The sequence below is a fragment of the Centropristis striata genome, chromosome 20, assembly GCF_030273125.1.
Source record: "Centropristis striata isolate RG_2023a ecotype Rhode Island chromosome 20, C.striata_1.0, whole genome shotgun sequence".
In the NCBI taxonomy this organism is placed as follows: Eukaryota; Metazoa; Chordata; class Actinopteri; order Perciformes; family Serranidae; genus Centropristis; species Centropristis striata.
Genome location: NC_081536.1, coordinates 12160851 through 12292172, shown reverse-complemented (window position 1 = coordinate 12292172; position 131322 = coordinate 12160851). Strand labels below are relative to the sequence as shown.

General features: G+C 40.2%; 7 protein-coding genes and 1 long non-coding RNA gene across 11 annotated transcripts in view; 2 read left to right on the top strand and 6 right to left on the bottom strand.

The window, feature by feature from the left end:
- Positions 1-12477: 12477 nt before the first annotated feature.
- ptpn20 (protein tyrosine phosphatase non-receptor type 20) lies at positions 12478-40171 on the bottom strand. The gene is made up of 47 exons (XM_059323802.1): positions 40061-40171; positions 36957-37104; positions 36591-36754; positions 35260-35325; positions 34982-35161; positions 34755-34830; positions 34171-34251; positions 33929-34007; positions 32768-32921; positions 32531-32602; positions 32171-32345; positions 31863-31998; positions 31625-31763; positions 31382-31534; positions 31046-31231; positions 30769-30931; positions 30404-30665; positions 30225-30304; positions 29564-29641; positions 29333-29440; positions 28357-28473; positions 28024-28229; positions 27718-27819; positions 27455-27548; positions 26780-26865; positions 25839-26010; positions 25118-25329; positions 23978-24076; positions 23324-23880; positions 22049-22685; positions 21565-21735; positions 21310-21484; positions 21012-21222; positions 20889-20926; positions 20525-20611; positions 19726-19787; positions 19230-19391; positions 18897-19146; positions 18129-18241; positions 17890-17972; positions 17333-17466; positions 17079-17227; positions 16807-16897; positions 15151-15485; positions 14849-15064; positions 14664-14726; positions 12478-14563 (listed from the first exon to the last, which is right to left on the bottom strand). Exons 2-47 carry the CDS (start codon positions 37078-37080, stop codon positions 14453-14455), a joined length of 7209 nt encoding a protein of 2402 aa, XP_059179785.1. The 5' UTR covers positions 37081-37104; positions 40061-40171; the 3' UTR covers positions 12478-14452.
- A 2963-nt stretch (positions 40172-43134) lies between these two features.
- mapk8a (mitogen-activated protein kinase 8a) lies at positions 43135-54495 on the top strand. Of its 3 annotated transcripts, none has more exons than XM_059323800.1 (12): positions 43135-43306; positions 45576-45742; positions 46316-46445; positions 46558-46616; positions 46719-46857; positions 48065-48230; positions 49128-49199; positions 49629-49811; positions 49904-50028; positions 50163-50226; positions 51471-51548; positions 52665-54495. In XM_059323800.1, exons 1-12 carry the CDS (start codon positions 43298-43300, stop codon positions 52841-52843), a joined length of 1371 nt encoding a protein of 456 aa, XP_059179783.1. In that variant the 5' UTR covers positions 43135-43297; the 3' UTR covers positions 52844-54495. The 3 variants fall into 3 exon arrangements, with proteins under 3 accessions (XP_059179783.1, XP_059179782.1, XP_059179784.1); XM_059323799.1 differs by lacking the exon at positions 49128-49199 and adding an exon at positions 48654-48725 and having other exon boundaries at positions 43137-43306; XM_059323801.1 differs by lacking the exon at positions 49128-49199 and adding an exon at positions 48654-48725 and having other exon boundaries at positions 43139-43306; positions 52660-52732.
- A 368-nt stretch (positions 54496-54863) lies between these two features.
- On the bottom strand, positions 54864-74184 carry arhgap22 (Rho GTPase activating protein 22). 2 transcript variants are annotated; one of them, XM_059323796.1, is made up of 12 exons: positions 74111-74184; positions 72619-72696; positions 72400-72499; positions 65493-65689; positions 64424-64511; positions 60524-60652; positions 60170-60380; positions 59936-60068; positions 58635-58708; positions 58117-58238; positions 55781-56783; positions 54864-55236 (listed from the first exon to the last, which is right to left on the bottom strand). In XM_059323796.1, exons 2-12 carry the CDS (start codon positions 72646-72648, stop codon positions 55017-55019), a joined length of 2307 nt encoding a protein of 768 aa, XP_059179779.1. In that variant the 5' UTR covers positions 72649-72696; positions 74111-74184; the 3' UTR covers positions 54864-55016. The 2 variants fall into 2 exon arrangements, with proteins under 2 accessions (XP_059179779.1, XP_059179780.1); XM_059323797.1 differs by lacking the exons at positions 72400-72499; positions 72619-72696; positions 74111-74184 and adding an exon at positions 70505-70712.
- Positions 74185-74504: 320 nt separating this feature from the next.
- si:ch211-223a10.1 (putative ZDHHC-type palmitoyltransferase 6) lies at positions 74505-80091 on the bottom strand. The gene is made up of 10 exons (XM_059323798.1): positions 79801-80091; positions 79051-79186; positions 78794-78904; positions 78565-78697; positions 78085-78263; positions 77834-77907; positions 77505-77667; positions 77322-77404; positions 76687-76877; positions 74505-75424 (listed from the first exon to the last, which is right to left on the bottom strand). The coding sequence occupies exons 1-10, from the start codon at positions 79919-79921 to the stop codon at positions 74939-74941; spliced, it is 1677 nt and encodes a 558-aa protein (XP_059179781.1). The 5' UTR covers positions 79922-80091; the 3' UTR covers positions 74505-74938.
- Positions 80092-82121: 2030 nt separating this feature from the next.
- wdfy4 (WDFY family member 4) lies at positions 82122-127518 on the top strand. The gene is made up of 64 exons (XM_059359462.1): positions 82122-82249; positions 83639-83896; positions 85318-85429; positions 86668-86795; positions 87141-87269; positions 87415-87604; positions 88580-88769; positions 89080-89240; positions 91278-91510; positions 91583-91722; positions 92124-92254; positions 92545-92646; positions 93212-93402; positions 94857-95587; positions 95727-95820; positions 96211-96425; positions 96552-96652; positions 96818-97046; positions 97214-97290; positions 97372-97590; positions 97778-97956; positions 98053-98284; positions 98888-99039; positions 99116-99227; positions 99306-99496; positions 99605-99757; positions 100110-100183; positions 100532-100693; positions 100925-101007; positions 101108-101204; positions 101326-101528; positions 101797-101963; positions 102040-102159; positions 102240-102419; positions 102514-102672; positions 103136-103262; positions 103368-103519; positions 104212-104450; positions 104816-104937; positions 105086-105277; positions 105369-105478; positions 107873-107950; positions 108074-108265; positions 108659-108734; positions 108830-109044; positions 110567-110715; positions 110818-110932; positions 111258-111343; positions 111440-111502; positions 115345-115387; positions 115654-115773; positions 115880-116003; positions 116084-116193; positions 117403-117553; positions 119134-119225; positions 120431-120640; positions 120744-120864; positions 122393-122550; positions 123711-123869; positions 123980-124159; positions 124847-125029; positions 125490-125577; positions 126246-126375; positions 127179-127518. Exons 1-64 carry the CDS (start codon positions 82229-82231, stop codon positions 127240-127242), a joined length of 9765 nt encoding a protein of 3254 aa, XP_059215445.1. The 5' UTR covers positions 82122-82228; the 3' UTR covers positions 127243-127518.
- lrrc18a (leucine rich repeat containing 18a) lies at positions 111370-112539 on the bottom strand. Its single transcript, XM_059359463.1, has one exon. It carries the CDS (start codon positions 112537-112539, stop codon positions 111709-111711), a length of 831 nt encoding a protein of 276 aa, XP_059215446.1. The 3' UTR covers positions 111370-111708.
- LOC131993517 (uncharacterized) lies at positions 113668-115177 on the bottom strand. Its single transcript, XR_009396324.1, has 3 exons — positions 115122-115177; positions 113819-113996; positions 113668-113715 (listed from the first exon to the last, which is right to left on the bottom strand). It is a non-coding gene; the product is annotated as an uncharacterized LOC131993517 (long non-coding RNA).
- Positions 127519-131048: 3530 nt separating the features above from the next.
- vstm4a (V-set and transmembrane domain containing 4a) overlaps positions 131049-131322 on the bottom strand; it is an 8821-nt gene continuing 8547 nt past the window's right edge. Inside the window, exon 8 of the mRNA XM_059359497.1 lies at positions 131049-131322. This exon is cut by the window's right edge and continues 312 nt beyond it. The gene's annotated coding sequence lies outside the window, so the exon portion shown is untranslated.

Here is a 131322-nt window from a genome sequence, read left to right as displayed (position 1 = left end):
TATCTTCAAGTTGTACCCTGAACACTAATATGTTAATTGTAAAGACGATGCCTCTGACCCCTTTCTCCCCATGTCTACAGATCGTTTATGGACATCAAAGAGTCTCACTCTTCTGGCGATGTCAACCATAAGATTCGCCTCGTGAATGCATTCAGGAAGACAATTTGGTCCCCGGAGTTCCATGATCTTCAACAGAAGGTGAGTAATCTGGTTATGTCATCTATTGTTTTACCATCCCCTGATAGTTTTATTCATCTTTTTGATTGTGTGTGTTTGTCTGAAGGATGCTCATGAGTTCCTAACCTCCATCTTGGACCAGATGAGATGTTTGAGCCCACAGCTTCAGGTGATTGCAGCCAGCATGGACACAACCTACAGCTGTCCAGTGGAGCAACACATGGTTTTTAAAATGCTCAGGACCTGCAAGAGGTATGAGCACACAGTTCAACACATCACACACATTCATGTATCTTGCAGCATGGCAAAGTATGGCAGTTTGCAGCTTTATTATAACCACAATGTCCTTTTAATGTATAGATGTGGGACAGAATCACACAGAGAGGAGGAATTTACGAACCTCTCCCTTGACCTCATACCTGGCGGCGGATCCGTAGAGGACATGATACAGGAATACCTGACGGTAAGAAACACCTCTCCTCATTTATTTACAACAGAACTGACTGATATGATGTAGAAAACACTGAAACATTTCTATTCCAGCAACACTGCCTGTATCACAGTATGTAAATGGATATGTGGTTGTTTCGCTCTCATGCATGTAAATCCAGTATCGAAGTGAAAACATGTTTTTTCCTTTCTTTTCTGCAGGAGAAGGAGTTGGACTACAACTGTGAGTGCGGTGCCACCGCTTCAGTCCAGCGCTCATCATTTCTGACCGTGCCAAGGTAAGTGACATCACATCGATTATAAATGACCAAAGCTCCTGACCGCAGTGCTCAGTGGTAATGCTGGTTAACCCAGTGGTATTAAACTGGGCTTCACTGACCCAAAGTGTTTGTGAAATCTTTAATATAGAAATTTTGAAGACAAAACAAAAAATTTTCTTTACCACCTCATATTCATATCTTTCCTTCTGTTTACAGAGTACTGGTATTACACCTGAAGCGCTTCAGGATGACTCCCACCTTCACGCTGACAAAGGTCCATGATCCCATCGTCCTCCTCAGAGACCTAGTTGTGACCACTGACCAGGTAAAAAAAACTAAAAGTCCTGATAGCAAAGGCAATCATCAGACTGGCTGAAATATTTTAATTACTTTGTGACTCGGTGCACTAACTCTGATTTACTGTGTTTCTTCTTCTCAGGCTGGTGTCCTCTACAGTCTGGTCAGCTCCATCAACCACATCTCCCCCACAGTAAGAAGTGGTAAGATAATCAATTATTTTTATTTAAACTCACATTAAAACAAGAAGATTTTTTTTTTCTTTGTTCAACTGCATTTTTTTTTGTTACGTTGTTCTACTTAGTTAGTCACTGTTTTATGTCTAAAGCCTGATTTCCATCGGGCACGTTACAGCAGCGTCACGTCAGCGCTGCGTTCGCTGTTGCAAATAGGTAACACTCTAATCAATGAGAGCATTTCCACCGGGCGCGCTGCATAACGTTACAGCAACGTCTCAGCAGCGTCTCTACACGAGCATTAGGTAGGACTTCTATTTCTCCGCGAGACGCTGCCAAACCGCGTATTTCAACAGAGCAGCTCGCACCCGACAGGAAGTCCGACTCAGAATCAACGTAAGGGTCATTCCAGAATTATAATTACTCTGAGACAAAATATGAAGAGTTATACAAAAACTGGTTCCAAAATATTATTTAAAATATAAAATTACTCTAAACACCCCCTAAAATATCCTTTTTCTCTTGTCCCACCCTCTTGATGGCCAACATGAATGTCAAATAAAGTGGTTAAAATAAGGTTACATTTTTTATTTATTTATGATTTTGTTGATTTATGTATTTTATAAGTGTAAAAACACTTTATTTAATCATAACATATTTTAAATAAAACCAATTTTGCATTAAAGTTGTGTCCCACAACATCCACGCAACCCTGTTACCAAAACCTTTTTAGCAGAGAAGAAGAAGAAGAAGTATGAGACACATGGCACAAAATAAATTGCATATTTTTTTATATTTCTTGGTCGAGTGTGTCCCTCTAAGCAATGCAAACCTTTTACTCATATTACCAGAATAATGCAAAATATTTTCAAAGTTTTCTTTGTTCCTTTAAATAACTAGGTTTGTTCTCAACCTTACAGTAACAGTACATTCCATAGCTAGCATCTTTTTTCTGCTAAACAGCTAACATTAGTACGAATTTGCAACCCTGTTGCTGTAATTAGAGTAACAGGCTTGAACTACATAACAGGGTTGAATCTCTTTAAGTTCACTCAGAGGAGACAATCAGTGTTATCAATCGTAAAATCAAATTTGTACATATAATTTAACAAAATCTAGTTTGAAATATTATCATTAGTATAAGTCTAGGCCTACTGTATTTTCTAAAATGTGACTTGCCATTTTTTCCCCTTTCATTGCCACTATAGGCTTTTTGTTAAAGTTGCAACAATATTGGTGGAATTATTCAGTCAATATTTACTGAACTGTTTTCAAATCATTTTAAGGTTATTTTCAATAGAGTAATTGACCATCTTTCAATTGATTTTGTTAGCCTCATGAAAATGAATGAATGTTCATCAATGATCATAAATGCATAAATTGGATGAATTTTTAACTGTTTTTTATGCATTTTGGTTTTATTACAAGGTTGTTAGCCTCATGAATTAAACTTAATTGTTTTTGTTAAATTGTTAAATGTTGATTAGTTTGTGGTCCTTAAATTAAATTAAATATTAAATATCTTTTAATAATATCCATATGGTCCTGAGTATTTATCTATCAGATGTATGTCATAATCTACAATCAAAAGTAATTTGTCTATTCAACCCTGTTACTCTAATTTCAACCCTGTTACTGTGTAATTTATCTTAAAATTATCTTAAATGACTGTATCAGCTCATCAGAGTTTATCCTATTGTCATTTTGGAAGTGTGTATAATAATATTCATTATTAATTTTAGCAAATATTTATAGATAAAGACCGAAATTTCTAAAAATCATGCATGACGATCACAATGTTTGGGCGAGATTGATTTTTGAAGTTGCTTAAATTAATATATATGAAGTCTGATCTGAAACAAAATGTGTATTCAGTGTGAAAATTACATTTTTACTTACTGCTTAAGGACATATTCAACAACATTTTATGTAATACTACTGCTGATAAGACCAGGACCAGCGCATGGACGACAAGACCAGGACTGGCGGATGGCACGACCTGGGGTTGGATGACGAGACCAGGACCAGCGGATGGCTGACGAGACCACGACCTGGGATTGGACGACAAGGTCACGACCAATCAATGGAAGATGAGCACGTCCCGTGGTAAGTAGCAGCAGCAGGTCCACAATCCCAAAGGAGGATGCGTCCCCCAGAGAGCCTGGCTCCTCCCAAGGTTTCTCCCGCTAGGAGGGAGTTTTTCCTTGCCACAGTTGCCGAAAATCTCAGATTTTCTGGATTTGGCTTGCTCTCTGGGGAAGAAGGTAATGTATATTAATACATTTAGGGTAATAGGGGCTACACGGTGGTGTAGTGGTTAGCACTCTTACCTCACAGCAAGAGGGTTGCCTGTGGTGCTTCTGTGTGGAGTTTGGATGTTCTCCCCGTGTCAGCGTGGGTTTTCACCGGGTACTCCGGTTTCCTCCCAAAGTCCAAAAACATGCACTTAGGTTTAATAGGTGACTCTAAATTGCCCGTAGGTGTGAATGAGAGTGTGATAGTCTGGCGACCTGTCCAGGGTGTACCCCGCCTCTCGTCCAATGTCAGCTGGGATCGACTCCAGCCCCCCGCAACAAGAGTGCGGATAAGCGGTTAAGGATAATGAATGAATAAGGATAATAACAATAAAGATATAATAATAAAAATAATAATAATAATGATACTACTACTAATAATAAAGATATAATATAATTCTAATAATATAAAATCATTCATTCATCCATTATCCTTAACCGTTTAATCCGCACTTAGTTGCCGGAGTGCGGCAACCCGAGTGCGGGGAGCCGATCCCAGCCAGACTATCACAGAGCCAACACATAGAGACAGACAATCACGCTAATAGAAGATAATAATATAATAAATGAATAATTCAAAATTATAAATGTTTTTGTATTTCATCTAGTGTCAGCATTAGTGTTGTTCCTTTAATATGTGTTTTTATACTGTATCTGTAGGCTTCACAGTTAATTGATTCATGTGTTGGTTCGCCATTGAAAAATTATAAAATCTTCTGCTTTAGGGCTTCCTTTCACAGTTCAAAGACATGCAGTTTAGGTATAATTGGTGACTCTAAATTGCCCGTAGGGGTGAATAAGAGACCTGAGTTCGGATCAGTGGTTAGGATAATAAATTAATGAATGTTCCCCTTACTTTCTACAATGAAGGTTTTTCACATTGAGGTTTCTGTGTTGCTGCTTGTTTGATTTAAATAAAATGTAAAATTTTATTTAAATTAATACATTTTTCAATAAAATTTAAATTGATTTAATTTAAACTGAGCTGTTAAATATGTAATCAGATAATGCTACTTTGCACATTGACTGAACTCAAGGGAGAAGACACTAAAGAACACAAAACGTAAACGGTTAAAAGAGCAGTAGACTTATAGCCTAGCTGTTCTTGGCTTTTTTTTGTGGCTGTTAGTCTGCTGGCTAACCCTAGCTAACATTACAACCTGAAAGAAACACTACCTTTCAGTGGTGGAGAAGCCTATTTACAATATACACAGTCTCTCCCAGGAGTGCATCCAGATAAGTTGTTTGTATAACACAGAGGAAGTCAGTGAGTCCCCAGTGGAGCTCACTAATGGTACAAGCAGAGAAAAGCTTTGCAGACACAGATAACGAATGGCAAGCACACAAAAATGTGGAACAACAATGTGCAATAACAGCCTCAAGTGGAAAACAAAATCTATACGAAAAACACATTTATAACAATATGAATTTAATGACTAAAATCCAATAAAAAAGAAACATAGCCCTTTAACATGAAACTAATTTTAACCAAAGTTTAATGTAGTGTTATCCATCAATATGGACACTGGCTCCAAACCTGACATTTGGTTAAACTTTGCAGGGACATGAAAGGATGTCTCAGATATATCAGTTTTGATATTTTCGTGTTGTGCACAGTGAGGTCTCGCACCAAGGCCAAGATTTGCCCTTCACTGGTGGGCAGTGTTGGAAGACCTCAGTGTGTGTGTGTGTGTGTGTGTGTGTGTGAGGCAGGCAGTAACTAAAAGGTGTAAAAATACCATACTGCTCCAAGATAAACCCTCTCTCCCACGGTTTGACATTTACAGAGGGCTGGAGCGTGGGAGTGTGTGAGGGGGTTGCCCTGTGAGTGTGTTTTCATGCACGCTGCGAGTATGTGTGTGTATGAGGTTTCCCTCTACCTAAGAGAAAAGCTCCATTGATGTAAGCTGTGTGCTCCTGTCCCCGTGTCAAGTGTGGACCAGGGTCAGAAGGAAACTCTGGGATTTTCCACAGGTATACAGTTGAGTGTGTGTGTGTGTGTGTTTGCGTGTTTCCCCAATGTTTGCATTGAAATGTATGACGTTTTAAAGTGTGTGAATCATGCGTAATTGAGAGGGGAAATCTGTTTTCATGCCTCAGGGTTTCAGGAGGGGGATGGATGCCTCTCTGTAGGCCCCATGTTGGCTGAGGATGTCTCAGAGCAATATTGAATCATACTAAGTTGTTGTGTACATAGGCGGATCTGAGGCCCTATAACACACAGCTTTTTCAATGGTTCAATGAAAAACGTACACCTCTTCAGAGATTTATTTTAATGCGTGCTGTTATTTGTGAGGAATGTTTTTTTTTTTCAATCTCTATAAAACGTGTAAAACGTGTAAAGTAAATCACAAGGTAATTTATTCTATGTAATGTGTTGAGTGTTGAGTGCCCAAATTAAGAATGACTTTGTAATACAAAAGAAAATTGGTATTTTAATGACAGTCAGGCTTCTTAGCTCCACCTACTGGTATCCACAACAACTGAAAATAACAATACATACATGAATGGCTATAATTACCGTATATGAGGCATGTAAAGTAGCATTGTTAGTGTTATGAAAAGGTTTATACAGGAATATGAAATATGGGCTTTGTTAAAATCTTTTTTTTCCATTTACTTCGCAATATACTACAAAACAATACTCAATAGTTTACCATATAGTGAGCATTGATAGGTCTTGGAGATTGCAACACATATTGAGATTACTGTAAGTATTGTAAGGGTCTTTTTTTGTAATTTGATTGGGTGTATTTTTTAGGACCCTAATAGTGATTACTTTTTTTGTTAAATTTGTATAAAAGTGTACAATAATTGACCAGAAGCCTGCATTCATGTGGTGTCTGATTAATTAGAAAAATTCCCTCCTGGGAAAATTCACGTAAAGCTCCCAAGTTGGTACAAGAACTTGAAAATTTGGCACATTTTATTTCAAGTTCATGTCATTGAAACCTGGCAGGCAAAAGGAAATCTTTAGTTGATTGTAAGAAACTTTTAGTCAATTCACTTATTGCATTTAAAGTTGTTGCTTATTTTAATGATGGTATCGGGTTGTAAATATTGGTTGCTGTCCATGTCGAGTTACCTAGAATAGTTTGACAATGTGTTTATTGTCATTCACACTGATAACAAGGTACATAATGCAATTATATCATCATCATCATTAGGCTACTCGGTGGTGTAGTTGTAGTTGCCTCACACTAACAGGGTCGCAGGCTCATCTCGTGTCTGGCTTGCGGCTCTTCTGTGTGGAATTTGCATGTTCTCCCAGTGTCAGTGTGGATTTTCTCCAGGTCCGGCATCCTCACATGCAGGTTAAATCGGTTGCACACAATAAAATACAACACACATTCATAGTGAACAATTTCCCAACTCAGGACCAACGGACAAGCACATTAATAAACATATAGCATTATATATATATAGATTTTTTATGTGTTTTGGACATAGCCCTGTTCAATGCAAGGTTTCATTGTCACATATTTGAACATCTGCACCATCACTTATGCAGATGGAGACTTTACTCACACAGAACATTTGCATGTGGCTTGAGTTCATAAGAAAGCAGAAAGAAAAAAAAGAAAGAAGAAATCTAAGGTCTTCTTTCTTCCAAACTGCTGTCTTTGACATTTTCATATCCAACACAAACAGCCCTTAACCATCAGCCTTTGCTCCAGCCTTGTCACCCTTTCCACCAGGCCCCCGCCAGCGACCTGTCAGGTCAATAAAATATGACCTTTGGCAGTGTACATCTGATAAAGTCCCTCACTTTACGTGGTGACAGCCTGTATTGGAGTAATTTACCGGGCTTCAATAAAGGAGCACTCAGCTCCTTTGCGTCCTCTGGCTCAGTGGTTTGTGACAGGCGGGCAAGTGGAGGAGCAGCCCAGTCAGTGACCCGCCATGGTTGATGTTCATCACAATGACACTGACCTACTTAACTGCCATCTCTTGGATGTCAAAGAAATCACTGCCTGACATTTAGAGAAAAGCTTGGTCAATATTAGTCAGGCATGACAAATAATAACCTGCACCCTTACTGATAACAGCGACTACCGGCTAAATAGAAGAGAAAAGAGAAGAATGACTGGGTACCCGTGTCTTATCCTGGGTCTGATTGGAGTTGTCTTTCAGAAGGTAGGTTCATTTGCTTACTAAGTGTGCTCAGAGCATACACACATGCCCAAGTAGAGGCCATCAAGGCTAACGTCTCAACTTGAATCAGACACAGATTGATGGTGGTGAGGCATAGGAGGCTTCTCCGCCGCGTTTTTAGTAGGAGGCAAATGTGGGAGGCAGTGACCCGGAGCAAAGGTCTCATCAGTGCCTGTCCCTGTCTGAGGCCCCTCTGCCTGTCAAAGTCACATTTTAATCGCAAACATAATTTGAATTTACACTAATGAATACAAATGACTCCCAGGACTCCACAAGCTGAGAGTAATAAATTATTATCGGTGCTAACAATCGCATTTCTGAAGCCCTTTTTCAATTAGCCGCCCCTGTGGAGATGATCATGGAGGGCCAGCTCAAATGAAGATAAACGACGCCCCTCGCAACGGCGTGCGTCTGCTCCTCTGATTTAATAGCTTTCTAATTCAGGAACATCTTCGACGTGACGAGGCGTGAGGCCTTTTTTTTTCTGCTTCCAACCAGAGCTTGATGAGAAAGTCACTTAATTGAAAGCAGGTGTTAATCAACCTTGCTCTGATGTGGCGCGTGATTTAGGAGGGAGTTTGACAAAGAGAAGATCGTCCTTGCCACTCAGTGACACAGATCATTCAGTTCACAAAGGGCCTTTTGCTGCACTCTGCAATTTTTGTAGTGCTGGCCGTCCTCCATTAAATCAAATCTAGATTAACAACTTCAAGAGAAGATTAAAATAAGCACATACGTGTGGCATTTATCCTATATTTAGCAGGTTTTTAATTTTTTTCTTTTAGGTAAAGTAGTTGTACAGGGCATCAGCAAAACCAAAGTTTATGCCCACTGACAGGTGCTCATTTACTCTGGCTGCTTGGAGAGGTCACATGATAATTATAGCATATTATGGTCGTGGAAAAAGGCCTTTCCTAAATCCTGTCGATGGACTTGCTTCAGAGTGCACAACCAAACCAAACACCCAAAATACAATATTGTTCAACTTCTCCAACCTTTGAGAGGGATAAATGAATAACTGTTGCTATTTGCTTCTGATGTAGCCATGGGATTAAAATAAATCAATGGCAGGATGACATATTATAGAGAAAATGCTCCACAATGTTCTGTATCAATTTGCTGCATCCGAAAATCAAGTTTAGACCACAGTCACTTTTACATACAGCATGTAGGTCCTTCTTATATTCAGTTTACATAAAACAAGGTATTTACTTCTTTGGGGATTGAAAGTTGAATAATAAATCAGCTTACAATGAGGCCTGATATGTATGTGGTGTAGTAACCATTGTAAACTAAATTCCATATACCTAATATTTTGAATATGCATCTTAAGGTGATTTAAAAAAAAAAGTTATTTTGTGAAGTGTGTGATAATGGAGGGCAAAAATACTTCTTATCATTAGCATTAAATAGGATCAATACCAACAAGCAGAAGGGCACTAGGAGCACACAGACCTCTGCCAAAGCCTACTGCTCTGTGATACAATTAGAAAGTGAATCAAAAATACTTTGTGGCCCACAGAACACGCTTCCACAATTTCTTTTAATGATAAGCTAGGCTAGTCGTTTTTCTGTAATCCTGCAAACAGACAAACCATCTTTGACTGCTCAACAGAATTCAATGACTCTGCCCTCAGAACAAAAGTTTGATGTAAAAGCCTCAACAATGCTTTTACTTTTAGGCTTCAGGAAATTCACTGCAGGATTTAATTACTGGACATGTGATGGACATATGTATTTCTAAAGCAAAAATACAAATCCACTTGTGATGGGATGGGATGTGGTGTGTTGTATGTTTTATAGTTCTAACCAGATACATTTGAACAGGAAGTGACACAAATTCACTCGTTAACAGTCCAGGAAAATTAAATACTTTTCACAAAGCACCACTGGATGTAATTCTAGACCCCCTTGCAGCTCACCACAGAAAACCCAATGGCGAGCCCAGCTAACCCTTTATAACCGACTTAAGATAATTACAAGTGAACATACAAGAGGAGACCGTAATCATAATCGGCTTCCTTTGACAAGTCTGTGGTTTTTGAAAGTCTGGAAAGCCACAAAAGTGACATTCTGCTCAGAGAGGGGATGAATGGCTCTCTGTGTCTCTGTCAGTGAGCTGTCATCACAGAGGAGCCTGTGGGGTCCGCTTACAAAGGGCACAACAACTCAGAATAACACATTAATGCTCATTTATTTTGCAGCTTGACACTCAATCAAATCCCACATCTTGGAATATAGAGACAGTTAAGCTAAAGTCCTTGAAAACAAGTCCCTGTAGTGTAATACAATATGTATTTGTAGCATGGGGAAACTTTAAAGAAGTGTTTTACAAACTTTCATTGTATCTATTCACTCTCAAGGCTGGTATAGCGTTCCATTTGGTGGCAGCAGGTAGCTGTTTTTAAGCCCCCCCCCCCCAAAAAAAAAGGTTAAAGCTGACTGTATATGCCACCTACAGCACCACATGAAAAACAGACCAGATAAGACTGATCAATGTGGATCAATTAGCAGCTAAAGAGCTGGATAGTTTTCTCTGGAGTTGGTGGAGACCAAAAACAGAGATACAAGAACATTGATTCATATATAATGTATTGTTGATTTATGGTAATTAAAGTGAGGTTTAGACTACCAAACTATTTGGTGACTTTTGAGAAAACATCAGCGTTATTTCCATAAGTAACTACTGGACACACAGTTAGGTAGGTGATATTTAATGTGAAGTTGAATGTGACATATCTAAAGTGCGGATGTTGATTTACTTGTAAGCTTAAAAGAACTAACTCAGTATTTTCTCAACTATGAGGCCTTCTTAGTACCGACTCTTGGCCAACCTAATCTTCCAGCTTCCATGAATACTCTTTGGTCTCTGATGGTAATCAGCTCCAGTTTAATCTCGCTGGTTGTTCAGAAATCATGATCCCTGTGTTTTTCTGAGAGTCTAAATGGTCTATGACGGTGCCTGTTTTGCAAGCATCCTGCAGGGTAATAATTCTCAGCCCTCTTGAGCTTTAACTGCTGTGGGAGGGTCATACTTAACCTCTTCAAACCTAAAAGACCTCTCAGGGGAATCATTATGGCAAACGCATGGTGTGCATTTAGACTTTATCTTAACCCACACAACTTTTATCTTAAATTCTTGTCAAAATCCCAAAGTCTCTATGCCAGACTGAAGTGAAGGGAAATGTGCATTAAGTGATGCAGGACTATCTAGAATTTTCCATTTAATCAAATGTCTCAGCTTTGAAATGCTTTGATGTTCAGCAGGGCATTAATACTGAATATTCTTATATGATAATGTTTCATATTGTGTAAAAAATAATGTATGTAACTTTAAATCTATTGAACATGGAAATTAAACGACTTACTAAGGGTGAACTAATTACTTAAAGTCATAATTACAAGTCATAGTGGCTTGATTATGTGTTAACTGTGAGCAACAGAAAGTCAACCTGCATTAGTTAATGCAGTCTAGACACCGCAACACACTTCTAGTCGCTCACACACAATGATTGAGAGGGATTACTTTTGTACGAGTCATGATTTGTACTCTCTGTATCTGTGTAATGTTTGAATTCTGCTGCATCAGTCACTCAAATCACAGAAGTTATTCATTATTTTTTAAGTCTACAAAGACTTGTAGTCGCTTGTTAGAAATTCAAGGTGAAATCTGACAGCTAAGGAGGACGGGTCCAACATCAGGAGGAGGGGGTGGAGGGTAGGAGTGTGTGTGTGTGTGTGTGTGTGTGTGTGTAGAGGTAGTTTGCAGCAGCACATCATTTTCTGTGCTATTTTTAATCAGAGAAAAAGAAAACTGGCTTGTGTCTGTGTTACACTGAGCCCAGCGCAGAGTAAGAGGATTTACTGAGAGCATATGAGCTCATTTCTACACCTTCCTCGAACCTTTAAATCACACTCTCTGACTGAACGGCCTTCTGTTAATGATTTTACCATCAATTTTGTTACCAACTCTCTACATCCTTCTGGTTGCTACATAGTCAGACCCTGCATACAAACTATACAGAAAATATTCCTTCCTGATAATTGCTCAGAGTCATCACCTTCCCTTCTTTCAAGTATCACATTTTAGCCAGTAATTTGTCTTGTGATTAGAAATTCAAAGGACAACTGTTTAATAAAATGATGCAACCGTAAATGGGAATGGGCCTTGAATAACTGAGTTCCTGCCATAACTTACAGCAATAACAAGGTCTGAGTTTGGGGAGCAAGGAGAAAGAGGAGGGAGGGTGACTGGGGGGTTGAGAGTGTAAGGGGGGTTGTAGAGATAGTGCCCAAGGGCAGTGGGAGTAGAAAGAGAGAAAGTAGAGAGAGGGTGAGGGAGTAAATCTGCTCCATGGCGTCCCCAAGAATCAGGTTTATATGTGTGCGGAGCGTGCAGTGTGTTTCCAGGGGTTTCCATGCTGTCACAAAGACCCCTGTGAGACCAGCTTATTTACCCTGCAGTAAAACCCGAGAGGGAGTATACCCTGCAGTAAAAGTGGAGAGGGGGCTCCGTGGAATTAGATTTAGGGCCGCCTCCGGCTCTCTGTTCTGTGTGTGTGCCGTGAGGGAAAACCCACTCTGCTACTCTTGTTCCGTTGTTTCGAGTTGAGTTATGTTGCGCTCAGAGTCAGGGGGGTGAAATGTGTTGTATAACATGCAAACAAGTTTCACAATAGTTTTTAATTAAAGAGAGAGGTATTACATTGTTCTCAGTTATTGGTTACATAGTGGCTGGTACAGTGACAAGAGATTAATTTAGCATAAATAAGCAGTTGTGCAATTAAGGGTTATTACATTTCACAATGCTGTTGCATAAGCACTTGCTTTGACTTTACTGTACAAGATGCATTTTTCACAGATGAATGCAAAATGTGCTTTTGTTTGTTCTTTCCAAGAATAAGTATTTTTCAAGATCGGAGGGAGAAAACATATCAACATGAACTTGCACATAACACCTATCGCTGGGAACCAACCGACCAGCATTGATGAGATGATGTTGCATACACAGCACGGAGGCTGATGGCTCTGCGTAGCCATCCACATGGCAAAGGTACAGTACTGCATGTGTCTTACCGACATGCTCCAAACAGTTTGGAAGATGTGATCAGGTAAGAGATTGACATTCAGATCTCTCCTCCTAGTGGAGAGTATTGCTTTGTTACATTCCACATTTTGATCAAGTCATTCAGCCAAACTCCAGGCTCAGACTTCTGTACTTTAAAAGTCTGCATGCAATAAGAGAGCTGGTGTGTGTATGTTTGTGTGTGTGTGTGCGTGTGTGTGTTATAGCAGCTAAAAGAAGAAAGCTTACAAGCAGTTACATCCAAAGGTTGAGGTTCAAACCAGCAGCTATAAATCATCTTTGATCTGTGACTTGGAGATGCAGCTTCATTGCTTTGTACATCATATACATCTAAAGTGGCAAAATGGAAAGTTTGTAAACCTCATATTTTTTGCATTTTTGGCTGAGTTTGTATTAAAATAGCTATGGAATACAGATAAAGGATGTGATTACATAACAAATTACACCTAACAGCCCCAAAATGAATGAATTTAAACCACTTTTGTACATTTTACAAAAAATCTCAATATTTAGTGTTAATACTTTGTCCAAATTTTAGTAAAAGGTTGATTTGAAAATTTATGAATTCATCCAAAAATTTGTTATGTTGAATCATTCTTTATCTGTATCAGGGTGTGCAAGTTGTGTTGATGTGTAGTAAGACTTTCGTTGTGACAGTGTTTTGTATAAAATGGGCCCACAAAGAAAAAAAGATTGACAGGCGGTGTGCAAACTTTACGTCGTTTCTAAGTTACACTTGAACTAAAAGGTGAGATGTAATCCTCCTCCGGTTTGGATCAACCAAACGTCCACAGACCACAAACAGACTGAAAGCTGCACATTCAATCTAACCATCACCGGGTGCTCTCAAATCAGTTTCTTGCTCTCTGTCCCCAACTGCTTGTGACAAGTAGCTCGGGGTCAGTGTGGAGCAATCGGTGTGAGTCATTCCAAGGCACTTGATTCTTTTCATTTCCGTAGATGATGAACTGAAAAATCAATAGTGTTCTTTTGCTAATGCCCTTTTCTCCAGGGTACAAATGCACTTAATGAAATGATAACACAATGCTTAATCAGATGCTACTCATCAACAGATATTCCCTTTGGTATGATGATCGTATGTTCACTTGTGCACTTTGATGACAGATAAAAGAAGTGAATATTATCAGATTTTAAAGTCCATGCAATATGACAGTTACAAATAAATGCAAATTAAAGGACAATGGAGAGAAATAAATGAGATACATTCAAATAGTGACACAAAGTTTAAAAAAGATGCTAGAGTCAGAAGGCAAATCACTAAGCCCAAAAAGGCAAAACAACCTCGGTGATCTAAATTAAATTGACATTATCACAGCACCGAGAGCACATACCAGAACAAAAACATTACAGTTGAAGTCTAAAACAACAGGCCTCCTCAACACAAAGTATCAAAACAGAGAAGTACAGATTTCTTATTATCGCTAACTAAACTAACTACAGCCAAAGAAAAAAGTATCAGCAGTCTATGCCGTGATAGACGTGGTTACTCATACGCAGTCTGTGCTTTACAGGTCGGTGAACTGGAGGTGGAAACATTCAAACTACTTTGTGGTCTCGGGGACTTTCCGGTTGCCATTGGTTGCCGTGAAGCTGTAAAATGCCCTGTAAAACCTCCAGCCAGACTTTGTAGCAGAAGAAGTACTGTTCCTGAAATGAGAGACACAAAGGGCACGTCTAGCTTTTGGGAATGATCTTTTTTTTAAAGCTTGATCTTTGAACTTTGATCTGCCCTGTTGTTGGTACTGACCTTGGTTTGAATCATCCCATGCCGCTGAAGTCTCATCTCTTTTACGACGTCAGTTACATTAATCTGGAAATGGAGACAGAAAGATGTAAATTAATCCCTCTGATAACTTGACATATTTCGGATTGGATCAAAGTGTTGGACAACCTTCTGGATATTTCCAACCCTAGAACCAGGCTTTGACTCACAGGCAAATCGTTCTCAATGAGGCTGAGGATAACGTCAGTGCAGATGAGAACTCCTGTGCGTCCGATGCCCGCGCTGCAGTGCACAGTGACTGGTCCCTTGTGGTGCACCGCCCTCAGGTAGCGGATGAAGCGAACCAGCTGCTCAGAGCTCTTGGGCACTCCGTGGTCAGGCCAGTGTGTGAACTTCAGGTGACGGACAAAATGTGTCTCGCCAGTCTGGAATAACAACACATTAATTGATTTCAGTTTAGAGTAAACCATGATATTGACAGGAAGACATGTATTCCTAACAATTCCCTTACCTCTGTCTCCACCATGCGGATGATCTTGATGTGGAAATACTCCAGGTACTGTTGGTTCTCCAGGTGGAGCTGGTACCTGCCGGTGTCCAGAGGCATGTCCAGCTTCTCTGGCCAGTACTTGTGACATTTAATCCGTCCCCGTTCTATTTCCTGGGTCATCATGGCAATAACGTCGGATTTGTTCTCCCAGATCATCTGCCAGAAGGCCGGCACTGTGGAAGGGAGAGGACCCTGACAGGAGATGTAGAAGAACTCTTCCTCGCCAACTTGCATGCGGATGTAACTGGCGTTGATGTACTCCTGGTTGTCTCCAATGGCAACACGGGTTTCATCATCTAAGTGGGGGAAAAAGGGGGAATACACCATAAATGCTGAGTGTGTTTTTGGAGTGTGAGCATGCATCACTGCATGAATTCATACTTCAAATAAACAAATTTCACCTCCAGCAGCATCCTTACACAAATTCCTTAGGTTTTCTTGTTAAATCCATTCATTTCTTGATCACAAACAACAAACACTGCTACCTTGTTGTTTTGCCAAAAGCATGCAGTCTAAGTGTACAGTAAATAAAGCAGAGTAAACAGCTCTGAGGTCTGGAGTCGGGCTCAACAAACCAGCGCTGTGAAAAAGTTTGTTGGTGATGAGAGAGGTGATAGACCGAAGGCAGTTAGGAATGTTCTCTGGGTTGTTCCCCCACCTCCTGTTTGTGAGGTCAAAAGAGCCACAGACGGGAAACCAGGCCTTCAAAATAAAATAGTTAAAGGCTTCGAGCAATGGATCTACATGACCCTTCTCTCTGGACCTTTTGCACAAACAGCAGTTGTAACAGGCTGCAAGCAACAAGAGGTTTGGTAAGATATTCCACTGGGGTCACCATCCTTTTTTATCTCTCTCATTTATTTCAGCTCTGACCTTTTCACCCCAACACACTGAGGGCTAGAGGGGAAAACACTTCTGTATGTGTTTTTTTGCATTTTATTATCATATATATTATATCTTCAATTGACAGAGGAAAACTTTTTGAATAATAATTTAACTACTTTGGCAAAACTTCTCAAACACAATACATTTTGTATTTATTGTGTCTGTGTTTTCCAGCTTTTTCACATTCTTCATTATCATCAGTGTGACCACAAGTATTGCATGCTAGAAGGATGTTTTCCTTTCATCATCTATTTACCCCTTTAAAATCAAATTAATTATACAGCTTGTAATATTAATTTCTCCTGGTGCCGCTTCATTTATTAAAAATATAAATCTGAGATAATTACAAGGTTGGTAACAAATGGCATCGTCTTCATCATCACATACTTGGCTGACTCCAAGGAGATTATAAGTGCGGCTCCAGTGAAATATTGATACTAATGTAGGAAATGATTTGTTGCGCAGACAAGTGTTGTAAACAAACATCTCCACTCCCTTCAGTAAAGACCTTACAGTCAGCTAAAACTGAGCGCCTAAGAAAAGTGCTAACAAACAGGCTCTCCTATAAATGCCAAGTGTGTGAGTATCCAGCTTTTACAAGCTTCAGCTCCCCAATAAAAAAAATCCAATAGGGGAACATAAAATGAAGCGCAGGGGTTTGAACAAATGGAGAAAGTAAAAGTATAGATTCTGCCAGAAGAAAGTAAAACAGAAGTCCTCTGTCAGACTTACAGGGCAGGATGTCTCTGTAGCGGTTCTTGTCTCTGTTCTCGGGGGCTTTTCCCACCAGACAGTTGTCAGAGGGCTTCAGGTGCTCCAGAGCCTGAAATTAACAACATGAGCACAATAATAAAAAGAACATGAAATCACTAAAAATAGTGCAGCCAGATAATATTCCATGATAATAGCCTAAAACTGCTAAATGTATTTTTTTGTGCTTCGAGTCCAGATTGGTAAATACATTAACTAATACACTAATATGTCCATGACACACACACACACACCATGAACTCTTTGACCAGTTCCTGCTGGTCCAGTTGATGCTGCAGAATCTGGATGAGAGCTTTGACCCTGGAGCCTGAGTACTGGCTGGTCTTGGAGGGGCTAATGAGAGCTAAACTGGCCAGTTCCTCCTCTGACACTATGGGTGGGCCTGAGGAAACAGAAGAGGAAAAGAGGAGGACAAGAGTTGCAAATATGTCTCAGCACATATAGAACTTTCACTGACACTTCAGCAAAAGAGTAGAGGAACAGACACCTGTTTGAGTTGAGGTCATTTCCCGACTGGTGCCGTCAAAGACATCATCTTCTTCTTCACTGCTCCAGCCGTCTGACTGGGTTTTCCGGATGTCTTTGCAGGACCGGTCCAAAAGTTTGGTCACAATTTGTTTCCTGGGGGAGTCAGGGGGCAGGGGTGAGACCAGACCATTTTTACTCTTCGGTAGGAGGGGATGAAATCATGCAAGGCTGAGCTTCCTTTCCCTGCGACCTTTCCACCTAAAATACAGTATAGACAAAAGGCTAAAATGTCTTTATACTTCTGCCATACTTCTTGTTTTGGGGCTACAGAGGATAGAACTATACACTTCCTAACTATTACGCTGCTTTGTGTCTCGTTGGGATTGACAGCCCATAAGTAACCGCATTTATCCCAGGGTGATGTTTTATTTATTGCTCTCTGATGCCTCCTTGTGGCTCACAGTGGAACTCCAGGAGACCAAAATAGAAACAGGAGCAAAAGAGGAGATGGAGATGGAGAAGGGGGGAGGAAATTAGTAGACAATCAAAAAGGAGAATATCTTGGGAAGTTACTACCTGTCAGAAGCTCCATGCAACATGTCAGTGACATTGAGGGACGGGCAACAAGCTTGATGAGAAGGGGTGCTGTTACAGCTCTCCTGTTCCACAGACAAGCAGCCAGACAGACAGACAGAGGGCCAAGATGTTAATAGTAGATGTTAGTAAAGAAGTTAGGAGGGGTGTGATTTTAGATAAACAGACATTTTCATCAGAATTACTACACTATTAATGTACGTGTGCATGCATGCTGTTACCTGTGCAATTTCAGGGTCATCTGTTATGACAGTCAGTCGGCGTGGTGGAGGAGGTGGTGAGGAAACGACCACATCAGCTTCACTGACCACAGGGTCTGAAGTCGCCTCTGAGACTGATAATAGGACACATTTGTCCAGAGTATTTTTTACATAGTTAAAATGACAAGTATTCAGTCTGTCTTTTAAGTATTAGGATGACATTTTCCTGCCTGCTGTGGAATTAATATTTTTTCTTTCTTTTTTTATTTGTATTGTTTTGTGATTACACACACTAAGGCAAGTCTAGATATTCATAGTAGCATTTTCTCCTAGTCAGAATTGTATTCTCACAAGTCAGAAAGGTAAAGAGATCTACAACAATGTCACATGTGGATATCCGTGATTTAATTTTTACTAGTTAAAATGTATTTTTGGATATTCCAAATCACATTTTGGATATCTGAAATTAAAAATTAAATTAGTAACAATTGGATTGTACATATCTAAACTGGGACATTTTCCTTGGATATCTGAACTTAATAGCCCAAAAAACATAGAGGGCAACAGTGACATTATTTGTGCTTGGAGGAAAGATATTGATGTCTGAAAGTGGATTGAATTACTGATTATTATTATTATTATTATTATTAATTATTGAAGATATCTACAATTCATATCCAGCCTAGTTATTACATTTAAAAACAGCTTGCTATACACACATCAATCTTTATTTCAGCACTATTATCCATCTAAAAAATCCTGATAAGAAGAGAGACAGAGAGATAGTACCTGGGGGGTGCTCAACTGGCTTCTTCAGCATGACGTCAGGTGAGGGACAGGTATCCGGGCTGGACACAGGAGCCGGCTGCTCGGCTAAAATAGCTTCGGTCTGAGCGGACATGTTGGGCGGTGTAGGTGACTCGTGGTAGGTCAGGGGCAGGATGTCTCTGCAGATGGTGAGCTGCACACTGCCCTCAGCTTTACGCAGGATATCCACCACTTTACTGTGGCTCAACCCGGACACAATCACACCGTTCACCTAGAAAACACACAGTGAGGATCAGGGTTTTCCCCAGTACTACTGGGGTGATAAAACAGTCAAGGTGTATGATGGGTAGTTACCTCTAATAGAATATCTCCCACTCTCAGCCGACCGTCCTGCTCCGCTACTCCTCCAGAGCAGATTTCTTTCACTCTGAGCATGCTGCCATTGGTTCCCCCGATCAGGGCAAAGCCGAGGCCGCCTCCTTCTGGTTTTGTGAACTCTACTTGCATGATGCAACTCTAAAGGGACCAGAGGAGAAAAGGAGGGGATAGAAAATGATCATTCGAATGAAGGTGTCAATTCCTTCCTCTCTATTTACAGGATCACATTATGTTCTGCAGAAAAATGCCTTTCTATTGTTATTACATGATTCCGGTATAAAGAAAGCCCAACCGACAGACACACATGCAGACAGTGACCCCCCAGCAGAGAATGCATTCGCAGATTGACACACAGTAGACTCATGTTACAGTGTGTGTTTCAGCAGACTGTTAGAAAAGATGCGCAGTTAAAGTAAAAGAATAGATAGACATAGAGCCAACAAAAATGAAAGAATGAGCTGTTGAAACTTACATCGTGCTCTTGTGTGAGAGAGAGACATCTGAAATTCCCAGAAGTCCGACACACAGCTTCAACTGAAAAAAGAGAGGTAACAATGAATCAGCAGCCAGAGCAGACAAAACAAGTCCAGTTACTGCATGAAAGTTATGCATTTAATTAATATAAGTGAAGACATTTAGAGGTAAATAAAGGCAAGCGTGTGGAGTTTGGACTGAAGCTAACATTGCAACTTTCCTTCTGTACCAACGTTCATCCATGCGACAGTTCAGCCAATGAAATTTCCTTAACAGACACACAGAAAAAAACAACACACACCAACCTCCCACCTCTTCGGCCATTTTGAAAGAGAGGTGTTGATGGGTACGTCTTTGCTATGACAGGTGAACAAGGCTGGTCTTTTCAGACTGACCCTCGCCACTGTCCCTTACCGCTGCATGCGCCGTCACCAAGCAACTGAACTACCTGTCCTGTAGACCACTGGCTGCATGGCACTGTGTTGGTGTGTGTGTGTGTGTGTGTGTGTGTGTGTGATAGCTACAGCCCTGCAGTCCAATACACCAGTGGAGGGCCTGAGGCTTGCTAATTATTAATCCTGCTGTGAGAGCCCAGGATCTGTCTGTCACCATTCAGATCACACACACACACACACACACACACACACACAGGATGACACACACGCACACACACACAGCTGCAACTATCTTTCAGCACAGAGCTCCGGCTTCATGCAGACAAAGGAGCAACAAGCAAAAGGGTGAAAGGGAACCAGTTATGGTGCTTATAGAACATGTTTGGAAGAGAAAAAACTCACCATCTTCTGTAGGAGACTCTTTTTCTGGAGAGACGGGTTCTTCGAAACGAGCAAAGAACTTCCTGTCCTTTTTCCAGTCAAACAGACCTACAAAAGAAAAACATATAGAATTTGCACAACCACAGACTGTACAAGTAGAAAGTATTTTGCACTACAGGTCCTAAATCTAAAAAAATGTATGGTAATAAATGTCTTCCCACATCTCTTTCTGGTAATGATTGAACTTAAATTATCATTGTTCAGTTGAGCACAAACATATCTGGTTTCTAGGTAATCTATCAGTGCATATAACAACCAAACAATCCTGTTTATGTGCCTTTGGGTTAACTCAAGCGGGTGAAACCATCCCCATAAATCTTCTTACCGTTCCACTTCGCCTTGGGGGTCACTGGCTGGTCTTCTCTGTGACGGACACAAACAGAAGAGTCACTCATAGAAACATAAACAAACCTGTTTCTATAGATCTCCATTCTGCGAGGGCACATACCTGATGACTTTCAGCTTAACTTTACGAGGGGCAAGCTCACAGGCTTTGACTGCATCCTCCAGGGTCATTCCTAGGGTGCACCTGCCGCAGATGTAGAGGATCTTGTCATTGGGTTGGACGCTGCCCTCCTCGCTGGCTGGGGAGCCCGGCACCACCTGCAGACAGTAGATGCCCTGCCATTTGCTGCCAATGCCTCCTGTCAGCTTTATACCTGGAGAGAGCACAGACATGTATATTAGATACAATCAAATAATGATGGTGACGTGCATGTGTATTGAAAATGTGTGAGAATCTGTACCCAGCTGTCCCGAAGGTGTCTTGTAGAGGACTATATCAGGCAGGCTGTCACAAGATGGTGCAACCACCAGGTTGGTAACAGCCCTCCCCAGAGTCATACTCAGTCTTCGAGGGGATGACCTGAGAATGGTCATGGCAACATCATCTGCCACACTGGTAACATCATGCCCATTTACCTGGAAACAAATGACAACTTGTAAACTTGACCAACACGTACAAAAACAATTAATGTACGGATGTGTGTTTTTGTGCTTACTGTTATGAGCCTGTCTCCCGCTCTGAGTCGTCCGTCTGCTTTGGCTGGATTGTCCAGTATTTCTTGTATGTAGTAGCAGTTGTCCAGCTTGCTCCGAGTGATGGTGAAACCAAAGCTTCCGCTCCTGGACTTGGTCAGAACTACCGTCAGTTCAAACTCTTTAACCAATCCCTGATGGGAAAGAAACAATGACAATGAAGGTATTTAATACAGCTCTGGGAGTTGACATAACGCATTAATCGAAATCAAAACAACGCCATATTGGCAGGAAATTACTGCATTTGAAACCACTGAATAGAGTGTTAGAAATGACCTGTGGAGAGTAGTAATACACCTCTGTTGCATCTAACCTGCCACAAATCTCAATAGAAGATTAGATTAAATGGGATTCCTAAAGATCCTAAAAGACGGCAAAATAGTTTAAAGTTCACGCTACTGTTGTAAAATGAGCTAGAAACAAGCAAAAGCCAAGAACACAACTTGCCTTTCTTCGACTCTCTTCTTCCTCCTCATCCTCTAATTCTTCATAATCATCATCCTTGTATTCCCTTTCTTTCTTCTCTGGTTCTTCCCTGAGCTGGGTGTGGCTCTGGGCAGGAGAGGGCAGTAAAGTGGGCGGCAGCGTTGGAGCAGGTGGACTCGAACAAGGAGGCACAGAGGGGGCGACCTGCGCTGTGATGGGTGTCAGTGGAGCAGGAGGCTGAGGTGGGTGCACTATAAGCCTACTGTTTTTGGCGATGGCTTTGTAGTGACTTGGAAGAAGCCCCTGCTGGATCAGATGGTGCTTGGATTTCGGTGGCTGGGTTGTGAGTGGTTGGGATGGGTGGGCCAGCGGGCAAGTGGTTGGGGTGTCGGATGAGAGGCTGAGGGGCGAGGTGGTGGTGGGGACGTGAGGGCCGAGGTTTGGATTCTGAGAGCTGAAACTCGAGGAGCTGTTGGAGGTTTGAGAGTGGAGGCCTGCAAGGTTGGTGGCTGGAGTGTGAGTGACCAGACTGGAGGAACGGCTGTGAGGAGGCTCCAGTGTGGAGCTGATCGTCAGGTACTCTTCATCTGCCATGATAGTTAGTCCATTTCCCATCAGGCAGTAGGTCACACTTCCATCTGCTTCCTCTCTGATGCCACTGCAGATAAACACACAGTACATACAGCACGTAGTGGACATAATGTATTACTTCTCTCAAAACTCAGAAGTTTCCCTCGAACGTTTCCATCCTAGTCCTGATTCATCACTTCATAAACACCTTTTTACAATGTCTAAATGAATCAATTGATTATGATCAAACACTTAAAATGTCTAAAATGAAATGGAGGATACTACAAACTTTAAACACAGCTGACATCACAAAGATGACCACCAATAAGAGACACAAAACCACAGAGAGATGCTCAGCTATAAACAGCTAAATAAAGTTTGTAGGTCTTGCTCCTATGTAGGAAAGGTTTTTGGGCATGTCTGTGCCCAGAGGCCCATTGTCTCATAATCATCCCATTATTTTCTCTGTGGTACTAAATTGTACTACTGTAGTGCTAAACATTGGACTGAGCATTGGAGACTTTGATAATTCTGCTGAGTAGTTCAAGAAGTTTTTATCAGCAGTTCTCAAATAAAATCCTTTTCTGCAGCAATGACTTTAATATGTGGAGGCTCTACTCCCTGTAAAACATTTTCATTTGCCATGTCATGCTTCAAGGGAAATGTTAATTGATAGAAAAACAAATATGGCACAGTTTTAATGTGTGTCTACATCTGATACATTACCTGGTATATTCGTAGTTGGAACCAGTCTTAGGACAGACATCCATAAGCATCACAGTTGAGCTTGTTGTTGTTGTTGCAACCTCCTCCCCTCCCTCGGTCTTCCTCTTTGCTTCTGCTTCCTGTTGTTCCTGTGGTTTCCCAGTGGTTTGTGGGGATTCTGCTGCTGCTGGTGGAGAGCCACAGGCAGGTGAGGCAGGTGAGGTGGGTGAGGCTGGTGAGGCAGGTGAGGCGGGGGATACAGGGGAGGCAGGCGAGACTGGTGACGGAGGTGAAGTAGGTGAGGTGGGCGACGGAGGTGAGCGAGGACGTGATGGAGGAGTCTGGGTGGCCTTTGCTTCACCCGCACGCCTCTCCTGGGTCTCAGCAGGTGCTTGAACTGCAGGAGGATCTGGGCTTCTCTCTCTTCTCTCTCTCTCTCTTGTGTTTTTCAGATCTTCCTCAAGGGTTGGGGTCGTCTTTAGGGCTGATATTTTAACATCATAATTAAAGTGGCTGTAGTCCTCTCCTAGCCGGATGTCCAGAGACCGAGATCGAACCTCACGGAAGAGTGCAGGACTCTACAGAGCCAGAGGTAAGACTGTCCGTCAGGATTTCAGGAACTTACTTGGGTGTTTCTGTTCCTGCACATATGTGTGTGTACTTGTGTGAGCTCACCAGTGTGTTGTCATCTACGTCATATAGCACTCCAGGACCTGGTCTGCAGATCACCAGATGAACTTCAGATGGAGCTCCTCGCAACAGGAACAAAACCCTCTACAACAAAACCACAACAAATGCTATTGCACTTCCTTGGCAGTACACAAAAGATTAGAGTAGATGACACATCAAACACTATGACACAAGCAGCTTTCTATTTACAGCCGCATGAGATTAAAAGATTAGTGCACCAATGACGTGTCCGAGATCTTAAGAAAGGGCAGGGCCACGAGAACTGCTCTTACATTCACAATTATTTACCCCCAAACACTTTTCAGTTTCTAGTCAGCAACTTTTAAACCAGTCTATTGTTTTATAATTTTGACCAAATCCTAAAAAAAATAAAATACATAAATAATACAAAAATTTGATTTAAAAAATAATAAAATAATTCCTTTGTGTAAGCATACTATATTTTACAATTTAAAAAAATGCCCAGTGAAAAATCCTCAATTTCCTTAAATAACTCCATAGTCAACCAAGGAAATTTTAAGTTGTTATGTGTTTTGGAGCTCCATGTGAAGTTTAGTAAAAATAAACTTTTTACTTTTTACTTCACTTGTCCTGGGTGTTTTTTTTACTGGGCAATGTTACAACAATATACACGGTCGCCCATAAAGTTGGAGTAAAATATTTTTTACCTCTTTCTATGAATGTGATTTATTATTGACAGATAAAGTGTTTATATTCTCAAAATATGTATTAATAAATCTCTTCCAAACATATCAAAATGAAAATCAAACCACAATTAATAGAGGATTGCGTCTAGAAAACAAAATTATTCAAATTTTATGAGTGACCTTGTTGCTGTCTTTATGTTTAGGTCAATATCAACTTTCACATTTTAACTATTGTAAATTTATATATCACATGATTAAGTGCACCATCTGCGCCAAATAAAGTGCCCATTCAAATTGCCTTGGACAGCTGAGAATCTCACAATTTTGACACAAGTAAGTGTATAGTATAAAAGGTACCAAAGTTATTTAACATCTTTTAACATCTCTCTTTTGAGTCTTAATGAATGTTGAAATTCACTGGTCGTTTATTTCTTTTATATAGATATGAAATAATTAATATTTAAAAAACAAATCCTACCTGGTAAGAGAGGTCCTTTACATGCTGGTTATTGACGGACAGAATGATGTCTCCCGCTTGCAGCAGACCACTCTCTATCGCTGGCTGACCGGGGAACAGACGTTTGATGCGGACCACGCTGCCACGGTCGGGCCCCGAGCGAAGATGTGAGATGTTAAAGCTGAAGCCGAGGCCAGACAGACTCTTCTTCAGCACCACTTCATGTGTGTTTTCTAGGGATGAGAGGAGATGGGGGGAATCACGGAGCATTAATGAAAGTTGTGTAATCTTTAATCTGTATTTGGGCTGTAATTTGGTACATTGTGATGAAAAACATGTTAATCAATCCTTTAACACAGATATCTTCCGGTGAGATGTATTTTTTTTTTTCCAATGACAAAATTGGAACAAGGAGACAATCCTTTTTTCCATGTTTTGCCTCATATATCTTAAAAAAAAAAAGAAGGCTTTGTCGAGATGAGGAGCTGTCCCTTTAACTAAGCTCAGGCAGTGAACAGGCAGCTTCAAGGTTTCAGTGCATGCTGTCTCAGGGGACTGAGGGAGCGTCAGCCCTGGATGACTCTGACAGCAACCACAATGTAGCTGTCAGATGACGCACAGTCACCTCTGGGCCATGTGTGCAAGCGTGTGTGTGTGTGTGTGTGTGTGTGCGCCTGACACTGTCTATCTTTTCTTTTTTTCTCCTATGTGAGTGTATGTGCCCCTTCCTTTCGCCTCTCACCATCAGTCACAAAGCTGTAGTCCTTGGCTCGACCACTCAAGGTCGTTTCCATGGAGACTTCAGTCCTGAGGGATTGTGTATGTGATGAACTGTGGGCCAACGGGAGGCAGGGTGAGTCAGGTCTGGGCTCCAAGATTACCGTGGGCTCCCTTTCCAACAGCAGGTTCACCACCTATGGAGGACAGATGCGTAAACAAAGCTTTTATATGTTCAGTAGTTTGTGCTTCAACATGCAAGAAATAATGTACAGGGTCACCAGCTCCTGTGCTTTTTTAGGTGCATCTTTGTAATCAGCTTAGAGTGAACAGCAAAAAGCTTCTCTAGATTACTGTAGATAAGGTTGAAAGGAGCATGAGTGCAACTAAATGATACAGGTCTAACAATTGTGCTGCTGCCATTACCAGTTATTTTAATATTGGTCCAAACTAAGGATTCCTAACTGAGGAAATCCCTAAGTTAGGAAGGTTCTGTAATACGTTTTATCAACCACATAACAACCACATAACAATGTATTAAGTGGTGAAAAATGCGCCCTGCCTTATCGACATTAATAAATGCGCCAATTATATATTTGGAATATATATAGCAATCTGAGTTGGACTGTTACGTAAGTGTTACTGTAAGTACTTTAACTTTTGATACTTTAAGTACATTTTGATGTTGATAGTTTTGTACTTTAAGTAAGTTTTGAATGCAGGACTTTTACTTAGTGGAGTAATTCTGCAGTGTGGTATTAGCATTTTTCTTAAGTAAGGGATCTGAATACTTCTTCCACCACTGCTGATGTTAATGCAGTCATGTCAGTAAACAAGAAAGTATATTTGTGTGTAATTTAGTTTCCCTGCATATGTGCATATATATGTGAGTGAGTGAGTGAGTGTGTGTGTGTGTGTGTGTGTGTGTGTGTGTGTGTGTGTGTGTGTGTGTGTGTGTGTGTGTACCTCCCCAGTCCTCTTCAGGCACTCGACAGCTTGGTGGTGAGTCACACCCCTCAGGTTGGACCCATCAACCTCCAGCAGTCTGTCACCTGTCATATGCACAAAAACAAATCTCATCATCATTAGCAACATCAAAACATAAACGGTTTGTGAGTGTGTGTGTGTGTGTGTGTGTGTGTGTGTGTGTGTGTGTGTGTGAGAGTGTGTGTGTGTGTGGTTGATGGGCATGTCAACAAATCTTAAAGTCGTTCCTGCTCACTGAAGCATGAACAAAGCAGACACAGAACAGTGGCCTCAGTGGCACACTCGTATTCATACAGGGTTTAGCTCTTTTGTTTTAAAGAGTCTGGGTATTGTTCTTCATTCTTCTTATTTAATATTTTGTTTCAGAAAGTTGAAGATCAACACCAAACTCACAAAAAGGGTAATACATGTAATGGATGTGACATATATTTCATAATGACGATACAAAGGTAATAGGAAAATGTCATTTAAAATAAAATACAGTGAAAGAAAAACAGCACAGACAAGAGATGCAAATAAATGTCTTTTGTTACTATTTCACCTGTTTAATCAAAAGTTGAGTGAAAATCTGGCATAAAATTAAACTTTTACAGAACCTTTTGTGTTTTTGGCAGCCACCTGATCTCACATCAAAATGACAGATAAAAAGATTACCGATCTGAATGCGCCCGTCCTGCTCTGCAGCACCTCCAAGCACCAGACTCTTGATGTAGATGCCTCCGTATCGCACATTGGTGTTTACTCCTCCCTTTTGGCAGAAGGGAACAGTAATTAGTAAATGTCTCAGGCCTCAAATAACCCGAGAAAGGCAGCTTGACTCATTGTAAAGGAAGTCATGTTAATGTGCACCGTAGCTAATAATCTGGTGTAAATTGTAAAGATAAATGCTGTATAAAAATGGAAAACAATTCACTCACAGCAACACTGATGCCCAGACTGCCATTGCTTTTCTTAAGCTCAATTAAAAACTGCTCTCCACTTCTCAAACTTAAGATAGAGGGAGATCTGGAGCACGGGTCCTGAAAAAGTAAAAGCAAGATGTTTCAGATTGAGAGAGAAATAAGTGAAGAGATAGATGTGTGTTTTAAGGACACTCAGACTTGTATCACATTATTCAGAGCTCTTAATCCATTTAACAATTAACACTGGTTCCACTCTTTCAACAGCGTTGATCTCATGTTGACCACTTTGCTCCCATGGAAACAAAGTCACTTATCTCTAACCTGGGCGTCGTGTATTCGCACAACAGGAATGTGAAGCCTCCTGCTCTGTTTTGGGGTTGCCATGTTGGACAGCGAGATGGCCTCCTCCAGTTCCTCCACGACAGGACGGTAGTCTGTGCCGCTCAGTGTGGTCTGTGAGCCGAAGCTCCTCTCCAATGCCAAACCAAGAGTACTTTGACTCAAGGAACTACGTCTGTCCTGAGACTCTGAGGAAAACGAACATAAAAAGTTGTGTTAAGTGTCACTACTATACAGTGTTTTATGAATATTTGCACGACTATATGAACTCGTCAGACTGTGCCTGCAGAGGAGAAAGCTTTGAGCAGATCTTACGTTTCGGCTGGGACACAATGAGCTCCACCTCATCAGGGCTGCTCTGTAAGATAGCAGCAGCGTCGCTGAATATCACTCCTTCCAAACTAGTCTTGTTTAGGGAGATTAGACGTCCACCTGGAGTAAAAAAATAAATTTAAAAAATCATTACAAAATCTTTGGTATAGGCGCCTCATGCAGCCAGTGGTGGAATGTTACTAAGTAAATTTAAGTTTCATTTTGAGGTACTTGTGCTTTACTTGAGTATTTCCATTTTATGTAACTTTATACTTCTACTTCACTACATTTTGAGGCAAATCTTGTACTTTTTACTCCACTACACTTAGCCAACAGCTTTAGTAACTTTTCACGTCAAGATTTAGCATTAAAAACATAAAAAACATGATCAATTTAAAGTTATTACACATTTTTTTATTAAACCTCAAAACAGTCAACAACATATCAAGTAGTTTAAATGAGGTTTACCTTGAGAAAATGCAAAGACTGCTTACATAAACGCAACACGAATAATAATAGTACAATACCAATAATACATTTGGAATATATATAACAATCTGAGGAAGTCCATTCTGCATAATGAGTACTTTTGCTTTTGATACTTTAAGTACATTTTGATGCTGATACTTTACTACTTTTACTTAAGTAAGTTTTGAATGCAGGACTTTTATTTGTAGTTGAGTAATTTTACAGTGTGGTATAAGTACTTTTATTTTAGTAAGGGATCTGAATACTTTTCCCACCACTGCATGCAGAACAATTTTGTCTCTCGGGTTGGCATGTTATATGTGAAAGAGGTAGTTTGGATTTTTTGAAGAGGGGTTGTATGAAGTACTTTTTCCTGGAAAAAATATTGCTTTTCTCAATGGAGTCTGGTGGCTTTGCAGTGTCTGTACTCCTGTTTCACCCAACTTCACACAATTCAAACAATCCCTTTAAGTTGTAAGCCAGCGCCTTTATTTCCAGCTCTGCTGCTTACCGGGTTTGATTCTTCCATCTTTGTCTGCAGGCCCGTCAGGCACAATGGAAGCAATGAAGATCCCAAGGTCAAGTTTACCTGTATTGTCCTCTCCCACGATCACAAAGCCTGACACAGAACAGAGAGGAAGTGAAGACAAAAGTCTCCTGTTAAACAATCAGATAAGTATGCGGCGCTCTGCACAGTCATTATACATTGACATCACAGCTCAGTCTGCATTAATAAACTCACCAAAGCCCAGTTTGGGATCTTTCTTCAGGGACACACAGACTATCTCTCTCTCTGGTGGGGTCCTGGTTGGTGTATCAACTGCAAAGCACATGTTTGAAATGGGCCATTATGAATACATTTATATACTATACCTGACTTTGGTTTTCAAGGGGCAGGTCTAGCAAAGGGTTAGCTGACACATTTATTCATTCATGTATCATTTTCCCACTAAATCTTTTGTGATTCTTGAAACGGTTCTGTTCAGGATTCCTGAAACCGTGCTATCAAGCAAATGAAATGCATTAGTATTGACCAAAACCATTGCAATCAAGGATGTGTCATCAACAAAGTGCACTGTAGTAGCAGCAAGATGTTGGATCACATTGATTGCCTGCAAGCTTTTGTTCTTGTTATTACAGTCGTGTTTTCATCCAGATAACAAGCATGATCCAGCTATTAATTATAAGCAGATGCAGAAGACTAGAACATGACACGCCCACTTTGGTTTGTATTTCAGGTCAAGGACAATCTGCTATTTTTGAACAAACCACAACAGATCAAGTTCCACGTTGGTGGAAAGGGGTGATGGTGGCCATACACCTTACTGAAGATGCTTAATGTATAATGTTCCTTTAATAGTCGACCCTCTGTATGTGTTCACGATAAAAAAAGATATCTTTACCTCGTATAGAAGAAGAAGTGTCAGAGTCCTGCTTCTGTAGCGAGACACTGGACATCATTCTGGGAATCGTCTCTGCAGTGCTACAACACAAGTGCACAGTTTTATTACATACCTGTTTCCTTCATGTCCACAGAGAACCTGCTTTTTAGAATATAAAAGTTATTATCATCAATGGCTACCTCCAACACTGTCGCTCTTTTGTGAGGTCTCCTGTTTCCCCAAGCTCCTTGTTCATCTCTCTGCTCATCTCCCTCCTCATCTCCCTCTGCTGGCGCAGCCTCGCCTCCAGCTTGGCCGTCAGGTTGTCACAGGACTTGGACAGGGAGTCTGGCTGACCAGGTGTCAAACCTACATGGTTCAACATGCCCTCTGAGCAGGACATCCTCTTCAGGCTCGAGTTACGACCCCGGTACACAGACATGTACTTATCCTCGTTTTCATCTGGAGAAACAGAGGTGTTATTTATTCTTTGTCATTTCTAGCTATAACCTTTGTGAGCGTTATTGTACTATGCATCACGTCAAAAAGAATCAGTTCTACACACCTGGTATCATGGTGTGGTTAAGCTGTCGTGACGACATCTCGCTATGAAACTTGTGCTGTGCTGAGCAGAGGTTCAGGAGGTACTGTGCTATTTTTGAACTTTCTGTTATAAAGCTGTGCTTTTTCCCGCTGGGCCCGCCACACTCTATAATCAGTTTACGTCGCTGAAAGACAGACACAAGTCATCATACGTTTACTTCAAGTTCTGTAACAAAATGAGCTGTATAAAGTGATATCTTATATGGCAAAATCTGCTTGAAATGCTGCTTATTTTTTACCCCAGTCGATATGGTGTCAGTTTCCCTCCAGAGGAAGCGTCTGGTGACAGTGCGGAGGTGGTTCTTCATCTCGTACACAACGATTCCTTTGGCACAGACTCCCAAAACCAACTCTCCAACCACTGGCCTTTTCTCTCTCCCCACACGGTGGAACATAACCCCATACTCTGGTAACTGCTGGGCAATCTGAGTGACACAAATTTGAACATGTATTACCTTTTAATCATTTCAACTTAAAGGAAGTGGAACAGAGTCTTCAAAATGAAAGCAAACTTCTTAATTTAGTGTATTTCAAGGTGAATTCTGTATGAGTGGATGCATTGGTAGTCTGGATACCTTTAGGTACTCTATTTCTGCCTCTTCAGGAAGCATCTGGGCATGACTTGCATGTAGTCTTGGCAACTCTTCCTTGATGTTGGGCAGGGCCAGCTTCTCTAGCATCCTCTTGGACACATAATGCTCCGGCTGGTAGTAATTCTTACCATACAGCTAGAAAGAGGCACAAAAGAACCAAATGCTGCTGTAACACACAACGAGAGACATTAAAAGATGAGTTTTTTTTCTTTCTGTCCTCAGTACCTCTGGCATGTAATCACCAAACTCAGCCTGCAGAGCAAGAGCAGCCAGAAAGAGACCTGTCTCCTCATTGCAGTACAGCCTGTCCTCTAGGAGATCATTGCGGAGCTGTAAGTAGTACTGGTGACGGGTCAGTCTGTGCCTGCGAAACAGAAAAATGAAAAATGGATGAGATTATTACACTATGTATTTTCATACGAAAATTTTATTCATCTTAGTATAACACCAGTGTTCCACTTACAAAATGAAGGACATATCATCAACGAAAAATTTGACTCGAAGAAACACCAAAAAGGATAACATCTGCCCTTTTTTCCAACTGTCAGGCGCAACTTTGGAGATTTTTACTTCATTGTCCAAGAAGAAATATTCATCATCTGCAGAAAAAGAAAGAAAATCCTTTTTTAAGTTCAGACTTCTGAAGTTACTGAAACAACAAATCAGGCATAAGGATTAATTTAATGGGATAATTCAGGATTTTGAAGTGTGGTTGAATGAGGTACAGTTTTAATTGTTACAATGTGATGCATAATCAGTCCCAGGTCTTACCATCTATAAAGGCTAGACCAAAGTAGAAGTGTTCCACCAAGTTTGCGTGAGCCACCACCATGTCAAACACATCTCTTGCTTTGGACTTATTGTCACAGCGAACCACCACGTACTGTCCGTTAGGCAGCACTACAGTCACTTCTCTCTGAGACGAACACGAGCGGCCCTTTCTGGACTGTGGTGGACACGCACAAACACACGGACACACATGCACATAAAAAAAACTGACAGACACTCACATACAGGTACAAATACCGTGCATGCAATTATGCAAACAGAAATAGTTTGCATGCAAGAAAAAACAACAAGCATTTGATATTGATCAAAAACAAGGGAGAGGAAGAGGAATCATATATTTACCACAATAGATCCTGGAAGCTCAAGAACAATTTGTTGTTCATCAGGCATTCTGACGAATTCAGGACCCAAAGCCTGACAAAACAAAAATCACTAAATACTGTATACCAGTATCCATGTGACACAGTGGAAAAGCTGCTTGTAGTACAAATCCACAACATACACTTTAAGTTCACGTTCCACAACATTTCCCGTGCATTTATGTCACTGAACAAACATTTTAAAAAATCCTGTTCTTACCTTAGCTTTCCTCTGGCTCAGGCTGAGCGAGGACTCGCTGAAGGTGATGGAAGGACTGTGAGATCTGCCTGATGTTTTCGGAGAGATGTCGTGATGGGGGCTCCTACCAACCCAACTGCAGTTGCTGTCCCTGTGACGGACCCCACGAGGGATTCTGAGGGGAGAGAGAGAGCCGGGGACGGGCAGATTGTGTAATAGTTGTGCAGACGAGTTGGAAAAGTCAAACTCTGAGACAATGTCATGTCCCCTCAAAGTTCAGACAATGAAGGAATGCAAAAGGAGCAGCGAAATAATTTATTTTTGTTATTTGTTTGTTAATAAGGTAGTTGAAGAGTCTTTTTCTAATAAAAATATTAGTTGCAGTTATAATGCCTATTCTGAAATAAATAAATGAGGAAATAAATATATAAATAAATGTGGATATAAATATATATAAATGAGTATAAGGCTAGCTCAATAAATAAATCCTTTTTAAAAAAAAGGATGTTTCTGACTTTTATATCACAATTCTACATTTATTAACTATAGTTTCCTAATGCCATATTTATGTCTCAGCTTTTTTTAATCTGTTATATGCAATGAATGTACAGGTGCATCTCAATAAATTAGAATATGATGGAAAAGTCCATTTCCAGTAGTTCAAGTCAAATAGCGCCAACCAAGTATTGAGTGCATGTAGATGGACATACTTTTCAGAGGCCAACATTTCCAGATTAAATATACTTTTAAAAATTATTTTGTAATATTTTTTTTGAGACACTGAATTTTAGGTCTTCATTAAAAGTAGGCCATAATCATTATAATTAGAAGAAATTAAATACATTAAGACATGATATGTTTCATTCTCTGTGTAATGTATCTATATAATGTGTTATTTCCACTTTTTGAACTGAATTACTGACATAAATAAACTTTTCTATGATATTCTAATTCATTGAAATGCACCTGTAATTATCTCACAAACAACAACAACAACAACCTATTTATTGGTTTATTAATTAACTATATTGACTCATTTGCATTTATATTTACATTATTTTACGTGTTAATTGCTTCTTTTATTCATTCTGAATTTATTTCTTAAGTATATTTATTCATATATGTATTTATTTAATATTGAATAAATGGCATTCCATATATGTATGTATGCATAGTACAGACCTGTCTAAAGAAGAATGGTACAGCGGTGTGGGAGAGCTTCTTGGTCTTTGTCTCCATGGTCTCTGATGAGGTAAACTCCCTAAAAAAATACAACAAAATAAGCACTGGCATTGTCAAAACAGGCGGGACACACACATGTAGTTCAATGCAAATTTTGCATTAATTAAGTTTATCAGAGTTTGGGGTTTTGTTAAGTAGAAAACAATGTTTTGGACAATAGTTAAGAATTCTTCTTTCAGTACCTGACTTTGAGTCAGAGTCCGTTGAGTATCTTCTCCCTTCAGCACTGCCTTCACTGAAGTCTGAGAGTGGCCCTCTCTTTCCTGTCAACCAGGTAAGAGATGAAAGATGACAGCAAGTCTCTGTGCTCCCAGGAGCCATTGAAATGTTGGGACAGAACTGAGGCTAGCTGAAGGTTTAGCCTGCAAGCAACCACACTGGGTGTCTGATTATTGGCTGTCGCAGGAGCTAATCCTGGACTCGCTTTAGGTTAAGATTTTAATCCTGTTGGCCCGTACGCCCGTCTTGAGTCAAAAGAGCAACGACTGAAGCTACTTTCTATAAGGTCAAATTGATTTATGATGTCACAATTGATAGTAACAGTTAAGTTATAAAAGATATGTTTGTTTGTAAAAAGTCCTTATTCAAGAGAATTACCAGTGTCATTCTTCTGTTCAGGAAGGTTTTTGTCTCTGCTGTCTCCTCTGTTATGTGATCATGGATGGATTACTAAACAGGCCAACTGAGCTAAGGTCCAGGGGATGTAACTGGTATTCACAGTACATCTGGTTTGATAAAACTCAAGTTTAAAAGCATGCACGCTCACCATGAAGCCTCTCTCTGATCATCTGGCTCCTGCCACTCAAAGGGACGTGACTTTCTGGCAGAGAGCCCTGGTCCATCTGGAGGAAAAGAAAAATCACTTTGACAATCATTTCTATTGTTGTGAGGATGCCGATCATGCTTTTGAATTCTCACAGATGCACAATGGCCTGCAGAGAAGCTGAAAAACCAACAGACAGGAGCAAACTGTGGATAGATGTCTGGACTCACTGAATCATGAAAAACCTCCTCCACCAGCTGTCTGATGACTTTGGCAGGCGGCGGCAGGATGGTGGCTTTATGCTGAGATTCACAGGCTTCCAGGATGGAGTTGAGATTGACCCTGCGGTGGGCCAGGTCCTCACACATGCTGAGCAGGAGGCTGTTTAGATGGTCACTCAACTGGACTGGCTGAGAGGTGTGAGAGGTCAAAGTAATTATATTAACTGAGGTGTGAGACTTTGATGGCACTGAATTATAAATGACAGGTTTGAATGAGGGCTTCTCACCTGATTTTGAGGTAGCTGAAAATCAACTGACCAGTAGAGAGTCATACCCAGTGAATACACCAGCATCTGTGTTAATGACAAGACATGTTGACAAATTGCTATAATTACTAACTAACACTAACATATTAAATTTGTTCACTTTTGCATATGCATGTATTTGTGCTGCTCAGCAATGTTTTTCTTTCGTATTTAATATTCAATTAACTATATGTGGGATGTTTGATTTAAAGTGCAGGACTATGTTGACACAAAACATCATGCGGTGAAGCAGGACAGCTATTTATTATATATCTAACAAATTGAAAGGCAATCGAAATAATAGACATAACCATAAAACTATGAAATAAAACTACATTAATGATGCGTTAACTTGTTTCTTCTTTCAAATAGTTTACAGACAGATTGCAATCAACTGAATACACCACCACTCGACCCTCCCTTTCCAAATGTGTCCACTGTTTAGTGTGTGCTTTCTGGGTTAGAAATATGGTGGTGGGCTCAGAGAAAGAAAGCTTTGGCGAGAAAGGATCCATCTTGGAAACATGATGTCATATTAACAAAAGATGGAATCGTCCTTGCCATCAGTAAAGGAGAGGACCTGCTTCCTATGTAGATATGAGTGGCTCATTCTAAGCTATGAAAACATGTTTCTTAGTTTCAGGTTATTATATGCTCATGAAAACATGGACATACCTATTAAAATTATATTCCATTTCTGCCAATTGAGCCCTATACTTTCTACGAACTGCTCTTTCAAGTAAAACGCAACAATGGTTGTTTTTTTGATTGATTTTTTTGATTTCTATAAACGGCAGATGAAACAGCACATGTTACATGTATATGTTGCATATGGGGTGACATTTCTTGCATCTTTCCAACATAAATGCTTATCTATGTGCTGTTGTTATATAAATCAGACATACTATGTTTACTAAAATGAAGCATTTATCAATGTAGAGACAAGCACAAATGTGATGCCTTAACTAAATGTAAAAACTTGACTTAAAACTAACTTGTTTTTTAGGAGCTACTTTAGAGTTTGTGTTATAAATTAGGGCTCTGAAGTGCAGAATTCAGGGCAGCAGTTTCTTTGCTCAGCCACTAGATGGCGTGCTTAAACCTCAGTCGTCCTTCAACTCCTGACATGCTGAGATTTTACACTGGACACACTACACACAAGAAAAAAGGCACATGGGGATATGACAGCTGAGTTTAGAATTCTGGTTAAAAAAAAGGGCCAATCTGAGCTGATACTGTTTTGTGTTTGACAGGTCTGCGATCATCGTTCATGTAAACATCAGGACAGATGAGAGGAGGATGTATGCACTGACCCTCTCCATGGCAGGTTTGGTTGAGCTGGCACGGCCCTGCAGCATCTCTGGAGCAGTGAAGGTGGATACCTCATCTGATAGGCCACAGTTCTTAAATGCTAAGGTACCAGTGGCCGATAGCAGCAAGGAGGTGGGGCTTATGATATTACACATATTGTTCTGGCCTGAAAAAAAAGTAGGAAGTCTATAAAATATATAATGCAGCTGATACATATCTATAAAGTCACAGAGAAACAGAAATGCTGTAAGATATGTTCAAATGTTTATGTTAAATTATCATTGCAATCACATCATGGTATGGTCATAGCATTAAGACGTGGTGTATGTGTAGCTACAATAAGAGGGGGTTATCTAAAAATGCTTTACCCTTATAAGAGACATCCACTAAAGACTCTGCAGTGCCCAGCAGCACGGACCAGACCTCTTCCTCCAGCAGAGGTCCCCCTCGTGCCTCCAGAACTTCAGCTAATGTGACAAATGTGCTGCTCATCCTGCACACATTCCACACACGCACCTGAGGGTGAACGCACAGAGTACACACACACACACACACACACACACACACACACACACACACAAAACTCAATTATTAGAGGCTTTGTTAGAGGTGATATTCTGAAGCTAACTTTTCTGTCTTTTGCTTTGTGCACAAATCAAGCATTAAGTTAAAATTAAGTAACTTGTAATCCTCTAAATTCTTCTCTCATCATCTTCACTACTCATTTGTACTTCATCTCTACATCTATCTGTGAGGGTATTCCTGTTGTCAATGCCTGTCAACAGCATTTTGTCTTCAAACATAGTTATGAGAGTCGGTTCTGAGAAAAAAGACAGTTCTTTGCACTGGACTCTTATTAGATTATCTTACTCCATTAGTCTCACTGCTCTCCTGCTCCCGCTGCCCCTGACGTTACCTAATAGGCTTTCCCCTGACCAGAGGGCAGTTCTGGAGGAAGCAAAGCAGCCGTGTCATGATCCCATGTTAGTTTGTTGTCCCATACTGTGTCGGTATTATCACAACTTTACACAGAATGTGGAGGGAAAAACTGACCTGACCCGATATACAGGAGATTGTTTAACATTAGTCATATTTGTGTGATGAATCAAGACTAGTCACACAGAAGATCAATGTATTTTCTAAAAAAAATAGAAGTTAGTGAATCTGGGCATTTGACCAAAATTTGCCCTCAATGTGGAAGACTGAAACTCAACATATAAAGTTCCATTAGTATCTGTTTCAAAGGGTAAAAATAACTGCAACACATTGATGATTTGAATAAAAAAGTGTGACATGCTGTTTTCATCAGGATTAATGCTTAGCTATGGCTGCGCAAAATACTGACATTATGTTGATATTGTGACATGGGACTCGATACCATGTCTGAATTTTGACATTGTAATATGGCATAAGTGTTGTCTTTTCTTCTATTATTGACTCCACCAATTTAGTCATTATATCGACATTACTGATGATTATTTATCAAAAATCTGAGTAAATATTTGTAGAAGCCCCAATAGTCAACTATACAATATTGGGGCAATGTTAATCTTTGGGTACAACCCCAGTTTCAAAAAAGTTGTCTAAAATGTAAACAAAACAGAATGTGATCATCAGTTAATCTTATGTGACATATATATTAAATTGAAAACAGCACAAAGACAATATATTTAACTAGCTGCTAGTAGCTGCAGGGGTAGACCAAAAAAACAAAAAACTAGAAGATGTTACTTTTCAAATGAAGCCTCATACATACATTTTGGCCTTGCAGTTCTTCTGTTTTGGTTAAAAAATGTTTTGGTCTAATCCTAACCCTTCCTCTAACACTAAACCTACCCACACAGGTTTGTTTCAAAAGGTTAATGTTGAAAACTGAAAAACTTTTGTTTTGTAAATATGAACCCTGAATTCTGAATTTGATACATTCTGTTTTACACAGCATCTTAATTTCTTTGGAATATTTGATTTCTCCATATTGCCTAGCACAAGGTTATCTGTATTTTCACAAACTATTTCAGACACAGAATCTGGTTGTTCCAGGTAAAGATTGTGAAACGAAGCACATGCTTCCAATATTACAAATCAAACCCAATTACTTCAGGCCTGATTATCCTGCACTTAAACTGAACTTATCCTTGGCTTGTGACACTCCGATTGTCAACTGAATACGAGGAAAGATGTAACAGATTATATGTGTGGCTAAAAACACAAATCCAACTTTTGGGTTATGAGGTTGCCTAACAACCCCATTTAAATCAGCAATATGATCATTATATTGATGATGATCCTGGTTTGATGTTATGATGTAGAACAGATTGAAGATAGGAACCCTGCCAGGTGCACCCACCCATCCGCTCTGGAGCAAAACTTTTGCAGCTGTACTCCCTCAAAGTGGCCTATCTACAGGTGTAAAGCTACTGTTGTGAAGACATACGCTGCTGCAGGGACCAACACAGAAACCTGCTTATTGGCTGCTAGTTGTATCGACACTGCTCTCATGTGTTTTCTGGGGGGAAAACATAAAGTAACTGTGCTATGCTGTGCTGTGGATTTACCTAAACACTTGAATATGATGTTTGGCTCGACAAAGTCTGACCTCTTCTGCCCTCTTTCACCATTAACACCGAACTTTCACAACATATTGCAGCATCTTTATTCCCTGAATCACAACCTTTACAACCTGATGTTGAAAGGTGAAATTATAGAAGATCTCTCATGCAAATGCAGCATTTGCTGTCTAGGACCAGCTCTTTCTAGCGTGTTATAATCTGAGAGTATGTCCTGTTTACACACCAGTTGCCAGACTGATTTTCTCCCAGGTGTAAAAAGCGTCTCTATCTCTGTATTCCTTATGTTTGGATTAGAATGCAGAGAGAGGACTGTACTGTATCCTTGAGAATTTGGTACAATGTGTTATACTCCCAATCATTACATTTGGATTTAAATGCACAATGCCATGGTTTTAGTCAAAAACCAGTCTTATCACCCTGTTACATACAAACTATTAAGCAGAAACCCACATGATGCAGACACAGACAGAGGAGAAGCTGTACTAAATCCTTGAGAATTTGGGACAACATGCTTCTTCAGGATCTAGGTCTCTTACAGCCTTCTTTCTCCCTATAGTGACAATACATTTCCAGGTTTATGTAACATGAAAAAGTATGGACGTAAAAGTGCTGTGCTCTGAGTCCAGTTTATGTAGCTACACCAACAGCAGTCTCTAAAAACCAAATTTCACCAGGATGATTTTTGTCGTCACAGGCCTGGATATGAATGCTATACTATGCATTACTCTTAAAGGTAAATCTCATTACAGTCCTGTGACTGTTTAGCCAGGGCTAGTGCCTCAAGTGAATTCTTCTCATCTCAAATCTCATGAATCTCAACATGAAAACACCCACCTCATTTCAGCACTGTCAAACAGCACTACAGGAAGGAGAAGGATGATAAAGAATAGCTGAAACATTACCTGGTAACATATGTAACCTATGTCAGCGGTCTGATCCTTTGTATTATCTTCAGTGCTCCCACCACGGATCCAAAATAATCCTAGTGATCATCGCATTGCTGTTTTGACGTCCTCTCAGTAAAGGCTGCTCCGCTCTGGCAGGTAATTCATCAATGACATGAACTATACATGGTGTCTCATTCATTTGGTCTATAGCCAGCAGCACCACGTTGAAGATCTGAAACTTTTTACTGTAATTGGGGCTATTCTTAGCTTCTCGCCTTTAAAGACTTTATTGGATTAGCCCCGCGGTTTGACAGCGACAGGTCAGAGCCACCAATAGCGGGTGGCGTGAGATCAGCTACACCGATTTAACTAATCCGTCTGACGCCCAAAGGTGCGGTGGATCCCCGGCGGTAGGTGCGCTACAAAGAAGCCTGGAAAGGACGAGGAGCGACCTCGGCCAAACGTGCGGATTGTAGCTTGCTGCTGTAGGGCTGCTCCCCCACGATGATCATAACACTGCGGGCTCTCTTCGAACAAGGGGTAAGAAACCGTAGTAGCCGTGTCTTCCTGCGGGAGTCGGTGCTGGGACGTTTATCCATGCCGTTTCTCTTTTCTATTGCGCGCAGCTTGTCTCTGCAGGCCCCGGGGTATCTGCGCAGGGACAAGGATAAATAACAAGCATCCAGGGCTGTCAGGTGGGTGCAGGGAGAATTTAAACTACTCAGCGCTAAGTTAACGTAATTTTACCTAATGTCCTTATTCAGTCACATGCCTTCGCAGAGCATGGCTCCGTGGATACCTCCGTTGTTGTAGCGTAGAAACTGATGCATGAACTCCAGATGGTACCCTAACTACTATGCTATGGATTCCTGCAGAGCCTATGCATGTCATAGCCCACAATGATCCCATTGTTTAACGTGGACAGATAGGATCCACGGGGTAAAAGATGCTAAAAATGGCCCAAATCATTACACTGGCCATGCAAATAACAACCCTCAGTTCATTTATAGGTGTATCACTGCAGCATCACTCTGCAAAACAGTGTCAATGCTGCTGTGTAGAAATAAAAGTCCTGCATTCAACATTTTACTGTGAGTAGTAAAATGTAAAAATACATAAGTAATAGCATCAAAATATACAAAAAATATCAAAAGGATGAACTCAGTTATGCAGATTAAAGCATCTCATATTCATATATAATATACATAGGCTAATTGGATTATAGCCTAATTATTGATGCATTCATGAGTTCATAACTTGAATGTTGCCGATAGTAGGTGGAGCTCATTTTCATTACTTTATATGCTGCTGGGTAGCTTAACTCTCAACCTGTAATCATATCAGGATTTATTATGATTAGATTTATCTCTGTCTGTAAAGTGAGTAAAGCTGTCATATTAAAGTAGTAGAGTGGCTACAATAGTACAGCATTTTAAGTATTTGAAAGGTAGCAGGGTAGAAGGTTAAAGTAGCATGAATTGTAGCCTAGATGATCAAGTAAAATTGTGCCTAAATACAATACTTGAGAATTTGCCCATTGGACCCTGCCTGAAAACTACACCCCTAACTAACCAACTAACCAACTAACTAACTAACTAACTAACTAACTATCTATCTATCTATCTATCTATCTATCTATCTATCTATCTATCTATCTAACTATCTAACTAACTAACTAACTAACTGACTGACTAATTCACTAACTCACAAACTAACTTTTAAATAACTATTGAACTATTGATCTTATTGATAGGCCATTTTATCTGTTTACCAAATTATTATAACAGACTTGTTCCCCCCTGTGTTCACTAACGTTCACTGATGTTTAAGAATCTCCTACATTCCTGAAAAAATCAGGAAAAATCCTGGCCAATGTGGAGAAGTGATCGGCACATGCAGGAAACATTTGGTTGACGTAATTGTTGAGATCACTTTCCTTTTCTAGCCTGAATTTGTCTTGTTGAAGCAAATAACCCATCATATACACCAAAACATGCTTTAATGTTAACTATTCCAGGAAGATGTAACCTGTCTATTGTTTTGAATTTAAAGAATAGCAGACCATTTTCCCTACAAAGTTATGCAACAATGCAGAAAATCAAGATGCTCATGCCTGTCAATCACGATTGCCGGGTTTTAAGTCTTAGACACTGGGGACCCATTATGCTCAGTTTCGAGCTCTATATTTTAATTTTTTAATACTGGGACTTCACTGGAGTAGCTTTGCATGATTCAAGATTTTAAAAATCCTTATTTTTTTCTGGGACTTTGTTCAGGCCTTCAGTTCAACCTCTGTGACAAGCCATTGCAGTTAAAAAAAAAAGCTAAAAGAAAGAAAGAAATGAAGCAGAAAATAAATTCTTTCACACATAAATGGCAAATTTGTCCATATACTTCACTATTTTGCTTGAAGCTGCCTGTGTTTCACCATATGACCTTTTGTTGCCATTGGCTGTCCTTCCATTCACATCTGTGAAGGATTTTGCAGCAAAGACAGTTTGTGGCAAAAATTGGCATCAGTTTCCAATACACTTAGTTACATAAAAAAATAACCTTTTGACCTGTGTGCTCAGTGCCCCATAAAATCATATAGCCTGGCACTTCATGTGAACAATTCTTTCTATTTTTTTTTACACAAAAAATACATGAATGATAAAGCAGGAAAATACGAAGCCTCATAATTATCTCTTTATTAGGCCACACCATTTGGAAATGCTTATTTTACAAAATTTGTGCAATACAATCTCAATATCTATCATGCAGTATTTATTGATTTATGCCAGAGTCTGCCCTTTACAATGCATTTACTGCAGACATATGCCTAAAGAGCATAAAATAATGTTAAACATGTTTTAAAAGGAAGTAATAAAATGCGACAGACAGACAGACAGACAGACAGACAGATAGATAGATAGATAGATAGATAGATAGATAGATAGATAGATAGATAGATAGATAGATAGATAGATAGGCAGGCGGAAGGAAGGAAGGAAGGAAGGCAGGATGGATGGAGGAGGTGGTGGGTGTGTCTCAGTGGATGAGTGACGTACTGCTGGGACGCATGCCCCGTGCGCACTGCGCGTCCTGGCCTGTCAGTAGTAGCCAGATGGAAACGTAGGCAAGTGATTTTGGTGAGGTCATGTATTTTTAAGCCGCACAACGGAATAAATCTTCCTTCACCGGCGGCATAAACAAATAGTCGGGAACATTTCGCCGCTGATCGGACCGCGGGTGGATCGATAGTTTGATTTGATGACAGAGGTAAGATGAGGATTCGCACCTCTGCTCCTCAGACGTGCTTATTGTTTGGCCGTGGGGGAGGGTCGTATGTCGCTATGTGCACGCTGCTTTACCGACGTGGTTGTTGTTTAAGGCGGGTACATTGTAGCTTCTCTTATAACTACCCGAAATATTCTCTTTTCGTGTCGTAACAATGTGATCCGTCCGTACACGGTGTATTTAGATTGAGTCTTGTATGACTACCGACTGCGCACTGTGTTCACAAACGGGCCCTCTGTCATTTCACGATATGGCGGTCATTATCATCGCTGAAAATATGTCTTCTTGTGCAGTTTATTCAGGCGTGCTATGTTTTAGCATGCACGGCTCTTTTCTACAGTCATTCACCTGCCAGCTACCTTACCGTCGACAAGACATGACGAGGGGTCGTGTGGCCAAGGTTAACACGCTGACGTCCAGTTAAAATAAATAAGGGGTCGATACTGGTCCACTCAGTCTCTGCTGTAGATGGAGCAAGGTCTTTAATCTCCCTGTGTCTATCTTTGCCCTGCTACAGTTTGCATGTGTGGACTGGAAAAAACTGTCTCAGCTTTGCATATATGAGCATAATATGTGAGAAAATGCATAAACTAGATTAAAAATGTGTCTGTTTATTGTTCTACTCATCTGCTGATGAATGGTGCATTGAATTATGAGAAAACTAGATGATATATCACCTCTAGAAATAATATGGCAAATTATTAGGCTGTGTGCATTGGTCATATGTGTGCTACTAGATTTAATGTGGGTTTGTTTCATGGTATGTGATGTAATAGCTGTACCATATTGCTTGATATGGTGATTGTATGTGGTAAAACAGTGAATTTTTTTTTACAAGCATGCCTATTTTTGTGTTATTCTAGCATAATATTTATTCTAATCACCCTTGTGAGGATCTGATTTGTCCATTTGCTGTGTGCTGCCAAAACCATTCATTAAATCATTAAGCTGAAGCAGCTTGTTTAGAGAAAACAGAGGTTTAGTCATTAGAGGGCAGTGCACTCTAGGAATGGCCTCACTATATTTCTGCTTTTGCAGAATATACAAGGCACCTATGTATTACTGTACAGCTCCATGCCCTCATATCCATCCATGAGGTCCAGACCTCTGAGGTGCAGCTGAGACTACTGATGTTGCTGCTGCATTCCTTGTAAATACTGCAGCTGACACATAACTGCAATCTAATAGTGTGCCATTGATTTCAGAGGTATTTGTCGATGCAGCATGTAGTTGTAAGCATCAATACTAGTTATTTCTCAGCAGGGGCGATAATATTAACACTGTGTGTGTGTGTGTGTGTGTGTGTGTGTGTGTGTGTGTGTGTGTGCGACCGAATCTGAATTTAGTGGATCAAATCAGCCTGTGATTCCCTCCCTGCACTGACCTGACCGCAATTATCCTCATGGATAGCCATTATTATGATTATGACCTTACCACAGAGGGACACATACAATCAACAGTGCTGCACACTAACCGCAATGCCATTTAAGCCTTCATAACTTAGAGGAGTGTAATTGTCTTCCTGTCTGTAATCTAAAAAGAGGCGGCATGTCTATTTTCATGTTGTGAGGGAGGTGGATGTTATGTACGTCTTTGTGACGTTGGAGGAACAGAAGGAGAGCTGACTCATTTTTTTCTGGCAATTATATCCCTCATATGGACTGTGTGTCGGCAGAGTGGGAGAACGGGGAGGGTGATTATGGTGCTTATGTAAGAAATGAAGATAGGAAAAGGATGTTAGAGTTTTCTCCTTTTTTAGATTTTAGGTGGAACTTGTTCGGGGACATCATGCACACAAATTGGCGTCTTTGTGTTGTGTCTTATCTGGGCTCACAGCCGCATGGTGCAACTTGACCCAGTTAACATGTGCCTGTGGAAGACCCGCTTGTAGAACTGGGCTGGAGTCCTGGGCTGGGATCCAAACTCACAGGAATTATCACCGGGCTTGGTTTTCCAGTGTGACAGAGTCACTGTGAGAGTCATGTTTCATATGATGGAGTAGTCCTCTCCGTGGCCTGCTGTTCTGCCACCACTGCTGATGATATCAAATCTTCCACCCTGGTGTGTTTGCTGAGTTGCTGAGATAAGGAACCGCAGTGCTCGCCTCAAGTGTGAAATTCAGCAGTGTCTTTTCTCCTTTACTTCTAATCTGCTTTCTTGGGAGTTGGGATTTTCATTTGACTTTTAAATTTTTGTATCTGTTCCTGGCACTGCAAAATATTTAAACGCGTGCCTGTCTTTGTGTACACAGAGGACATTTTTGGATGCACAGAAAGCAGTAATTGAAGAATTCGCCATGAACAAAAACAAGAGGGAAAGAGAGTTCTACAGTCTCGACGTTGGGGATTCGACGTTCACAGTACTGAAGCGGTACCAGAATCTAAGACCCATCGGCTCTGGAGCACAAGGAATCGTTTGGTGAGTGTTGCAACCTCGTCCACATTGAGTCAACAACTTCTTGCTGAAACATGCTTCCAGTACATCACCAGAACATTCATGAGAACCAAAGATTTCACAATAAGAATTCATACAAACTGTAAATTGTTATAAAAAATTTTTATACTTGGTATTTTTGTTTTGATGGTGTTTGGTTTATTGAGGTGACTATTGCAGTGGCATGATAATTAATCATTATCATACTGTCTGCATTTGCTTATCTATGTTACTATTTTATTCACTTTATTTTCAAAACAGATCCTTTATACAATTACTTCCAATAAAAATGGTTAGAGTTTAAATTATAGTCAAGCATTTTTCAGCCCAAAAAATATTTTTTTTCAAATTTCCCTTTAATGGTCTTTGTAACTGATACTGCTACGACTACTACTACTGTCATAATAATAGTAAAATAATAATTGTGTTATATACCGTGTGATATTTTCTGAGAGGGTTTTGATGTGAAAATACTGTTGCAACCCTAGAGGTGACACACCCACAACCCTGTAATATCTCATTCCTATGCTGATATATTTTGACCTTATTGTTCCTCAGCTCTGCTTATGACCAAATCCTTGAACGAAATGTTGCCATCAAGAAGCTGAGTCGGCCGTTTCAGAATCAAACCCATGCCAAGAGGGCGTACAGAGAACTAGTCCTAATGAAATGTGTCAATCATAAAAATGTAAGTATGCACATAAATTCTGTCACATGATCATCAGGCAATATTTTTATGGTATTTGTATACTTTATGTGTTACTCAAATTCTGATTCACTTTTTTTTTTTAAATCCACAGATCATTGGCCTTTTAAATGTATTTACACCACAAAAATCATTAGAAGAATTCCAAGATGTGTAAGTAAACGATGTGAAATGTAGATGCACTTATTGAGCGCATAAAATTGAATTATATAATCTTGTATGTTTTCTGAAATGCTTTTGTTTCTGCCTCGTCAGATACTTGGTGATGGAGCTGATGGATGCCAACCTGTGCCAGGTCATTCAGATGGAGCTGGACCACGAGAGGCTGTCCTATCTGCTCTATCAGACGTTGTGTGGTATCAAACACCTCCATGCTGCCGGCATCATTCACAGGGTAAGCATCAGCTGGCCGTCACTGCACAGACTGATGCCAGGCCGGTGTCCAGTGGAGGAACCGTTAAAAGCTTCTGTGACACTTGACACTGAAGTGTAACGGCAAACCGTCAACTGGAACACCGTTAGATGATGAATATAGTCTTTTAATCACCAACTAAACCCTCTTCCAAATATATTGGCAATATAAAACATCTATAAAAGCGCATTAGCATTTGTGTCATTTCTTTGACTGTAAACTTCTTCTTGATTAAATGTACTTGAACTTGATGTCTAGCAGCTTTACTGAAACTCATGTGAGCTGATACAGATTCTCACCTCATTTTCGAATAGGGCAATGTATAATATCACCATATGGATCAATAATATGCAGGTGTAGAGAAAGACTCACAACAAAAAAAACTGTCCTAATATTAGAAACATGCAGCCAGGTGTGCATCTCATGACAAATTATATTTTGGCGATAAAGAGTTTCTAATCTTTGATAATTGCTTCATAATTAGTAGTTACTTAAACATATATTAAACGAATGCCGAAGGAAGCAAAATCAATATTGTAAAATGCCACTGCTTGATTCATCTGGAAACTGTGAACTTTGAATAAAAGACCTCAATAACCAATTTGTACTGCAGAGAAACATGACACTGACAAAAAATAAATAATCTTTTGGAAATAGCTGCAGCGGGAGCTGGACCCTGCAGACTATCAGCTGAATTTTAGTCATGATGGATAATGCAGCATGCTGATATCATGTGACAATACTGTGATGACATACACATGTTTGACCAGTGCTGCTGGTCAGTATGTTGAAATGTGGGGTCCATTTTCTCTGAACGGTGTAAGACACTCTCATACGTGCCACTTCTCTACTTGAACATATTAAAGAGAAATCAGGACAAGATGGAACTACATTTGCTAATACACAACCACATTTTTGTCATTATTTCTAATTGACAACATTTTAAAAAAAAGACATAGATGGGAACAGCACACCTGGGTACTTTACCCTTGCATTATGTCCTCTCCCTTTTTTGGGTAAAAGCAGGCTCTCTAATTTTACTGAAAAAATAAACTCAAATTCTTAAGTCTCTGCTCATTTAATAATAATAATAATAATAATAATGCATCATTATTTACTACTTTGCCTTGAGGGTTTTGATGTCGCAGATCTCCTTTTTTCATGAATTCTGTTGTGTGTTCCTCTGCAGGATCTCAAGCCCAGTAACATAGTTGTCAAGTCAGATTGCACACTGAAGATTCTGGACTTCGGCTTGGCTCGGACGGCTGCCACGGGCCTCCTCATGACTCCGTATGTGGTTACACGCTACTACAGAGCACCAGAGGTTATCCTGGGCATGGGCTACCAAGCCAATGGTTAGTAATAATTACTAACAATTCTTCTATGCAGATACAGCTCATTTTGCATCTTTATAATGATATATACCAGATAGAGCATGTTTTCTTGTTATTCAATAAATAAATAGTATTTATGACGTATTTGCAGACAATAAATGATCAGCTTGAGTTATCGCCCAGCTCTACCTTGTTAATTTCCATTGGTACACTGTAATACACCATAAAATAAATAATTGTGTTGGATCCATATTAACTCACATACAGAGACCTGAAGATAGATGTTGCTGATAACAGTGTGTAAGCTGCATGGTGCACCTGCACATAATAAGACTTTGCTGTAACAAACTGCTCACTAACCGGCCTCCTACGTGAAACTAACCTGTTGTTGTGCATTCTTCTCACCTCTTATCTGCTTTGGTTACTGTTGTTCCACTTCACTAGTGGACATATGGTCTGTGGGCTGCATACTGGCGGAAATGGTTCGCCATAAAATCCTCTTCCCAGGAAGGGACTGTATCCTTGGGTCTTTTAAAATTCTTCTTTATGCTGTAAATCCTAACAGTCTCTTTAAAGTGTTTGTGCTTCATGCTGTGCAGACTGTCAGATCATTCCCTAGCCAATTTTTGGCTTGAATGCGGCATGTTGTGCCAGGCTATGGGGAATTATTAATTTAGCACAGTATAACATGCCTGATTTGAAGCTTTCTGGCTGTAAACATGTCAGCTTTCATTTGTATCTGCATCTCTCTCTCTCAAATATGTCTGGCTGATGCTGCATGTTCTCCATTTTCCCTTCCACTCACACCATCATACGCTACCATTCTGCATTTTGCATCACTTTGTTTGTGCTTTTTTTTTTAATCTCACCATTTTGTTTGCATGTCCACCTCCCTGCCATCTAAATGTCCACCTGCAGTGGATGTATGGTCAGTCGGCTGCATAGTGGCCGAGATGATCAGGGGAAGCGTGTTGTTCCCCGGCACTGATCGTATCCTTCCCCATCATCGATTGATCACTGTGTCATCACTTCATTCTGTGTGAAGAGATCCAGCACCATCCTGAGAGTTTCCCTCTGTCACTTTGCTTTCCATTTTTATTTTCCAACCGACAAACATGACCTCCATTATCGCTCTGCTGCACCCGAGTATTGTGAGAGTGTCGAGCCAAACCAGATGATAAAGGGCAGTAGTCGCAGAGAGTATTTGTAATAGTTATGTGTTAGCTGCAGAGGAAAGGAATGAGTGGCTGCATCACTATATCCTGTGATCAAAGTATGTGTGTGTGTTAGGTACGTAAATAGAGCTGTTGGTGTTTTTTGCACCTTCAAAGAATGTTAAATGTCACCCTGCCCTAATGGAGAATTACTTTATGTGTGTGTGGAGTCAATACTGTGTGTTTCCTTAACGTTACACTTCAGACATCGACCAGTGGAACAAGGTAATTGAGCAGCTCGGCACTCCATCTCAGGACTTTCTAATGAAGCTGAATCAGTCAGTAAGAACGTATGTAGAAAACAGGCCACGCTATGCAGGCTACAGCTTTGAGAAACTCTTCCCAGATGTGCTCTTCCCTGCTGACTCCGACCACAACAAATTAAAAGGTAGCGTTTTCTCTCATCCAGAACTCCTTCATCAAACCCCATTTGTAGACTTGTGATTAATAGCACAGCATCTTATCTATTTCCCCCCTCAGCGAGCCAAGCTCGAGATCTCTTATCCAAGATGTTGGTGATCGATGCCTCCAAACGCATCTCTGTAGACGAGGCCCTGCAGCACCCCTATATTAACGTTTGGTACGACCCAGCTGAAGTGGAAGCGGTAAGTGGATCGCTCGTCGGCGTGCATGATTCTTAAATGGGTCGCATGACATTTTAATTACATCACTTGAAGTGGAAAGTTGGCTTCGCTTTCGTACCACCGATGTGCCATTTACACCATTTTTTCTTTCTCAGCCGCCTCCAAAGGTCCTCGACAAACAGCTGGATGAGAGGGAGCATACCGTGGAGGAGTGGAAAGGTTAGACAGCATACTAAGATTCTTAATGCAGCACGCAACACTTTGCAATGTCACTTTCAGTTTATTATTTGGCTTCTGGCTCCTGAGGCAGCACAGGACTCTCCTAAGAGGTTTAATTCAGTAATGTTAAAAGTTAACAGTTCGATAAAATACATTTACTTTGAAATTGATATGGGTATCCACAATGTTAAACCACAAAAATAGCAAGTTAAAGGTCAATGTAGATGGATGGATAAAATTAGGTTTCAAGTAGGGATAGGCATAAGGATATGGTGATTTATGTATGAAGAATGTCTTAAACTGCGTTACAGCAACATTTCCGTAATTTGAATGGTGCTTTATGTGTTGATCCTATGAAGTATGAAGTACATTTGATATAATATCGTTATTGGAGATATGAAATGACCTGTATAAGGGTAGAAGAACCTTAACCCTAATTTCAAGTTGCTACCAAACAAGCTGGTTAATTTAACATCTAATATGAATATGCAACAACTCATCATTATAACATCAATGAACTATACTTGCATTCCCTGTTCTGCAAATTAGGTGTGCTTCCAATGAAATAGATACGAAATTATTACAATTACGATTACGAAAACTTTATTATCCACTGAGTGGAAATTCCTCTTTGGTTTCACCATAGACATGCCGCAAAACACCAGAACAAATAGTGACACAATAAAGAAAACATTTCAAATATAGAAAAAATGTTATGTAAGTTGGTCAGATTCTGTGATTAGCAGATCACCAGTGGTGACGTGATTATTTTCTATTCATTGGAAGCACAAAAATAAACCATGTCGACCATGAAATCCAGTGAGACAGCCAGTAAATGTGCAGTCAGTAAGTTACAGGAATTGCTGCCCGAGGAGCTCTGTATCTCCACTGTAGTTGCCAGCGAGTGCGTTGCGTGACTTGAAATCCCCCCTCGAAGCCTCTCAGTGAGTGTTTTCCACTGTGGGGAACCTGATTCTGTGGATGCATGAGAGGACGTCAGATTGTGAGTAAATATCACTTTCAGTTGTGCAGCAGGATGAGCTCATCCTAACCCCTGCCAGGTGATAATGACCCCTCACTCATTTTTAGAAGGGTCACACCAGCACAGCCCGTCCAAGTTAGAAACATGATGCTGTTTGGACTGTACAGTATGCAATACACTGTGACCGCACAGAAAACACATCAATGATTTCTCTCTTGTGTCTCCTGCCTCGCTTAATCTTTTCTTGTTCCTTCATTTATAGGGCTAATTTACAAGGAAGTGAGTGAATGGGAGGAGTGGTCAAGAAATGGAGTGATAAGAGGCCAGCCGCCTCCTCTAGGTGAGTCATCATTTTAACTGGGAGGTGAGAGGAGGTGAAAAGGATAAATAGTGAATCAGTGGAGGCGCATGATGGGTGTTTATCAGAGGCTTGATGCGAACATGAAAGTGTGATCACAAGGTTTTGTATCACATGATTCTGACACTCTATATGATGGAATCATGCAAAAAAAAAGTTAATACTTTTAACATTTTTATATGAAGTTCACTTAATAATTCATATATGCAGGTTTAACCTAGATATCTGTGGCAGGTCTGGGGATACATTTGGTCAAAAAGTTACGTACAATCGTTGTTTCAACAGCATTTCAATATTTTTGTGTAATGTATTGAAATTTACATAATACATAATAAGAGTTTTGGGGAATAAAGACACTTCTCTACTTAATGTATCCATTTTTATTACCCTCACTGTCTTTAAAAAAATATATATATTTTTTTATTGTACCACTCATCATTTAAGACTCTTCAGCAAATTGTTTGTGTTCTTGTCACTTACAGCTGAGAAAGCCTTTATGTTTTTAAGCTCCATCTGATTGGAATAATCTGCCTGTAAATATTCATATATATACTCATACAAGGTTTATACAAAGTCGTTAAAGATTAAAAGATTAATAAAGCTTAATTTTAGCTGTTATGTTTTCAAGGTTAGTAATGATCTTGAATTTGGATATACTCCCTGAAAAATTAATAAAATAATAACTAAATAATCATGATCAAAACGTACAATTAAAGTTAATATGAACAGCTGGTAAAATAAACAAGGTGTCAATTCATATAGATTGATTGCTGTGTTCACAGTATAATCTCCTACATTTCTATATTTGATATTTATTTTATTTTATTGGCACATCTCAAGGGTTTTAATAAATACTATCCAAGAATATAACCGCAATATTTTGAGAGCAAAATCTGGATATTTCCATCATACTGTTGTAATATCGCTACAATATTTTTTTCTAAAAAACACTTCTTTTGACCTGCAAATGATGAAACCAGTGCTTACTGAGACATTTTTGGCACTGTTTACATCTGCATTTGTGACTCAGCAGACACTAGCAGTATCCTGTGTATTTCAATGAAACCTATGCGTTGACGTGTGTTTCTCGCAGCACAGGTGCAGCAGTGATCGACAGCCCCCCTCAGCCCACGTCCTCCTCCTCCTCTTCGGCCAATGATGTCTCGTCCATGTCCACAGAGCCCACTGACCCAAGCAGTGACCCCACCATGACCTCTGAAACAGACAGCAGCTTGGACAGCCACACCTCTCTCGGTGCACTGGCCTGCTGCAGATAACGCACACATACACACGCACACACACACATACGCACACACACACAAAAGCAAACCTTTCCTCATCAGTGTGTGACGGGAGAGGCCAATGGAACTTCTCATGTTAGTTTGTAGAGCTGCGCTTTTAATGTACAGTTTGTTTTATTTCCCCCTCCCCTCTAAACTGCTGTAAATGATTGTGGGTTGAAATTGTATCATTATTACTGTATTTTTGCTGCAAAGAATCAGAGTATGTTTTGATGTGAATCTGTGATGTATGTCATGAAAGAGAGGGATTTGAGTGTACTTTTCACATCGCTGTTTTTTAGCTCCTGCTGCTACACAGATACCACTGTTAGCACGGCAATATTATGTTGAGTATATTTTTGAATTGTTCATTTGGCATTTTTGTATTATTTTTTTGGACATTTGAATGAATCTACACCAACTCTCTTTTTAACAGTAGATTATAGTGCACTTCATCTTGGATTCAATTGCAAATGAATGATTTTATTTTGATATTGTTCCTCATCTTTCTTGTAGAAAGCGTCCTTTGGTGTATCCAAATTAACTTAGTATTATCACCTCTGATTGTGTGCATCTTGACAAGCAGGCAAATGGTCTATTGCCATGACACTGAATTTCTTTTTTACTCTAGCATACTGACTGTACTTTGACTTGTTTAGATAGATGTAATTTGTAGGCGATGGTCTGTTGGATGAGGAGGAACAGGGTGAATGTAAGTGAATAGAAATGTGAGGAGCCAGTGACTTCTGTTAGCGCTGTAACAATTAAACATAGGCCACTCCACTGGCTAGAATGAGCTCTGTATCTGGGGACTGTCATCTGAGACGGAGTCTGAGTTAGTCACTTTACCTTTTTGGCAGGTTCTTACAGACATTATTCACAGCTGTCTGTTATTTAACATATTTAATTTAAGTGCCCTTACTCAGTTCAATGATTTTTTAATCCTCTCTGTGTTTCAGACGCTCCTCTCTCCTGTGGTGCGTCTTTCTGAGTTCTACCTCACACACACACACACGTTTTTGACGATACAGTATCATGGCACACGTCATTCAAAAGAACTGCGAAAACACTTTTTTTTCCTGTATTTGCGTTATTTATTTATTTATTTCAAGCTAGGAGGCGTCTATTGTATGTAATGTACATTTCATTCAGAAGTACTATTTATATGCATTTTGTTTCATTTTTGTTTTCTGTGCAATATAATTCATAGATTAATATAGTCAGTGTTTGATCTGTACATTTTACTGTAGATGTATGTTTTCTAAAAGTCAGGAAACAGGCAACGCTACCTGCCATGGTAACCTTTGGATGTATTTGATGGCTCAAATTCCCAACCTGTCCCTTTGCCCTTTTCATGGTCGGGCACTCCAGGCAGTAACCCCTGGCATCAGCTCCCAGAATGCACTTTGGGGATTGTGACGCATGTCCTGACCCGTTCTGTGCCACATCTGATCTGTGGCTTCCTCTGTTTGTTATTCCTCTCCTCCATCTCCTCTAAAATAGAAAAGATAGAGTAGAATACGCATGAGATTTCTCTGGTTTTAGTGCAGGTACATTTAGAGGAAAGACGGGAAAGCCACTGAGTATTACTGGGACGATGCTGCAGTCTTCTGATGGTTCGAACAAACACTGACAGCAAAGAGTTAACCTGTTGTGTGTGTTTTGATCAGGTGTGAAGTTTAGCCTTTGGATCTGAAATTGCCTCACTAACAGACCAATTATATACATCAGAAATGGAAACTGTCTACCTTCAACTCCAGCAAATAAAAGAGTTGAATTTTAATGTGTCACATCGTTTTTTCTTTTAACATTTCTTACAAGAGGAGTTCTACATGGAAATGAGCAGGGTGAAGACTGTACCTCATATCATCAATAAGGCTTTATCTGTCCTCAGAGGAAGTTAAGTCAATAAATAATAAGCTACATGACCTATGGTGTATAATAGTAAGGGATTTTGTGGAATGGTAAATGCTTGCTTGGTCCATAGGAGTTCTCGTTTGGCACCGGCACTGGTAAGTGTAGGCACAAGACGGCTGTACTAAAGAGGACACGATGGCAAGTAGTACTGCACTAGAGGTATTTGGTCTTCAAAGCTTTGGGGCTGGCTGGTCTTCCCAGTAATCCTGCTCCTCCTCCTCTTATGGACCAGATGAAGGCAGGTTGGTGTGGTCTAGTTGGTCCGTGTTGCCCCTGTGGTCAGATCTCCAAGCGTTTTGAAGAACTCCTCCATCTCCTTCTGGAGGAGAATGTTGCGGTTCTCTGCGTCTTGATGTGCCCGCTCCGAGTTCCTGAGTCGGATCTCCAGCATTTGGAACTTCTTCTTCTCCTGGTCCAGCTCCTCCTCGAGGCAGTTTACCTGGGCCTGGTACTTAGAACAGGATTCCTCCAACCTCAAAAAATAGAAGAAGAGGTTATAAATAACTTATGCTGTTTGAATTGGTTAATTACAGTGGTGGAGTAAAGCTGAATCGATTTACTCAATTAATGTACTTTAATTTGAGTACTTGAATATTTAAATTTTATGTTACATTATACTTAAAGTAACTTACTATAATATTGAATATGTACTTACATTTATCTGACAATAACTTTATGGTCAAGGCCAAATTTGCTCATGAAGCGCTTTAAAAAACTAGGTTTATGCCAAAGTGGTTTAGAACTACATGATTGTATAAAAAGAAAATCACAAAACAAGCACTTAAATACCTAATGACACATGCATACGATAACATTTTTCTGATTTGAGTACTTTTACGTTCAAGACTTAGAGTAAATTTTCTTGATTATACTTACTCATCCTTCCTTATTATTTCAATGTATAACTTTTAAATATATCAGAGTATTTTAACTGTTTGGTCCTTTACTTTATTAACATAACAGAGCTGAATACTTCCTCCACCAGTGGTTACTTGACAGGAAGTGACTCATTCTCACTTGCGAATGCAGGTTTCGTAGCTCGTCCTCTGTTTCTTCAGCTCCTGTTTGAGCTCAGTCAGCATGTTGCTGAGACCTTCATTTGTTCCTGTGAGATCATCCTCAGTGCCGCTTGCACTGTGATCCAGAGTACTTGTACTGTCCCTCACCTCTGTGGATTTCTCTTGACCCTGCCCTAATTTTACCGCCTTTTCACTTCCCTCCGGCTCGGCCAGAGAGATCTCAAAGGACGTCCAGATGGAGGAGGTGTCAGCAGGCAGGCTGAGACTGGAGGGGGCTACGTTGTCATAGGCAGACAGTCTGTGGGATTGGAGAAGGACTCTGTTAGACAGGGGCATTTGAGAGGAGTCTTCATCAGAGTCTCTCTGTGAGTCCTTTAGTGGAAGAGTAGTCTCTTTAAGGGAGAGGGTTGAATCCTTTAGAGAAGAGTCTTTGAGTCTTTCACCAGATGAGGTGGTGCGCCGGTGAACTCGGAGGGACGACAGGCCATTCATCAGCCAGTTGCTCCCAGCAGCTGCTGACACATCTCCTGCTGACCCCCCTATTTTGCCCCTCGGTCCCCCAGATGCTGCACCACCACCTTTGAAGGAGCTCCTCCAGGAGGGAAGGGCTTTAGACTGTTTACTGGGGCTCACAGCTACTTCACTTTCACCTTTCCCTTCACTTTTGCTGTCTTCTTTTCCATCCATTTTCTCTTCTGTCTTACCTTTGACCTTCCCTTCAGTCTCACTATCCTCACCTTTCTCTGACGTTGTTGTAATAGGGCTCGGTGCAGTCGGCTTACTTTCTGTAGTAGGGGTGGAAGACCGGGGTTCCTCTTTCGGGGTTTTGGAGGGTGGGGTGTTGGCGTCTTCTTGTGGGAGCCATTCTACTTTGCCGCGTTGGCCAGGACTCAGCTGTTGCTGCAGGGGAATCTTGGCGTCAGTTTCTGGCTCCTCCCGTTGGTAAAGTCGGGTGTGTTCACTGATCAGCACAGTCATGAGGTGCTGCACCTGTGAACTTCCTGTTAATAATGACAAAAACATGGACACATGAGTATATACCTGCTAAAAATGTTTAATGACATTATTGAACATATTGATTGGAACATTGGGCCTCATTCACGAACCGTTCTTAAGAACAAATTTGTTCTTAACTCCTTATTACGAAGATTTTACGAAGATTGTGGCGTTCATGAATTTTTTTCTTATCCAGGATTTTTCTTAGGTAAGAACAAATCCTACGAACACTCAGGAGTACTCTTAAGCACATTTCAGTGCTGACATGTTGGCATGGTTGTGTTGTCTTCTTTTGTTAAGTTCAATAAAATAAATAACAGTGAAATTTCTGTCATATTTATGTATTTATTTATTCATTTCATTTTTTTTTTCATTTTTCCTTTTAATTAAATTAAATGTGCCAACGCTTTAACATGAATCAAGTGAATTGGAAATCATGCCGCCCATTAGTGATAGCACCCTATTTATAGGTGGCATTTCTCCATCCACGGTGTACAAAACAATGGCATATATATTGCTGCTGCCCGAGGGCTCTGTCAGTTCTGGTTCTGTTGCAAGTTGGCTCTATGGGACTTCATCTGTGATAAAAAAAATAAAAAAATAAAATCAAGCCAAGCTTGCAACCCCTCAGTCCAATACTAAAGACATATTTTGAGCTTACACACTATGGTAAACTCCTGCCTTACAGGGCACACATTTTAAATATATATAGTTCTGAACTGCTAAAGTTTTTTTTCTTTTTACCTGTGCTCCAACGGATTTACGCTTTGCTTTAGGCATTCTGTTGCTGTTTCCTTTGTGTGGCGTCTACACACGGCCCTGCAGTCCTTTTTATGGGCATTAATGGGCGGTTACCTATGCTAATCCTATGTTAATTAAACTCACCTGGCACGCCCGCTCAATTAATGAGGAGATGGCCAACTTATCACCAATTTAAGAACACGGCTGCGAACAATTCAGCGGCTTAAGAACACGTTGATGAATCTGACGTAGGGTCTTCTTAGAAATCTTCTTAAGAAGGACTTAATAAAGAATCTAAGAAGATTCTTAAGAAGATATTGGTGAATGAGGCCCATTGTTTGTGACACAAATTGTGCTGCAGGTTAACATACAGACGGGTGACAAATTAAAGAAACAAGTGGTAATTCGCAATAGCTGTGACTCGGTTTGCACATGCATGCATGTGTTTGTAGCCATAGCATATGATTCTCATTATTGTTATGCATAATGCAGTACACCTGTAGCAAAGCATCTGCATTTGTTGTGTTTTTCTACTCATTTATTCAGGCTTTTCCCTTAATGTGTCACCCGTCATCATGTGTTGACAGCATCTCCTACCCTCCATCATGGTAACTGGATCCTCCACCCTGGGCCGAAGGATATTGGGTCCAAACACAGTGGCCAGATTCTGAACACTCATCTTATTCTCATTGGAGTGAGATTGGACCTCATCCAGAAACCTGAGAAACCGGAAATAATCAACAGCAGGACTTATTTCCACATATTATGTAACCTCATCAGCATTGGCTGACAGAAACCTTGTTCTTTTTCATTTGGTAAAATTCAGGCTAATGAAGAGGAGGACTGAGTCATAACTGGTGAGTGGGTTCAGCTGATGGTATTTAAATAGAAGCAGACGGCAGAGAAGACATGTAATTATACACACTCAGAGTCAATCAATGTGATGTCACTTCCCCTGCCGACGAGGATGTGGGTGTAACATTATTTTTTTGTATGACAGGCTGACAAATCCTCAATCATCAAACAGTGAATGGGACATAGCAGCAACAATGAAACCCATCATAGTGTCGTCAGTGAGCGTAACAACTACTGATATACAGTGTATACGCACTTACTTGCAGATGTATGTGAGGAGGTTGTAGTTGACCTGAGGAAGAGATTTCACCTGTTTGCCTAGCTCTATGATACCCTTGGAGAAAAATAAGACATGTTATTGCAAAGGCAAGAGTTTGGAAATATATTAGTAAAGTATTAAAGGCATACTATGCAGGAATTATTGCACAACACTCAAACTCAAATGCAAACCCCAGATTTACTATTGATTTGGAATGAGTTTTGTCTGTTTTGGCTTTTGCCCTGTCATGTTGCAGACTGTTCTCTATGAAGGTATTATTGGTGCAAAAGATTTGAGCACCTCCAACAGTGGAAGTTGTAGTTGTGTACAGTGATTGTGTATGCGTATCAGTAAATTTGAAGTCACATACTCTATGAGTTGTGTACTTGTAGATTTTTTTTTCTCCACAAATACAACAAACACGCTCATTTTTGCTCCTATTGTTGTAGTATATTTGGTGCAAAACACATTTGTGTACCTGTATCAAACAATGTGAAGTTGTGGACAAAATTTGAATATGTGTAAATCTGAATGTGAACTTGTGCAATAAATGCTCAATGTATATGAAATAATTCCTCACAAAAATATTTGTGTTCTTTTGAAACACAAATCAATGCTCAAATCTTCCCCATGAGTCACAGATTCTGTTTCCTTCAACTACAAATCACAAATCGCTCCTCCACTGAGGTATTTGGTGCAGAACTATCTGTGCATTCAGTCTATGGAGCAAAAGGCGGGTGTTAATCTAAGATCTGATCCCACAGCCAATCAGAGGAGAGGGGCTTTTGTCCCACAGACAATCATCGCCCAAACATAGATCAGTGGTTTTGTAGTTTAAATTTAATGAAACATGCAGCTTTTTTTTTTTTTTTACAACTGTGAACTTTACGTGTATGTATAATGACGTGTGCGTTATTTTTAGAACACTCCACTCTGTACAGCAAACAGTGAAACACTCATATGGACCGTTTGACAAATGGTCTTATAGGTCTTTATGGGTGGTATTGAGAAACAACCTACTCTGTCGTTTAGGTTGGAGATCTTGTTACATGTTCGAGTTATTGCAGTGCAACGTCCACCATTTCTGTAGCCTCATGCCCAAGGGGTGACACCAAGAAAAGCCATGAGCACAGCAAAGAGAGAAATACAGGCAGACGGCAGGTTCTCTGCAGATACAGACGCTACCCCACACTTCTAGTGAGTCATCAGTGAGGATTAAGAGGGCTGGCTTTTGTATCAGTCTGTATATTGTGCTTCTGGGGAAATCCTGCATAGTATACCTTTAAGCAGACATGTCATTACCATCGCTTTGTCCTTGGTAAGAAGCTGAGCACAAGAGAGAAACTGTGTGTATTTGGAGAATGGGATTATAGGCTCTGGCAGCTCCCGTATGTAGAGCTTTAGCAGCGATGCCACTGTGTGGACATCTGTGGTACTGTAAGAGATGAGAGATGATATACAGTAAAGAATGCTTTCCAGTATAGATTATAACTTGGCACGTTGCTATAGATAAAATGCCCCCGCCCATTGCGTCACCTGTCAAACACTGGCTTCTCGCCACGGTCAAAGGCATCCTGCAGCTCTCGAACATGATTGGTCTGTCCTGGGGCCCTGAAAAGGCCCTCCTCCTCCAGCCCGTGTTCACGTATGAAACACACACACTGTTCGACCAGCACGGGGACCAGTCGCTGAGGGCCACACTGGTTCTCGTACAACATTGTCTCCTCCAGGTGCTGCCCAAAGACACCTGACAGAAAATAAACATCAGAATGTACCCGAGAGGTTTGAGTCCCCTCTTTAAAGCAACTAACAATGTGCTTTATTACATAAACAGTGATGTGTGCAGACATTTTTTATGTTTTTGTGTATGCATATGTTTAGGGATCACACCTCCTCCAAGTGGAGCCCATATGACTCTACGTATTGCTCTGACCCATTCCTCCATGTCACTCTGAGAGTTGGCCATCAGCAGGAAAGATTCGTGGCTTATGCCAGTTCGATCCTTTTCTCCAGCCCCCCCTGAGAACACAAACATATTTCATGACTTTCTGGATCAATAGGACAGAATGATTAACACATTTCAAAGCCACCGTGCTTCAAATATTTCAAATCACACACAGAACTGGTACCACTTTTAAAAACGCTTTGCTGATCACCTAAACTGAATCAGTCTGTTCTGCCAACTGGAACTATCAGTGTTTCCAATAACCTTATCAGCTCCAGCACCCCTGTAAAGTACAAAGAGGCAGCCATGCAGCTCTACCAACCTGTCTCTCCTTCCTCTGGCTGCACACAGTGTGATACCACCCCGTTTGACATTTTAGTTTGACATTTTAGTTTATTTCAGTTTAGCTTTGATTACAATTCTCTCTCTTTATGTGACTTTGCAATCGTTTGCTTTTGAAAAGATGTAAGCGCTACTCAGTTGCAGATGGAGATAAAAGCATCAAGGGATCCATTCATAAAATGTTCTTACATTTTCTACTGAAAACCTTCTTATGAACACGAGTAAGTGTAAGTGGAGTAGGTACCTGCATTCAGTCCTGCACTGTGGTGCATAGTGTGTTGTGTGTGAGAAAAATGACCCAGAAAGAGAAGTTTTCCCCATGGACACCAGCAACTGCACTACGTCTCTTTTGTCTTTCTGTCCAGGACCTTTTCCTCCCCTTTGTCTTCTCTACTGTTATTTCACTGACACACACTTTCTCTACAAAGTGACACCAGACACTATCTCACATTACACCACACCAGTGTAGTTGCATGTTTTACCCCATTTACTTCAAATTGCATATAGTTTGCATTTTCTGAAGCACATCACTGTGTTTTAGATCTCTGAATGTGTTTTTATTAACACATAGGCAGCCATTGGTCCCCATTACGTTGGATTGAAATTGGCTTGCAGACAATTTTCGTCAGGATGTCATCCTTTTTTCAGACCTACCAAGTGGATTTTAACCGAGCCCTTTAGGGACCTCAAGGGCATGAAATAGCATCTTGTGTGTTCGAAGTACTATATCATGGCCACGTTTGAACAATTTGTTCCCTTGTTTTGAGTATTTTGCTCCCTCTTTGTAGGTAAGTCGATACAACATTTTTTTTCTAGTTTTTCTTCAAAGCATGATTAACTTATTGTAACATTTCTAACAATCCGTAGGCCATCCGACAAGGGAACAAGGGAACAAATTACTTCAATTGAGGGAACGTAGCCACGATCTACTAACTTGTGCACACGTGGTTGTACTTCTATCACACGAGATGCCATTTCGTGCGCTCAAAGCACTATATTGTGCACTAAGTGGTTGCGTAGATAATTATGATGTTGTGGAATGATATGAAACCAGTTGCTGCCTGTGGCCTGAGGTACGGGATGGAAAAAAGCTTGGGATGGGGGAATATTCATGTAACAGAACATCACTGCATGTAAAAATAAGCCGTTCTAAATAGTTAAATATCTAAAAAAATAACCATAGATTAATATCAAATTGTAATATTGCAGTATTGCAAATTTGCTTCCTGAAGAATCAATACAATATTGACTCAGGTAGCCCCCTGTCAATGTCCTTCCATAGTAAACGAGTTAAAACATGTGGTAACACTGTAAAAGTACATTATGTGAGCGCGCACACACACAAGCACACAAACATGCATAAACACAGAAAGGCCACATACAGAAACAAACACAATTACTGCAGCAACCAAATGATTTTACACCCACAGTGCACATGTGACCACATCTAATAAAGATGCAGTCTGTTCCATTTAACACTTCTGAATGCAGCCCTGCAGTAGCTGTTAAATATGCTGACGCTCATGTAATTCTAAACACAGGTAATGTGTTGTATATGTGTGTATGTATAAAAAAAACCAGCAGTGCCTCTCCTCTGAGTGTGAAGCTGGTGCAAGGTTAACCACCAAAGATAAAAAAAAAAACAAAAAAAACATTAAAACAGAGGAGTTATTACATAGTTTGCTCCTCATTTTTAACGTAAGTTATTAATAAAATAGTGTCTATTCCAGTGTCTAGTATCCAGGTGTTTGCTGAAACTTTTTAGATTTTTTTGACTTAATGTTTAAGTTTATGTTTCAGTACTTTTTATAACCACATCTACCATGATGCAACAGAACAGACACAGCTGACATGTCAGTGTTGTCAGACGTGCAGAGTGAAAATGTCCCAGTTGTTTTTGTGCTGTAGGACTTTTAATACAATAAACAAAGACCTTGACAATGCCGGCAACACAGAAAGCCAGAGAGGGAGCGGTTCAATGTGCTTTCAGAAGTACCTCAACACATCCTCCAAGCTTTCAAGCTGAAAAAATGTACTTACTACCATCATTATTGGAAACCTCATCTGTCAGAGTGTGAGCCAACCTGCTGCAGTAATGGCCCATGTTGAACTTGTACCACCAGTGGAAAGTAGAGGCTACAACTGAGCACTGGCGGCCCTTATGTAGAATGGATGTTTGCAATATCTATGTTAATATGACCCAAGATATCCTTCCATGAGGGTCATACAAAGGCACTATCATCAAAGCTTCATAATCACAGATTTCTTTCTTTCTTTCTTTCTTTCTTTCTTTCTTTCTTTCTCTGATCTATCTACTGTACATACTGTCCACTGTTCTGACAGTAATCATGCCAACCCCACGCTGTCAAGACTAGAAATGAATGAAACCGTTGTTGAACGCTCAGACACATGGCCGTGGCAATCACATCCTCTCTGCTTTTCTGCATATTTCATGCATGCGTTACGGCCTGTGACTCATATGTAGCTATTGATTTACTTCTATTTTCCATTCGTCACTTTGATTGTGGGCTGACAAGGTTTACACAGAGGATATGACATGCTGTATTTACAGTATGATCATAACTTCAAGCAACACAAAGAAACACTTCCGTGATTTACAGCAACCTGACATTGTGTTAATGGTCTAGTGGTTTTGGTACATGCACTGATATTGAATGATTTGAAGTTTCATCACCTTCTGAACCCTAAAAACTCAAAACTTAGAATTTAATTTAAACTCAGTTTTGTAGTTGAAAATTCTATTATTTGTAATTCATCATACTTCAGGATTAAATGTTACCATAAATGGATTACTGAGCGGGCCTACCAGGCACACCTGCAAAATGTCACTTGAAGAGACACATACTGACCCAGAATCGATGCAAAATGACCACAAAGAACTATAACATGACTAAAAAAACTACAAAGAGACATGAAACCCCCCCAGCTGCAGACACAAAGAGACCACAAAGATACACAAAATAACCACAAAGAGACTGGCTAGAATGACTAGAAAGGGCCACAAAACACCTGCAAAGACGCTTAAAATGACTTCAAAATGGGCCAAAACAACCACAAAAAAGTCACAAAATCACCCAAAAGGAACAAAGTGACTAAAAAAACACACACAACAACCACAAAGAGGTGCAGAAAGACCTCAAAGAGACATAATACAACCTCAAAGAGACACAAAAATACCAAAGAGACAAGCAAAAACCCTAACCCAAACAACAAAAGGATGGATTGCAAATACTTGGACACAAAACAACAAAAAAGGGGGAACGCCATCAGAAAGTCTGTGTCTTTCTCCTATGTAAGAAAGGTAATAATAATAGACTATATTTATATAGCATTTAAAAAAAAAAAGTCACAATAAAAATGACAGACAAGATAGCGGGGCAGGACAGGATTTGACACCCTGTAAACAGATGGTTCCGCACTTTAACACGACTTACTTACTTACTGACTTTCTTACACGCAGAGCTGTCACCGTGCCAACTCACCTGGAACGATTTCAAAAGGGTGACGTCCAGGCTCGTCCTGATTGGCAGGCAGCTCATTGACCTGACTGCCCTGAAGAGGAATACAACCCTGCAGGAGAAAGGAGAGGAAGGTGTGAGGCAGGCAGAGAGACAGACTGACTGACAGACTGGCAGCACTGAGGGAAACACCTGTATCAACGGTATTCAAGGGCCAAACAAGAAATCAATTAGTGGTTCTGGACTTGGACGCGCAGTGCATGTTAAACATTATAGAGTTCTGAGTACAGCGAGCTCTGGGCAGCCATCCAACAGAGAGAGGTAATGATGATGGAGGGAGGGATGACTCAGGGAAACATCTCTTCATCTATTTATCCCTCTGGCGCTTCCTGTACTGTGCATTTCTAATCCTTCCAACATAGAAAGGGTCAAAGGTCACCTACTAAGTGCTTACAGCAGAACCACAGGGCAGCTAGTTACCCCATTATCAGTGTGTGTCAAGGCAATAACAACACACTAACGCTTTAATGGACAGTGTGGAGATGAATCCCCTGACAGCCGGAAGAGAAAAGGTTTTAATATTTTAATTAGTACTTAGGATGTATATCAAAAAGATTTTTTTCTCAAGTATCTTATTTATTTCTATATTTATATTACATATCCCTTGTTGCAGACATTGGATCAGTTGTTTCAACAAAAAGTACATTACATTTTTATTATCTAATTAACTTTACTTTTAAGAAATGTCATTTTAAATGTATTATGCATGCTTACTTTTGCGTGTATATCTGTGTGTGTGTGTGTATGCAAGAAAAATAACCTATGTCCGACTCTTCCTTCGCAATTTTGTAAAATATTTTTTGTCTTGCTTTTTAAAAATCATATATATATATATATATATTTGACTTGAGAGTTTTCTTGCCTGATTTTAAGAATCAATGAGCTATTTTTACAGTTGGAGACCACACACTGGATCGACTGACCCTGGGGGAAATACTAATCAGATACATTCAAACACACAGCATCACAGCCTCCTGAGGAAACAGATTTTATCAGCCTTATATATGTGCATGTGTTATTTTGTGAGCGTCACCTGTGCCTTGGTTTCATCCTGGTCCTTGTAGAAGTACAGAGCTTCAGTCCTCAGGACAAACCAACGCAGCTGCCAGTTTTTCATGATGCTCCGCTGTCTCTTCAGCCAGCCTGCCTTCAGGGTTTTCTCCTGATCCAGAGGAGAGCAGGGCCTGGAGACCCGAGACAACTCTCCAAGCACCATGCTCTTGGACCGTGCTGCATGGACACACACAGAGATAAAGTGAGGGGAAGGAGAGCTTGCAGGATTAAGGCTGAGACAGAGAGAGAGAGAAATAGCACGCTACATAAAGACTAAGGATTTATGTTATTTTGGGAATCTGTTTTTGTTGTTTTGCTTTTATTCTGATAATTCACCCAGTGACAATCCTGAATCATTATTCACAGAAGTCTCTCTTGGGTACAGCTAAGCCCACAGGCTTGACCGTGCATCCAGATTTCCTCTTAAGTCAATCTACCCAGGCATGGCCTCCATTTTGCAGCAAAGACCTGCTGCTTTAAGATGAACTCTATATATTCCACTACATTTGATTATGTGTTTAAGATATTAATGAGGACATATATATTTTCTAATTTCATTGCAGTACAGGGAGGAGTTTTGCTTTGGCTCAGGTTGCATTTTAACTGCAACAGACTGATTGCAAGCATGGATTATATATTAGCATAGGTGTGCCAAAGGTTCAGAGCAAAAACAGTGACAGTAGAGAGATCCCTGGGGAGTCAGGGGGAGAGAGAAAGAGGGAGAGAGATAACAGAAGGCAGAGGGAGAGGAGAGAGAAATCAATGGCGTCTTTTTCCTGTTAATTGCATCTTGCTTTCTGCTGAGGACAGCAGGGAAGGTATCTGCAAGGGCCTCGACTGAAATCTCTCTCCCCTTACCGCTCTCTCTCTTTCCCTTATCAGCTCCCTGTCTGGACTTCATTTCATTTCTCCCCTTTCTGGATGCCCTTCATTTGCAGAGTCATGATTGCCGGGAAGGGAGAAGACTAGAGAAACAGTCATTAACAAAAATGTACGCTGGCAGCTAGCAGAGCAGGATCTATAAATACAGCGGCCATGTCTTCTCGTGTACTTCTTTAAAAAAAAAAAAAACGAGGCAGGAAATCTCAGAGAGGAAGTGATTTTTTTTAAACTAATGTCAGCAAAGAAATGTTAGAGTACAAGGATCAAATGCTGTCTTTTCAGGAAATAATGTTACTCAAAGTGCATTAACTCATATTCAATACACTTACAGCAGTGTTCAAAATAATAGCAGTCCAACGTGACTAACCAGATTAATCCATGTTTCTAGTATATTTTTTATTGCTATATGGCAAACAAGGTACCAGTACGTGCAGTAGATTCTCAGAAAACCAACAAGACCCATCATTTGTGATATTCACACTCTTAAGGCTGTGCAATTGAAAAACCCTCTCCAATCAGCTTTTTAATCAAAGTACGCTGTTCTTCTGAACAATGTCTTGAACGACCCATTTTCCTCAGGCTTTCAAAGAGAAATGCATGTTCAGCAAGTGCTGGCTTCATCCTTGAATAGGGGCCACCTGATTCACACCTGTTTTTTTTCGCAAAATTGATGACCTCACTGATTGAATGCCACACTGCTATTTTTTTTTAACACATCCCTTTCAACTAATTGCCCAATTGCACAGCCTTAAGAGCGTGCATATCACAAATGCTGGGTCTTGTTGGTTTTCTGAGAATCTGCTGCACCTAATGGTACCTTGTTTGCCATGTAGCAATAAAAAATATACTAAAAACATGGATTAATCTGGTTAGTCACATTGGACTGCTATTATTTTGAACACGCTCGTTAGTGATAATCTGTGATGGTAACCATATTCAGATAATTCAATTACAACCTTTGCAGTGTTACACCATGAAAATACTCCATTACAGTACAAGTTGAAATAAACGTTATCAGAGAAAAGATAGTACTAATAATGAAGAAAAATGGCTCCTGTGATTACATATTGAGTCATATACTGATGTGTAAGCAGTATTACTGTTGTACTTGGAGGATGAGCTAATTTTAACTACAGCTATTACAGTGCATAATATTTTTCTTTCTATGAAGAACCCATCCATGGTGCATTATATGGACATTTATAGTTATTATAATGCATTTATAATGCTTCATAACTACACTCATAAACATACATAATGCTTTCTGATGCACTATATGAACAGTAAAGAAATATTATAGCTCATAAGACATTATAGACTCATAATAGACTACTTATAATGATTTCTTATGGATGCTCTTGAGTTATAAACACACAGGTTGACTGATGGTGCTTTTAATACTTTATGACTACCTACACATACCTCAACTACAACAGTCCATGCAGTATTCAAAGTTATCACTGTATGTGTTCAGTAAAATGAAGTATATATATTGATGCATCTACATTAAATCATGCTTTATCATAATGTTTAATTTTTAGTGATGAGTAAAGACTCGTGCATTTTCATGCATTTAAAATAATTTATCCTTCATCATGATTATAAGTGATAAAAGTGTTGTGTGAAATGCCAACATTTTGAGAAACAATGCAGAGATTTAAAAGTATGCCTTCATAATGCGCTGCAGATGTGGTCTTCATAGAAAGTGTTATCAATATTTTAGATTTAAGGTAATCTTAATCTGTAAATAAACTAATTAAAATCTCTGTAAAGTAAAAGTAGCGAAGTAAAAAGTACAGTATTAACCTTTGAATTGTAGTTTAGTAGAAATATAAAAAAATACCATAAATTTAAAAATACTTAAATACAAGAACGGTGCCTCAAATGTGATAAGTACAGTACCTGAGTAAATGTACTTATTTACATTCCCCCACTGAAGTATTTAAAGTGAAAGTTCTCCTTGCGTATGAAAATGGCCCCAATTGGTGTAACATTATAGTGTATTAATTATTAAAGATGCATTACTGTAGCATTTTGTTGTTATGTTTGTTTGCAGTGGAGCAAATTGAAATGACTTTATTTACTGTTGTTTAGTTTAATCTATTAGAATGTTTTTATGTTTTGTATATGCTGTACTAATATGTAAAGTGAAGGAATAATTCTTAAAAAAAGGGTGATTTCTCAGCTAAAGCCACACAGATAATGAGCCTCAACCACATGTGATTACTCAGAGTTTTACCAACAACTTCCGGTAATACTCGACACTGCTTATCTGCTTTAGGATTCTGCTCCGCTATCTGAGCCTCTGAGTGCAGATCCAGCTCAGTGATGCTGTATGATGCTGCATAAAAGGGTCAGAGGAGAGCAGAGCTGGGAATCTAATCAAAGGAGAATACCATTACAGCAAATGAGAGATGGCAAGCGTACAAAACGTGGCAAGCAAAGTGAAGTGGATACTGCACTCTCCAACTGTGGTTATGAAGGAGAAAGAAGAGGCACTTCTCCTTCCCATCATCTTTTATGGTCTAACTTTTACTGCTGGTCAAGGATAAGACGGCTGCCAGAGGAGAAATGAAGCAACAACCCTGACTAAAGACACACATACACGGTTCTTGAAGCTGCAGCGAGACAATATAACGCTGTGTTATGTCCATTTTTATACATATAGGAGTCATAGGAATACCATAAAAAAGAAGTCTGTAGGAGAATAAGAAAATAAATGTGGAAATATAAACAGGACTAAAAAAATACTAAATAGAAATAGTAATTAACAGTTGAATAAGTTAAGCAAAAATATGTAATATAATATAATAATAATAATTATATATATATATATATATATATATATATATATATATAGTTTTATTTATATATAAATATATAAAGCCTGTTAATTGACAGCTTGGCCCTTTGGAGGAAAAAAAAAGCAAAGCAACAGGGTAAAAGTAAATGGGTTTTAAAAAAATGAAAATGAAACATATCTATATCTATATCTATCTATATCTGTATCTACATGGTTGCTCATCATTGGAATAAAATTGTTTTACCTCTTTCCATAAAGTGTTTATAAAGTGCTTATTAATCAATCTCTTCCAAATACATCACAATGAAAATGGAATAAAATGAAAATTAAATATATATATATATATATATATATATATATATATCTTCACTATCTATGTATATAGATAGATAGTGAGACAGCGATTGTGTGGCTAATCTTAAAAAGCAATGCTAGTCCATTTCCCTGAGATAAGTTGGCAACTGTCACAACTCTCAGAGCCACCTGAGACAGCGTATGCTGGTTGTCTGTAGCAACAGCATGTATTTATACCCTGCATCATGGTAATCTCAGTGCCAGGAGTTGTTCCTGTGATTTACAGCTTCCTTATTCATCTTCACACAGTCATGTGAGAGGCATGTTCTGTATATGGCGTTCCGACTTTAGCGGTCACAAGTGGGTTTTACCCGGCGTTAGAGGAACTATGTTTGACAGTCAGCTGTTGTGATTTACACGAGCGGAGAGCTGTGCATTCCTTTCAACACCTCTGATCTAGAGTCACCTGTCAAAACCACGCCAACCGAAAACCCAATAAATCCAGAACAAATAGAGACGGAGTCATGTGCTCAGGTGTGAACATGTCAGGATGCAGACCATTGTTGGAGGGAGGATTATCCTTCCAGCAGCCATGTTTACTACAACCCACATTATCTCCATCAGGATCAAATCTTCTAGGAATGAGGATGGTGTAATGAAGAGACGAGAGGGATTACATCACTCCGTAGTAGAGCCTGATAACTCTCATTGGACACAGAAGATAAAGCCTCAACACTTCAGATCATGCAAGAAAACTCAGGTCACTGCTGGAAACAATAGTCAAAAGGATGCAGAATGACACCGGTGCTACTAATATGGCGCTGTGCCACATTTTTGATGTCATTATCAATGAAAGCTCTGACAACAATATTGATGTTGCATTATTACAAAGACAGCAGGACAAACGGAGCTCTGCAGAGACAGCGAGAGAAAGGAACGGACTGCAGAGAGAGAGAGAAAAGAGAGGAAAAGAGATGGAGGGATGGAGAAAGGGGAGGAGGGACTGTGCTTACCCCGGCGTGCCTGTTTTATCTTGGGGCTTAGCATGGTTACCGTTGCTGTGCTGCTCCCTCTCACAGAGACATGACTGCATCCCTCTGTTCACACACTGTTCCTCACACACACTCACACACTCAGAGGCTCTCGCTGCTGCCTCGCCCTGTTACTCCTCATCCTCTGCGAGCATCTCTCTCCCCGGCTCACTGTCTTGCTTGGACACTGTCTCCGTCTGATTACACACACACACACACACAAACACACATACACACTTACAAGCACTTAACCACACACTCTCCTCTTCCTCCCCTCCTTTCTTCCGTCTCACTCCCCCTGTCTGTCCCACTGGCCCGGCGTGCTGTTGTTCTCACATACCTAGAGCCCTGCCCACTCTCTTTCTGTCTCTCGCTCTCTCTCTCTCTCTCTCTCTCTCTCTCTCACACACACACACACACACACACACACACACACCCTCTCTGCTTTGCTATCTGTCTCTCTGCCTTCTACTGCTCACTCTCAGTATCAATTTCTCACCGTCTATAAATATGTCTGGCTGTGTGTCCTCTGTCTTGTCACCCATTTCTTTACATTGGCACCCGCATCGCTCCACAGTCTTCACAATCCCTCCAGCTGTTTGCTCATGAAGATTTGATTATGGTCTCTTCTGTACCTAAAGTACAACCTCAGATCAATATATTTGATCTAACTGACATTATTCGCACCATTAAATGTTTGATGGAGAGCAAGTGGCCAAGTAGTTTTTATTATCTAAACCATTGCAGATGTAATGATACATTTGTGTGGACATGTGTTTAAAATGGCCAAAAACTCATATTTAGTAGTTCTTGACTGTTTCAAGCAAAGATTTATAGTCTGAGGGGAAATGCTACACTACTCAGTCACTCAGCAATCTGTTTAATCAAAGCCACAGCACTCACTGGTATGGTTTGTGTGATGTTCTTGTTCCTGCTCACTTTGGATGGGTTGTAGTGGATGTGATATAGCAAATAAATGCTGCAGTTTAAGAGTTTGGATGAGACTATAATGCAGTAAAGGCACACTGAAGACTGAGTTTTCTCATAAGAGAAAATAATCAGCTCATATATAATGATCAATGACAAATGGTCCCAATTATAGGGGAGACCGTGAGCAATAGTAACACACTAAGTTCCTCCAATCAGCAACAAGCTACGGTAAAGTTAAGACACTTGTTCTGCACATGCTCAGAAGAATTCTATCTCTGCTTGAGGAAAAAGAAGAGTATCATTGCAGCCATGTAGCCCAGTCACCAGGAAAAATGCTGGCATTTAATATTTCTACAAACCACAAATACATTGATCTGAGTGCAGAGTGGAGGGGAACCTCCACCAACCAAACAAGGACTTTAAACTGGGAGATCAGGTTCGCTTCCGGTTATTGGGAATTACGTCTGGAATAAATGTTTCTACTGTTGCCTCTTCTTACCTAACTTTAAACAAGTGGTTTTGGTGCCTAACCTTAACCATAGTGTTCTTAAAGTGTTCAAAACAGCTATTGTGATTACAACACCGGTTGTCATGTGTCTCAATGAACATTCAACATATTTCTGAATCAAAAATGCTGACATCCAACACATCGGTGGTTTGCAGATACGTCAGATTTCAACATTTGTTCTGGTTACTGGGTTGTGTCTTGGCAGAAGTTCTCAACAAACAATTCCCCCCTCCTGCCGTAATGAAGCGTTTATAAGGATGTAGCAGTACATTAGTGGTAGCATAACTTTTTAAACAGCTCATAAAAAGCAGCTCATACCCTGAAAGACAGATATGGAAGAGAAATGATGTGGAACCAGATGAATCTCTTTAAATAAGACCATCCCCTTGCTTGATACAAAGATCATTGTCGAAAGAAATTAAATAAAAGAGAGCGTTACCTTCCAATTCCTTTGGTTTGTCACTGGTCAGAGGAGTCCTGGATGGTTTCATGGCAGAGAACTCGTCTGCATAGCGTACTCCTGTCAACTGGGGCCATTTCTAGAGACACAAAACACACACACAGGCACACTCAGGGTCTAAACAATGGGAATACTAACATCTCAGTCCTCTACTTAATTGCTAATCACTAAAAAACAACTCAAATGACATCCACATACCCAAAGAGAAGGGACTACTATGGCTGCCATCAGCAACACACCAATGACGTGCTCCTGAAGAATGCCGATGTGAACAGACTAATAGAAGGAAGGAAATAAAGACAGTCATGCGAGTATTACTTGCCATGTCATCTCAGATGGGCAGACCAGACGACTCTTAGTCTGGAGCCAGATTCCCCGTGAACCACAAGAAAGTCCCAAGCAGCTGTGTGATAGGTACTGCTCTACTGAGAAACAAAACCCAGCTGTGCAATGATCTCCTGCTGTCCTCCTCTTCATGGTCTCCAGTCTGTCTCTCACTGAAGGAAGTGAGCTGCTTTGATGGAGAAGTGAAAACTGCTGATCTCCGAGTAATAATATTGGAGTTTCTTCTGTTGATGTTGTACCGTACATTTTCCCAGCTGAGAACAGAGTAAAATTCAATGTGCTGGCTGTTAGTGATTTGAGTATGCAAATCAAGAGAGAGGTCACAAGCTTTGTATTTAACAAGCCTGTTTCCCTTTACAGCCACACAGTCAGTGGTGGGAAGCAAAGTATGTTGTACTAAAAGTATCTCAAACTACTTTTTGTATCTCAAACTACTTTTAGTACAATTTTGAGATATTTGTACTTACTAGAGTATCTCTTTGTTAATACTTTATACTCTTACATCACTACTTTTCAGAGGTAAATGCTTTTTTTTTTTTTTTTTTTTTAAATCTGACACTAAGTTACTTTTAACATATACATGCTTGCTAATAAAACATCTGTACTTTTACTTAAGCAAAATTTTGAATACAGGGCTCTTACTTGTAATCATGATTGCCAAAAGAATTCCAAATTATGAGATAATTTTGATTTAAAAAATGCTATCAATGTAATTATTCATTAACTTTATTGCACTTTTGTCTTTTTTTGCCAAGTTAATGCAAAAAATTTAGGGGGCAAATAAAAGTCCCAAAAGGGAGAAAAAAAGGTAAAAATGTATATTAAAAAAAAATAGAGAAAGCGTGAGCAGAAAGAAAGGGAAATGATTTAACCCTCCTGCTAAGTTCATTTTTTCAGGAACAGCAATACACTTTTTTTTAATGGGTCAATTTGGCCCGCAACATAACAGGAGGGTTAAAAGACCCTGGATTATTTACACATTATAATATGTGTATTATTAACATATCAATATTTAATTTTTAAAATGTCAGTTATTATATGTCAGCACTATAACTATCAGCACTTCGCATATTGTGAATCCCCTTTTGTTATTGAGCGTTTTTAGAAGATAGTATTTCAATGCACTGGAGGCTACACGGTGAGATAAAAGAGAAAGATTTTTCAATAAGCTGCTGATTGCAATTATGTTTTTTGTTAGGCCTATATTACCTAGAGTATAAAAACAGTACATATATAAAATATAGGCGGATACCGACAAGTGGCAGTCCGTTAAATACAATCACACTGATCGAGGGGCAGAGAAATACAGTAAAAGCACTCACAGGTTCACATGCACTTATCTTACCACTCCATATGCATGACGGGCTGAACAGTCGACACTAAATTATATCATGTGACATAGCCCGCTCACATAGTCCAGACACACCAGCCTCTGAGGGGTGTGGGGAACATCATCTATAATCTAGAAATATGGTCCTGAGGGACACAAAGGAAATGAGTGTGTTTAATTGAAGGCATGAAAAGAGCATGTCTCATTAGCGAGAGCAGAGGAAGTGTCATGGCTCCAATGACTGGGAGCAGGGCGGAGAGGTAATGAAATTATGTTAGGAACAAAGCCTTTCAGTGCACCTGATATTAACCATTATCACCAGCTAATCACAGGACCTGCTACAGAAATATTCACAACTTTGAGTGACGCTTCACAGATGACACACTTTATTCACAATTACAATGGTGTAAAAAAAAAAAAAACGTTGCTGATAAGGAATATAAAAATGTGTAAATGTAAGCATTCATTCTGTGGCGCTTCCTGCTAAAACACAGTTTGGGAAATATCGAATACTTTACACAGAACAATGTAAACCAGTGGGTACATCAGAACACTGTTATCTTAAAAGTTTTCGGTGAGATTTCTAAAAACTAGGTGAACATCTATACTGTTAGTGGTAGCTATCCTGCGAGATGTGATGATGAATCTACTCTTTATTAAAATAGAATATTGAGATATATTCATATTTTGCATTCAAGTACAACATGTTAAATGGCATTGGAGGGTTACTGGATCTAAAGGGGACATTATCACAAGGTTGAGTGCACACCAAAGACTCTGTAAACTCAGAAGCAAGTGGAATATGTAACAATCAGGAGACGCAGACAAGACACACGGACGGTTTTAAATGTCTATTGAAGTTTGGTCCTCTTTTTGTCCACTGCCCACCCGTTTTCGACCCTCCAGCAGGAACGACAGCACAATAACCCAGCGCTGTGCGAGTGACCTCTGCCGAGCTGAGCTCTCGCACTGTCTGAAGTAGGTGGTTGTTCCTGTTGCGATGGCATCGAACTGCTCTATCAGTAGCCACACCTCCCAGAGCAGCGTCAGCATATTCAAAACGGTCATGGCCACAACCCAGAACTCCTCCCCGAACAACAAGAGCCACACTGACCAGCTGAGAGTAACGAAATACATCCTATCACGCAGGAAACTTCCTGCTGTGGCGATAAAGAGGATGTGGGCAGTCGCCATGGAGAGGATGAAGGAGATGAAGAGGCGGTGGTTACCCCGACCGACACACCGGTTGAGGAAAAGGCAGTGGTGGTCGTAGTCTTTAACGCACACATCACACAGCTTGCAGTGTTTAGTGTAGTCGGGCGCAAACAGCTAGGAGGAAAGCAAAAACAGGGTGGTGATGTAGCTCATGAATTACAATTTCCTCAACAATGTATAGACTCATACACAAATAAAACCTCTTAATCATCACTTATGACCCATAAGAAGTGTGTGGTTGTGTCTCTTTCAGCAGAGACTTTGCCCTCTGCCTGTATTTTCTCTTTTCTTATTATTTTGCTGTGTTATGGGCTCTTTTGAGACCCATGTGGGTGTGTAATCCCCAGCCAATAGAGCGCACATAAGCCCCCACCGGAAGGGAAAACAATCCATCATTCTCCATTGACTTTGCATTGAATGAAGGAGCCTTCTTGTCGAATTTGTCCAGTGGCAAAAAACAGAAAAATTACTTAAAGCTGCTGTGGAGTAGAATGTACTACAACAGGGTAAAGAACCCAGACCTTAGCTTTTATAAACTGCCAAAATTGAAAGTGGATACAGACGTATATATAGACGTGAGAACTCAGCAGTTACAATGCTAACTTTTAGACAACCATGAGCTGAAACACTTGCAAAGTGTGTGTTTCTAGATACAACTGGTAGATTTAAACATATTGTTTGATTATTTTGGCATACTGTCTACCAGAAAGGACAAGCGGGCTGGTAGCAAGCTAATGTTAGCTATGTGTTAACAATCTTATGTTAGCTAATATCCACTTTTGTCCTCTTAAAAGTCCAGTTTTTTGGTTTGTCAGATCTTAAAAACCAAGTTTGCAACACACAGCAGCTTTTCACCATTTTCCTGCTAATTGCTAGTGGATGAAATTTACAAGAAGGCACCTTCATTCAATACAAAGTCAATGGAGATCCATAGTCCCCCCGCTCCCCGGTATGACGTGTGGTGCTGATACTGAGGCACAGGGCACCATAACGTTTGTATGATACAAAGCTGCAGTATTTGGTGACCTGGGATGAGTACGGGGTGTTGCATCACTGTTTGTTTTCCTGTTGTTAACAACCCGACAATAGGTTAAACATTATACATTTACCTTTACAGCAACCTTTCTCAAAAACACGCAAGGCATCTGCATCTTTTGGATGAAAATAAACTGGCAGAGACTTAATCACCATGAATATTTCATCACATTTAATCGTCGCATCATTGATTCATTATGACATCTGAGAAGTTTGAGCTTTTTTGAAGGGTAGGACCCTGAACTGCTCTGTGTACAATTTTAGATCAAGACTGATAACCAGCTGCATACAGTAGGCAGATATGGGGGCGCTCAGAATCATGACCAGTACAGATATCTTACCTCACAGTATGGGCAGAACCTGTGAGGGCTCTGGTTTTTCTCCACCAGGTCAGCAATACAGGAGAAGCGAGGATCTGCATCTGCTCTGTCCAGTGTCCCAGGATCCTGAGTCAGAACCTTACAGAACAAACCCAGGACCAGAGAGAAGTGGACCATTGACACCTGGACCAGAGCACTGGTTTGCCACACACATTCAAAAAGGTTAAGGATGAACTCTTTTCATATCAGTATACAAAATCCTAGATAACATTTGCCTTACTGTGTATATTTGGGTGAGCAAGAAGACAAGGAAAGAACTGACAATTTGACAATTTTCACATTAGGGTACAAAAAGGTATAGGATACACAAAGGTATCCTATTCTTTTTAATACAATGGTCAAGTGAGCAAACAAGCTGGCAGATATTTGGTGGGCCATAATCACGGTCGAAAGTTAGTGATAATGCTCCGTGCGGTTACAATTACCATTCAAAAGAAAAAGAAGAAGAACAACAGTACAACATCTATGTTTTGAGACAACATTACCCTGTAGAAATTAAGTAAGTAAATAGTATAGACAGTGTACTGCATGGTGTACTAATGGAAGTATCCATACTGAGATGCAGCACTTCCGTGTGCTCCATTTATTAAGGATATTAGGCATCATTCTTCCATAGAAGCAGAGCAGGGAATGGAACAAGCCGGCAATGAGGGTTCCCAAGTATATCGGGTTTGGTAACCTGAAAGGAAGACGGATGCTATCTCAACAGAGAGATATAACAAACATAGAAATATCTTGACTTACTAAACGTTTCACGTGTACAACATTTTTTGTCAAACCTTTGGTATGTGGTCATGCGGTGGTACTGTGTGAAGATGCTTCTGGCCAGCCAGGGGAAGAGCAAGCCACAAGCTAACCCACCATAACCTCCCAACGTGGCTGCTATCAGCAGGATAGCAGCTCCCATTATGGTCGGAAAAAACAGTGTCCAGTAATACAGAGCTGGTAAGAAAAGACACATGAGACAAACATTTACATATATGTGAAAAAACTTGATATATAAATGCAGAAAAAGCACATTTAATTATTATGATCACCATTGTCATCATCATAATCATACTTGTTTTCATCTCTAAATGAAAGGTCAGAACTACAGAGTAATATTCACCTTCAGACTCTGTGGGCTTGTGGTGTATTGGCTCATTAATGTACCGACTCAGTAGCTTGGTGAGTTGCTGATGTCTGGAGAAAAATACACAGTATAGCAATGTATTAATCAGCATCAGAATCCCAAGAGAAATAAGTCATCTGGAAATGCGAAAATACTGGATATCTAAAGGTACTGGGGGATGTCAGGGTACCATGCAGGGGGCTGCTACTCAGTGCTTTTCCAGAGATTTCTAGAGACAGCAGATTCACCTAAATGTTTTCCCTTGTCTGCTGAGGTCCAGTGGTGTGAGGCCGCTGTGGTTCCTCAGATAGAGCATCCCGCATCCTGTTTTCTGCAGCAGTGTCCAGCACACCTCCACTCCGCCTCTCTCTGCTGCAACATGAAGCGCTGTCGCTCCCTGCTGGTCGGCTGCATGCACAGCACATCTCTGAGACGAAAACAGGACAGTTGAGGTGCAAAGATATCTGCAATGGGCCTAGTTTCACAAAAGCATCTTTTAAAGATTTTAAGGGATAGTTTGGATGAATTTTTAAAATTTTTGTTTAAGACACAAGATTCTATTGACATAAACACTATTTTAACCTTGTGGGGTTTGCCAGGCTATTGCTGCCTGGGTTCTGGGTTGGTTAGCAATAGCAATAGCTACCCTTAAAAATCCTCTTTATTTGACTCACCATAAACAATGAAAAAAGATCTATCATTTATGTTGGTCAACATAACCATCATACCTTGTCTCTGAGCAAATACCGGACCACCTCTGTGTTGCCTGTAGAAGCTGCCAGGTGAAGGGGCGTCACCTGGTACATGTCTGTGTCTGAGAACCGAAACATTCCTGTCTCCCACAAATAATGCACTGCAACACTGGCAATGATAGCAACCAGTTAGTGCAAGCTTGATATATTTTTGTGTGTAGCCAAATACAAGAAAAAACTAATGAGTTTGTGAATTGTTACTTACATGCTGCCCCCAGTCACTGCATGATGCAGTGATGTTTTTTGCTGCAGGTCTATGAGGCGCAAATCAGCTCCATACTGCACCATTTGGTGTATGATATAGATGTTCCCCTGCCTGGTGAGATTTAAAAGCACCCACTGTTATTACACAGGGTCAAGCGCAGAATAAAGATGCATGATGCTCACATCCAGGCGTGAATTCAGACATTGCATTCATTTTTTGTTTCACACTAGAGACCTAAATATGCAACTATTGCTCACCTGCAGGCAAAATGAAAGGCTGTCTGTCCAGCATCACATGTCAGGTTGGGGTCAGCACCATTGCTGAGGAAAAGGTCAACCAGGCCGCGGTTACCATGGAGGGCTGCGTAGTGGAGCGGGGTGAACCCACCCCAGCCTGGATGGAGACAAACATGCACATCACATCTGCAGTCTCCGTGACTAACAATACGGGCCTGACATAAATGCACGGCCCGTCAGCCTGTTGATCACTGAAACTGTCTGGACTCGAGGTTAGGGTTCCCTTTGGCACAATGTGACTTTGTGCTGTGTTGTCACAGGATCTGTCCATCTAGATTTGTGCCAGGCCATCTCAAAGAATGAGTGCAGCAGGTTTCGGTTTTCCTCTTGGCTTTGTGACAAAATCACATCAGGATACACAGGAGCAAGGCAAAGTTTAAAGTGATCATTTAAAACCAACATAATGCACTTGTTCATTGCTATAATATTTACAAAAAATAACCTATACAGATTTCAAAAGACAAAATGTGAAGTACAAGTATATAACTGTGTATAACAGGTTTGTTACATTGGAAAACAACGTTGATCAGCACTCTTTAGGCTTCAAAATGAAAAAAAAAAATCAGGAACCAACAGAGGCAGGCTAAATACTATGCATATGCAGACAGGAACACAGTAGGAAGTAGTGGCCTGCAGTTTTACAAACATGCTGTAAATATAAGAGCAGCAGTGATCAGATCAATATTTTTGTTATATCCTATTTCCACTTACCTCTCTCCTTGAGAACAGATCGGTCATTTTGAAGAAACTGTATACACTGTTCAATATTTCCTCTCTGTATACAGTCAAATATGTCTCCACCGCTATCGGAGCACACAGGGATCGGATGCATGATGATGGGTGCACTGCAACAACAGCCTTCCAACACTTCCACCGACAGAAACTGCAAGAGGAAACACAAATCAGCTGCTCGGGCGAAACGCTACGACATCATAATGTAAGGCGAGAAGAGAGATCATGTTTCGCTGCAAAGTAACGGGCAGCTTTCATTGTGCTAAACTGATTGAGGCTGACCACGCCCTGGACACCTCATTGGCTGCAGCGGGATCACATGTCGAGTGACGTCCCATGCGTCAACGAAACACGTGGTCCCTATAAATATGGTAACTCCTAAACGTTAATTAGCAGTCATACAGATCATGGAGATATTGGGGCAAATATTTGAAACAACTAATTAGAGAGCCTCTTTGTACATTTTTGCTTTAGACATATGTGGATTTTAAACTCCCTATTTCGCGATACATTTATTTATTATTAATTTATTTCGCCCCACATTAGCCTGCAGTATGGGTTTGCGACACTGTCTGAAATGAGAGTACCTTTTTGGCTCGGACGGGATAAACGTCATTGTATCCACGTGTTGTCAGCTTTTAAAAGTTAGTAAACGCTGCGGAAACAATGCGAGCCAAAGCTCTGGAAGTCAGCTCCAGACAGTGATAAAATGGCTTGAAGATGTGGGGTAGCACGCCATGGAGCTTTTTCCTGTGCAGGTATCTACGTTAATGAGTGAAAACAGCAGTTGTATGGTAACTTGTATTTACCCTTAGTCCGCATATAATTCTTTGTAGGCTTTTCATGCTATGTAAAGCTTTAATTAGTCACATTAATGATGCATTCAATTTTAGCGCCCAAATAAGCCACTGATTTAGCATGCAATACTAACACCAGCGTGGCTGCATCATTAATGTCGCTGGTTACACCTTAACTTTACCTGCCATAATGTTTTATTGTCTTTAAGGTTATAAGGCTGTATACATTTTATTTTGTTGAGTTTTGATCTGGCTACTGTCAGCACATTTTTGTATCATGAAATCCCACAAGATGGCGCTGTTTAGCTAAGTTAGCACTGCGTTTATTTTCAATACCAATACAGACATAGTAGTAGTTTCCCAATCTCAGTGAAGTCACAAGCCACAAGTATTCAAACCACACTGATTCAGTAGTTATGAATGAAGGCCCAATAACTACACCAAATGTAAAAAATAAAAATAAAAAACTAATTTATTTTAGCTAAATTGATTAGTCTTTCAGTCCAAAATTTCACAAAATCAGGGGCCTGTTTCATAAAGTTAACCAAAACAGACTTATTTTCAGCTGATTTGATTCTATAAAACAAATTCAACATAGTTCCTAGTATTAACTGAGCTTGAACTATAAACATTTTAACATAAAAGGATTACCTACTGGGGACCCCAAGAATACCATTTTAACGTATGTCCTGTCATAACATTTAGTTGTGTAATTAATGTCACCTGAAGAAAAAAACTGTAGGAAAGGGTCAGCTTTTCTTCAAAATGATTTACAGAGTGACGACACCCCCCTGACTGTGTGATACTTTAATGTAGGACCCATGCAAACATTATATCTTTTATTTTTGTTTTATCTATTAAAACTACTTAGGCTGCAATTGGTCCCTTCTGCATGGGCGTCTCCTGGACCCCAATACATACATTGGTGTTTTAATAAATTGAAAATGAGTCAGGCTGACTAAAATATGCTTGACTCATTTGGTAAAGTTGCTTTATGGAGCACGTTTAAAATGGTAAACAACCCCTTAACAGCACTGAAAGATATCTACTCAGATATCTTTCAGTGCTGTTAAGGGGTTGTTTACCATTTTAATCACGCAAAATTGACCTGTTTTTCCAGTTGTTTCAAGCAGAGAAACACAATTTGTTTTAATTATTTTACCTGCAAGTCAAACCTGCAATCTCCCCACATAAACCTGTAATTACAAGCTGTGTTTGCTGGCTTATTTGGAAGATCATGGGATCCTGTTACCATGATTCATATCTTGGCAGGTCTATAAAAAGCAGAGGGAATCTTCTTTGAGCTGTGCGGGGAGGGCCCCATCCAACCAGCTAAACAACACTTTTTCACTTCTCCTTCTCTGAGGAAGTAAGAAGGCACATGACCTGGGCCAGCTGATTTGAGTTGCTCTGCTTGTTCAAAGTTCAGTGTGCTTGTTGCAGATTAGTGAGGGGCGGTAGTTTTACAGAAGGGTCAGCACAGTAGGTGTTCTAGTCATGTTTTAGCAGGTCTCTGCTTGTCTTTCCTCCTGACATGGGAACAGACACAGACCACTCATTCAGTTGGAATAACACAACACAGTTTCCTCGTAGAGCTAGGAAAATCCCAGATGGCTCTCACACAAGTACAGGTAAGAGGTTTTACCGCGTGTTGCATGAATGATTTTCTTTTTTGAAATGCATATTAAGGCAGCCGAAGTGTACCCATTGTCATGTTTTCAGTTTGACATTGTCAATAGGAATATTTGTTGCTTTTCCACATCACAAGTAAGTAATGACTTTGGATGCTTTCGCTCTTTCTTGCTGTCGGTCTCTCTCACACACTCATTTGTGCACATTCTCACATGAGAAAACTTCAAAGTATTAATACATTTGTGTGGAATGTGAGCTTCCTTTGTTACACTGTAACATGTTAACTTGTTCTAGGTATTGGTTTAGCAGACTACCAATGTCCCTCATTGTTCATTATGAGTGTGTGACTAAACAGAAGTACCCAAAATAAGATCACTGTAATGAGGAAACAATGTTCTAGTCAAAGCCTCACAAGCAGGACTCGTCATCCACACAGTTTGACACAGAAATCAAAGATGTTTTAGCAGCCACTAAAGTTGTCATCATACCAGAATGTTAAACTTTGATACAGTCGTAGTATTAAAAAAAAAAACAATACTTGATACCTCTTTTGCCTTCATGGCAAAAATAAAAAAGTCTGAGGCATAAAAATACAATTTTATTATAAATGTATTCTTTTATTAACAATCTGCATCTAATACAGAAAAAGTCACTGAAAAAATAGCGACACACAGTTGCCTTTCTTCCTTGTTTCATCTGTGCAGTTTTGAGTTTAAAATCTGATTGATCTGTTTTTTTTAGCTTCAGTACATGTGATACTAATGAATGTGGCTATCATCTCATTTTAAGCATTGAAAAGTGTCTTTTCATCTCACAACAATATTGGAGACGGGGACTTTGATGTTGTGAGAGCATAAGGTTCTGACTTGCCCTCTTTTCAAATTACTGTAACTTCACATGTGAGTAACAAGACTTATTAGCTATAAATGACTGTTGACTAAATATAGCAAGGGACAAAAGGAAAGAATATACCCTGCTGGTATATAACATCTAAGGTAAAAACTTTGTCTGCAGTGGTGAAGTTGAAGCTTGATAAGGTTTAAACATTGACTAGCATTATGTATGTCCAATCAATGAATATTGAACATTAGTCACACCGTACAGATTCCTCACAGAGGTTTGTAACCAGTTGATAAAAATGGCACATGACTTCCAGTGGGCTGTTCTGCCGTCTGGTGATGTCTCATACACCGTGTGCTGTGTGGGTTACTGAGGAGTCGAGACGGCTGACTTGTTTGGTTTGGGAAAAACTTATTTGGGGAAGTGAGACAATCCAAGGAAATATGATGAAAAAAAATTAAGGGTATGATGTAAACCTGAGAAATCTAAAAAAAGATTTAGCAATTTGAGGATGTTTCACTTTTGGCTCTTTCTTATTTTCCCTCCAGGACCAGACTGCTAAAGGGGAAAGGATCAATAAGGAAACTGGAGAGCTGAGTGCATCAGGAGAGTTATCTGTCTCCGTGGAGTTGAAGGTGGAGAAGGTGGAGGGCCCTTGTAAGAACCCTCAACTCCCACAAGTGCTCAAGGAACAACTACAGGAGCTGGGAGTGCACGAATGCCCGTACGCTGACCACAGAAGTGACCACGTTCCTTCAGAGCAGAAAGAGGAACATCTAGTCAAAGTCCTCCCTCTCTACATACAGGTATGCACCACTGGGACAAGAAGCTGTGCCTTTTTATTGATATTTTTTTGTGAAGTGGAAGTTTTTTTGTTGTTAAACTCTTAAACAAATGGATTGCAGGGAAATTTGTGGAGCCACAGTTTGAACTAACCTTTATAAGGTTAAATTAAATAGTCGCCTCAGGACACTGTGGTTTCCAAAACGGCTCCACACCGATTGAATGGAACAACATGGGATGGCAGTCAGATGTTTGGCCCTCAGCTGATCCCACCACTATCTCTGAAATGAATGTGTATGTGGTTGTAAATCTATACAGTTTACAGAACTGTCACATGCAAGAAAAGTGCGTGAGACCCATAGCTCCTGGCCTCGCTTTGATTAATTGGAAGAAGAATTTCTCATTCTCTGTGTTGGAATTGCGTCACGGTTATGAAGAAACCTTTTCACCCGTGCACACACTCGGTGTAAATTCCATCACAGATCTGTGTGTGTGTAGCACCATTGATCGGGCTCACAGCTGCAAACGTAATCACTCTTTAGTTTGTGTGTTCTGTGTGTGTGTGTGTGTGTGTGTGCGCTTGTGTGTGTGTGTGTGTGCTGTTATATGTATGAGCCTCATGACCAGAGATTTGACCAGAACGTAGGGCCTCACTTAAGAACAGCAGACTCAGTGAAATGCGATATCCTCTTATGGAAGTGAAAGGAGCATACTGTATAGTACATGCTGGCTTCTATTATTTATAGTGAAGTGCATTACCCAAAGCAGCTGAAATTTAACTATGCTAACTGCATCTCATTATGCACCAAATGTAGTAGAGTAACAAAGTAGTGTAACAAATGATATACATACAGTATATAGCAACACATGAGCACAACATGTCATTTATTGCTAATATTCCACAGCAAAATAGTTTAAAATTCATAATATTCATAAAAACCTTGTCACAGCTGGAACTCAAAGTAAATTTATTTTTAGTAAGAAATCCTTCTTCACATCCAGACAAGGAAACATTTGTTTTCTGCAACTTTTCACCTTACTGCAGTCTGATGACCTGCTGTTTATGCATGCACATATACAGCAGAGTACCTAGAGAAGTTGTATACTGTATACGAGCGGTTTTTGTGGCTGGCTCTGGAAATATTATTCACCACTGTGTACTGTTTGCTGCTGCTAAATGGCAATCAGTCTGCAGTCTGCAGGGCCTTGTAACTCTCCTATTTGGCTTATTCCTTTTATCACATTTTATTATAACATACATGTGTGATCTGTGCTTTCACAATATTGTACAGATGTTGGTCTGCAGAACAGGAAAAGGCACAAAAGCTTTTAAATGTGCTTCCCCTTCATCCTGCTATAAAGTATTGAAGGAACTGAAATTGTCAGAGCTGGTTACTATAGGGTATAAAGTATGTTTGTATGACTCTTTCCTCTCTGATCCCAGGTCTGTGAGGATGGCGGCAGACTGGAAGGATTGAACATAAAGGGGCTTGCAGCTCTCACTGCTGACACTGTCATCCATAACATCCACAACAGACTAGAAGAAAGACCTGCAGGTACTAACAACTTCTCATATCACAGCACATACTGTACAACACAGGTTTTTTCCCAGGTGAAGGGACTTTCTACCTCTTCTCCCTACTTCTGCATTTTCAGTGTGCTGTGGTTATTTTCCAGTCATTCCAATCCCACTCAGATACATGTATAAAAATGTATAAATAAGAAAATATTGCAAGTAAAAACAAAATAACTGTTACAGTAAGGGGACAATATATGACATGATTAAAATATAAAGCAAATAGTTTTTGGAAGAGAATTGAAAATGAATCAACTGAATGTAAAGAGGAATGTATAATTGATAAAGTATATATATAAGTATATAGATAAATGTTTTAAAACAGTAATCTAAATGTCACTCGTCATGATGTTGACAATGAAATGCCAAAGAACATGCAAACTGTTCACAAAATAGTGAAAACAAAATGTAGTTCCCTTTTTTGAGGTTTGGACGCTTTTTCGGGTGTATGCATTTTTCTGGAGTTATAAATGAAACTTTTCGGTTTTAGGGAAGTAAATGCTTCTGGTTTTTGATGCAGCTCTGGTGGGCTCTAGTTTAAAAAAGTGTGAGCTTTGTTGCCCTTTTTTCGTGCACACCAGTGTTCTGTTAAAACCATTTTGCAGGAACTCTTCGACAGCACAAACACTTAGCACACGCCAAAATAACACAGAATGCAAATTTTCCCTCTGAAAATAGAAACGAAACTCGTGTGTTAACGTTATCTGTTCACTTCAGATGTTCGTCCATCCATCCATCCATTTTCCTCCTCTCCAGTTCAGATGTGCATGTTGCTATCTATTTGAGCCCAGGAACATTTGACTAAAATGCTGAATTAAATTTGACTGATTTCTGTGACAGAAGATGGTGAAGAGAAGCAGCTATAGTATGTAAACAGTCTATTTGATGTCTCTGTTTTGTTCTTGACCTTTAGTCTTTGAGGTCATTGTTCAGGCCCCTAAATTGTGAAATAACCTGCCGTATTTTCTAAATCTTCTTTTAAGTCACTTTAAAAAACTCACAATTTCAGACCTGCTTTTATTGCTTTTTAATGTGGTTTTATAAAATGTTGTTGTATTTCATCATGCTATTTTATTTACTGTTTGCTTCTACGTTTTTTTATTCTATCTAAAGCACTTTCTATTTTGTTTCATAAAGATGAATTATTATCATTGTGTATATATCAAATACAGGTATTATTATTATTGTTGATCACATTCAGTGTGTTTTTCTTTTCAGAGGGCGCTCGTGAAGAGGTGGTGCGGTTCTTCCAGAGGCAGGATGCTAAGGAGACAAACTGTGAGACAAGAGACAATCAAGGATGGCTGCTGTTAAAGTCTCTGCTGCTGCTGACGGCTGACAGCTCAGTGAGTCAAGTGAAGGGATTTTTCTAAATAAGGCTCCTATGCTTTCGGTTGATCAAATCTGTTGAATTGACAACCTTTTTACATTTGATTGCAGTCACTCATTCATACCCTTATTTTGTTCTTGGCACTGGATGTTGGACAACATCACATGATTTTCATCATGTTGATAATTAAATAATAATAATAATAATAAAATAAACAAGGACAGTGTCAGTTATTGTTGGTCTTGCTGTAATAATATAAATACAAAATGAACTAATGAGATTTATTCCTGTATTTCCCCCTTTTTATTTGTCATCATTTAAGTAAGTCTTCCTTTTTTTTTGCCTTTGTCTGTTTTTATAGGATGTCCTGTCCTGTATAAACCCCGGGCTCCCTGCTGCTTTAGTGAAATGTCTGTACCTGCTAGTGTGCATTCCAGCTAAAAAGGAGAACTTGACCATAGAAGAGACCTTTCAAGAGTCATTGACACAGGTTTGTTGAGGCAATGTTTTCATTTTACATTTTTATTTTACAATTTTATTTTTCCTCCTCATCATATAAGCTTGTCTTGTCTATCCTCTGTGCTGCTTCTATTAATTTTCATTGGATTTTTTTCTCACTCTAAACTTCTATCCAGGTTCTCCTTCAGCTCTGTAGGCTGCCAGTCAATGTGGAGAGACTGGTGGAAACCCAGGCGCTGCAGTGTCTCATCATTGGCCTCACATCACTGTGGGACCAGACCAGCGCTACATGGAGATATCAGGCCTCCCGCGTGCTCAAGGCAGTCTCTGCTGTAGCAACGAGCAATACTGTCCCGAGCTTGCTAGGTGAGGAAAACATTTTTGTTTATCTCTCAGTCATTTCATTGTTCTGCTTACAATAGACCACATTCCATGTAAAGTGTTACATAAACAAGAAAACAGCCTGCACCTTAAGTGAAGAATTAGATTTTGTCTGGGAAAGTTATTTGTGCAGACAGATATTTTTATTCCAGTAATTGGTTGATTATACAGAGACACATGACCACATATCCCAGCTGATAGACATGCTGCAAGTATGTGTTCACATGATGCCTCAATCTGCACAGATAATTCACTTAAATGTTCTTGTGCACACAAGTTTACTTTGATTTGTTTTGGACACCAAGAATTATCAGCATTTTCCAGCATGATATTTTAAGCTCTTTTCTATAAAAAAAAAAATGTACTCAACTTTTGCAAAATGAGAGAAGATCAGAGACAGGTTAGGATACAAGCAAATACAATATACCAGATAATGAATAAAGATTAAAAGGCCTGTAACTCATTTTCTTTGAGATATTTTATTCTCAGGTTAGCTGACTTATTATCTTATCAACCAAATTAACTTTGCATGAGGATTGGCACCATTTTAGGCCTACATGACAGATAAATCAGATGTTTTACTGCATTGAATGGCTGAAACTTCACTTTTGTTGTAAACAATCTGGTTCCTCATGCAACCACTCAAATGCTGGAATGACTCATGAACATAAACTGCTCCAACCACATTTGGCCTGCAGCCTGTAAGATGAGTATCAGTGCAGAATCATCAATCTATAGCAGTTCGTTAAATCTTGGAGAAGACGGAGTAAAATGTTTTTTGTGACATGAACTATAACAGCTGAAAGTGAAACTGTCTTAGGATATGTGTGCCTTAAGTATATCTTCTTTGTGGTGATACATTTCTTGAATTAGAAACTTTGAGTGTGCGGACACTATTTTTTTGGAGGAAAAAAGGAATTACTACTTCACTAACCAAGCACACTGTCTCTTCCCCATTAGGCAAGAACTGTGTGCGTATCTGCATCCAGAACCTGCTGCACATCAGCGCTGATGTCTCGGGGCCGCTGCTTGCTGAGGTGGCTGTGGCAGTGTTCAGCTTCATTAGGGACTCCTATCCTCTCAATCCCGCCCTCTTTTCGGAGTTTGACACCAACAACGGCTACAAGGCCCTTGAGAACATCCTGAAAGGGTGAGATAAAAGGACACGAACAGCAGAAGAATAAAACAAATTAAATGATACTCAATCAAAGAGTGCACGCAGAGAAGACATAACTGTTTAAGTGAATAAAAAGGCATCAAAAGAATTCAATTTTTGTCTTTTTGTTTTTTTGAGGGCAATAATAAATAGACATTCTTAGAAGTAGTGTGTCAATTAACAGCCTGTTCAAAGGGTGCAGTTCTTCATATAAATTTAATTTCTTTGCTCTTAGAGTCAGCACAAGTAAATCTTTGTTTCTCTCTGCATCATTTAACTTTACCCTTTTGTCTCTCATCATAAGCTGTGAGAAAGGTGTTTCTGTGGATCAGTTCCAGCCTGTGGAGGAGTTGCTGGCTCTCATTGCATCTTTCACCCTGCTTGGAAAAACTGAGCTGAAAGTGGTTCTTTGTGTCACAAACCCACAACCTCCAGCCTTTAAGTTTGACCCGCCGCTCACCAAAGGTAGGTCAAGTCTTCACTGTAAGTTCTGCATTGTTATTCTCCTGCTACCCTCCCTAATTATCTCTAACGGTTGATTGTACCGTGAGGATAAACTCTGATCCATCCCCTCCAAATTCTACAAACCATCTAATTATCATCCAGGGCATGACTCAGCAAACGTAGGCTTAGGGAGCGGAATAGGCCCCCCAAATGACCACACAGTTCATCCCTCCTTTGCACTTTCGCTCTCATATAACCCACCCAAACTGCTCCGCTCCCTTTCCCTGATTTCCCACACACCCTGACTCCCCGTTCCCCCACTGCTACCCCGCTGCAGAGCACAACACCCCTCAGGTTAACAGGAAGCTGAGGTGATTATGTCTGGGATGATGAAGTGGAGGCTTCCCCTCTAACTCTGTTAGGATGCTCCACATCCATTCACCACTGGCCTACAGCAACCAGCCATCTATCATAGATGCACACACACCTCCATCCAACACTCATAAATAGAGTGTCCATAATAAACACACACACACACACACACACACACACACACACACACACACACACACACACACACACACACACACACACACATCCAATTATACACACAGACACACACACTCAGCACCCATCCATCACATCAAGGAGTAGATCTCTTTCCAGCAGAGGGACCAGAGACTGTATTGTGCTGATCTTATTTGGTTTTGATGCAATTTTGATTAAGTGTGAAAATGAATCCTATTACTAACCAGGTATATATTTATTCGCAACAAACACAAAGCATGTTTTGGCTCCAAAATCGAAGACCTCCTCTTAATATTTTGACAATGCAGCGAACAAACTCCATCAAGGCAGATTATGCTGCTTTTCTTTTGCCTTCATGCATGTTGTGTTGTTTGTTTTCGATCTATCTATGTATTTATAACTCGATTGGCTTATGGTATTCAGTCTGTTCTCTGTTAAAGGTTGTTTGTAATTTATTGGTTTTCTTTTTTCTATCGAATTTACTATACTGACCTTGCAAGAGCAAAATCTGATACATTTTAACCTATAAATTCAAAACATATTTCAGCTAAATTGACCTCAGGCTTTGCATTACTGTATGTCAAGGAACAGGACAGGAATACATTGTAATCCAATTTTAAAAAGTTAGGTAAACAAAGACGCAGACCATTATTCTATTCAAATCGACTCATTTTAAAGAGCTGACACCTGCTTTGACAAGTTAAGCTTGCAGAAGTTTTGTCTCTCTCCTCTGGCAGTGAGAGTAAATACACAAACACTGTCAACATTAAGAAAAAGCTACATTGATGATGGTCCATGTTTGTCCTCGTCATTTAGGGTTTTTTTTATTTTTCTGAAGCAGAGACTATGCCGCTGCCACTGTCATAGTCTCTTCTCCCTCCCTGTCTCTTTTGCTCTGGCTTGATGTAAAACACATCACAGGAGTATGTTGTAGAAAATCTTTAAAGAGAAACAACTGACGACCAGGTCGATTCAAATAGCAGCCTTGTGCGGGATTTATTTAGCAAGTATCAAAAAACAGATTCAGATGCCAAAGGTGTCAGACAAATCCAAAAGTCAGAACAACACTGGGAGACAACACCCAGTTTCTCTCTTTTTACTTTGCAGGTTGGTGTGTCATTATTTCTGTGTAACTAAGGTTCAACTTCCTGTAATTTCCTGTTATGAAGAACACTTTGGATTTCCTAAATCAGAGCTGTTCATATCTCAATCAAGCAGAAGTTTCCTGTAAAGAGACTGTGACTGTTGGTCAGATTTCTGTGTGTTTATCAAAACATGTTTGATGCATATTTAAACCGCTATATGTCTGATATTTAATACATCCTCAAATTAATTCTACGACAAGTATAGAAAAGCTGCCACAGAAAACGCAACTCCCTTGGCAGTGATAGGCTTAATCAGCATTGTATGAGCTTGTTTGGCAAGGGTTTGAATGTATCATGTTAATTTATATGTAAAGATCCTTCATTCCAGCTTTAAGTATGCTGATGCTTTTTACCATTCTTCAACCCCTGATACCTTTGTCTCCAGGTGCAGCAGTAAAAAACCTGCCCGCCTTCCACCTGCTGCAGGCCTCCCTTCTGCGTTCTCAGGATCCTTTGCTGTGCTGCCAGCTTCTTCGAACCCTGCAGACAATATGGGAGAGGGACCCGGCCAATTTCTTTCTCTTGGAGTGGACTGTCCAGTCGATGGCCCAGCTGGGTGCATGTGTGTGGCGTAAACCAGCACCTGTCCAAAAACTATTCTTTTCACTGCTTGAGATGGTACGACTTCCCTGAACATACTTTGTTTTTGATACAGAGTGGGTTTAAGGTTTAATAGATGCTTTCTTACAGGTGATATTTAAGTTGAACTACATCCCCCATGAGACATTGCGGGCACTGCTGAGTGTGCTGAAGCAGAACTGGGCTGGGACGCTGGCAGCAGGAGTGGAAGGGATAGAGTTTGGAGTAGTGGCTCTCAAGTGTTTTCACAGGTGAGCAGAGCCAGTAGTTGGTACATATTTTACTCAGAATTGTTCAGAATACTCTTGCTTTAAACATTTAACCCTTTAGTTTATCTGATGATAGCCAGAATGTGTTATTTCCTCTCATCTGACAAGCACTCATAAACATAGTTCAAACAAGAAATAGCCCTTTTTTTAAAAAGTCTTTGTAGTAAGACAGAACTCCAGTTTGGTTTGTCTGTTCTGGGCTACTGTAGAAGTAAAAGGACCTGCTCCTTATGTAGAAAAAGGTCTTATTCTCTCCATGTTTGCCAATAGATCCTCCTAAATACTACACACTGGTCCTTAAATGACCAACACCACAGGTGGTAACTACTGGTTAAGAAGTGCTTGATGTAGGCTGAATACGATCTGTCTCCTCTGCTGTGTAGGATGACCGTGCACAGTGGAATGCTAGCTGAGGTACTGAGTGACTGGGGCCTGCTGGAGCTGCTGCTCGGCGAACTTCGTAGGAGAGCTAAAATCCTCAGGAAGGCTGGAGTTGTCTCCTCCCCTCAAATCAGTATGAGCCAACATTTTTGTTTCCTCAACATCTATGTAATCATGCTTTTACAGTTAATAATAGCAGACAGAGCGTGATTGTTTGACGTAACATGCCATGACAGCTGATTTTGGATTGAGCAACACACCCAGTCATGATTCAGTACTTTTGCTTTCAAAATGAGTGATTTTGAAATAAAATGTATGTATTTTATGTATTTTGTCTATGGGTGTGTAAGTATAGATCATCAGACAAACTTCATCTTGTACGTTTACTCTGTAATCTGGATCTAAAGTTGTCATGCTCTTTAGATCCCCAGCAGCTTCCAAGTGTGGAGGACAGTGAGAGACTTCTCACTACCTGCATGCTTCAAGTTTTGTCATCCCTCACTTTGCGGTCAATCAAAAACACAGGTATATATATTTAATTCTTTTCACATGCATTTATTTTCTTTTGGTCAAGGTCTAAAATGTTCTAAATCACTGATCCAGTGAGATAGACACCATATCATGTTTCTGCTCGAATAGAGCCCCATCCCTGTTTTAGTACTACTGTACCATTTAGTAATCAAACAGAATGTATTCCATAAACACTCAAATTTACATATAAATAAAAAATAAAATGGGACAAAAACTCTGAAAATGGAAAAAAAGAAGAAAAAAAGATAATAAATGAGTTGTAATAAAAAATGTAATTGAATTGAAAAGTTACAAATATATAAGTAAATGATGTATAACCCTTAATATGATGGGTCAGTTGTACAATGCTACAATACAATATCGGTGGTGTCCGTTTTCTTCCGTGTAGGCTGAAAAAATTATATTTTCTGCTATATCGCAGGAAATTTGTGAGCACAAGCTTGTCAAATGATGTGTCTTTAATCCATAGATTTCGTTTAAGGTGTCATGTCCATTTTTTTAAATGGACATAAAAATAAACACTGTTGTTGTATACTTAATTTCTGCACTCGTATTCCAGTTACAGTGCGAGACCTTGGTATGGTTCCTTACATAAAGATTTTCCTGGATGAGGATCAGTATCGAGGTCCCACTCTGAGCATTTTGGAGCAGTTAGCTGAAATCAACCCCGAGGAGTTCATGAGTACAGCCATAGGAGCCCTCTGCTCCTCCACGCAGCAGGAACTTGGACTGAAGCGGGACCTTTTGCAGGTACATGCACCCACAGTCTCACACACACATACAGAAACACACAGATATGCAGTGATCTCAGCTGAACTGTATACGTAGTCTCCACTCTACATCAAATCATAACAAATTGTAATGCACTTAAAACATAATAAGCTAGTGAATTTATTTTCTTAGCATGTGGGACCCCGATTACATTATAGACAAATGCAGATTGATTTGCTAAAACAGGTTTAGCTGTTAACTCCGGATCGATTCGATTAGGCCAGCAGCCTTGTACTGTGGCACTCTGAAGATTACAACCTCTATCGGATCAGTGAATGGGACAGAGATCTGATTAAGCCTAACTAAGTTAGACACCCACTGAATGTGTCCGTTTTTATAGATGGCAGTGAGAAGAGCACTTACTTGCAGATATTGTGTGTATTCAACTTGTGTGAACTTGTTCGCCTGTGCTTGTTTGTGAATGCATGCAGCTTGTTTTTGTGTGTGTGTGTGTGTGTGTGTTCTTTGTACTAACTTGGTTAAAGCAGGTGGCAATCAGATTGGGTGCGACCTGGGTTGGCAAGTGTTAAGAGCCATTGTGATTACTCCAGTTTCAGTTAATCACATTTCCCTCTGCGTTCTGCCTCACACATTACCTACCTGATGGATTAGGTCTCTAAATTGAATAAAGCTAATGTGATTTTGTTCACCTCCAAAAACTAGTTACCAGAAATGATTTATGATATATCTATATGTTTCATCTATTTTTCACGACATTGTTTTAATTGAGCAGGAGATGCTTTTAAAAGCTGAGACTTTGAGCAAAAGCTTAATGTCTATCACAAAACATTATTTTTATTATGATTATGGTTACCTTTGTTTGGTGATTCCACATGCTCACTGACTCCTCACTTCTGTACATGGACAGATTATGAAACAATGGCCCCTGGGCACAGACATGCAAAAGGCCCCACCATTTCTCCTGCATATGAGCAAGACACACAGACTTTATCCTTGTTTAGCTTCTCTTTTATGTGGTTTTTGTGCTTCTTTGTAGTTGTGACAAATATCTCTGTGGTTTGTATTCATCTTTGTCATTTAGTGTCTATATGTAGTTTGTTTGTGTAGGGCTGCCCCCCTAGTGGTCCCTGGTTAGTCCACTAATCGGTTATTTTGGTCTTAGACAACTTTCTTGAGTTGATTAGTCATACAGTGAGACTTATTTTCAAGAAAAGTATGAGAACATCTCTGGAAAAACACAATATTTAAAATGGTGTTTTCAATCAGCTAATTGGTTAAGCGACAAAATCTGAGTCTCTTTGTAGTTGTTTTTGCCTTTTTTTCATCGTCCTTGTGAGCCTCTTAGTGGTTTCTTTGCAGCTGTGTTTTTTTTTTTGGTCACTTTGGGTGACATTTGGCATTTGACATTTGGGTGACAAGTGTGGGCCGTGTGTATACCCATTCAGTAATCCATTCATGCTTGTGTATTGCAGTCTGTGCTGAAGGTCCTGGAGAGTCCCAACAGCTGGGATGCCTTCAGGAAAGCAGGAGGCTTCACTGGACTGCTGACTCTGGTGATGGACATGGAAGGAGCTCTGTCTGACCCTCCCCAGGCAGAAGTGTGGAAGTCCCTGGGGCACCAACCGCTGCTGGACCTCCTCCTCCTCACTCTCCACATTCTGTCGCTGGCTGTGCATCTTCACTCAGTAAATGCACACCATTTTGAGACTGGAGGATTTTATGAAAAGCTGGCGGAGGCTCTTCTCCAGCTGGGCTGTTTCCACACAGATAGCTCTGAGGAAATGACATTTGATGGGGAGAAGGACTCCTGTATCATCACTGCAGATGAAGGACAGTCTCCCGGGAAGAGCTTTCACCAGTTTGTAGAGTTAGCAGAGGCCCCTGAAGCTCCCTCCTCTCCCTCCAGTACACAGCAGCCCAGTCTGCCTGTCACACTTCGGACATGTATAAGGCTGCTCTCCTATCTCGACCAGTTCGCCACAGGGACCTACTCTTCTCAGGAGTTAAACTTGGGACTTGCACCTGAGGATGGGTATGACAGAGATAAAGAGAAACAAAATGGACAAACGGGGCACAAAGGAGTGTATTCAGCTTCCCCTCCTGGCCACTCAGGATCTGGCCTGCAGTCAGTGGAGGACACACAGGGAAAATCCAGAAACACAGCACCTAGTATTTCCACATCCTGCACAGAGTCCATGTACAGGTAGATATTTCTACCAATATTTCTATAAGATAAATTTCTTCGACATTCATATGTAAATGGGGTCTACATGTGATCTCATGAGTATCAACCCATATTTTATTTGTTCTGTGTTCTGTTTTTTTTTTTTTTTACATTCCAGTAGGTTCACCTGCGATCATATTATTCTTCATCCAGGAGCAATCAGAGTTATTATGACTCTCCTTCCATCAGTTTTTACAACCGAGGACCCACAGGTACCTTTCTAGACTGAACGTGTTACAATCCCCATTCTGGCATCCAATCTAACTAAAATGGAAAGATTCTCTGGCTGAATGTATGTCTGTCCTTCAATTTCTTCTACGACCGTTCAGCCGGGCGTAAAGCTGAGAACCCAAGAAAATGTAATGTCAAGTGTTAGCTCTTGAAATGTATGGGACACATGCGTTACATTTATTAGTTAAGCGTTATGTTCACACTGTACAGTGTATAGAGAGGGGACTGAATGCATGTAAATTGTGGTGTAACTTTAGGAATGAACGCTTTTGTTGCTGCAAATAGCCTGGGCCCAAATAGCTAGCACTGCTCTAGTATTATTAAATACATGATAGGGCCCCAGTATGACTTTTTCTTTCCCTTTCTCCTAGGTCTCAATGGAGGTCCAGTTCTCAGTGGCGCACCACATCCAGGCCATGGTTAAATCTGAGCGAAACCGCCAGATAGTGTGCGAGGGGGGGCTGCTCTCTACACTCCTGGCCCACTGTAAGAGCATGTTACTGTCTCCAAGCCACCCGTTACATCTGCCTGTTACTCGTATCCTAGAGAAACTCTCCTCCCAGGCCATCACACAATCAGACTTCAGGTAAAACGTATTCAGAGGTTGAAACACATGCATTTCTTTATTTGCTGAAGATGACAAAGCTTTTCAACTTTTTAAATGTTTTTTATAATATTTTTGCTACAATATTTTGTGTTATTTCCTCTACAGAAAGTTCCTGTGTTTAGGGGACCCACTCATGTGCCTGGCAGACAAAACAGCCATGCAGTTGCAACCAGACTGTAAACAAGACAAAGATCCTGTTTCAAATGGTACAAACTCGTTTTGTTATCAGACCTTAATCCTTCTGTTGTTTTATGTTTTATGCTCTTTGAAGATGCATGTTCGATTCAAATGTCTCAAAGTTGAATTTGGTCTGTCAAACACAAACAAGAAGACAGTCACACATTAGATTTTGGTTGTGTTGTTTAAACCAGGTCACACTACAGAGACAGATGCCTCAACGGGGTCTCCAGTAAGGACGCTGAAGCGGACCTTCAGCTTGTTGCGGTCTACAACTCGCGGTGAATCCTGTGTTGGTTCGGCAATCCCCGTCCACCAGATCATCAGTCTGGTGTCCATGACGTCACCACGCACCTTCAGACCACACCGAGTCTCCTCCACACCTGCCTTTGTAGAGTTTGACATGAGTGAGAGCGGATATGGGTGAGTCCTTGTTTTACCGGGTGTCTGTAGTCCTGCAGAATCTAATAGACTAGACAAAGATAGAACTTCTGGTTATGCTGCAACAATCATAACATATGTGAAACAAAACTGATCTCAGTACATCATTCATTCAAACATTTCTGGCCATGTGCTGGTATGCTTTGCAGCTGCCTGTTCCTGCCCTCTCTGGCTACAGTGAAAGGCGTGGCCGCTGATTCAATCCCAACAGGTGGAATCGGAGGAGGTAAGTGATGTTTAATATTTGCATATTTGCGAATAAATCTCGATAAAATGTCTCAAAATTTCTCTCTCTCACTTTTTTTAGACTGCCGGGGTTTTCCTCCTACAGCTGGCCTCTCATTTTCCTGCTGGTTCCAGATCAACCGGTTTAGTTCATCCTGTGATTCCCACCCAATCCGTCTACTGTCAGTGGTTCGCCACATGTCCCGGACCGAACAACAGTACATCTGCCTGTCTATCTCCTTCTCAGCCTATGATGGCTGTCTGGTCATCTCCACAGAGGAGGAAGCATTTACATACCTGGGTAGGAGAGATAGTCTGGTTAACATTTGCCCTTTCTTGATTGAAGAATGTAGGAGCATTTGTTTCTTTCTAGCTTTTGAAACTGTCAGCTTTTCCTTATCAACTGTGGAAAAGTAGGACAGCACAGTAGTTACATCATGAGTTAATACTGCAGAGATTGACCAGATGTCTCCATGTTTGTTTGACAGATATGATGGAGCCAGAAGTTTGCTCTCCTACCTCGTTGACCACAACACTGAGGTTCCGCTGCTCCAGCATGCTGATCCCAGGTCAGTGGCACCACGTGGTTGTCGTCATGGCCAAAGACGTGAAGAAGAGCTGTCTGGCTTCAGCCTACTTCAACGGCAAGGCAGTGGGGACAGGAAAGGTACGACAAGAGGAGAGAAACTGAGGAGGTTATAACTGAACACATTTTCGGTCTAATGTGGCATCTATGTATTCATGTATCATAATTTTCTGTCAGATGAGGTATATTCAGCCGTTCCCTGGTCAGTATGTCTCCATGGACCCTGCAGCTGTGATCGATGTTTACGGCCTGATAGGAACACCAGCTCTCTGGAAGGAACACGCTGCTCTCGTGTGGCGCGTTGGTCCGTCTTACCTGTTTGAAGAAGCTTTGAGCCCTGAGGCTGTGGCTGTTATGTACAAACAAGGAACCGCCTACCAGGGCAACTTCCTGGCTTTGCGCAACACAGGTGAGTTACAAGATGTGGTGCAAGAATTTCACAGGATTTCTACACTTTGTTTTTTGTTTACATACAGTAAATCATCCTGGATAAAAGCATAGGATTCATATTTAACTCAAACCAACAAAATATATTTTTCAAACTCAAGGTTGGTTAGGAATGTAGTTTTGATTAGTCAATGTTTAAGATATCTCTTTTGTAGTTTTTACGTCTTTCCACCATACTATGGCATGCAGAAAATCATGTTGTCATGGTCTTCATTGCATGCATGCATGATTTTCTCTGCATAACACATTATTTGCTTCGATATACTGTAGGGACCTTATACTTGTACCTTATACTGATGCAGAACAACTATACTTATGCTTTATGTGAGGACATTGTTCACAATGAGTAATTTGTTGATAATATACCAATTTAATTCACTTACATTCATTTTTCTTTAAGGAACACTTCACAGGCAAATGACCATTTGTGTATCAATTACTCGCCCTGAGTCGCCTTGAATTTTCAAAGAAAACATACTGTGAAGTATTCCTTTGATGGTGTTAATAATAGTGACACAATACATATGACTTACCTGTCTTGCCCCAACTCTCTGTTTGTGTCCAGGCCATGATCCAGATGTTGAGTCTCTCCCTCTCAGGCTGGTCCCTGAGGAGAGGATCTCATTTGGCATCAACCCAGCAATTTCTACACTTACAACTGTCGTGCAGGTCAGAGAGGATTACAATGAGGTGGACTGCAGACTAATCGCTAAAGAGGTAAGATTAATCCATGTTGAACCTACGTGTGTTTGTTGTTTTAATACAGCATAGCAATAACTGTGTGTAATTACAGATGGGGATAACATCTCGGGATAACTCCACCCCTGTGTTCCTATCTCACAACATCAGCCAGCACCTGAGCGGGACAGCTCGAACCATAGGAGCAGCCTTGGTCGGACACTTTGGTAAATAAAGTGCTATTGAAAAGCATTAGCTGATTCTTGCAGACGCATAAGGTGATCCCATGGTCCTCCTTCTTCTAGGTGTGCGTACGTTCACCCCTAGCAGTGCATCCAACAGCTTCCTGTATGTCGGTGGGCCTGCAGTTGTTCTCAGTCTAGTTGCAATGGCGCCAGATGATAGCTCTTTGTACGCAGCTGTCAAAGTCCTACTTTCTGTCTTGGAGACCAACTTTGCCATGCAGCAGGAAATGGATCGCATCAACGGATACAAGGTCTGCTGGACCTTGTGAAATCAGTAGCTATAGTAGACTCTGACATCAAAATCTGCCACGTCACTGTTGTGATCGGTTCTAAATATATATATATGATCTGCTCTCTAGCTGCTAGCTTTCCTGCTGAAGATGAAGCGCAGTCTGGTCAGCTACAGAACCTTTCAGCTGGTTCTGTACCTCTCAAAGTCAGTGGAGCTGACCTCTGGCTCAGGCTGCCTACACAACACACCTGCTTTCCAGGCCCTGCTGTGTGACCTGGAGGTAAGAGTTCAAATTTTAGCATTTTAGCAAAGGTTTTTCGTTCTTGTTTTAGTCATTTTGTTTTGCAAGTAGCTTTTTTTTTCTTGGGCTTTATGACTCTACTATGATTTGTCAGAATGCAGATTTTTTTAGGATGTGGGTTTTTTAGCTACTTCAATTTTGGCATCATATCTCACTGTCAAATGTTTTGTTGTGTATAAGAAAACTCAAATAAATGAATGGCAAACAAAAAAAAAGTTCAGCAGATGTTGGGGATGGATCATTTTTTGTGTTTGCCCAGTTTTAAATTGGAATGTTTTAAGTGCATTAGAAGCTAATTGCTTATATTTTGTTGCTCTGTCATTATTTTCAGGTTTGGCAGAACACGTCAGATAACCTGGACCTTTCAGTTCTGAAACACTTTGCTGAAATCCTAAAATCCTCAAGGTATATTCCACAACCATCACATGTGACCAGGCATGTTGCAGCTTTAATCTAATCATTATCAAGTCCCATGGCCATCAAGTTAGGTTACACAACAAAGAGGGTCTTTGTTCAGAATGGATGGCAGACTTTATCGTCTGTTCTGTCAACATCTGCGGCAGCCTGTCATCAATATCATAGAAATGTACAACTGAAAAAGTCAAGGGAGTGCTCAACAGAATCAGTCACACAGGCTGAAGAGAAGAGCATGACTGAACATGTGCATGGATTCCTGAATTAGATTATCTGTCCATGGGAGCAGATTGTGAGTGATATTAATGGTCTGTCTTTTTTTTCTCTCTGTTTTCTCAGCAATGACAGCAGGAATGCAGCGGTCATGCACAGAATCGGCCTGCTACCAAAGCTGCTGTTTGAACTCTCGGATCCTGCTGTGACTGTTCAGAAGGTTAAGATCATTTCTTGCGTCATCACATCCCTGCTGAAAGCTCACTTCACCCCTCTGGACATAAGCAGGTAAAGTCTAGAAATACACCAGCCACAACAAAGTGCTTTAGTTTTATAGTTTTCACATAAAGATATCACCTAAAGTATTTTTGTATGAATACTTATTACTGTATTACCTACAGCGGAACCACCATCTACTGTAGTAATGTAATGAATTAACGTGTAATTTAATACACTTACTGACCCGTTTAAGTTTATAGGAATAGCTCTGTGTTTAAAATATGTCTTTTATCTGGTCAGACTTGGACTCTTCCTGGTCTACACACTCCCTCCTCTTAGTAACATGAATGAAGGTGGCAGTGATCTTTCACAAGAGACACCAGGTACACCATTAACACAACCACATCTTACACAGGAGATCACATGTCTGATCACATGATGACCAAAAAGGTACTGACTGGAGTTTTCTTGTCCGTGCTGTAGTTCTGAGCTCTGATCCAGCCAGCCTCATCTGGATCCGCAACCAGCTGTTATTCTCCATTTGCGAAATCCTCAACTCAGACGGCCTTTTAATCAAAGAGTGAGTTGCATCTGTGACTACTTAACTAAACCAAAACATATTTCCCCAGTTTTTCATGTTCCATAATGTCCTGGCAGAAACATTAACTGAATCAGTCTCTCATGTTCTTGTTCCCCACTAGTCAGCAGACGGCCTTATTCGATGCCCTGGGCAGCGATTGGTTCCTGCTCTTCCTTCAGCCCCACCTTCACCCTTCCACCTTGAAACTGGGTCTAGTCCTGCTCACACACTTTCTATCGAGTCCCAACCAGCAGAGCAGCTTCAGAGAGGGGGTCCTCCTAGCTTCACTCATAGAGGGCATGGAGGAACCCTTTGCTGTCTTGGGTACATAAAGTTGAATACTTTCTCACAGTGAAGCAGGAAAATGATTTGATTATCATTTAACATTATTATAATACAACATAATTACATTATTTTAATACATAAATCTCATCATGACTCATGGAAAATATTAGTTTTATTCATGTGATATTACTTTTAGATGAATGAAACATCTTAAACTCACAGTCTTTTAAGTCTTTTATAACTGTTTTAATTATCTTATTTTCATCCAAAATGGACTTTTATCATTGATTTGTTGCCTTGTGACCAGACAACCTCCGAGCCCATTCTTGGTCTTATGAGTGTCTCAGCACCACATGTCCAGGCTTCGATGTCCTCCAGGGGCTGCTGACCAGACACCTTCACCTGCCTCAGGTCTTTGAAGCCATGGCTGCTCTGCTCCTGCAAAAGAAGGCCAGTCACACTGCAGAGGAAAAGGTGGGTCATTTTTCATCTCATAAGTCCTCTTCGTCGTCATCACTGTCATAATGCTCCGATTATGTGCCATTCACAGGTGCAGTTGGATGATACCCTACAGTCACTGATTGACAGCCAAGCAGACGCTCCTGCTCAGCAGCTCTGTGTCGAAGCTGCGACAATACTGTTAGAATTAATCAAAGTCATCATCGCTCAGGTAAGAATGTTACAACCTTCAGTATTTGTTGCCACAAATTAATATTGTGTAGAACTAATGTTATTTTTATGTTTTAACAGCCTGTACCTGCAACAAAGCACATGTCGGGCACTGATGCATCATGGGAGTTGCAGCTCCCAGCAAGTGTGATGCAGTTTCTTTGTCTTCTCCATAACCTCCGGCCCAGAGATCCACTGTGGGCATCACCAGAGTTCCTCCATGCACTCGCTGGAGTTGTGTTCCCTCCAGACATTTCAGAGGTTTGTGTGTGTTACTCTGGATTAATGAAACCAAAACTCAATTATCAGTTCTCACATCTGTGGTCTTATAGACTTGTTTGTTCACTTCTTTCAGGGCGTGGGCGAGCCTTGCGCAATGAGCGAAGGTGAGGATGCATTTAAGAGTCATCCAAACAGGAAGCCAGTGTACGACTTTATCCGTATTCTGCTGATGGACAGTCTTCTTAATGTGTCTGCCAACACCAACACACATCCTCTCATTCTGCTGCTGGAGGTGAATCCACTAACACGCATGAATACAAACAATCATTTTCTGTATCTTATTAGATGTCACTAAAATATCAACATACATGCAACACACATGTATTGCTAAAATGATTCTCAGAAAAAAGACTAAAATTAGTATAAAACTGCAAAACTCTTATTTATCCAGAAGGTGCCACTCTTTGCTCAGCTAATACATAAGGCAGAGCCACTGTACGGTCTATAATATGGTTCACCACTAGGAGGGAGAGAACACCAGAAGGCCTGAAGAACTACACATTTCTGTAGAAGTGTTTTCAGAGAGACAAGCTTAACCTGCATGAACACGCACCACACATTCCCAAAGACAACATTAGACAAGATGTCAATCAAGCTTAATAAAAGTAACAGCATGTCAACATGTTTGCCCAGTTTTTTATTTATCACTCTCAATCTTTTTTTTTTTTAACTAATAAAATGCAAAAATGTCACAGTTTTCCCCTGATGGTGCATCGCTGGAACAGAAACAGAGTTTCCAGACTGAGCTGCTGGAGTTTATCATGGACATCATCCGCATGCTCAGCAATGAGGAAGAAAGCAGCACTCATCTCAACTCACAAGGTACAACTACAATGCATGCTTTCCTCATAGCTGAAACTGACCCGACCACATCCATGCAACAACAACATTGTCATCTGAATGTGCTGCTTTTTTTTCATCTCTCAGACTACACGGACCTGACACCTGAAGGACAGATGAGTATGTTGGTGGAGAATGTGGTGCTCTTCAGTCAGACTCTGCAGCAGAAACTTTACAGCGGAAAGTTCTTGGGAGACTCGGAAAATTTGATCAACTTCCTTGCAGATCAGATTGTTGTGGTGAGATAAAAACATAAGCATGTGATAATACAGTAAAATACATGCACTCATCAAGATACTTAATACTGAAAAAGAAATCCGCCATCTGACTTTTGAAATGAATACATTAGTAGCTTCTGTCAATCTGTATACTGAAGTTAAAAGCAATTAATTGAATTTTATTTTCAATTACAATTTTAGTTTCTAATTATTATGAAAACTAGATAGTCAAGATGAACTGATTATTGTGCCGTTTTGCTATAATGCTCTCTTTTTGTTTTGCGTTATAAATCTAGCACACGGCAACGTTTTTACCCATTTTTGCAGTTACTGACTGTAATATGTTTGTTTCAGTAGGTTAGGGCAATGCGCTACAACCAATATGATTTAATGCATGTTGGTCTAAATATATTTATATTTGTTTTTAATACATTACATTTATATTTGGTATATTTCAGTAGGTTGCAATAATCTTACAACATACAGTTATTTATCCATATCTTATATATATTTTATTATTTGTAAAAACTATCAAAATGTATATATATATATTTATTTATATTACATTTATTTCATTTATACATATAGAATTTTTTTATTTATAACATTTTCAGTTTTTTTGAGAGTGTGAGCACAGGTTTGTGAAAGTCTCCCCCAACAGATCACTAATCTTACATTCAGCTGATAACCGATACGCTGCTGTGTGTTTCTAGGCTCTGGAGAAAGGCCAAACTCAGAAAGAGAAGACAGTGTCAGCTCTCTACTCGTGCACCAATAAAGTCCTGCTTCATCTCTTGTCTCAACCCCGACATTCCCAAGAAGAAAAAGACGGGGTCATCAGGGCGTTACAGACCTTTATGGAACGCTGGGATGTAGTCATGGCAACTTACAATGCAAATATGAACTTCATTACGTGCCTTCTTCACTGTCTGTTACTGATCCGATCGGGCAGGTAATACTACAACCAAAAATACATTCAGATGCACACAAACATGTAGTTGCCACCATGGTTTCCTGGTAATACAAATCAAGGTTATTATAGTTTTTATTTTAATTTTGACTTTGAGATTTTAGACCTTCACTTTTTCAGTAGTGATACATTATAGCTAAAACACTAAAACCTGAATGAATATACGTACATTTTAATTTTAATTTTTATAGTTGCTTACCCAGGAACTATCATTTCAGTTTTAGTTTTTATCATAAGGCGTCATTTTTATTTAGCTTCAGTTTGCAACAATATTTCACTGCTTATTTCATTTAACTTTTAGTTCTAATTTATGATAATAACCTTGATTTAAACACATTTTCTTGTAGCTACCCTGAAGGTTTTGGATGTGGGCCACAAAAAGTACTTAACAGGAAAGCTTCATCCCACCTGTTTGCTCCCCAAACCAGACATCCTGCACGGCTCAGCAACGGAGCAGACATTACCACAGGTATGGAGCCGAGTATGTGAGGGTTTATTTACATTCATCTCTTCAGCCTGACTTTTTTGTAATTTTTCTTAAGTCTGTGGAGGTTTACTGGATCACCAGAGAGTTTTGAACAAACGTGTGTGAGCGTATGAGCGTGTGTGTGTTCCAGATGACAGAGAACTAGTGTCCTTAGCGGAGGTCTGCTGGTCAAAGGTCATGGCGGAGAGGCGGCACATGCTTGAAGAAAGCTCTAAGATAGAGATCTCAGCGAGCCCCATGGCGGAGACGGGGCCTGTCAGCATGACTGACATCAGCCCTCTGTGGGAGGAGATGGCACAAAAAGCCTGGCTGCTGCACACAGGTTAGCTCTCACTATACTAATAACTGCAAAAGGAGAGGATGCCTGAATGTTAGCTCTGGGTTCATAAAAAAAACATTGTTTGCTTTCTCAGAGTCTCAGAAGAAGAAGGTGACCAGCAGCTCCCAGAAGAAGTTTGATATGATCAGCAGTGCTGTTCGCTCAGCTTTGGGCCGACCAGGCAAAGAGTCAGTAACATTAGAGGTAAATACACACTCAGTTTCCCTTAATGTTTGGTTCTTTGGCACAGGACAGGATGGAGAGGTTTGTATGCTTGTGACTGGTGTCCCCTTTGATGAGTGTGGGGTTGTTACCTTTTCCCAGGTGCCCCAGTGTCCCAGAGCACCGTGTCCAAACACTCATCCCAAAGTCACTGCTGTGTTTGTGCTGTGGGCCGTCCAGCCCTGTGGGGGTGTTTGATTATTTCTTTAAATGGATTTGGATTATCACAGCTGATTGCCCCTGAGTGGGCATAGTAATTGATATCTGTTAGGCCTATCCATGGGAACACTCACTACAACACACTGTTTGCCGCTGAAGGTTAAAGACGCGTTTATTGTTGTTTTTCCCCCCGAAACACGTGGCCCACATCATTAGTTCCCCCACAACGCTTAAGACGTCGAGCCATCTGGAGCAGGGAGCGGGGACATATTACTCAGGCACACAGGCATGAAATTACCGCGTCTGTGTGTCTGTCTTCCCCCACAAAGCGCCCGTGTGTTCTTGTTTGTGTGCTTCTCTCGCCGACAGAAATCGGGTTGGCAATTATAGTGGTACCAATCTGATGAAAACATTATTCATTTGATGTTATTCTTTATCATATCAGTCTTTGACAGGCTATCAGAGAGGGTGATGAATTGTTTTTCCGTCTGAGAGGCAGGAAAGAAGAGGGAGGGATGTTTGCCTTCTCTCACTCTGCACCACTTTGCTCTGAGTAGGTTGCAGCATGCAGCAAAAAAAATGATATTCAAATCATCAGCAGTGGTCAGCCAGTCTGTTCATTTCCCATTCATCTTCATGAAGAAACAAGTGAGTCATTAATTAATTTCTGGATCATCAACTTATGACCTTTAGTTGGCAAGTCATGAGCTTATGTGGAGTCTCTTCTCTGTCACTGGATCCATATGTGATGTCTTTCTACAAGGCACAGAGTTTCCAAGTCTCAGATATCTACTTTTATTAAACAAAAAAAAAGAGTTTTAAAGCCTACTGTAGGTAATGAATGAGAATACAGAGACCAATAGGCAGCCTGTCCTCAGTCAAGCTTCAGTGCAAATTCTTCTAGAGATTTATTTCATCAGCGAATGCAGTTTCCATAATCATATCTGTGTCCTCATATTAGAAAGATAATTAACAGCACTAATGATCACGTTAAGTTCATTACACATTCACTGCCAGCCCAGAATGAAGTTGACATTATGTTGCCTTATCATCAAAGGTGGCGTATTGTTGGGAAGTCATTAAAATGGAAATGAGTGTGATGTTCTGATGTTAATTGCAGAGGGAAGAGATGAGTTATGTATTTAATGCAGCATTTAAAAAGCCAATGAGGTTCCTATCTGCTAAATAGGGTAATTAATGCTATATATTACTTATGTTTGTCCAAATGAAGGAATGAAATTAGGAGATGATGACGCCCGACTTGCTGTTTATCTGTCGCAACACGGCTCTAGTTCGCAAACTTCATTATTTCACTCTTTTTTGTCTGTAATATTTCTATAATCTCCCCTCAAATTACTCCTTTATTTCTCTCTCTGCAAAACTTCTCATTTGGATAGGCAGTCAGTCATTTAGAGAAACAGTTTTTCATTCTCCAGAAGGCTTGTCAAAGTTTGTTGTCAACTTTTACGCATGGGTTTAGTCTGAAATGATGTTGAATTTCTGCATCTCTTGTGTTACAGAAGTAGTTGTTTTTTTATTGTACTTGAAATCAATTATTGCATTAATGGGGTTATTCCGCGAAACACAGAATTAGCATCTGTAAATAAGACTAGATATAAAGAGTTACTGCGTGTTCATTCAGTCAATTAAATGGCTTTCCTGGGTCAGCTGTGAGGATGGACACATGTTGTTTCACTAGTCTCTCAGCGAGCACTGCTGTGATGATGGGCTTAATGAAGCAGTTAACAGTCAGAATATGATCCCAGTGTGTCTGCTGAACATGAGCATCCTGCAGTGTCAACACGGCTCTGTTTTGGGTTTTTCTATTTTTTCTTTTCTTTTCTCTTTTAATCGACACATACACACACCCAGAGTAAAGGCGCACACACACAGTAGCCTTGCCCTTGACTGTGGCGTGGCTCAGTGATATTAATGTTTATGTTAATTAGATCACACCAACAAATGATTACATTTCCAGACAGGGTTATTGTAAGACTGTAGCCACTAGCTTATTTTGCCCAGTGAATGCAATTTAGAACAGATGTAATTGTATGAATGCATTGTAATTGCATGAGGAAACAACAATACCATTATGAATATACAATCTCTGTGAACATGATGTGTGTTGTGTGTTTACAATATGAGCTAGAGGAAGAGCGATTGTGCCGCCCGCTCTTTTCATTTGCAGCCATCAGGTTACTCTCCTTTTTGTTGCAGGAGTTTCTGTCCTGCATGGAGTCACATCGACAGAGAGGCCACAGCATGTTTGAGAATATGAGGACAAATCACTTACAGGTCTGACAGAAATATGACCATAATTATACACTGAAATAAATGTAATTAAAAAGCCAAAATTGGATCTGTAATAAATGTTTATCTCTGTCTTATCTATTCCCTCTGTCTGGGCCTGTTTCCCAGTTAAGAGCTAGTGAGTGGGAGCGAGTGAGCTCCAAGTGGCTGCACGTGGAAGCCGAGCTGCTGAGGGAGAGAGCCGTGTTCGGCCCCGGCCCAGGGGTGCTGCTGAGCCAAAACTGGGTGCAGGATGCTGCTGAAGGACCCAACCGGACAAGATCACGCATCCGCAGAAAAGCTCTTAGACAATCCAAAAGGGTACAGCCTCTCATCCTCTCATCTTAGAGCGGGTTCTGAGGAGCACTATCTTATTTAGTACATTTAAGGGGATAGTTTGGATTAATTGAAGTGGGGTCGCATCGACTAACCCCCCAGTCTGAAGAAGCAGATGGGAGTCTCGGCACAGAAGCTGTGGTCAAGGGGCAGCTAAACTTAAATTTTATTCTTTATTGGTAGGCTTTTTTAGCTCACTAAAATACATTTGCTGCTGCCCCCATCCACAGTAATACCTTTTAACCTTTCTTTAGCTTCCATGCTAGCGTTCTACCATTGACTATAGGTAATACACTGACTGTGGATAAGAACCTCATACAACCACACTTCAGTAAATCCAAATTATCCCTTTAACATTGCCATATGTTGTTACAAAAGGTGCTAGGAACGCTGTGTCTGGGTTTAAGGACTGGCATGTCTGAGGAGAACAAAAATAGAACCGAAGGTGAAACAGGTAAAGAAAAGTGTTATTATTTTTTTATTTTACTTCTACCAAAATGTGGTTGTTAGATGTAAGCTCAGTTGGGAAATGTGTTTCCTTTGTAACAGAGCCCAAGATCCTGTGTGAAGTTGGAGCAGAGGTTAAAGAGGATGAAGAAGAGGGAGGACAGGATTGTGACCGCCTGACCTTCTTTCCTGTTCTGAATGAGGCACCTGCTGTCACTGAGAGTCCCCTAGACCCCTTAACCCCCGAATCCTGCTCCCATATGCAAGACTGCCACGACATACGCATCATCCTGCAGCAGCTGCATCTTGGAGAGGAGGTGTGTTGGTATGCTGGGTTAAAAACAACACGCCTCCTTCCAACCCTGCTAATATTCACAATCATAATTATCTGATGTAGACTAAGGGATTCCAATAGCCCAGCGCTGCTATCAGAATTTCATCTTTCCTCATTAGTGTAATGTTTTAATGTCGAGGCCCAGCTCAGCTCTTCTCATTCTTCCAGTGAGTTAGAAACCAAGGCACATGTTGACAGGGACTCTCATCACTCCGGCAACCAGCCGCGGCTTTTAATGTTTCTGACAGAAGTATTAATAAAAACAGTAGGAGGTGATGCAAGCTGTCTTACATCCGCTTAGTAAGTGTGTGATGTGTGCAAGTGTGTCCTGTTGTCTTGCAGTGGTTCAGTGTATGAGTCCTGCTGAGCTTCCTGTCAAATGAACACAGTCATTAGCTCTGAAAAATGCACACACGGACTCACACACACAGTAACACACAAAGGGAGACCCACTCATAATTAGCTTGCCAGCGCCAATAGTGTGATTATGACAGTAATGTGTGTGGGGAGAAATCAATGGTCTGACATTAGGCTCTCAGTCAATAAAAGTCCTCCTTTTCTCTCCTTCTTCCCATCATCAGCTAAATCACCCACATACTGATAACGCGTATCTGTCCAGAGCACAGTTAGGAGATAAGGAAACAAGTTTATTGTTTTGTATTTAATCTTTGATAACTAAATGTGACTATTTTTTTCTGAAATCTAGTCATTGTTCGGCACAGTAGTCCTGATGCCAGTTTGTATTCATTGCATACAATCTGACCATGATATAGCTCAATGTAAGATTTCTGTGCCATGTGCCTGAGACTCACCTTGACTATTCTTAAACGCTTTAACATGACAAGTGATATTATCCATCATGTCTTTATATGTGCAATCAGACAAGAGGTTCTGATCACTTAGCAGGTTTCCTATTGTGTATTTGGCAGTGATTAATTCTCCTAATAATGGCCAGGCAGTGCTGCCTCCTCCACCAAGTGTGTGACTCTGTGTCTGGGGGTAGGGAGTCTGATTTGATTAGTATAAATTGTGAGGGGCCTACGGGTATGTTGAGGACCCCATATGGTTTTTGGGCGCTGTGTCCCAGAGGGCCTGCAGAGGGGCCAACACAGGGAGACAGCCAGGTGCACACACTCACTGTGAAATGAGGGGAGACAATAGAATTAGCCACACATTATCACAATGCAGTTAGCATTAGCTACAACCAGCGCTCAGAGCAGCATGTGGGTCCACTTTGGGGCTGGATGAAATGCACAGTCACACTGCTCCCCATCAATCAGCTCTGATAATGAAGTGTTCAACTGTGTCTTTTTAATAATGATTAGAATATGTGATTAAAATGATCAATCAAGTAAAGCCTGAAGTGCCTGCGTTGCTGCCATGTCATGTCCCTAGAGAGAAGCGTGCTGATGTGTATTGTGCCTCTCACATGGGGCTTAATGTATCTCTCTCTCTCTCTCTCTCTCTCTCTCTCTTTCTCTCTCTCTTTCTCTTTCTTTCTGTAGGTAAAGGCTAAGATGTGTGTAGTGACGCTGAGTGGCCTGAGAGTGACGGAGGGGGTGCTGCTGTTTGGGAAGGAGAGCTTCCTCTTGTGTGAGGGATTCACCCTGAGTCCTGCTGGAGATGTTTGTTGCAGGAAACACCATCCCAGCAGGTATAGCTGTGTGTGCAGTTAAAATGTAAAGAGAGCATGCATTATTTTTCGGTTGTCTCAATCAGTCATCTTAAATTCTCTGTCCCTTCTCTCCTCTGCCAGTGTGAGGGATTCCTTTATTGCTACCATGCTGAGTAAAGAGCTGCCGCCAGCCCGCTGCAGACGCTGGCTTTATGAGGATATCAAGGATGCCCGCTTCATTCGTTTCCTTTTAGAGGTCAGACATTTAATTGCTGCCACAGATGCCTTGAATTAACATGCATCTTCTATTCAGATTGGATTATATTTATTTGGAAAACATGTTTGTGTTATTGTGAATACAGACTATCCCTTACAATGCCAATGCCACACACACTCATAAACAAACTAAACGATTGAGGCAGTGACCACCATCCAAGTGTTTCATACAGCCTTCGAATAATGTGAACTATCCCTTTAAGTCTAGGTTTAAAGTGGATCAGTTGGATAAAATGTTTTACGAGATACAAATGTTGTTAAATCTAAATGACAATCGAGCCACTGTGCCTCTCTGTTGCTATTAGGACAATGCTATAGAGGTCTTCATGAAAAACGGACTTTCAGCCTTCCTGGTGTTCCTGAATAAAGACCACGTCTCTGCATATAAAAGGTACCACATTTATACAGACTGGATGAAAAAAAAAAAGTTTTATTTTCAGCATTTTGAAGACTCTAATCCTCATTTTTTTCCCTCTTCCCTCTGCAGGTTATGCACGGTGGTGTCTGCATTAAAAGGCAGAGGGGTTGCTGAGGTCATTGCTAATGCCAGGTACGTGTCCACAGTTAGTTTCCTTCATCCAGCAGCAATATTTCAAGACAGTTATATGTTATCAGTCTTTATTTAGTCAATTAAAATACATCCAATACATCAAATAATAGTTGTGACATATAAGATATTATGCAAATATTATTACAGTTTTAAGAGCAGTCTGAAGGTGACGTCTAATCTACACAGTTTGAGATGACTTTTCTTGGTCAATTGATTTGCTTGTATTCCATATTTCTTACTCTCCACACATCTTGATTGACTGCAGCCACTGAGTTTGGCACGATCAGTCCTTGATAAGTCCTTATCCTTTTCTCCTCAAATGCATCACCACCTCCACACCCTCCTCCTCCTTTTCCTCCACCTCCTCCTCCTCCTTTAATAGGCCTCTCCCTCTTCTCTTTACATCTCTTAAGGCATGTCTTACACAGGCTGCTCTCGTGGACCAGGTACACCTCTGGTTCTTTTCCCTTCTCCATCTCCTCACTATCCTCCTGAACATATGATAAAGGATTTCGCTTCACGTTGAGCTTCGTGATGTTACGTAGGAGTTTCACAAACTCTGGTAGGCTGATGAAAAGGTTATCAAACAGACATAACTCTTGGAGACTATCTAGAGCCATCATAGAGGTGGGCAGGGTGTCCAGCTGGTTCATCCCCAGATTGACACTCTTGAGGTTGGTGAGATAACCTATTGTGGAGGGTAGACTTGCAGAGATTAGGCGGTTGTTTGAGAGGTTTAGGTGCGTCAGTCCCACCAGGTTGCCGATGGACTCTGGCACAGACTCCAGCTTGTTGCTGTGAAGGTCTAGCCATCTCAGTGATGTAAAGTTCCCAATGTTTTCTGGGAGTTTCTGAATCAGGTTGCGGCTTAGGTCCAACTCATCCACATTGGTCAGTTTGAGGAGACACTTTGGGAAGATGGTTATACCCATGTTGCTAAGGGTGAGCCTTCGCCGCCCATCCGGGGTCATCCGTATTGCCTTTTTGGCGATCTTGATGGTCACCTTTGTCCCTTTGGCTGCCTTCCCTTTGGGCATTGTACTGCAACACACAGAGAATTACCGAACAGGACAGTTTCAGCTCAGCCTCACTTTTGCCTCAAAGAGGCTTATTTTTCAAATAGTTCATCTAATCCACACCACCACACAGCACTATAGTAAATAAACGTGATGTGTGTATGTTTACGTGTAAGTATGTGTGTGTAAAGCTGATGTGATTTATTCAGATACAAGGGCTTATGTATGGCCCGGGGCAGCAGGCAAAGCATGCTCTCTGAGGTATGAGAGCTTGAGCTGTGTGTGTGTGAATCTGTGTGTGTGTGTATGTGCACGCAAGTGTGTCTGCAGTGTTATGTCTGCACTAGTGCGTGCTCACCCAGTGTTGCCCATGGGGGTATTTAAGAGCACGACTCTCTAATTAAGGCTAATGCAGGGGAACAATAGGAGAGAGGCGACACTGGGTAATACAGCAAAAACAAATGAGTGCTGATGCTCCCTCACCATTCAACTGATTGAGCTGTTTGGCTCTTTTCAGGCAAGGAAGGCTCGTGTGTATGTGTGTGCGTGGGACATCCACATGCAAGTGCATCGACAGACATGGATGCACTGTACTACAGTACATGTGCGTGTGCACAAAGAGTCAAATCAGGACTTTGATAAATGATAGTTGGGGAGTGTTGAGAGTGTGATGAGGGCTCCACTCTTCTCCCCTCCCTGTCTAAAAGAGCAAGGTGTGTGTCTGTTTGTGTCTGTGTTACACCCCAAGGCCCTCTCTCGCCTCATTCATCATCCTCAGGATGAGAGAGGTTATCCACTGGTGCTTGTTCCCATTATAACCTCCTATAGAAAACTATTGCATGAAATTATTGCTTGCAATTAGATAACACATACTGGGCCAAATGCAATGATTGATTTAGTGTAGTTTTACAAAATAATTTGGTCAGGAGTTATTGGACGAGGGGAGGGGTTATTGGATGCACTTAAAATAGCCCCTCGCTCTCTAAAACCCATTTACTGTTTACATCCTTATTTAATTTTTCAGTTGGTATTCTGTGTTCAAACTCTGCATTTTCAGCATTAATGAAGATATGTACTCACCATATTTTATCTTCTTCTTTAGTGTGGTGATGTTAATCAAGTGATGAGACTGTCTTTAGAAACACAGCAGCAGCTTCAGATCCTGTTAACTGGTCATTTAGCTCCAAGCCTCTCACCCTTGTACCGAAAAGTCAGAATGTTAAACCACAGCAACAAAACAGAAACACAGTAAAAGGAAGTTTCCGATTTAATCAGCATGTCAAAGTTGTGCTAATAATACCTGGTAATTCTATCTATGTGGTGGTGAAGTCGAGAGGAAAGATCAGGAATGCAGCGTTTGTGTACATCAACGTTTCCCTCGCCTCCCGACAGCAAACATGGAAAGTCAAGGTTCCTCTTGTTTAATAGCGTTACTTAGCAACTGGGGTGCTTGGCGCCAGGACTTTATTGCCATGTTACTGGCCACAGAGGGAAAAGAGATTTCAGGAGCAGTTGAATGCTTTCCTAATTTAGATTAAACCAAGTTTAGATAGCTGTTACATGGATAAAATATGTGAGGAAATGTTGTAATTTAGAATTTGTTTGGCTAAACACACGTTGTGGTAGATTAATTGGAAACACGGTATTTTGATTGAGCAGTTTTTGCAGTTTGTTTAACATCTGTGGCTCTGTTTGAGCGAATGCCTGTCAAAGGATCACCTTACAAAATTCTCTGAACAAACACCTACCTGAATGAAAAAACAGCTGGAAAAAGAAACTATTGTTTGTCTTAGCTATGAAGCAGGGAAAATGTATCTTATACCTTCCTTACTATAAAGCAGGAAGTCTTCATTTTTCTTGGAAGTCGGCATTTTAGATAGAAATATTGTTCCTTGTTTAATAAGTAATCATTAGAGCCCGACAGATACATCGGTTGACAAATTTTATCAGCTGATATAGTGTATATTCTGTCCGATATGTGCCCTTATGAAAACTTTTTAAAACTATATAATGCAGAAAATGTAGCTTATTGTGATTTAGAAATGGTGTAAGCTATTTTTTTGAACAGTAATGATGTTTATTTAGCTATCTATTTTATTCCTATTTATTCTTTATTTTCTCAGTTATCATTTATATAATTGTCCGACAATATAATGCATTGTTTGTATAATGTATAACAATGTTAAATATTATTTAATAAGGTTTTGTGAAAGAAGGAAAAGCTCTCTTGGTACGTTTGTGTTGTGAGTGGTGAAAAATTGGTGCACAATCCAAAAAAAGGATTTTGATTCCAGTTTGAAAAAATTCTATAAAGGCCACCATATCAGTTACTGATTAATTTTCCTCTAAAATCGTCGTATTGGCATCGGTCTCAAGAATACCATATTGGTCGGCCTCTAGTAATCATTAACCTCTGCATGCCACTTAAAAACTTACTGTGCAAGGAAAATATTCCAGTACTTCCTCTAATAAACAGCAGATGGAGGTTAGCCACACAAGGTACGGTGTTACTTTAAGTATTTTTCCTCACAACCTACAGATGGCAACATGTGCTACATCCCTCACATCTCTACTCACTATTTATGCTACAAAGTGTAGCTCACCTCAGTCCCATAACTGCTCCTCCAGCTGTGTACACACAACTTCAGCTTCACTCACTCACTCACCTCCACTCTGCTGCTTCACAAATCTGCTGTGTTACATTGCAACATGGGTTGCTAGGTAACAAAGCAAGCAAAAAAAACTTTGTGTTGGTAAGCACTGCTCAGTGATCAGCCTCTGATGCTAATTCAAGGTATTTGTTTTGTTTGTTTTATTGTCCTTTAGGAAGACTCCTGTGGTTGAAAAGGCAGCTCTTGTCAAATGGCAGGTAATGCAATAAACTCTTGTCAGAGTTGTGTGTGACATCAGTAGAGACTCCCAGAATGTTGAACCGATATGACATTAAATGGATGGTTTTTTAAAAGTTTGATTGTTTGCACTGACAGTGGATAAGAACCTCATATAGCCCCACTTCAATAAATCCAAACTATCCCACTAATGGCAGCCAAGATCCACTTTTGTTTCCAACTTTATTCCTTTTTTATGATATATAAGGGAGCTATGTACTTTATATTACTCTTGTCTGTTTTCCAGAAAGGGGAAATAAGTAACTTTGAGTACTTGATGCATTTGAACACCATTGCTGGGAGGACATACAATGACCTGATGCAGTATCCAGTGTTCCCCTGGGTCCTCGCTGACTACCAGTCAGAGGTTAGATCAAACACAGTCACAACTTTGTCTTGAATGTTCATGTTGTAGGAGGATGGGGAAATGAAAGCTTTACGAGTTGGATTTATCCCTGTCTATCCCTTAATAGACCCTCGACCTTTCAAATCCCTCAACTTTCCGCGACCTGTCTAAGCCAATGGGAGCTCAGACAGAGAAAAGGAGACAGGCATTCATCCAAAGATATGAAGAAGTTGAGAACATAGAGGCTGAAGGTATTTATGCAGCTTCTTAATTTTTCTACACTTTTGCTCTTTTTACAGTTCTTTTTATTCAACTCTCTCTTACTCTACAGGAAATTTGTCAGCACAATGCCACTACTGTACGCACTACTCCTCCGCCATCATCGTAGCCTCCTTCCTCGTCAGGATGGAGCCGTTTTCACACACCTTCCAGACACTACAGGTGAGGGCTCGGACCCTCGTTGTTGGTTATTTCTATGCCCCTAAAATCAATAAGCTGGTATAAGATGACATACCAAGAAGCATTACTGTTGGCTTCAATGTAATATCAACTTCTTAATTTTAAAATAGCATAGAATAGAAAATGGAAGATTTTTTCTATGTGAGTCTACTACTAGTTTATGCCATGACATCAGCTATATCCATCGCATGCAAAAGGATAATACTGAATGTATAGCCTTTAGCGCTTAACTTGGTTTGTTGATGAATCAAAGAAAATCAGAACCTACAGTCGATTTTTAGTGGTACTTACTGTGTCTTTTTGCCGTGGATGCAAGGCTCATTTAGCAGACTGGAGTCCTCATCCCCACATGCATCCATGCATACAAATCGGCAGACACCCAAACATGTTACAAGCAATGAATGTAATATATATTCTACAATGTAGGTCAAATTCTGGATGTGATCACTGCAGATGTGGTCTTGAATTTACCTAAGAAATTTAAGAAAGTTAAGCTTGCTGTGTTTCTGCAAACCCATTGCTCCAGATGCTTCCCTAAAATTCATCACTTTTACTTTTAAACATAATCTTGCTAATAATGTGACTGTAATATAAGATATTTTCGGCACTCCAGACTCCTGTTTCTGTGTTGTTTTTGGTATGCAAGCAGATTATAGGGAGATTTCAATATATATGCAAATAATTACAGAAAGCATCTAAAAGAAGACAATGCAAGTAGCCACAGATGTTACCAATTTACAATACAGCATCCAATTGATTATAATGAAAAGGCATGCATATTTGATAGTCAGAATAAAGCAATAAAGATGTTAGTCTGGTGAATTACACTGCCTTTTTGTCTTCTGAAGCACATAACGGGTGTGTAGTAATATCCATAACTGGATTTACATCTCTAACCAAGTTTACCAGTATATATGTTATTTTCATTCATTGAGGTAATTGTTTTAGTCTAAATTACATTCTCCCTCATGAGGTTTCCATCATAGATTATGGAATTTTCCAGAAAGATGAAAAGCTTCCTTCAAATAGTTGCAAATATTTCCTGCTTACATGATATTATGAAGAATATAAAATATGTTTCACTACACTGAATCAAGCAAGACGACTGTATTTTATTAATAAATCCTGCTGCAAAGTTTGGTTCAAAAGTTTGCCTGGGTTCTGACAGTGTCCTGCCTCGTCTCCCTGCAGGGCGGGTTTGATATCCCGGAGCGGATGTTTCACAGTGTAAAGAAGGAGTGGGAGTCTGCCTCCAGGGATAACACAGGGGACGTCAGAGAGCTGATCCCAGAGTTCTTCTACCTGCCTGACTTTCTGCTCAACTCCAACCACATCCAGCTCGGTCAGTCAGAAATATCATCCTCTTGTATGTAAATGACTGAAACTATGAATTTCCTCTTAAGATATTTGCCTGGTATGCATACTTTTGTTGTGCTCATGTGTTCAAAGGATGCGCTAGAATTATTGTATATTTTATAACAACGATCTCATATAAAGACCCAAACCATCAGTGCATCAGCTCTTTCTCTCTGTACTTTCTGATAATCCCTACCCTGTCTGGTTTTCAGTCCCAACCCTTTTTGTTTCTAGGAGACATAAATCTGTTGTTTATCGTAACAAAGGAACATGATACCCAGTGCAACAGTTTGGCTCATCAATGTGTTTTTAATAGTTTTTGGACAATAATAGAGGTGCGTGGCACGGAGGAATATGCTATATTGGTCTCTTGCTCCATAGCCAATACCTGCTAGTACAATCAATTTATTTTGGTTTTGGTCTTCCCATGGACTTTGAGGCAATAAAAAAATATACAATATCATCAGCCTTATCCTTTAAAGGTACCCTGTTGAGTTTTTTTTTGTAAACAAACACAAATCTGTTAATGTTCAGTGGCTTTCCTACAAGGCATCCTGTCCTTTGGCCTGATTTGTGTGTCTGGTAGCATGTGCAACCAAGACCAAGATAGGTTGTAGCACATGAGGTTGGAGAACGGGGTCTTTGGGTGTGACCAGGTGTTGGCTGCTCAGTTGTGTAAAGATCTCATTCTGAGCAAAGCTGAGTGCATCCAAAGTGACCTTTCGCTCCCTCTACACAACCATTTAAAATCAAGCTATGAGAGCAAAGGAACAGGAAAATAGGAACAGCCAGGTCTAGCAAGTCTTTTGTTCCTTCAGGAGTTATTCCTGTACAAAACACCATCAAATCATCAAATGTTTTGTACAGTCATTTAACAGTCTATGTGGAATGGTAATTCTTGTGTAATATGTGTATGGTGCAATATGTAGTATTTTTTAGTTTATTATAATGTTAAAGTAGAGTTTGTTTCTTAGGGATCATGTAGCCCACTCCATATAAAAATATTAATTTGTTTCTAAATTATCTGCATATGCTAGTGCTTGAGTGAATACCTCTGTGTGAATGTGTGCATACGTGTGTGTGTGTGTGTGTGTGTGTGTGTGTGTGTGTGTTTGGGTGGTGGAAAGGAGGGACTGCATATTGCATATTTGTATTTACATTGTTTTTATGACTGTTTTGTATACTTCTCCACCTTGACCACCCAAATTTCCCTATTTGGGATTATAATGTTTACCATCACCTTGGCTTTTAAATTACTCAGACACATTGTATTTACCTTAGAAGCCCTACAAACATTTAGGAATATATCTCCTTCCTCATATATCTTTTGGAAAAGCAATATTGAAAGGAAAATAATGTGAACCTGCATTGTTCACATCGACTTGCAGGGATTTGGTTAGTTTATCTCAGGAATGACTAGAGCAAAGTTTAGATAACTGCTTTTGTTAAAGTGCCACCAGTGACTAAAAACTCCACAGGGTATCTTTAAACTCCTTTCAAGGATGATGCACAGTGATGTGATGTGACCCAGCAGGCTGCCTGTACTGTGTATCTAAATCTCTACAGGCTTTATGGAGGATGGTACCGCTCTGGGAGACGTGGAGCTTCCTCCATGGGCGAAAGGTGACCCCCAGGAGTTCATTAGGATCCATCGAGAGGTCAGTGATCCCCCCGACCTTACTTGGCTTGTCCGTTACAATTGGCCTGTCCGGCCTATTGCACGTAGCAACTTTTCCCATGAGACCTAATAATGTTGGTCAATACTAGCTGATGTATGTACACAGAAGATGCACTGTTTTAGTATCTAAAACAAGTATAGTGTAGTAGTCACACTGTAATAGTGTTGGTTGCAGCCATTCTGTTTGTCTTCATTCTTTCTTCCACATTATAAGAGACGGATCTTGTTCACAACAACAGCCACTGTCTTAATCATTATATTCTCTAAAGGCAAGCTTGTCTCGTTGAGTTTGGTTCACTGAAATTCTTTAGTACTGACTGTTTTCAGATATAATGACCCATTTGTTTTTCTTATCAAGAAAATCTGTGAAAAGGCATGCATCTGAAGTTTGGAAGACAGGCAGTGAAGGACAGTCAGCCTATTTAACACTATTCAGCACAGGCACATACTCTCTATTTTTCATAATGCCATTCTTTCTGCCAGCTGTTTACAGGCTGAATATGTTCTCAACTCTTTCTTCTCCTTCTCTGTGTGGGGTTATTGTATATCTCTGTTCTTTGTCTCTCTGTTGGTCTGATGTTTTTCAGTGTGACCCTCCCTTTTTCCATTCCTGGGGCATCTATGATGGTTATCACTCTGTAATCTACTGAACTACTCATATTGTCCGCCATTCTCATAAAATTAGTGACTTTAGGAGATTGTTTTTTCTTCCATGGACAAATTAACTCAGGACAATATCTCCTTGTTATGATGTTTTTTTTTCTGTTATTCCAAGATGGCTTTATTAAGATTGGATGCAAGGATACACATGCTGGTCATAATGCCCACTTTTCCTTATTAACTCTTCAAAACCAATCTTTGCCTTATTCTACCCAAATCATTCTTTAATTCAAACATGAAGATACGCTCATAACGCAGCTGTGCAGCTTACTGCTGTTCTCGACTTCTAAATTGACTTTTGGAGGAAATCATACAGTACCTGAATAATTTGATTGGTTGTGCATTCTTGCAGAAGTTTCTTCTGTTTCTAAACTCTCATATTAACAGGTTGACTGATGGTTGTGTCCCCACTGTAATAACAATGAGCACTGCACACTGATGTATTTTAAGACCGCACAGTGCATGTATAGTAGTTTTGCAATTACTTGTCAAGGTGGTCTTAGTTTGTGCTACTGTTTCCCTTAGGCCTTGGAAAGTGACTATGTGAGTGCCCACCTCCACCTGTGGATAGACCTGATTTTCGGGCACCGGCAACAAGGCCCTGCTGCCGTAGAAAGTGTGAACACGTTCCACCCTTACTTCTACGCTAAGAGAGGACAGCAGGGTGCTAAGGACCCCCTCATCAAGAGCACAATCTTAGGATACGTCAGCAACTTTGGCCAGGTTCCCAAACAGGTAAAAGAATAAGTACAAAAAGGCATTACTTCCTGCATGTAAGTGTATGGCATTGGTTTTAAAAATGATCTTTCTTTTTGAATGATCTGTGTCTTTCCCATAGCTCTTCACCAAACCACATCCACCTCGCAGTGGCACTAAGAAAGAAGGATCATCACCATCTCATCCAACTCCATTTTTCTACAAACTGGATAAACTGAAGACCTCTGCGCAGCCATTCAGAGGTACAGCTACATATTAAAATAGCTCACACAGCAAATAAGATATATTTATAATGATGTCCCTCTCCACTCAGAAATGTGTCTTCTTATATTTATTTCCACTAAAAGTCTGACCTTGACCGTAACCTGACCACACTGGCTTGTATCTGTGTAGTTTGTTGCTAGAGGGGTGTGTTCACCTTTATCTACTGGAGGGTGATATGTCCGTGCACGTCCCTAAAATCTAAGGTTTCAAACATAAATCGAGCAAGCTAGATTTGGTATGTTCCAGAAAGGAAAGCCAAGGCTAATGTTAGTACAAAGACTACAACTATTCAGGAACACGTAGCCTGTTTATGTCCAAAGGTAAAATATGTGGCTAACAGCACCTCTAAAGCTTGTGTTTACACTTTTATTATTGTACCCACCAAACAAATTAGATGTAATGTGTTAATTAGACAGAGCTAGGGCAGCTGTTTTCATCTATTTCCAGTCTTTAAGCTAAGCTAATTAGCTGCAGGCTGTATCCTTTATTTTTATTAAGCATAAGCTCCTTTAAGAGAAGGTATACAATTAAAGCAAATCATAACGTAGCCTTATAATTATCAACGTATTTACAGCTGAGTTAAGATATAAATGATCTGCTGAGAAAATGTAATCAGTTAAATTCATACGCATTTGTTACAATTTTATATCGTTCCTCCTTTATTTTATTTTACATCGTTTGATGTTGGTTATTATATACAAGATGTGCCCTGGTCTCAAGGGGATCGTTGAAACAGAGCGAGAATGTCCATAGATTAATTTACACTATGAAAGGGTAGAAGGAGCTATCTGTTAGAGCTACAATATGGAGATGACTCTTCCGCTGAGCCCTACTTAATAATCTGAATATCCCTACAGGCCCACTGAGGGAGACGAGATGAATCTGCGAATGCTCAGGGAGAGATTCCTGCATATTACATTTCATATTAAATCTTAGAGTGTCTGATCTGATCAATAAGCAGATAGAGATGAATAGGAGGAGGAACGCTAAAACTGACACAGACACAACTTCTTTCAGGGGATTTAAGAAGCAGAACTGGCGATAGGATGTAATGATTTCTGCCTGTTCCTGCATGAATAGGTCAATTACAGCCACTCTCTCACTGCCTCACCCTCACACACACACACACACACACACACACACACACACATACACATACAACTCGCACTGTCCAGGATGCAGATGTCCCCCCCAGGACAGAGCCTCGGCTTGTTTTAACCTGGGAATAGATGTTTTAATTGCCCATTTTTCTGTGGTCAATTTAATGAAATTCTTCACAACTTTACTGAGCCACCATACTCTTTAATATGATGTTTTTGAAGAGCCATTATCTTTATTTGGCCAGGCAAGTTTATTCAGGTACACAAGAGGCAGAATGAGGTCACTTTTTCTACTTTTTACACCACGGTTTAAAATGTTTTTAAGAAACACCCTCATACTTTCTACTTTCCACAACTTCTTGCTGATGGTGCCCCACTCCCAGTAACACTGTAAACCTTTCCGCAGAGCTGCCGAGAGGCCCTGTCGGTCAGATAATGTGTCTGGAAAAAGAGGTTGTGGTCCTGGAGAGAAACCATCTCCTCCTGTCGCCTCTGTTAGGCTGCTTCTTCAACTGGGGCTTCCCTGACAATAGCTGTGCCTTTGGAAGCTATGCCACAGAAAAGGTATGTTTGTGAGCCTGTACAGTAGATCCAGTTGAAAAAGTTTTTATTATACACAACCTTCCAGCTCCACCCATTTGCATGAATCACATTGAAATGAAACATTTGCAGATCCTATATAGGCCCACAAAATATAGGTTTGTTTTTAATTGCAAAATTGGGATCAAATAATTAATAAAACTTAAATAAAATAAACAGTTTTCTGCCTTTTAATAATTAGATAGTGCTAATTATTAGATAGTATCAGTCTTATGGTATGCACATTTTATAGAAACTGTATTTCACCCAATTTAATCACATACATATGAAGCATTTCACTGGGTGTGTGTTGAGCCACACACACAGCTAATCAGTATCAGCTGACTCTGACATCACTAGTCACGCTCAATCAAAACAGTGAGGCGTTCTTTATGATCTGCCAAGCTTTCACTCACTTATAGAGCTAAACGCTGCTGTGTTAACCCTTGTGCTTCAGAGACACTTGGCTTTTTAATGCATATGACATAAAGGATTTTCTTTTTTTTTCTTTTACTTTATCTTTTCGACCTTAGCTCCTATAATAAGTCTATAATAAACTCTGGAGCCAACATACAGACAGTCAGACCTTAATGGTGACAAAAATGTCACCATTAAAACCACACATTTGGATCCCACGGTCATTACAGCATAAAATCAGGGATTATGTTATATCACACTTTCAACCTAGAGCCCTGGCTTCAAAATGCTGTATCATAGAGCACTGTAGTGTTTGATGCAATGGACCAAGATAAATGTTGAACTACTGACATATCCCAGACCCAGGACCAGAATTAAAAGAAAAATTTCCACACTATTCCATCTGTTTCAGAACATTTTGTTTGGAAAAACAAAGTTTCTTATATGCTATGTATCTTAATATTACTGGCATCAATAAAATCATTGTGAGGGATTTTTTTAATGAATCATCACTCAGATTATCCTTGGCTATACCATATTTCTGCCTGATTTAATAAAAAAAAATATCTCCATTTGGTATGTAAAAAGGTACAATTTTTATTTTTATTTTTCATAAACAAACTGACATTTACGTGGTCATAATTCCATAACATATCCATAAACTCCCACCATCATACTTAATTAACACATAAAGCCATAATGGTCTACTTATCTATGCCCATCTCCAGACCTTTGCTGTGTGTGAGAGTTTATGTGACTGGGGGGAGACGTTGTGCGCCGCCTGTCCAAACCCAACAACCATCGTCACCGCAGGAAGCAGCACTGTGGTGTGTGTGTGGGATGTGGCCATCAACAAGGACAAACTCACTCACATGAAACTCAGACAGGTTAGTTTGTCTGCAAGTCTAATTACAACAGATATTTAGGACTTACCAGCATAATGTCTTAAGACACGCACACACACTCAGAATAACACTGATCCAATTGTTCCTCGTAGCCGCTGTACGGACACACAGACTCAGTGACGTGCCTGGCTGTGTCTGAGGTCCACAGCATGATAGTTAGTGGCTCTCGTGACCTCACCTGTATCCTGTGGGATATGGAGGAGCTGAGCTATGTCACCCAGTTAACAGGACATCCAACCAGCATCTCTGCACTGGCTATCAACGAACTCACCGTAAGTCCACCTTCTTTATCTCCACTTTTGTCATTCTTTATCTTTCTGTATCTGCGTATATGTTGTAAAATATACAGCACAAATAAAACTACTTTTAAAGAACATATGATTCAGAATACAATGCTTGGGGTAATTTAGAACTTTTTATTTTGTTTCCATATATTCTTTCTTTAAATCAGCAATTTACTGATGCTAATCATACAGTACTGATGTTTATTTAGCTATTTATTTTCTTTATATTCTCAGTTTTCATTTCTACACTTTGTTGACAATGAAATGCATCCTATGTATAATGTATAATACTGTTAAATATTCTTTAATTAAGCTATTTCTTTAGGAGAGCAGCTTTCCGAGTAAGTTTGCATAGTCATATCAGTGCAAAATCTGTGCAGGATCCATGAATAATATGTCTACTTTCATTCCAGCTCAAAAGTCACTATGCAATATATTGGTCATCATATCTGTAATTGGTTTCTCTTTTTAAATCTGTCTCCAAAATCCCATACTGCTCAGGCTTGAATTTTTGGCTCACATTGTGTTGTTCCCCTTCATTCACAGCATGAGGAAGAAAAGCTTCTCATTGTTGACAGGCCACATATCCTCTGTGTGTGTTTTGCTTTTTTTGTGCATCTCTTTTGTGTGTATCTTTGCGCACATGGGCGTCAACACCACATTATTCTGTCACAGGGTGAGATCGCATCATGTGCGGGACCTCTGCTCTACCTGTGGACGATGAAGGGTCAGCTGTTGGCCTGCACTGACACTTCCTGCAGGCCTCAGCCAGACGTCCTGTGTGTCAGCTTCACACAGCGACACGAGTGGGATGCCAAGAACGTCATCGTCACTGGCTGTGCAGACGGCGTCATACGGGTGAATGTTTTTTTTTGTATGTGTGTGTATGACAGAGACTGTTTTTAAATTCACTGTCTGGCAGGAATAATAGATCAGCGGGACAGATTTCTTTGTTTTTATAAACTATACTGTACTGAGATGTGGCAGTCATTACTTTGGTGCCACTTGGATGTCCATCAAGGTAATAATAACAGCATATGGGTTCTGTGTGTGTGACTGCTTTTGTGCAGGACTAATATAAGCACATACTGCCTCTCTGCAATCAAAGCTGCAAACTCTAAATTGGGCTTCACTTGGGAGTGGGTGCCCATGCCACACGCACAACACACACACACACACACACAAAAATGGTATTATTACTTTATTATTACCTTGAGTTATGGGGGGGTGTGCCTGCGTGCTGGTGCTTGTGTGAGTGTGTTTGTTATTATGTTGAATTATGTCTGATTTTGCTACTCGTTATGTGTCTCTCATACAGATATGGAAGACAGAGTACACCAGAACACAATTACCTGGCCCTCCAGAAGAGCCTGTGTCCCCAGGGCAAGACCGAACGGAGAGAGACGGTAATGTTACTGGCAGTAGGATGGGATATGCATATAGGTTTTATATTTCTAAACAACACAGATGATGGGAGTGGCTGACAGAAGCAGAACTGTGAGACTGACTAAGATGCACAAAAAGGGATATTATTCTTGTGTTACAAAAAGAAACCCATCGCTATCTAATTAGATAACTCCTTAAGTGTGAGATGATTATTTTTAACCGCTCATCTCAGAGCTAGACAGCGTTGTTTTCAGATGAGAGCTTGTAATGCTTACCCCATCCCTCACTAGCATTAGAGCTAGCAGGAATTATGTTGTTATAAAGTTATTAAACATAGAGGCAGTAAACACTGATGAGTAATTCTGCTGACGTGTGTGTGCGTGTATAATTTAGAAAGCAATAATACCCAGATCCAATTTGGCATACGTTGGTTACAGCCTCGCGTCACCTCATAGGAGTATTATGCCTGGCAAATTACATTGAGGCGAGTCTTTACGTAACACTGAAGCATTTATATTCAAGGGATTTTTCTCCCTTTAACAGCCTGCTGACCACAGATAAACACTGTGTTAATGTACATTTTAATTTTTTGGTGGGGACCGCTGGTCAGGGTTACAGACAGGGTGGACACCTGCCCTGTGATTTAATAATGAATGGGGGTTGATGTATTCTAATGATGTATCCACAGTGAGCAGCTCATGCCAGGTTAAAGGCTGGGAGAGACATCTGGTATTGTGTCAAGAGCTGAACAGAAGTCAGGCTGTGTCGCAGCGCCGCAGCAAGAATAATCCAGCCATCACATCGCTGACCATGTCCAGGTACAGTAAATATCATGCAACTGCTCACAGCAAAGGATGGATTTAGTTGAACCCTTTGTTCTCAAGGTGAGACACTAGGGAGATTTCATGGTGATATCAATTATGTAATTTTTTTGCCCGATTTAGTGTGTGTGGACTTTTACAATACATCTTTTTAAAGGCCATTTGCTCAATTTTTCTCTCAAACTCTGAGCCAGAAATCTCCACTGCTATACATTTATATACACCTTTATAGTTTTATTCCTATCCATATTCTAAAGGTTTTTACTCTGGAGTTTGTTCATATATCATATTTAGCCTGATTTATAAAACATTTTATTCCTAATAATATTGCAGAAATTATTTCTTTTACAGCTGTTGACGTATAGAGTGATAAAAAGAGTCCCTTGGTAAAAAACATTGACTTTAATATGTGAACAAAAGGAAACAAAATGTTTGAACCATGATTTATCCAATGTTTGAATTTATGTTCACATACTGATACGATAATGCATCATTTGCATATTGAAACATTTCAGAAAAGTTGTAATACAAAAAAATGTCTTAGTGTAACTAATCAACTGGGTCAGTTACATGGTGATATATCTTCAATTTACCTTTTCACTTGTAGTACTCCGCTTAAGAAAAACAATAATTTCTGTGTATTTCAATACTAATACACCTCCGGAACTAATTCAAAACCTATTCAAAACAACTCTCACTCACATTGTATATATTTCATTGTGTGCATACAACAGAATTTCCATGACCTCACAGATCTGAAAAGATGTTCCTATTTTTTAAGCACACTCTCTTCTGTGTAGGAGCCATGCTACTCTGTTGGCCGGTGATGCCTGGGGCAGAGTTTTCACCTGGACCTGTGAGTGAGAGGTGGCAGGGTTCGAACACAATCACGCCTCCAGCCACCGTTTCTACACAGAGACTCTGACACAGAAAATCCATCAGTGTCTCAGGTCTGACACCAACTGAGCTTTTTGTTGCCTGTGTGTGCACTCAGGGAGAATTATGTTACAATATTAGGTACAAGTCTCAGACAACATGGAATATTTTATCTCCTACATAGGTATTTAATTATGTTTTTTTTTCTTCTTTGTAAATACTGAATTTCAACAAATTTTAATAAAACTGACAGCTATTTGCATACATTTTCTCCTGCGAGTCTCATGATTGTGAGTATGACTGACATCTGGGTTGCACAGGATCTAAATTTATTTAATTTAATTTCATCTGGGTTTCATAAAGGTGAAACCGGATGGACTCTAGCTAAAATGACGAAGAACTTATGGGAAAAACTGCATGAGAAATGTGATGGGGAGAATAAGCTTTTAAAAACAACTATTTAAATCAATCCTTGCCGCTCCAGCAGAGCTAACTTGGGCCCACAGCAGAAGCCCGTGGTTGAACTGAGCAGCTTCAAACTGAAAGCAAAAGAGAATTGTGTGAATGATGAACCAGAGCGTGCATGCTCAGCCAACGTTCCTGAGAAAATAGTATTGTAGAGCTGGAGCAGTTCACTTCTCACGAACTGCACAACAAGCATCCATGATCATAAAAACTACGGCATGCACACATCAGCATTTTGTGCTATGAGGGCTGTGGTGTTTTGCATTGGTAAATGTTTGCGGTATGAACAATTCAGGATGTTTTAGTTAGTTGTGAATAGTTTACTGAGATTTCTTTGTTATTCTTCACAATGTGTTTTCAATCTGCTCTGTGATGCAGCATTTACGAGTATTCTGAGCATTCGAATGGTTTTCCATTTGTTGTACCATTATCTTCACAAGTTTATTGTGATCATGTCGAGTGTGTGTGTTGCTGGTAATGTAAAATGTGTTTGGGCCTTGTTGAGGTGTCCTTTCTGCTTGTCACAGCTTTTTGTGTGTGTGTGTTTATGGTTAACAAAGGACAAATGCCTTTTTAGCCACATCAGACTGTTCAATCTCTGTAATCACTGCAGGGCCTCGACATCTCACTCTTGGGTAAATCTGACCCATTTGAAGAGACAGTATGAAACTTAACCCTTTCTAAACCTTCAATGGAAAATTACAATACTCACACTCCTGCATACATGTTCTACTATTCCAATATAAGTTAGCTATTTAAAGGCACAATGTGTAATGTCTGACCACATGCTCCAAATAGATAAGGAGAAGAATTTCACCTCCTCCTGACCAGATTGTGTGAAGTTAGACATGTGTAATAAACCTTGCAATTTTCTCAATAATATATAGATATCTTTTCATTTCCACTTTCGATCTTCATCTCATGCCATCACATTTTTTTCCTACTGGGTCTATACAATTTAATCATTGCATGCATTAAAATGATTAAGATTACGCAAAGTTCGACCAAACTGCTAAGAGCTAAGAAAATAACACTGCTCTCTGTGTCATCGGCCTATAGTTTACTCTATAGTTTGTTTAACTCAGTTTTAAAAGCTTTAGATGAAAGAAGCGTTGCGAGTTCAGCATCAAATGTCAACTGTTTTCTTGCCAAGAGCTGTCTCCATTGATGGAAAGTCACACAAATGCTGACTTTTATTGGTTGCTGCTAAACGTGATGGCTTCCCAAGAGCTTCAGCCATCTTTGTGTTTATTAAGCCACTAACTGAGGACTGTGCCATCAATCAAATAGGTTAAATTAAAAGTAGAAATGAAGGGCTTGGTTTCTGCTCAGGTGCTCATTAGGTGCGCTCAGTCTGGCACAACCAAGATGTTCTACATTCGTGCAGCACCATATTGAGCCTTTTGGCAAGTGCAGACCAGCTTTTACTGCTCATGTGTTATATCACAATAGGATGCCATTTGACCCTGTGACCTCTCAACTTTTTACCCTCCCTGATGCGACGCACTAAGGAGGCTCTACTTCTTCATCCTTCATGTTGGACTGAGGGCAGACTAGACGCTACAGTGCCTCTCGAGTCACAAGTGGAATGAGAAGACATGACAGGCTGGTTAGCATGGTAATTTCAGCAGCAAGACAACACATAGAGGTCTTTGACATAATGTGAAAACTTCATCAAACCATGTGAAAACTTCTTCACATTCTGTTGATAATGTGAGTCTTTTTTTTTTTTTTTTACATTTTAAACTAAAAAACTGGCCTTATCTTACACACTGCGCCTTTAAATGGTAGATTATCTCAATGGTGGAGACTTGCTCTCTTTCTCTGTCTCCCTTTCTTGCTCGCGCTCTCATGCACCACTCCTCTCTATCATAAAGAAAGAGGTCTCTCTCTTTAACCTTTGTGTGTGTGGCTAATTGTGCTAAGTGGAGTAGCTTAATAGAGTGGAAAATAGTCCTCATAATTTTCCCAGAGAGCGAGCAATGACCTTCTCTAAAGCTAACGGCCATCTCCATTCTCTCTACACCGCTGGTTTTATGATATGAAATGTCAAACCATTGGGTTCCTCAGAATAATTAAATCAAATAAATTATTGCACCTAGGCAGAACCATCTTGTAGCCTAACCCAATTATAATGCACTGTAAAGCTAATTATTAACCATGATTACAATTAGTCTAATTTGAATAAATGTAGTCATTAGCGGGTTCATCCTAGTCAGTGAATCTGAACTGTGGGGGATGATGGTCTCTCTCTCTCCATCTCTCCCACTCAGAGAGAGAAGGGTGTGGATGTGCATCATTCTCTTCCTCCGTGCACCTCTATCTTCATCCCATTTTTCACACACTGACCTTCACAAAATGGCCTACACCCTTCACCTTTCCTGGGTACTTGAGCATAATGCAAGCCACTTCCAGGATTCATGTTTAGTGTTTATACCTGTGTCGTGTTGGTTAAACTTTGGAATCAGAAGGAGAAGACTCTGTGCTTTTTCTATCCATTTTTGTATGTCAAAATCTAGACTAGACCTGTTTTATTTTATGAGTATCAGTAAGATGTTTTGGGAGATCTGCTTGTTCACTTTCTCGCATAGATGTAGATGGGAAGATTGACACCACACACAGACCTGTCTAGAAAATATGAAGCTCCAACAAGCAGCCCGTTAGCTTAGCTTAGTATATCATAGCATAAAGACTAGAAAAAGCTAACAATCTGCCAAGCAGCACCATTTTCACCAAATTACCTGTGGTTCTTGATCCATTCCATTCAGTATTTTTGGATCCTTGGAATTATCTAGTGAACCAGCTCGTGTTTCTACCAGTTTTCGCGCAGAACCATTGTAATGAAAGATGTGTCATCAACCTGCAACATGCACAACACAAGTAAACTGTAATAGCAAAATGGCAGGTCGCAATGATTACCTGTAAGTTTTTGTTGTTTTGATATATGCTTTTAATCCAAAAAAACATAACTTTTCATCCTCTCATTCCAGCCTGAAGAATATGAAGCGCACTGATGTCGTCACGGTACACTTCAGGTCAAGGAAAACATGCTTCTTTTTTTTTTTTTTCTTGCTGGGAACCAACTCTTTAAGTTTCAAGTCTAAACCAATTTGTTTTTGGTAGAAATCCTCAGGTTTAAAATGAGGTGCATACACTGGAACAGAATCTGATCCATGTTGGTGGAAAAGTGGAATGAATGCACTGCAGCTGTTGTGGTTTGTCTGCTGTCACGTGAAACAAATTTGCTTTTGACCCCAGACAAATTACAGACAATCTGACAATCCAACCCGCTTAAAAGAGATTTAAAAGAGTATTTATACAAATCAAAGAATATCACACCCAGGCATATATTTATTAATTTGGTGTATTAGTACTGTATTTATACAAGCATTTGAAAAGTGTTACAGTGCCTTATGATACTGCAGTAAGAGAGCCTGGACAACAGTTTCTTTCCACACAGTCTCCTGAGTTTATACAGAATAGTTAACAGTATGAGCGTTCTTATAAACATCTGGCTCACAGGCCAGCAATGCCAACAAACAAAACAACAGAATTATAAGACCCGAAAACTGCTGTGCTGGAATGGAACTGAGCCGAGGAAAC

What these genes read in the sequence shown, in the direction of transcription:
- wdfy4 (XM_059359462.1), top strand. Translation starts at nt 82,229, where the DNA reads ATGGCTCTCACACAAGTACAG. An exon ending in TACTGTCCCGAGCTTGCTAG is followed by an intron (nt 87,605 to 88,579) that starts GTGAGGAAAACA and finishes CTTCCCCATTAG; the next exon opens with GCAAGAACTGTGTGCGTATC. An exon ending in CAGCTCTTGTCAAATGGCAG is followed by an intron (nt 115,388 to 115,653) that starts GTAATGCAATAA and finishes TCTGTTTTCCAG; the next exon opens with AAAGGGGAAATAAGTAACTT.
- lrrc18a (XM_059359463.1), bottom strand. Translation starts at nt 112,539, where the DNA reads ATGCCCAAAGGGAAGGCAGCCAAAGGGACAAAGGTGACCATCAAGATC.
- mapk8a (XM_059323800.1), top strand. An exon ending in GGAGCACAAGGAATCGTTTG is followed by an intron (nt 45,743 to 46,315) that starts GTGAGTGTTGCA and finishes ATTGTTCCTCAG; the next exon opens with CTCTGCTTATGACCAAATCC. An exon ending in AATGTGTCAATCATAAAAAT is followed by an intron (nt 46,446 to 46,557) that starts GTAAGTATGCAC and finishes TTAAATCCACAG; the next exon opens with ATCATTGGCCTTTTAAATGT.
- arhgap22 (XM_059323796.1), bottom strand. Translation starts at nt 72,648, where the DNA reads ATGGCAGCCATAGTAGTCCCTTCTCTTTGG. An exon ending in CAAACCAAAGGAATTGGAAG is followed by an intron (nt 65,690 to 72,399) that starts GTAACGCTCTCT and finishes GTGTCCATGCAG; the next exon opens with CACGGTCCAAGAGCATGGTG. An exon ending in GAGAAGCCAGTGTTTGACAG is followed by an intron (nt 60,069 to 60,169) that starts GTGACGCAATGG and finishes CATCTCTTACAG; the next exon opens with TACCACAGATGTCCACACAG.
- si:ch211-223a10.1 (XM_059323798.1), bottom strand. Translation starts at nt 79,921, where the DNA reads ATGCATCCGATCCCTGTGTGCTCCGATAGCGGTGGAGACATATTTGAC. An exon ending in GCAGTGACTGGGGGCAGCAT is followed by an intron (nt 78,698 to 78,793) that starts GTAAGTAACAAT and finishes TATCATTGCCAG; the next exon opens with TGTTGCAGTGCATTATTTGT. An exon ending in GGTATTTGCTCAGAGACAAG is followed by an intron (nt 78,264 to 78,564) that starts GTATGATGGTTA and finishes TTTTCGTCTCAG; the next exon opens with AGATGTGCTGTGCATGCAGC.
- ptpn20 (XM_059323802.1), bottom strand. Translation starts at nt 37,080, where the DNA reads ATGAGCAGCACATTTGTCACATTAGCTGAAGTTCTGGAGGCACGAGGG. An exon ending in AGGAGGTTTTTCATGATTCA is followed by an intron (nt 34,831 to 34,981) that starts GTGAGTCCAGAC and finishes CTTTTCCTCCAG; the next exon opens with ATGGACCAGGGCTCTCTGCC. An exon ending in GGACGGGCGCATTCAGATCG is followed by an intron (nt 26,866 to 27,454) that starts GTAATCTTTTTA and finishes TGCATATGACAG; the next exon opens with GTGACAGACTGCTGGAGGTT.